Genomic DNA, 144,179 nt, shown 5'->3' on the forward strand with positions numbered 1-144,179 from the left:
CGTTGAAAAATTCCACGACAAAATTACACTCGAAGCGATCGGCGCCTATAAGGAGCGACGCGCTCTATAACTGGAACACAGAGCGACCCGCCCCATACCGAAGCGACCCACGCTAAGTTACTAGAACACGGAGCCGCGACGGCGGCGCTTAAGCGACCCGCCACTCTAAGCCAAATTTTCCGGATTTCTACGAGGTTTGTTTGAACCGATTTTTAAGTTTTTCAGTGTTCTAACTTGTTATTTACACCTAACTGAACACGCGTAAACAAGACGCTATTCATAAGCGAAACAAGGACGCTTATCAGGTATTCCTTTCTTCCATACCTCCTCGATCTCCGGTTAGAGGTTCATACTAATATATCAAGATTGTTTGGATTGTTGTCGTGTTTAGACTTAGACTTGCATGAGATTAAGGTCCGGTGGGAGAAAAACACCGAACGTAATTAACCGTCAACGCGTCAACAAACAAATCTATCGAGTATACCAATCACTACACCTCTAACTACTATCCCACCAACCACACCGACATAATGGGTGAAGGAAGAGAGACTCCTCTCTCCGACTTCTACAAAGCTTTGAGCGATAGCCCTAAATCTTGCATCGTTCTAGGACCCGATGGGGATTTTGAATTCCCCAAACATATTTAATTGTTACCCGTTTTCCATGGTTTAGCCATGAAAAACCTTACCAACACACGCGTAGGATTGAACAAGTCCTTACAACATTCCATCATCCTACGGTTGGTGCGAACAGATTAAACCGAGGGTATTTCCCTTCACCTTAGCCCGATAAGGTAGCGTCTTGGTTAAGCGCCAAGCCGCCTTAACTTTCGCGGGCTCGTGGGCTAAACTTGTTCAACTGTTTATGGAACATTTTACCCACCCTTAAAGACGGATGAGATGTTTTCCAAGATTCATTTTTTCGACAAAATCCTCATGAATCGTTTTCGAGGCTTGGAATCATTTCACCGATCCGCTTATTGAGTGTCCACACCATAACCTAGCAAAAGACACGTTAGTTCGTGCTTTTTCAAAGGACTTCAACATCACCATAAAGAAGTCCTTGACATAATGAATGGGGTAGTTTCCTAAGTAAAGGAGCCCCTGAGGCTTACAAATTTTAGAATATCAAACTAAATGTAATAACAATTGGGGGTAGTGATGATATCCCCGCTTTGTTAGTTCTTCTTCAACGATTAAGGCGCCCGGTATGTTTGAGATGAAACCCGATCTAGAACTAAAAATTTAATCGAATCTCTAACTAAAAGGTTGAGGCTATTTTTTGTGCAACAAAAGCCTATCCCCATCATGAATGTTAACTCCAACCCATGTAATGTCTGTTTGAGTCCGAAAGCACCGAATCCTATTGTCCTCTCGCCTATGAACAACAACAATTAGAGCAAGACAATGTTTTCTCCATTAATAACTATCTTATTCCTAATGCCCGATGGAGACAACATCCCAACTTTAGTTGGCGAAACAATCAACAAGTTTCACCTCCAAGGGCCAATAACCAAAATGTTAGGCAAGTTTAACAACTATAATCAAGCTCCACCTAGGCAGGGCCGGGGACAAAGTCAGGGAAATTATAATAATTATAACAACCAAACGCAACCACGACAAGGTCTAGCACAAGGTCAGGGTAATTATAATAGTTATAACACAAATAGAGGTATCGTTCCGGTTAACAATAGTAACTATCACAACCCACCCATAAATAATCAACGTGAGATGGTTCCAGTCGCACCACCTGTGACTACTACACAATCACATCCGGATCGTATAGACGCCTTTATACAGGTTACCCAACAACTTTTCCAATCAATGACTCAATCAAACCAAGAGATCTTACAATCCATAAATCAGGGCATATAACAGTTAGCCCAAGAGAAAGCCCAACCAAAAGGCGTGTTTCCAGGACAAGCGATACCCAACCCTAAAATAACAAACACAGCCTTTGAGATAAACGGTAATACTAGTACGGAAATGACAATAGTAGGTGACCTAAATGCCATCACCACTCTCCGTTCTGGAAGAGTGGTTGATAACAAAGTAACTATGCCTATAGTTACCCCATCAGTACTCCCTACACCGGATATCGAACTAGATACCGAAGTAGAAACTGAAGAGCCTACCACTATAGAGGTACCAGTTAAACAACAAACTAAGAAATAGAAAGCCAAGGTAACACATCAAGTCTAGCCATACGCTAAATATAGAGCGAAACCACCATTCCCTCAGAAGTTAGCCATGCTAACCAGGGATACAAACTTTGAGGAGATTAGGAACGTTTTCAAGAATCTAACGATAAACCTTCCTTTTCTCGAAGCTATTAAAAAGCTCCCTAACCACGCTAAGTTTCTTAAAGAGTTGTGCACTACTAGGCGTAAGACCAACATACCTAAAGACGCCTTTTTAACTGAACAATTCCCAACTTTATCCGAAAATAATAGAATTGTTAAGTACAAGGACCCTAGTCGTCCTACTGTAAAATGCACCTTAGGAGATTCCCACACGACGACCGCTTTATTAGACCTGGGGGCGAGTGTTAACTTACTCCCGTATTACTTGTATAAACAAATAGGTCTACAGGAAATGCAACCTACAAAAATAACGTTGCAATTAGCGGACAGGTCAATTAAGTATCCTAAGGGTGTAGTAGAAAACGTGCTTGTTAAGGTTCAGGATTTTTACTATCCTGCTGATTTTGTTATCCTCAATACAGAAGTCGCCAACGACTCTGTACCGATCATCTTAGGGTGCCCCTTCTTGGCAACTGCCAACGCACTTATAAATTGCCGCGATGGTAAGATGTCCTTATCTTTTGGCCATCTTATAATTGAGGTAAATGTTTTTAAAATGATGAAACAATTACCAGATTCGTCTATAGATGGAGAGGTTAGATGGGGAGGTAAATGCCTACTTGAACCCCTTGAGCCATGAAAGAGGTGGTTAGGGAAGAAGTCCGACTAAACATCGATTTTACCGATCGCGGGTATCATATACCCAATCTCTAATAGCGAATGGGTAAGCCCCATTCATGTAGTTCCTAAGAAATCGGAGTTACCATGGTGCGAACGAAAAGGGTGACTATGTTGTCACACTGAAGTCCTATGAAATGGAGGATCGTATTGATTATCTCTAATGACGTTTAAATGCTATGACACGAAAGGATCACTTTCCTTTACCTTTTATAGATCAAATGCTCAAACGCCTAGCTGGTCATGCTTTTTATTGTTTTCTGGATGGCTACTCAGGCTATTTTCAAATTATTATTGATATTGATGACCAAGAAAAGACTACCTTCACATGTCCCTTTGGAACGTATGCCTATAAACGAATGCCTTTTGGACTTTGTAATGCTCCTGGTACCTTCCAGCGGTGTATGCTTCATATATTTAGTGACATGGTAGAGCGCTTTATGGAAGTTTTCATGAATGATTTTTCTATCTATGGAGACTCCTTCACAGACTGTTTGTCTAACCTGTCTAAGGTTTTGACACGGTGTGAAGAAAAGAGCCTCGTTTTAAAATGGGAAAAGTGTCATTTCATGGTGAAAAAGGGCATAGTACTAGGTCACATTGTATCTAGTGATGGCATCGAAGTAGATAAGGCCAAACTAGATAAGATAGCGACTCTACCTAAACCACGGACTGTCCATGATATTAGAGCCTTTCTAGGCCATGCAGGTTTTTATAGGCGGTTTATTAAAGACTTCTCGAAAATAGCTAGGCCTTTAACTAATCTGCTTTTGAAAGATGCAATCTTTGATTTTAATTTTAACTGTACTCAGGCTTTTGAAACTTTAAAAGCCGCCCTAACCTCTGCACCAATTATACAGCCTCCCGATTGGTCTAAACATTTCGAACTCATGTGTGATGCTAGTGACTATGCAGTTGGTGCAGTCTTGGGACAAAAACTAGATAATAAGTCTACTGTTATTTATTATGCTAGTAAAACCTTAAACGATGCTCAACGGAATAATTCAACTACAGAAAAAAAATTCTTAGCTGTCATTTATGCTTTAGATAAGTTTCGTCCTTATTTGGTTGGTTCTAAAACTTTAGTTTACACAGACCATGCAGCCCTTAAGTACCTTCTTGCAAAGAAGGATGCTAAGCAGAGATTAATCCGATGGATCCTTCTCTTGCAAGAGTTCACATTAGAAATAAAGGACAAAAGAGGGGTCGAAAACGTAGTTGCCGACCACTTATCTAGACTCACAAACGACGGTCAGAGTGATTCTAAGTCCATACCGGACTCTTTTCCGATGAGCATCAGATGCGATTTTTTCAAGACCATGGTATTTCGACATTGTAAATTATTTAGCGGCTGATGTTATGCCTTATAATTGGTCAAGAAATGAACGTAAGAAGATCTTGGCCGAGTTAAGTTATACTCTTGGGATGAGCCATACTTTTTAAGTATTGTGCGGATCAGATTATTTCGTCGTTGTATTCCCGGTGGGAATACAATAAAGTTCTATCGTTCGCCATGACAAAGAGTGTGGTGGCCATTTTAGTGGGATGAAAACAGCCGCTAAAGTTCTTCAATGTGGATTTTATTGGCCTACCCTTTTTAAGGATGCCCAAGTGCATTGCAAGGCGTGTATTAGTTGCCAACAACTTGGGCTTAATCCATGGCGTAATGTGATGCCATTAAATCCAATCTTGATAGTAGAAATTTTGACGCGTTTGGGGTATTGATTTCATGGGTCCTTTCCCTATTTCCCACGGTTTCAATTATATTCTAGTTGCCGTGGACTATGTGTCTAAATGGATAGAGGCCCGGCTTGCCGTAGCAATGACCATAAGGCAGTTGTATTTTTATTAAAGAATATATTTTAAACGGGTTTGGCATTCCTAAAGCCATCATTAGCGATGGTGGAACACATTTTTGCAAATGAGTTGTTGCATCCCTAGTGAAAAAGTATGGAGTTACACACAAAGTAGCAACTTCTTATCATCCACAAACTAGCGGACAAGTAGAAGTTTCTAATAGGAAATCAAAAAGATTTTAGAAACAATCAGTAAACCCCGATAGGGAAAGATCGGGTCAAGCGTGCCTATCGGATGCCTTATAAGCATATAGAACTGCTTTCAAAACTCCTATAGGTATGTCTCCCCTTTAGACTTGTATTTGGGAAACCATGTCATTTGTCCGTTGAATTAGAGCATCGCGGCTCGTGGGCTATAAAAGCCCGAACTTCAATATTGATGAGGCAAAATGGCAATTGAATGAGCTTGAAGAAACCGTGAAGCGATTCTTACGATCTCGCGAAGGATTATAAAGCTAACATGAAACGGTTCATGATAAGCAAATCTTGGCGCAAAGAGTTTGTGGTCGGTCAAAAGGTCTTGCTTTACAACTCCCCGCCTACATATTTTCCCGGAAAACTAAAACCTGTTGGTCCGCCCTTTTCTCGTTCAAGAAGTCACCCCTACGGGGCAATCACCTTGGTAAATCCAAATGACAATGTACCTTTCAAGTTAATGGTCAACGGTTAAAACATTTTCACGAACCACCCCACGATGTAGAGGAAGTCCTTTCACGGGATCCTGTCTATGAGGATTGACCTTTGTCATTGGTGTACTTCCTTTCACTTCCATATAGTGGTAAGTGCACCATTCAGGTAACCTGGCCCTCCCTATGGAGTGTGTGGCTGTAAGTACCGGATCCTAAGTCCACGGTTAACATAATTCACGTTTTCCACTTTTGCATGTTTTCTCAGTTTTTGAGTCATGTTCTTCTAAGGGGTGAATTATGTATTTATTGATTTTCATTTTTCTTATAATAAACTAATAAATAAAATAAATAAATAAAATAAATAATAATAAAAAATTCTTAATCATAGAAATAGCAATCCAACAAGTCTTGGGAATCTGATTTTAAACGACCCGCGTTAGAACAAATTTTATGTTTAAAAATTTGTTTGGGGGTGGGCAATCGGTCTCTCCATCTGGATTGCTCGAACTTTCCATTTATGTTGCTTAGGCCCATTACTTGTAGTTCAATTGGGTTGACGTAATCTAAACTTAGATTTCCTTCGTTCGCATAACTTACGTCACACACGCACTTTGAGGCGTTTTCCCACCCTTTTATACGTCAACCATGGTTGGAATTGAGTGTTTTATGGATCATTGGATTGGAAATTCTCTACTGATCATTTCCATAACTCATTCGCCAAAATCGGGCCAGTAACGAAGCGGCAAATTGAGTTTGAAATTGCACAAAAAATCAGAAAATTTCGGAATTCAAACTGGGCTTGGGCCCAAACCAAGACGCATCGCCTGTCGAGGCGCTCTCCTTCCTTCCCAAAAAACGCACAGTTTCTTTCTTTTTAGTCAATCCCCCCAGTTATCAAGGTAAAACAAACCTTAAACACCAAAATAAAAAAAATAAAAAAAATAGAGAGAGAGAAGAAAACCTAACTACACCCACACCAAGATAATCAAATCCAACTAAAATCTTCTTTAAACCATTACCACCACCAACCTAACTCCGAAAAACCGCCACCAATTCAAGTAACCACCGCCACCACCATTGTTTTAGTTGTTTTTTCTTCAAACTTGCCCCCCACGGTCTACAAAACCATTAGTTGTCTCCGAAACTTCAATGGCACTACGACGAAGAATTTTGCGAGCACGCTTTTGCTTTCGACGACTTCGCCATTTTCTGACGAGGAGATGATTAGGAGGCATTGGAACGGATGTGGTACTTTCGACTGAGGAGTTCTATCACTATGATTTGGTAGAACAATTTTATAAGAAGCGAGAATTGGAGGGGATAGGATTTTCATAAAGGTAGCGAGGAACGAGGAGGGAAATAACGGGCGGTTGTTGGTCGAATCGTTAGGAATTACGGCTTTGAAAGCAACACGGTAAGCGACAATTCAGGAATCCCAAAGATCTTTGGAGTTCCCGCTTTGATGAAGGATGATACCGTCGTGGAGGGTGAATACAATCCGACATCTCATTCGTCCGCCATGATTGACCTCGAGAACCAATCGGGCCAGAGCTCGGTGGATTGGTAGGAACGCCCCGGGGAAAGACAAAGTCGATGATATCGGCCCGCAATATCGCGACGTTCTCACGGATTTTGCAAACAAATAAGTATAATTTCTGCATCCTCGATTTAATGTTTAATGTGATTCGAGGAGTGGGGAAGAGCTTGGCGCCTCTTCCGTATTGATCACTAAGATCATTCTCTCCTTTAGATTTTGTCGCAAGATCTGCTCCTATTAAGATCAAATTGCATTCTAATGCAAGTATCTATCTGGATTGCATCCAAGAGACTTGGCCGTTGTCGAAGAAAAAATGGTTGAGTCGGAGGATGAAAGGGAGGATATGACATGTCGGATGACGATGCATTAGATAAATGTAGTTCTAATTTAGAACGATGCAAGTATTGCAAAACGCCTTGCGTTATGTTTATGGTATTTGTGAAGATATCCGAGATAGACCATTGTAATTCGAAGAAGCAAACGAACCTTCAAACGAGACTTGAAATGCTCGAAGGGGTTCGGGGACGATATCCTATCTAACATGGAGACTATCCACCAAAGATCAACAAGCCCGGTATGCGATACTTCGGGATGAGATGGAAGCACATCGCTTGTTCCGAATAGAGATGCTACGACGCATGCCACCCGTGGAGGACTCTGTTTCAGCCGAGTCCGACAGGCATGAGCGTCGTCGCCGAAGCGACGATGGTTCAAACCATTCTCCATCCGGGGCCAATCTCCATCTCAGGGGTCCATCTTCATCACATAACTAGGTGTTCACCATCACCCGGTTGTGTTATTTGTTATTTCATGGTTTTGATTGTTTTATTAGTTGGATTTTAATTAAGTAGTTAAATTTAAATATTAATGTGTTTATTTTATATTGTTTGGATTTAAATTTTATTTTTAATATAATTGGTTAATTTTGAGTACTGCTTGTTTTTATCATTAATCCCACCTTCCCGACTTGTTTGGGGGTGGTAATATTTATACCGAGCATAATTCGTTATATGATCATCTGCGATAAAGTAGTCTTGAAGGAAAGGTTGATAATTTGGCCGATATCGGCATATCTATGATTTGTGTGGTGGTAGCATGAAATCTAGGGGAGTTTAGAAGTTACTATTCTAAATCCAGTATGAAAGATACCAGGATTTTTAGAAAATCACGAAAATGGTTTGTTTCTGTTTTCGGGTTTGAAATTTTTCTATTTCCGAAAATTGCCTTAAAACAATTTGGGAACTTGCCAATTCATTTTGGAAGCTCAAAACCTATTTAAACTCCTTTCATTCTACACTAACAAACCACAATACACCCCCCCACCATCATCAAGACCTTTTTCACTCCAAGCTTTTCCTTCTTTTCCTCTAAATTTCTGAAATTTTCAAGATGATAAGAGCCCAAAACTGTAGTTTTAACCCCTTAATACACTTTCGGAAATTTTGAATAATAAGTAAGAGTTAATACTGACCGTGTTTTTATTCATTTAGGGCTTCAAAGTCCGACTAGCTTGAGATAAACACTGTAATTGCAAAAATTTCTTTGGACTCGGACCGAATTGGACCTACCTTATGTCAAAACGACCGGCTCGAAAGAGCTTTGCAATGGTGAACGCTTGAAAATTCCAAGAGGAGCAGAAGGGTCAGTCTTTCTGCAGCTGAAGAGGATTTTTGGAATTGTTCAAAGAGTCGTTGAGATGACATCTCCTATAGTATAAAACAAAAACAGCTCTTTGTTTGGTAGCTAGAAGATAAATTAAGATGGGAACCGAGATCTATGGACATTGGTAAATTACAGTAGGATAAATTCTTGTTTTAGGATTAAATCTAGATTAAATCATCATTGTTCTCATAGATAAATAAAGTAGTATTTTGATCAAGTTTGAATTCATATTCACCACTAATTTCAATTCTTGCTTATTTCATTACCATTAAGTTAGATTCATTATTGTTCAAATTACGTAAATCTAAATTCTTATTATGTTAATCGGGATGGAGAACAAGAATTGATGATCAGCTAAACCTCCATTGAGGGGTTGACGAACACATCAATTCAATAAAAATGTTTTAGCATCTATTTTAGTTTAGCCATGGGATTACCAATACTGATCCTTAGCTCACACATGGGCATATATGACCGATAATGCATATCTTTATGATTATACATATTTCCATAGATTTGTATTATGGGGGCCGGGTATTTCGAAAGTAATTGACTAGGGACTTATAAAAGCATTGCCCTTGGTATTACTCCATTTTCCCTAAACGTAGAAGGATACCACCATGTTATTCATCCCGATGAAGTTCATTTTTGGGGAATGGCTATTTCATTTTCGCAATATAAAACAAGACTGCTGGTGACATTTTTCATCGGGATGAACATTTAATCGAGTTGGACGCGTCGCCGATATGACATTCTCCGAAGTTTTAGTTGCTAGTCTTAAGAGAGCTCAAACCATGAGGCGTAAGTATCTTCTTATGCTTGTGTTGGTAAGCCGCGATCATGCGTAGTTGTTTACGTCAGATTCTCGTGCATAATTCACAGATTGGAAAAGGGTTGAAGTCATGAGACCCACCAATTGGGTGGTTCGCCATCATTGCGAATAATGACTTGGCGGGATGGCAAAGTGCAACCTCAATTGGTCGCCCACATCCCATCGGACATAATAACACTTAAGGTTAGCATTAGTAGATGATAAATGGCGGCAAGCTTGGCAAGTTATAATGGATGGCGGGGATCGCGAAGGAACCTCTCATCTTTAGAGGAGGAGGAGGACGTTTAAACGGGAGATAAGGTAAGTTTTTAGTTTTGTTATTGTCCGCTTATGTCCCAAGCATATTTAATTGCATTAACCCCATAATGGGTGGAACTCTTATAGGGTTCGCGTCGGTTTTATTTTATTTAATGCGTTCTAACTTTGTTTTGCATATGTTCACGAATTTCACACGCGTTTCAATGGTATTTTTCCTACCCCCTCTTTATTTACAATACTTTGAGGACAAAGCATGCTTCTTGTTTGGGGGCATAGAAACACGTGTAATTAAGGCATCCATAGGATATAGATATGTATAATATGCATTTGTTTTCTAGTTAAAGTTTCAAAAATTTCAAAAATATAAATAAAAAGTTTATGCTATACACTTAGGAATATTGGTATTGTTTTCTTTTCTCATGCTCTTAACAATCTAGAAGTCTCAATGTAGCTTTTGCATCGAGAATAATTGTTAGGAACTTAGGTTAATATGTAGGTAATAATCTTTGCATCTATCTATAAATATATTACATGAGTATCTATGATTGTTAGCGAAGAAGTTTCTCAAATCTAGGCTAGAGTACTTATTCTACAAATCCTGTGAGAATATAGCCTAAAGCCTTATATGAGTTGAAACATTTGAGAAATGACATAAGGGAGAAGTAAAATCCGGATAGAGAAATCACACGCCCACTTGCTCGATCACTATGCCATATCCTAAGCGAGAATTTAGGCCCTTTGGATCGATATAGCCAGAAATTCAAACCTATGAATTATTTTCCGTTAATTAAGCCCCTCTCGAGCCTTTCTTTAGCCTTTCATAACCCACAAATCCTTTACCCTCGTTACAAAAACAAAACAAAAATAAAAAAAATCAACTTACCCAATTTAGAATAAGTCCGAGAATAGAATGAGTGAAGAAAGAAGAAGAAGAAAAACCCGTGGTAAAACAAAAATTAGTTAGTTGCTTGAAAAAAGAAAAGAAGTTTCCATCCAAGGAAAAAAAAAAAAAAAATAGAAATAAATAAAAACTCCAAAAAATAGAAAAAAAGGGAGTCAAAAGCCAAAGAAAAGAAAAAAAAAGAAAAATATGGCTAAAGATGGAAACAAAGTATAGAAGCAAAAAGAAAATAACAAGGTTTTCTCTAAGTTACATAATATAAATACTCTATCATCTCGGACTTGTCCTTTGAATATCCATTTCCTTCCTTCTTAAACCATCTCCTAATCCCCGCAACACCTAATAAAAGACCTCTAGCTCAATTAGGAATAGGTTAGTGTGATAGTAAGTGGCGGATGTGTTTGATCGACTCCGGCTTCCTTGTTGTCATTGAGATTGTAAGGTAAAGTGTGCCCATCGCACACCGGAGTAAATAAACTTGAGTGGAAAAAATCGAGTGGTTTTGTCTTGACATTTATGTGAGGACCTACTTAAGGACGTTATTCGAAGTTTTCAAACTTAACACGCTAGGCATTTCATAGTATTACTCATAGTATATATATTTGTATCATAGATGATTGATTATTATGCATATATTAGTTTTAGGTTTTGACTTGGTTATTCTTATTCATTTGCTAGTAGAGATGTATAGATAGTTGGGACATGAATGAGGAAACAATAGTTTTATTTCTTAGTCGTTTGTAGTATAGTTGAAGTTTGTGAGTACCTTCACTGGAAAACTCTCACGAGGCTATAACTCGGCCCACTAGGGAATTCCTAGTGGTTTAAGCGCCTTGTTGCATATGGTCAATGCAATCGCACTCAAATAAACGAGTAGATAGAACTCCATTTTTGGTCACTTATTCTAATTTCTCATATTCATTTGAGGACAAGCAAAATATCTGTTTGGGGTGGTTTGATAAGAGCCCAAAACTGTAGTTTTAACCCCTTAATAATCATACTTTTAGACCAATTATGTGAGTAATAATTAAGAGTTAACACCGACGTGTTTTTATGCATTTCGTGTTTCAAAGTCCATTATGCAGAAATGTGCCACTTTAGCGAGATAAAGGAGCAAAGGTCGGTTATTAAGGAGTTCCGTGATTAAAGGCCAAAATTCAAGAAGACAAAGCCTTTCTAAAGCTCGGTCAAAAGCTAAAAAAATAAACGGTAAGCAAAGACACAAGTCGCCAGAACTTAGAAGGCCGTATCTTTGGACTCAGACTCGAAGGGGCCTACCCTATGTCAAAACGACCGGCTCGGAAAGAGATTTCCAATGGTCCAAGCCTTGACCCAATCAGAGGAGCAAAAGTGGACGAAAAGTCTGTTGAAGCCAACTGCAGCTGAAGAGGCCTTTTGAATTTGAAAGAATTGGGTTTTGGGCCTGATTCTCTGGCCCAAAACATGGCTCCAAGCCCATGCACGATTTTTGGATCTGAAAGTATAAAAACCAAAGTTTAGCTCTTTGTTAATGGTAGCTAGTTAGACCTAAAACAATATAGATAATTCTATATCTAGTTTCCAGTATTTTAATTAAGTTTTAGTTCCATTTTCAATTCTTGTTTTAGATTAAGTCTTTGAATCATTTTTCTTGATTGATTAGATAAATAAAATAGTTATTTTGTTAATTTCGATTTTTGTCATCTTAATTTATAGATCTAGTTTTAATTCTTGTTGATTATCATTTCGTAGTTTAAGTAGATTGAAACATTGTTAGTTAATTTAGTTAAGTTAGAATTTTAATATGATGTGTAGTTATAATTCAATGGGAAATGATGGTTTGATGACTCAAGGCTAAAACCTCCATTAGAGGGGTTGATGAAGCCTTGACGAAAACTTAGTGGTATAGTGTAGAAGCATTGTAGAATCTATTCCAATCTAGAAGGTCGTGATTCGTCATGAGAATGGGTGGACGACCTCACATGCTAGTTAGTATTCGGTAGAAATGCCATGAACACTAGGGATTAGAACTCGAATTTCTTGCCATAAGAACGTAAGAATCAAGATACAAGAATCTATGCTAGGTTATTAAGTTGGATTCGAGGTGGATTCAATTCCCCTCTAATCCTTTATCTAGATTTAAAAACAATCATATTTCCGTAGCATTCGTAGTTAAATTCAACATAATAAATTTCATATAGGTATCGTAGTATAACACCCTTCGTAAAGCTCTCATTAGACTTAAGACTGATTAATTAGACTAGAAAACATTCCATGCTAGAGAACTAGGAGTGGAACGAATTTGTTACTCCACGCTATTTCGATAGAATTGAGAGTAGAAACTTTGATAAATATAGACACGTAAAATAGTTTTAGTTTACTTGCATTTTGAGTTCATCGTTCATTTCGTAGGTAAACTATCAATTTTACATTTTATCAGACAACATATCAGAAATTTATAAATACATCATTTTCAGACTTCTTAGGCAAGTTTATGGAACCTTATATTGATGATATGGTCATCAAGTTGCATGAGGAGTCTTCACACCTTCATCACTTGCAAAAATTCTTTGATCGACTTGTGAATATTCGAATGCGTCTAAATCCATCAAAATGCGCATTTGGGTTAGCATCGGGTAAATTTCTTAAATATCTTATGACCAAACAAGGCATTGAAGCTAATCCTAATCAAATCCATGCAATTATTGAAATGCCCTCGCCAAAAACCAAGAAACAGATCCAGCAACTTACGGGTAGGATAGCCGCTTTGGGTAGATTTATCTCAAAATATTCATATCGGCTCCACCCCTTTTTCCAAGCCATTAAAGGATCACCGAAATGGACAGATAGCTGTGAGTGACATCTTATTCATTGATGATGAAAATGAACAACCAATTTTCTTCATAAGTAAAACCCTTACAGCTCTAGAAGCAAGGTATTCAAAGATCGAGAAAATAGCTCTCTCACTTGTCCATTCTGCACGAAGATTGAAGCCTTATTTCCAAGGGTGTACCATAAATGTCTACACTAAATACCCCTTGAGGAAAGTTCTTCAAAATGCTTATTCAAGCCGAGTAGCAGAATGGGAAACATATTTGAGTGCCTACGAAATTATCTACAAATCCCGATCATCTAAGAAAGGGCACGCATTGGCATCACTTATGGCATATTTTCCCATCGATGACATACTGACCATGGACGAGCAGTTTGAGGAACCTCATCTTAATCCACAACAAGGATCGGCCGATCCTTCCACAAGTGCCGACCCTTCTTTATGGATTCTACACATGAACGGTTCCAAGAACAAATCAGGTTCAGGCCTTGGTTGTGTTTTGATCCGACCTGTTGGCGAGAAAATTGAAAAATATGTTCGCCTTGGATTTTGCGCATCAAACAATGAAGCTGAATATGAAGCGGTTCTTTATGCAATGCGAACAACACTTGACCGGGGGCGACAAAGATAGAGTTATTCACTGACTCAAAGCTTGTTGCGAATCAATTTGGCGGATCTTTTGTTGCTCGAAATGATAGGATGGCTGCATATGTCCAAAAAATGCATGAGCTATCCATTCATTTCAAATCCATTGTAGTTCACTAGCGCTCTCGCAATGATAATCGTCACGCCGATGCCTTAGCCTATCTCTCTGCCGCAGTTGATGTTAACAATGAAAGAAAAATTTATATTGATTTCCAACCTTTTCCAAGCATAACTGTTATAGAAGAACATGTTCAAAACTTATATATTGCTCATCTATGCTATTTCCATACGACATCTCCGAATTTCGAATTCGAGCAAGTAAATGCCATAACAACAAGGAAAATAAAGAGAGAAGAGCTAGCTCAATCGGCCGGCACAAGTTCAGAATTTCACTTAGAGGAAGTAGCTCAAGAAGATTTAGCCGACCATCAAGATTTGGTTGATCATCGTGTTGAGAGTGATTCTCCACTCACACATGATGCCGACCAAAGCAATGTTGATATGGAAGATGAGTCCCACGAAGCAGATAATTCTCCCAAAGTACCACATTTGGATCTCCAATCTATCGACGGTGATTCTTCACCAGATGATTGGAGACCTACTTATTTAGAATTTCTGCAACATGGAACTCTACTTGAGGATTCATCACTTTCCTACAAAATTAAGAGAGATGCCTGGAAATTTGTCATAATTCCAAATTCTGAAGGCAAACTCCTACTTTATAGGAAGGCAAACAATTTAAGTCCTCTTCTCAGTTGTCTTTCCAAAAATCAAGGTCATCTAGTTCTCGAAGAGATACACTTCGGACTTTGTGGAAACCATTCTGGGGGACGTAGTCTTGCACATAAAGCCATGACTCAAGGATATTGGTGGCCTATATAGCATGCAAAGACAATTAGCAGAATTTGCCTAAAAATGCATACCATATCAAAAACATGCAAATATGGGCAAACTTCAAGCAACAGAACTCCACCTAATTCTAAGCCCTTGGCCTTTTGCGAAATGGGGCTTGGATATTGTGGGACCTCTACCAAAGGCTCCTAGAAGTGTACGATTCTTGTTGGTTACAACTGATTATTTCACTAAATGGGTAGAAGCTCAACCGCTTGTCAACATCTCAACAACAGATGTACGACGTTTCTTATGGAAAGACATCGTTTGTCACTTTGGAATTCCATCAAACATCGTCTCTGACAACGGTAAACAATTTGATGCGGAAGAGATTCACAAATTTTGTGCCTCACTAAAAATTCACCATAATTTTTCCGCACTATATTATCCACAAGCAAATGGACAAGCAGAAGCAACCAATAAGACGATTCTCTCGACTTTGAAGAAGAAGCAAAATGAAGCAAAATGAAATTGGATTAAAGAGTTACCAGCAGTGCTTTGGGCTTATCGCACCACTCCAAAGCATTCTACCAATCTTTCCCCTTTCAACCTAGCTTATGGCATGGATGTTGTCTTCCCGATAGAATTAATTACACCAACTACAAGGACAGAAGCAGTACAAACTGGAAACAATGATGCTGCTCTAACTTTGGTGGCAGACTCAATTGATAAAACTCAAGAAAAAGCTTTACAATGTCTAATAAAATATCAGGCAAACATGAAACACAAATATGATAGAAAGCTTTGCCTCAAGAGTTTTGAACCATAAGATTGGGTACTTAGCCGAAAACAGAAGCTCATTGAATCTGGGAAGCTGTCAGAGAATTGGGAAAGACTGTTTATCATTGATAAGCCAGCATCTAAAGGGTCTTATTTCCTTCATCGAATCACTGGAGAAAAATTTGCCAAGCCATAAAATGCTTTTCATTTGAAAAAGTTTTATAGTTGAATGTTTGTTTTTCATTCATTGTAATCATTTCATAATTCAATAAAATTCGATCCATCTTTCGTTTTAACTAGGGATCAAATATCACAAATTTCTTTATCATTACACTATGGGGGCGGCGTCACCCCAACTTTCAATATATAATTGTTATAATCTGGGGGCGTCATCTCTGATAGGGTTATATACTAAAAGCATTACTTTTGTATTAACTCTAATTCTTTATATTTTGAATGAGAATCATATGGGCAAATGTTATGCATATTATATATGTTATTAGTTATATGCATGTGTCTAATACTTTATGTTGTAGATGATATGGTGTGGACACACAGAAGATCATATCATCGGTACCTTATAAAATATAAGTAATTGTTCACAACCTAGATGGATTTGGACAAACCATTGGTACGGTTGTAGTATAATATGGTATTAATCTATCTTGACTATAGGATTATACTAGTACACTTTGTGTGTATTGAACAGGACCAAGTGAGGTTGTTTCTCTTTATACTGACTATATAAGATAACAAACGCCTCTGTTATTATGGATGCTTGTCCTCTTAATCTGGATATAATAACGAGCACTTATGTGCATTGTACATTGCTTTAAATCATCAATGAGTGAGATTCATTTGTGAATCAACAAACTCGATGGATTAGGTAATGACATTGTATGTAAGGTGTGTTGTTGATTATAGAAGGAATCTGTGACCCGCAGGAAGTCGGGTTGATGATGTCCCCTTGAGGAGCTCAAAAAGATTGTCATGTAAACCCTACAGGTGGATTTATTCCGACATGACAATGAGGTTGAGTGGTACTACTCATGGACATAAGAAGTTGATTAATGTAGTTGTCAGTAACTTGACTTAATCAACGGACATTCGATATCTTAAATACGGGGAGATCAACGAGCATATAATATGGAACCCATAAATGCTGACACGTAATTTGGGATTAGGGCGGTAGTGCAACAATGGCCTTTAGTGGAATAAGCCATTTGTTGACGGACTTGGGTTGTGTGTTCTGGGCGAACATGGGAAGCCTAAGCTCGTTAGGAGGCCCAACCCTAATTTATCCTCATGGTCCCTGTTGTAGCCTATAAATAGAAACCCTTCTCTCTTGGCTTAAATTCACTATTCATCTGGATAAAAAAGAGAGGCAAGGAAAGATAGGTCCAAAATTGGTTCTAGCTTTGGGAGAAAGAAGGGGGTTGGTAGATCGTTGCCCACACAACATCCAATTTGTTGAAAGGAATACAACAGAAGATCAAGAGGTTAATTTTGGATTTCATAGCTATTGGATTCTCAAAGATATCATAACCGGATTTACAGGTATGTTTTCCAATCCAAAATCGTGAGAACCATACATTAATTCCGCTACACATGGTTTTCACAGTTTGTAGAAATATTCATTCTGAAATAACGGTTCCTACAACCTCAACTTTGATTATCATTACACTATGGGGGCAGCGACACCCCAAATTTCATTACGATATCATTACACTATGGGAGCGGCAACACCCCAAATTTTATTACGTTATCATTACACTTTGGGGGCGGCGATATCCCAAATTTTATTACGTTATCGTTACACTTTGGGGGCGGGGACACCTCAAATTTCATTACGTTATCATTACACTTTGGGGGCGGCGACACCCCAAATTTCATTATGTTATCATTATCCTATGGGGGTGGCTACACCCCAAGTTTCATTACATTATCTTTACACAAAGGGCATTGTCATCTCGAAAATCATTAACACTAACTACCTACCTACCGTATGCAAACTTATAATTCAATAAAATTTTCATTAAGTCTCTTTAAAAATTAGATATTCCTGTTGGCTCAGAAAGATCTCTTAGTTGGAAAAATTGATGTTTTCAAAAACTCATTTCTTTTAATCAATCCTTATTGGAATAACTACCCTTTTTTTAAATACTTTTTTAACCTGAATCAGCCAAAAAAATTAAACTTGCTTTTTTTACCGATCCTTATTGGATAAAGAGTCCGATTTTGTGGACCAGCACTTTTTTATTGGTCAAAACTATTTTCAGACAGTTTAACAGTTTTTTTGGGGCAGTAAAATAGTATTTTCGAGTAGCCACTACACCAATCACCAGTTGAAGTCTTGTGGACAGTAAACAGTTGCCTGTCCACAAATATATTCTTTTGGATAAACTACCATTTTTCAAAATACTTTTTTAACCTGGCCCCTTATTGGATCGGCCATAAAAAAATTTAGAATCTTAGCAAATGATGCCACATTCAAATCTCATTCTCTTAAACTAATCGCTAATGTTATCTTACATTCAAATCTCATTCTTTTGAACCAAATGTCTCTTTTTATATTAACATACCAACCTATATAGTAACCAATTCATTTTTCAATACAAGGACTTGCCAACGAAATACTTTTTACTCAAATTTGGCTTATCACTTTTATAGCTCGGTTTTTACCATTCTCCTCTTTTACTTTTGAAGTAGATTACCATTTTCAACTCTTTTGCATGTCACTCAATCCAAAACAAATTTCTGATAATTTAATCAAGTTCAATTTTTTGACCGCCAAATCGCTTTCAACCCGACAGAAGTTACTGATTTATAAATTGCCGATTCTATAGCCGATCAGTTTTGGTAGCCAAAAATCGAGGGCTACCTTCCTCTTTTAAGTCAAAGCCGATCTATTCTAAAATTATTTTTAGAGATATCCCAAACTAACCCTTTGACAACAAATCTGTTTGGATTTACTTATCAATCATTTTGCACAACCAAAATTTCTTGTTGTTCAATTTACCACTTCAAAGTAAAAAAGAAAATAAGCGGAACCGCATTTGATCTAGATGGACTGAACTCCCTTTTTGACACAAACTTCTTTGGTCACCCCTATTCTCCTATAATACTACTTTTGATTATAGTTGCCAAACTAAGACAACTTTCAATTTGCATATGCCGAACTTCATTATTCATCTTGTTTGATTGCCGATCTCTTTGAGCCAACTCAATTTTGAAAAGTCCTACTTAACTTATAGTTAGCACCCGACTACCTATTTTTCAACAGACCCTATTAAAAAAATCACTACACATAATTAACTTATCACTCAATTTGCCAATTCAAGAGTTTCCTATCCAATAACTTTAATAACTTTTCGAACTCTTAAAAAAGCTAAATAACCCCAAGTCCCAACTAATACAACACTGATCAATTAAATTTGGCTGATCCTCTTTGATATTAATTCTATTCCGATCGATTGGGGATCCCATAAATGTCCCATATTAATTTTCCATCCACTGGAGGTATCTCCGTGACTGGAGACTTGTTTTCTGCTAGGAGAATGATACATCAGAATGAAGAGAACTAGTAGCACCATATATCATATATGGTAATATCAGCTGGTCACGGCAAAGAAGAGGGTACATGGAGAACAAGGCAAAGCATATCAACCACTTAAACAGCAAAGACTCTTCTATAGCCAAAAGGCTTGCTGGTAGTAGAGGCAGCAGAATAGACTTTTCATGAACTTGAAATGAAAATGGGTAAAATGCAAACAAACTATTGAACATTGCATATAGCCATATAGGAATATATCCCCTGTCGCTGGGGGTCCTAATCTGCTGAATTATTGAAGGCAGAGCAGATAGCACTGTTGCTGTAAGACTGAAGAACTTCAAAGATTGTTGTATTGCCCTTCATAAATTTTCGATCCCTTAATTCAAAAAAATAATAATACCGTTGACACTTCAGAATTCCTTCTAAAAAAATAGCATTTGCCGACCCTATTCAACAATAAAAGAACAAGAAAATCTATTCTAGCCTTTGAATTACCGCTGGAAAGAATTGCCGCTGAATTTATTGCCAATCAAACCGATCAATCACTCAATCAAACTAAAATCGATACTTTGAATTGCCGCTCGATACTGTTGCCGATCCCTGAACTGCCGCATTTGAACTGCCGATCCATTTGCCGATCTCGGAATTGCAGCATTTGTAGTGCCGATCCTGAACTGCTGCATTTGAATTGCCGATCCTTCTCTATCGAACTAAACCAAATTCAAAAATAACCAATCAATATCCCACCCAATTTGAGTAACACCTACCTACAAACCCTTTGCCGCCGATCCATTAATATTAATTAGCTTATCTATAATAAAGCCCATGCTCAGAGCCTAAAAAGCCCACGCTCAGAGCTTATCTATAATAAAGCCCATGCTCATAGCCCAAAAAGCCCACGCTCATAGCCCATGTTTCGAGCTTATTTACAATAAAGCCCATGCTCAGAGCCTAAAAAGCCCACGCTTAGAGCCCATGCTCAAACTCAATTTATAGTCTACCTACCCACATAACGCAAAGTCTATTCAATTAAACACGTATCTTAAACATTTGCGAGGAAGTTGTTTGACTGAATCAATCAACTTCCACACTTCGTCCACATTCAAGATTCACTTCCATCAACTTCAAATCGTGTGACGGTTCTCCAGCAAGTTCTCCAACTTCATTCCACGATTAGAATATTGGAGAACGAGGAAATAACTATCACCAATCTGACATATAAAATCCAACATTGGTCATTCTCCAGAACTACGCATAGAGACTTGATCCCAAGACAACACAATATTTAGGTACGTAGGCAACTTCAAACCGAAGTCTAGTCTCAACTCTCACCAACAACCATCTCCTTCGCAATCTCTTTCGAAAAGATCACTTCCGACCCAACTGGTGTGTTTTGGCAAATCTTGTCGAAACATCCGCCACCTTGCAGATTTGTGGGCCTATTAGAAGGCACAATGTTTGGACGAGTAGTCGTGGCATATGAAACTCCTCCCCTGCGGTTAAACTACTTCTCTAAATACAAAGCCCTTTGATGGGCTTCCGAAACTGGCCAAGGATCAAACAAATTCAGTGTATCTTGGAAGTTCAGGCGCAAGCCTCCAATATAGCGATGCATGAGTTGCTCCTCAGACTCTACTAAATCTGCCCAAACCACCAGTTGATTGAAGTCTTTGGTGTAGTCAACTATGGATCGGGCTCCGTGCCTTAAACTTTGGAGACGGTTATACACATCCCGCTTGTAGTTATAAGGTAGCATGCATGTACTTCTTTAACTTCTCCCAAGTTTCAATCTTTTTCTTGCTCTGTCGGTTTCTAGTGCTAGTGGCCTTAGTTTGTTGATACTGTTTCGGCAATAAACTGCTTCAACACAACGAGAGCAATGGTAAAGAACACACTAAGAAACAGAGGAATTTGATGTTGGGAGAGATGGCCGAACCAAATAATGGCCGCCCACGTTACCCAAGATCTATTCTCTAGGGATCAAGTTTCCACGTAGTTCCTTATGAAAAATAATGTGGTATTTATATAGGTATAGTAGACAGTCCTTGTAGCTCAAGTAATCTTGTAGTTTGAGTAATTGTCATAGAATATAACTGTCAACTGATAATTATATCTTTGATAATAAATGAATCTGGACATAAATTAATGTACATTAGTGGCAAGCCATGTGGCTAAGGTTCAGCCTTAGACACATGAGTTAATGGGCTTGTACATCGATTCATGGTATTGTGAATTGGGCTTTAGCCCTGTCGATTAAACGAATAAAGTGGAGATTCTTACCAATGGACGTTCGCCACGTAGGTGGGGGTCGAAACACCGCCCCCTCTTTGTCATGCGAACAAAGTTCACATGGCAAAGAAGAGAAGACAAATGAGCAGAATGTATAACGAAGTGTCGTGCGAAAAGAAATAATTGGAAAATTGACTGTCGAAAAAAATTCGTGAATTATCGGGGACAAAATAATGTCAAACTAACGTATACAGGACGCAATGTAGTTAAATAAAAGATGGTTGAAAATGCACAGAAAAAAATAAAATATGCATAGAAATAAAATTGCAAAAAAACTTCGATTACAAAAAAACGTAGCGAGCGGCGTCGTAATATCTGAAATTTGAATTCGACGATGCGTGCCAACGGAATAGCGATACTTGGATTATACCGTTGAAAATTAAATGTAGGGACAGTTTAGTAATAATAGTAATAAAAAGAAATTAAATACTAATTGGACTCAAAGTGTTCGGATGAGATAAGAATGTGGAGGAGATAAGAATTGAGATTAGAGATGGAGTTGGATTAGAAAAGAATTCAGATTTAGATAAGCCAGTAATGTAAAACTAGAATAAACGAAATATTATATAAGCTGATATAGCTATAAGCTAGTAGTACGTATCCCACATTAACTTGGTCTTGGAATTAGAATCGCAGTGGGCCATGCCACTATTGAATACAAATTATAAGGTTTCTAAAGTCTAAACCAAGGAGATAAAGACCATTAAACTAATGGGGACAGGAATCTTGGCCTCTTAGGCCCACAAGAACTCCAAGAAAACCAGCAAAATTCACGTTCATCCTCGTCTGATTTCAATACAAGCAACGATTTCATGAATATAATGGTGTCTAACTATAACAAAACTCAACGTCTCGTAAACCCACCCATGGGCTTCACAGAAAATCAATCTCCCACTTCCTTGACTTCAGATAATCCATGTGTAGATCTCTTCTTTCACATCGTCCCCAACACCCGTTAAGTATAGTGCGGTCCAACGTTTAGAGGCAGCGTGGAAACACAACGATTGGACTACCCTCAAATTGATGCATCACGTGCGTGGTGTTTGGATATAGGCAAATCGGACAAGGAAGGGTTTTATCAGCGGCACTATGGCTTCACAAGCACCATCCTAGAACCCTTGCATGTAGCGTGAAGTCGATAGCAGAGTTTGGGTATTCCTAAGGATCTACCGAACTTCTATATCGGATTCTTGAAGGTCCTGAATTGCGGAGAGCTGCGAGAGAGGTCTCGAGAGGGAAAGAAGCTAAGAAGGATGCCTAAAGGTTATCTAGCTAATCTAAGAAGAGAAAGATTTTGTGGAAACAGACAACAAGGTCGTAATAGAAAAAACATGATGGGCATAAACAGGAGAATACCGTAGAAAGATCGGCACAATGCCTTAAAAAAAATAATGAAGCTGACGAAAATTTTTGCTCAGAAAATTTTTCGTAGAAAGAACGGCACAATGCCTTGGAAAAATTAATGAAGTTGATGAAAATTTTCGCTCGGAAAATTTCTCGTAGAAAGATCGACATAATGCCTTAAAAAAGAATGACTGCGGAAAATAGTTAACCGAAAGCATTAAGCGAAGCGAATGCAGATTTCGAATAAGAAAATGAAGATTTATTCGAACAACCATAAGACAATTGACAAAGACAATTGATTAGGTAATTGTGTGAATGTAATACCATAGAGCTAAAACTTTTTTTGATGAAAAATAAAAATAAAGATGGGTTTGCTATTGAATATTGTTGTTGTGTCAGATAACATACCTGCGGAAAACTGACAATATTATAGATTTATGTAATTGAAATGAAATAGAATGAGACGCCCCCATGTAGAGAAAAACGCCCCTAATGCGTACTTAACTTTGCAAAATTAGGCTAAGCGAGCATAAAAGCGTTCAAACTTAGGCTGACGAAGCTAAACGTGGTAACCTCGTCAGATTTTGTCGGAACGATAGTAATAGACTAAGCGAGCGTAAAAGCGTTCAAACTTAGACTGACGAAGTTAAATGCGGTAACTTCATCAGATTTTGTCGTAGCGATAGTAACGAACTAAGCGAGCGTAAAACGTTCAAACTTAGACTGGCGAAGTTAAACGTAGTAACTTCGTCAGATTTTGTCGTAGCGATAGTAACGAACTAAAGCCCGTAAAAACGTTCAAACTTAAACTGACGAAGCTAAATGTGCTAACTTCGTCAGATTTTTTCATAATGAGAATAATGAACTAAGCGAGCGTAAAAATGTTCAAACTTAGACTGACGAAGCTAAATGTGGTAACTTCGTCAGATTTTTTCGTAATGAGAATAATGAACTAATCGAGCGTAAAAACGTTCAAACTTAAACTGACGAAGGTAAATGTGATAACCTTCGTCAGAGTTTTTCGTAATGAGAATAATTAACTAATCGAGCTTAAAAACGTTCGAACTTAGACTGACGAAGCTAAATATGGTAACTTCGTCAGATTTTTTCGTAATGAGAATAATGAACTAAGCGAGCATAAAAACGTTCAAACTTAGACTGACGAAGCTAAATGTGGTGGCCGTCAGATTTTTTTTTCGTAATGAGAATAATGAACTAGCGAAAACGCGTTCAAACTTAGGCGACGGTTACCACATTTGGTAACTTCGTCTAAGTTTGAACGCTTTAATGAGAGTTCATTATTCTCATTACGAAAAAATCCGGACGGTTAAACGCTTCAAACTTAAGTTTGAACGCTTTTACGCCGTTAGTTCATTATTCTCATTATTTAAAAAAATCGACGGTTACCACATTTAGCCGTCGGCCTAAGTTTGAACGCTTTTATGCTCGCTTTAGTTCATTATTCTCATTATTTAAAAAATCGATGAAGTTACCACATTTAGCTTTCGTACCTAAGTTCGAACGTTTTTTCGATTAGTTAATTATTCTCATTACAAAAAAATCGGCGACGGTTACCACATTTTACCGTCGGTTTAAGTTTGAACGTTTTTACGCTTCGATTAGTTCATTATTCTCATTACGAAAAAATCCGACGGTTACCACATTTAGTTCTAAGTTTGAACGCTTTTACGCCGCTTAGTTCATTATTCTCATTACAAAAAAATCCGGACGGTTAGCACATTTAGCTTCGGTCTAAGTTTGAACGCTTTTACGCCGTTTAGTTTATTATCTCATACGATAAAATCCGACGGTTACTACGTTTAACTTCATCTAAGTTTGAACGCTTTTACGCGTTTAGTTCATTACTATATCCATACGACAAAATCGATGAAGTTACCGATTTAACTTCGGTCGCCTAAGTTTGAACGCTTTACGCTCGCTTAGTCTATTACTATCGTTCTGACAAAATCTGACGAGGTTACCACGTTTAGCTTCATCAGCCTAAGTTTGAACGCTTTTATGCTCGCTTAGCCTAATTTTGCAAAGTTAAGTACGCATTAGGGCGGTTTTTCTCTACATGGGGGCGTCTCGTTCTATTTCATTTCAATTACATAAATCTATAATATTGTCAGTTTTCCGCAGGTATGTTATCTGACACAACAACAATATTCAATAGCAAACCCATCTTTATTTTTATTTTTCATCAAAAAAAGTTTTAGCTCTATGGTATTACATTCACACAATTACCTAATCAATTGTCTCTATCAATTGTCTTACGGTTGTTCGAATAAATCTTCATTTTCTTCTTCGAAATCTGTCTTCGCTTAACGCCGGGTTAACTATTTTCCGCGATCATTCTTTTTTAAGGCATTATGTCGATCTTTTCTACAGAAATTTTCCGTTTAAAATTTTCGTCAACTTCATTAATTTTTCCAAGGCATTGTGTCGTTTTTTTCTAATTTAAAAATTTTCCGGTTAAAAATTTTCGCCGCCTTCATTATTTTTTTAAGGCATTGGCCGATCTTTCTACCGTATTCTCCTCGTTTATGCCCATCATGTTTCTTCTATTGCGACCTTTGTTGTCCGTTTCCACAAAATCTTTCTCTAGATTAGATTAGCCGGATAACCTTTTTAGGCATCCTTCTTAGCTTCTTTCCCCCGAGACTCTCTCTCTCGCAGCTCTCGCAATTCAGACCTCAAGAAATCGATATAGAAGTTCGGGTAGATCCTTAGAATACCCAAACTCGCTATCGACTTCATGTTACAAGGGTTCTAGGATGGTGCTTGTGAAAGCCATAGTGCGCTACATAAAACCCTTCCTTGTCTGATTTCCTATATTCAACACCACGACGACGACGATCAATTTGAGGGTAGTCCAATCGTTGTGTTTCCCACTGCCTTCTAAACGTTGGACCGCACTATACTTAACGGGTGTTGGGGGACGATGTGAAAGAAGAGATCTACACATGGATTACCCAAGTCAAGGAAGTGGGAGATTGATTTTACGTGAAGCCCATGGGTGGGTTTTATTTAGACGTTGAGTTTTGTTATAGTTAGACACCATTATATTCATGAAATCGTTGCTTGTATTGAAATCGACGAGGATGAACGTGAATTTTGCTGGTTTTCTTGAGTTCTTGTGGGCCTAAGAGGCCAAGATTCCCTGTCCCCATTAGTTTAATGGTCTTTATCTCCTTGGTTTAGACTTTAGAAACCTTACAATTTGTATTCAATAGTGGCAAGCCCCACTGCGATTCTAATTCCAAGACCAAGTTAATGTGGGATATGTACTACTAGCTTATAGCTATATCAGCTTATATAATATTTCGTTTATTCTAGTTTTACATTACTGGCTTATCTAAATCTGAATTCTTTTCTAATCCAACTCCATCTCTAATCTCAATTCTTATCTCCTCCACATTCTTATCTCATCCGAACACTTTGAGTCCAATTAGTATTTAACTTCCTTTTATTACTATTATTACTAAACTGTCCCTACGTTTAATTTTCAACGGTATAATCCAAGTATCGCTATTCCGTTGGCACGCATCGTCAATTCAAATTTCAGATATTACGCGGACGCTGCCCGCATTTTCGATTTTAATCGAAGTTTTTTTTTTGCAATTTTATTTCGTGCATATTTTATTTTTTTCGTGCATTTTCAGCCATCTTTTATTTAACTACATCAAGCGTCCGTGATAATCGTTAGTTTTACATTATTTTGTCCCCCGATAATTCACTTAATTTTTTCGACAAATCAATTTTCCATTATTTCTTTTTTCGCATGATGACACTTCGTTATACATTCCGCTCATTTGTCTTCTCTTCTTTGCCATGTGAACTTTGTTCGCATGACAAAGAGGGGGCGGTGTTTCGACCCCCACCTACGTGGCAAACGTCCATTGGTAGGAATCTCCACTTTATTCGTTTAATCGACAAGGCTAAAGCCCAATTCACAATACCATGAATCGATGTACAAGCCCATTAACTCATGTGTCTAAAGCTGAACCTTAGCCACATGGCTTGCCACTAATGTACATTAATTTATGTCCAGATTCATTTATTATCAAAGATATAATTATCAGTTGACAGTTATATTCTATGACAATTACTCAAACTACAAGATTACTTGAGCTACAAGGACTCTCTACTATACCTATATAAATACCACATTATTTTTCATAAGGAACTACGTGGAAACTTGATCCCTAGAGAATAGATCTTGGGTACGTAGGCAGCCATTATTTGGTTCAGTTTCATCTCTCCCAACATCAAATTCCTCTGTTTCTTAGTGTGTTCTTTACCATTGCTCTCGTTGTGTTGAAGCAGTTTATTGCCGAAACAGATACCATGCAGAAGCCCTCCCTCTAAATCTCATGACCACAAGAGGAACCCGCTTGTTCTCAGGGACCTCTTTGAACTCAAGAATCTCCTCTACATGCAGTACATATCCAGTCGATAAGCTCATCAAGCTGTAGACTACCTTGGAACTCAAGAATCTCTACCTTTATCCCAGATTCCCAGCGCCTTGATTCTTGTTGTCTGGCTGCTTGAAACTCTGGTCAGTCTAAATCAGCAAAAGAGTTTTCACCCTTATCATCATCACTACTTTCTTCAATCCCTGGAGAAAGCGAACGACGGCGCTCTGGTTGCCATTGCTGAACAGCTGCCAATTGGGCGGAGAGCGCATCAACCTGCCGTTGGAGATCGGCCACACGATCTCACTCATACACATCTGCAAGAGGATCCATTCTTTGAACTCCACGACCTGCTCCGCATCTACCACGAGGCATGATGTCAGGAAAGAGTGTTGGCTCCGATGCCAGATTATGCAGGGCGATAGACTCAAGTAGCACTCAACCCTCACAACAATGAATAGAATAGTCTCTATTCTTATTATAACTCAAAATTCATCAAAGTCCCCTTTCTCAAAACCCTACCTAGCCTTTATATAGGCAACGTAAACAAACATGTGAAATAACAACTACTGGGCTATTGCTCTGCGGTGTGTACAAGGCCCAAACACTTAACTTTGACAGAACTCAGTGTAGAACTCTGACAGAGCACAACATACATAACTCTGACAGAACTTAAACTGCATCAGTTGGGTTTTAGGAAAGCTAGAGAGATGAATACAGCCATGCTAAGGAAACACTGTTGGAGAACACTGACAGAGTCTGAGTCCCTTTGGGCCAGATATTTTAACAGCAAGTATACTTGGCACTAGGGAAGGGAAGAAACAGAGACTATAAAGGGTAAGGCTTCTTACTTCTGGAAGGGAGTTACCAAAGCTATAAAGGAGATTAAGGGGGTTAGTTTGGAAGGTTGGGGATGGGGCTGAGATTCCAATCCTTTCTGAACCTTGGATTTTAAATAACAACTCACCTATATACTTGGGAGATCAGGTGTTCCCAGGTTACAACCCTGACATTTTGAGAGTAGATAAACTTATTGATACCTATAATTCAGAATGGAATCATGACATGTTGGGAGAATTATTTCCTGAGTCTATTTGTCAGAGAATTGCTTCAGAAAAGTTTAATCTGGCATAAAAGGATAAGATGATTTGGTTTGGGGACCCTAGAGGGCAGTATGTACTCTGTCAAATCAACATACAAACACTTGACAAAGGAGTATGAGGTGGGGGAATGTTCTACTACAAATGTCAAGACCATCAGGAATATTTGGAAGCTGAGACTTGATGCAGGGACCTAACAATTTTTATAGAAAGCCTATGTGGGAGGTCTGCCAACTGGAGAAATAGCCTGGAAACATAAATTTAAAGGGGATCACTCTTGTAAGATGTGTTGCAAGGCTATAGAATCTGATAAACATATGTTGATCAACTGTGAATGGACCAAACAAGTGTGGTTTGGATTCCAGATCAAGCTGAGAACAAATTTGCAGAGAGATAGAACCCTGAAGGAGTGGATTGAGCAGTTTGTGGAATGGAGTTCAGAAAAGAAAGACCAGGATCTCAAGTTTGCATGGGTCTACAGCATTATGATGCTTAGGGAATTATGGGATTGTAAGAATGCCTTGTGGTTTGAAAAAAAAGGCACCTCAGTCTGGTATGATGTATGAGAAAGTGGGAAGAAGGACTGTTGAGGTCCTTATAGCGATATCTGATGACTCAAATAGCCCTACAAGTATTTCTGATAGTGGTCTAGTGTTTAATGTTTCTGATAATAGTATAGGGGCATTTTCTTACAATGATTGGCATAAGATTTTTTTCGATGGTGCTTATGACAGGATTACAAGGAGGGGAGTTGTTGCTTCTTTTTTTTTTGCTTAGTAAGTGTATCTATTGTATATTAAGAAAATGAGAGTTACAAAAGTGTATGAACTCCATGAGAGTTACTTATCAGCCATATGCTGGTCAGTAACACCTCATAACAAGTTCATGTTATAAATCTAAAATACAGCCCATTAGGATTCTCCCATTTATACAACCATGGGAGAATACCTACATACACACTTACTTCATCTTTATCTAAGCTAGATCCTCTTTTTTCAACAATGTCTGCTGCAAAATTAGCTTCTCTCCATGTATGAGAGAGCATACATCTTTGCAATTTGCTTTTACACCACCCCCATCTTTTACTGAGTTGCCATGGTATCTTGCCTGTACTAAAAGCTTCTATCGCATCCACTGAGTCAGATTCTAACCATAAGTTCAGCCAACCTTTCTCAATTGCTATTTCTGCATTCTCTAAAATTACGTAACACTCAGCAACATAGTTTGTCTCCACCCCTTACAACTCACGAGTAGAAACTCACCATATATTATGATCTCGATACGTTGCACCCCCCCCCTGCTGGTCCAAGATTTCCCATGGAAGATCCATCAATATTAACTTTGACTTGATCTATTTCAGGCAGTAACCACTTGCACTCCTTGATCTGTGGAGCTTTCCTTAGTTTTAGTTCAGCACCCCAAGCCAATCTCACAAAGTGATCATGTGCATTACCATACATAGTACCCTTTGACGTGTGTATATCACAGTTAACTTGTTGCTTCACATACTTTGTACAAAAGGTAAAGTTGTTACTTTCATCTTCAAAGTGTACCTTATTTCTGTGAAACCAAAGAGCCACCATGCCACCCACTACTGTTGCTTCCCACATATGCCTTACTAGCACGCTACTACCCTAAGCCATCCTTCGAGCTTGTGTAAGACTGGAGAAGCCGTTTCTGAATCGGAACTTACTTGATATCCATTCCCACAGTTGCCTCGCAAATGGGCAATACCACAACAAGTGATTTAGATTTTCAACATCCTTCTTACAAATTCCACATCTTGGTACCAGCTGCACCCCTCTTCTCTGAAGTTTTTCCTGAGTTGTTGCACAGTTTCTCATCAGTTTCCATGCATTCGTAGTTGTAGTTGGGTGTATGTGAGCACTCCATAACACCTTATGTCAGCTGACCTTACTCTCCTTGCTTCTAATATCTTCGTATGCTGATGCAGTTGTAAATTCACCCTTCAAGTTTGGACATCAAATCCTGTGATCCTCATCTTGTGTCAAGGGTTTATCTATGATACTAGTATTAATGCCATTTTGGATAAGAAACTCCTTGAAGTTCTCTGGTGGTGCCCAGCTTCCATCTTGGATCAAATCACTTACTGTAGCATTACAATTCACTAGAGCCTCATCGATCCGATAGTAGAGGTGCTCCTTAATGGACTTCCTTCCCAGCCAATTTGATCTCCACAAATCAATGTGTTGACCATTTCCAACCATCCATTGTGATCGAGGGATCACCTCTCCTAATGCCATTTTAATGCCTCCCCAGATAGATGAGGGTCTGTAATACTTAATCATATCTCTATTTTTCTTGTAGTACTTGATTCTAATGAATTTTGCAAATTCTTCATCTCCGTTTAGAATATGCCAACCCAGTTTCATCATCACAAGTTACACTTTAAGTCTTTCATACCCCCTCATTGATGGGCTTACAACATTTGTCCCAGCTAACAGTAATTGAAACTGCTGCTGCTGCGGTGCACTATGATAAGGAAGGAAGACTGATAAGGGTTGCATACAGGAAATTCAAGGCAGCTAATGCTTTAGAGGCTGAATGTATTGGAGCAGAGATAGCTGCTGGATGATGAAAGACTTGTTGAAAGGCATGTTAATAGAGAGGGTGCTAATTTTGGGAGATAACAAATATTTGATGCAGACGCTTAGAAGCAGGGGCGGATCCAGGATTGCCACTCAAGGGAGTTACTACAACTAATATACACTACAATTTTTATTTTTTTTGGGATGAATTATACACTATTATAACTAGTATTTTTTTTTTCGACGGAAAAGTTGGGTGTAGCCCTCCCCTAGATCCGCCCCTGCCCTTGCTTACCTACCAGATACAATTATTAAGAAATGTGTGGTTTAATATATTGCATACCCTACCAAAACCAACAATTTCACCTCTAGCATATCCAAGTCCTAAAGCAGCAACTCCAGCTTTTTGTGAAATACTACTAGCACCTGAAGTAGCTTGACTTTGAATCTTCCCACTAGCTTGAACAAAATGTGTTGGGCCAGCAAGGTACCTAAGTCTCCAACTAGTCATTGCAAATGCCTTCGAAAACCCATTAACAGCAATGTTCTCTCCCACATTCCAAGCAGAGAAGCAAAAAGCTAATATGAGTAGATGGTGCATAAACGATATGTTCATAAATCTCATTCGATAACACTAATAGCCTAGGATGTTTGTGACTATTTTAGCAATCTCCTCCATAAGCTTTCTAGGATAAACAGATCTAGTTGGATTCGAAGGTGAACATAGAATAAGTACCCTCGACTTCTCATTAAGTTTTGATTCTAAAACTTTAGGATCCAACAAAATTAAAAGTTATTATTCAAAGATGTTTCTACAATCACCGGATTTGCATCAGCCATTCTAGCCATTTCAGGATAACTAACATAAAACGGACCAGGAATTATAACCTCATCACCCGATGAACAAACATCAAGCAATCCTTGAAGTACACTTTGTTTAGCACCATTACTAACTAAAATCTGATCAGGTGTATAACTAATACCATTCTCTTCTTCAAGTTTATGACATATCGCTTTACGTAACTCAAAAGTACCAACATTAGGAGTATATATACCTTGTATGCCCTTCATGTATCGCATTAATCCCCGCTTCAGCAATCACTGATGGGGTATCGAAATTGGGTTCTTCAGCTGCTAAACGGATAACAGGTACACCAACTTGAACTAGTGCAGTAGCTTGATTAGTTATCGGTTCGATGGTTTCACAGAATTCACTCTAGGACTCAATGTAGTATTGACTGTAAATGGTGTTCATACTATTTTTTTTTTTGGAAAGTTGGTGGGGGTTGGGCTGTAGCCCCGGTCAACCAACCTGTAGATCTGCCCCTGCTTAGAAGCAATGGCAGTGGAGCGGGATGGCAATGCAGGGATTTTATAAGGAAAAGTGCTGCGTCTTTTAACTCTGATTTTGTGGATACAAATATAAAGTTTTGTTGGATTAAGAGGATAGAGAAGGTTAGGGCCATGAACTAGGTAAATGGGCTAAAAAATGTGCAGGAAGAGGGCATCCTCCTGTATGGGTTTATGACTCACTCAAACCATTAGTAAACATCCAATATAAGTAGGGTGATTATCGGAAAAAAAAAATTATTGTTGATGCAAGCGAAAATTGTCAAATATTGTTGAGGACAAGAATGGAAAAGTTAATATGACATTATAATGCAAAGGAAAATAGCAACCCCAAAAACTTGTTCCTAAAGAAAAGAAGAAGAAAGACGGAATTCAAGCAAGTCAAATAAGTGAATCACAACGATCCACTAAATATACATAACAGGTACTTGATAAATCCCACGAGTGAAAACCCTCATGTATAAGTTGGATATACATCAAATTTTGTAAAGCCCAAATGCCCAATTAATTAAGAATCGTATTGGGCTAATGGTTTTGGATGGGCAAAGTAAGTTGATTTCTCCAATTCTCAACCTGCATCACCAACTTAAGTGCACAGCTACAATGTGAAAGAAGCACATAAACATTGAATTTTCTTGAGTGGAAAATAGTTTGTAATAGAGGGAGCTAGACTCTTTCTTAGTCTTCTTGATTGTACAACGAAATGGCCCAATTTGCTTTGAACAAAACTACCATCTATCTCTCTGCAAGTTACTTGTAGCTAGTGAACCACCTTCATCTAATCCCACCAACTTATTTTTATTTTTATTATTTTAAAAATGCAATGCCATATTTTCAACGTACTACTTCAATGTATTACTAAGGATTTCTATCCTAATTGAGTGAGTTCCTGATCGTTGTTTTGTTACTAATAGAAAATTGTGATCTCATTCTGTTTTCATGTGTTTCTTCTCTTCATTGTAAATGGGAAAAGAAGAGAAGAAAGAAGATAAGGAAGGCCATGGACTTATCACTGCTTTGTACAAACTCAATCTACATTGCCCTCAGTGTGCAAGGGAGATTAAAAGGCCTTTACTCAGATCCCAAGGTAACTTTCTAAGTTTCTATACATTCTTCTAAATGCTCGTAGATAAAATGGCCTAATTTTGCCATGAACAACTTTAAGATAGTTCTTACTTTGAGCAGGTCATAGTTTTTATGAATCATGATCATGATGACAGAAATATGAAAAACGGCCAAAAGGTGACAAATGTTATTTCTATGCTTTCAATGAAAACAGGGGTTCAGAGCGTAGACGTTGACATTGAAAAGGGAGAAATCAAGGTCATCGGTAAGGTTGACGGGAAGAAGATTCATGAACGAATAGAGAAAATAAGCAAGAAGAAGGTTGTAATGACTCTAGCGCCCAAGACCAAGGACAACAAAGGAGAGGAGAAAAAAGGAAAGAAAGAAGTAAGCTTACTTTAGGTTACATGTAAAATAGGTAAGGTATTTTCCATGTCTATGCATATAATACAAAGGTTAATTACTCATAAACTACATGCGGTTTTCCTTGAATTTCTTTCAGTCTGTTTCTATCAGCACAACAGTATTGAAGGTTCACATGCATTGTGGAAAATGTGAATATGACCTGAAGAAGACAATCCTAAAACTCAAAGGTATATTGATTAGTTTTTAATAGAAGCCACTTAGCCACGACAAATTCGATAAGTATTTGATGAGACAATTTCATGCAGGTGTGCACAGTGTTAAGAGTGACTTCAAAGCTGGGACTTTAACAGTTGATGGAACCTTGGACCCCCCAAAATTGGTCAAGTATATTCACAAAAAAGTACGCAAACATGCAGAGATCGTGACAAAGAAAACTGAGAAGAAGGTCGAGGAGAAGAAAGAAACAGTGAAGGAGGTCGAAGTCAAAATTGTGGAAACAAAAGTGGAAGGGGAAGTAAAGAAAGTTGAAGCAAAAACTAAGGACACTGCTCCATACTTTGTTCATTATGTTTATGCCCCTCAACTATTTAGTGATGAAAATCCAAATGCCTGCTCAATAATGTAGGACGTACACCAGTATACGTTTATGTCAAAAATTGAGCTGCGGATATCTTTTATTTGTTTGCGACCCCCAATTTATTCCCCAGAGAGAGACAGTTTCTTCTTCCCCTTTTCTTTTTTTGCTCAGTGAGCTGAGTTCCCTTGTATTCTTCTTCCCTGCTACTTTATTTCTCAGATATCTATTTTTCCAAATAATTCTATGACTATCAAGAGTGGTGCTACTATTTATTCAGTTGTCGTAATTACAAGGTACACCCATAGATTAACAGCCACAACTACCACCCAGCGACGGAACAAAAATACAAGAAAAAACAATATTTTTATTACAAGTTTAATCTATAGTTTTGTGATTCTTGTTGAACACATGTTCAAGAAATATATGCAGACAACACATTTTATTGGTTCTTGTTTTTCCTAAACAACTCTATAATGAAAATATATTTTAAGGAAACATCTGACATGCTCAATTGTTTAAAGACTGGTTTGTTGGACAATTTAAGAGGTGGGAGATCGGTTTGTATGCTTGTTCACATCTCATAATTTATTATTGATTTATTCCTACCAACTACATCTATAACATGTTCTTCATTCTCGTTCACTACCTGTAGAGTCAAATCATCTTCTCATCATCCACTCTTAATCTCAAATTTTCCTCAATTGCAGAAACAACAATGACCAACATAAGAACAATGTCAAAAATCTACGTTCAATAAGAAACAAGCCCGGATGGCATATCGCCGGAATTATGGATCTGTACAGCCAATATTGGTATCACATATTACTGATCATTACGAGCTAATTTAAATATTGATATTGTGAACGGTGAAGAACCTCAGGTGGATTAAGGTTCTGAAAATTTTCAGCTTGTAATCCTAGAGATGGAACAATTTTTGAAAGAGAAATTATCTTAATTGCTGGATTCATCATGTGACAATTGTAAGCTCTAATCGATATATTTTTGCACTCTAAATCTAGACTGACATTCCAAAGTTCAAACCATGCAACGAGTACCTATCGGCATCATCTCCTACTGTACAAATGCATAAACTGGCACTTCTAACGTAACACGACTGATCTAGGGATATTATTGAGACTCTATCGAAAGCTTCTCGTCACTGTACATCACAGTGGAACTCTCACTTTTGATAGGAACATATGTTATCTTTCCGTACTTAAGAGTAGAATAGCCAACTTTTCCCGGTAATTAAGTAAGCACGCACTCTTCTCTTTGCTCTTTAGATGCAGGCATAATCATTTATGCCAGATTTAATACAGATATCATTGAGCAGTTAACAATATTGGTGCCATCGAAAAAGGAAGCCAGTAGATGTCAATTCCATAACCAAACACACAGAAAAGGGTCATTGTCATACAAATACAAACCAACTATATATACTTGTTGAATTTGAGAACCCCCTATATATATGTAACCGAATGATCTGAAGTATTTCTTGTCTTATTTCGACTGAATCCATATTTAGTGTGTTTTTACCATCTTATAATCAATTATGTATGACTATACGTTTGCAGAATAAGAACCAAAAAAATTTAATGAAAGAATGGCTTGACTGTAGTCAGCGCGCGCGCATAATGATTTTCATGCTAACTGAAATCCAAAGACACGCATTACATGGTTAATTCTCTATTGCGTTACCTCACAACGTTAATTTTCTTCCTAAAGGTTAACTTATTTGATTGACGATAACAAGATGGTAAGCTACGACGTTGTTCAAGCTACTCTCTATATAAACAAAATAATGATCAATCTGTTGTTCCTTTTCTCACCATATATAGACATTGCGACGGAATTGCAGAAAGAGTATAAAACACACATCCTAAATTCTCTGTCGTGTTCACAAAATCTAAAACTCATTTGACATATTGAAGCAACAAAGAGTAAATGATTAGGCTAAAGGTAGCTTAAAACACATATATGGTTCACCAACATTGTTTGCAGTGATATGATTAAGGGGAGAGTTCAAGTGCATCGCAAAAAATAGCCTAGGAATAACAATCAGAAGGCATAGAGAAGTAATCAATACTACATTCCCTTTAAATTGAGGATATTCAAAGTAGGGCACCCTCCAAAGTAATTGATCTCTGTCTTAAGGTTTTAAAACCCCGCTTCTGTTCAAATAAACAAGGGTGGAGAGAAAGAGGGGAAGAGGACATTTTATGTATAATGGACATTAGGTTTTTTTTTCGTGTTTTCTTTTTAGGTAATCTGTATAGATAATAAAAGGTTACAAAATGATTAACAAAGACAAATGGGAGATCAAAGCATCATTCCTTCATATTTATTTAAGGAGCTTCAGGATAATACATGTTAGTTTATTGAGTAAATAAAACTATATTTCTTCACGGAATCTTTTGAGTTATATATGAAATCTAATAGGCTTATTTACCGTTGATGTTAGTTATTTTCCTGGCACTCAAGTCATAATTTTTGCCCCTAACTATAGAAAACAAAACCTCTACCAATCACATGCCTCATGATTTTATAAGATTGTTCATAAAACCCAATGGAGGTTATAATGTCTTTTACACTAGTTTTTTTTCCAGCTTTTATTTTATATTACTAAGTTATATTTGTATAAAATGCAAGCTGGTTCACTACTAGGTATAGATTTTAGAAGCAGTATTAAAGCTACCAATTGCTAAATTTGATGACAAAGAGTATTGGTGCTGAAAGTCATGTACTCAAACCACCCGTGAGTTTTAAAGAAGAGATAGAGATATATGATGAACAACAACAGAAAATTTTTCAGACATCAAAAGAGATACAGAAACAAAAATAGAACAACAGAAGAAGAAGAAATTAAAAACGATCGAAAAAGCTAATTAATTGTACATGATGATGATACAACTGAAGATGATGATGCATAGATTTTTGCTGACCTTTGTGAGTCAAATGAGCCCAATCTCCCTCAATGCAAATCCAAGCAGCCTCACGCAGCTGGAATTCCGATCGCAATAGCGCACCACTGAGCGTGAAGAATCGATTAATATGGATGAGGCCGGCCAGCTGAATTATTGCCCGCCCAGCCGTCGATTGGTAACTGAGGCATATTATTTAGTGGCAAATTGAAGAATGGGAGAGCAGAAGACGGGTCAGGGAAAGGATTGTTGATACCACTAGTACCACCTCCAGTAACACCACCGCCAGATGAGCTAGGAACTGGTTGTTGCATCTGAAGTGGTTCCTCTTCATCCAATGGCAACCGCTCGTATGCAACATTAGTGAACGAAGCAGCGATAACAATCACTGGCCCTGACGCAATCAACGCGCCAACCACACTCCCTCCAACGACTTGACCTTGTCCTCCAGCTAAAAATATTGTCAAACTAGTAGCACCAGGTGGAGCTGGGGGAGGCAAAAAAGAACCCGATAAAGACAGTATCTCGAATCGCCCGTGCAAGGTCACAATTGCACCGGCCGCAGCTGGTTGTCGTAGGCTGACATTCGTAACCGTTCCACTTCCACTCAAAATACAGATCCCACGTTGACGTCTACGAGCATAAGTAGCTACAGAATCGAATACATCACAACCATTTCCGACTTCCAATATATGCGCTCGGAGTGTATTAGCACTTTCTCGTGTTATAATCACTGGTGGTTTAGGCTTGTTCTTTGAACCTGGAGGTCGGCCTCTTGGTCGTCGTCCAACGATGTCACCAGAGCTACCCCCAACAAGGTCAAGACCATGATGATTGTTGTCGTCTTGGTCACCTGAAAACTGACCACGGTGGTTGTTGTTGTTGTCTTCATCAGATTCAACTTGTTGCTGCCTTTGGAGATGTAAGTCAGAGCGGTGGTGAAGTTGATGAACATAATGAGATGCAGTGCCTAAATCAAGACCAGCCATCCCCACATCCAAAAGAAAACAGAAAACAAGGAAAATAAATTAAAGAAGTTGATTTTAATAAGGAGAACTGACTTTTTTATAAGTTTATATGTTAAAGAAGATATATATTAAAATTAAAGGGAAAAAAAAAAAAAGTTACAGAAAAAGAACTGCGGAACTCGAACCCTAGATTGGATACAAAAAAAAAGAGGATGAGAAGGAGGATAGAGTGCAGAACAAGGGAGAGAGAAACAGAGATAAAAGAAGCTAACGCAGCTATTCTTTCTTCACACACCTCAAATGCTTATAATATTTGTTTTTAAAGAAGAAGAAGACCAGAAAGAAGGAGAGAGACATTGGGCGAAAGTGTGTCTGCTTGTGTTTTGATTTAGAAGAATGATCAGCTACACCATCACTAATTGTGATTGTTTAACTTCACGCATAAAGATCCATCACTGACTAGAGAGAAAGTGTGAATGTATGTTTGCGTTTCGTTTCACAAAAGACTCATGAGCTACACCATCATTGCATTGGCGATATGATTGTGTAGCTTCATCCATATTTGGATGAGATCCTTGACCAAACAGCTCTAGCTGAGTTGGTCAACGTGCAACACACTTCCAAAAAAGAATATATAGAGTTAATCTAGTCAATAGAATTGCCTTTCTAAATCATCCTTGTGCATCAACTTAGAAAATCAGACTTGTTCAACAATCTTAAATGTTGTTCTTGGTTAGTAAGTGGCACAAAACATTAACAAAACAAAGGTAGCAATAGCTAGAACTAAAGCTGTCAAGGTCAGAACTATATATCTAAAAAACAATCTTTGAGCTTGGGAAGGGGTTTGGTCAAGGTACAACAGCCTAAACGTGCTACCTAGTAAAAATACCTTGCAATGGAAATGTTCTTAGTTCGAGTGTACCGTCCCTTGTGGGACTTCTAGTAATGGCTCACACAACATTAGGCCTACCCGATGCGTGCCTCTGGGCTATGTGTTACTTCCAACTCCCACTCCTATGTAGTTAGTAAGTTTGGAAATGGGATTTATTCGAGACGTGAATCAATCAGGTATAATTCGGTTTCAATTTTTAAAAATTTGGTCAAACATTCCCAGTACAAGAAACATTCGACGTTAGATAGTTCGTGAATAATTTGATATTCTGTGATAAAAATCCGGTAAAAAATCTATATATATAAACCACTTCTATTTCACAAAATATCAGTCAAAACAATATAAAATCACTTATATTAAATGTTTTTCCTAAAATAAAACATCTTAACAATCAAAAAAGTTGAAATTTCTTTTGAACCGCACATCTCCTCCTCACAAATAGAAAATTTTATTAAGAAAAAAATATTTATTTTTTTGAAAAAATTCGAATTTTTTTAGCCGAATTATTCCCGAACTATTGACGTTTTATTCAATTTCAATTATATTTAAAAAAAATTGTGTTTAAAACGCGAATTATTCGCGAATTAATAACAAGGCTCCTACCATTCACGCCCCGTCTCGTCGAATCCTGAAAAGAATAATACTGAGAAGGAATAAATAAAATTTCGCGGACAAATGGACTTGATTGTAGACCATTGTGATGTATTTTTGAAAAGGTTGGGGGTGGGGAGCAGTGGATCATTGTATTAGTATCAATATGAGACGACCACTTCATTAAAAGGTTATGAGAAGTTGACCTGCAGGTTTGATTAAGGGTTAAAAATGTAAACAATGGTGGTGTGGTGCGTGGAGGTATGGGCAAGTGGGGTGGAGATGCAGCGGCGGATGGGTCCCACTCTTGTCGTATGTCATCACTCTGGACGGCCCTTTTTCTTTCTCTTTGAGCCGCCGCCGCCGCTTTACTTTAACTTGAACATGGCTTGTTATAGCTTTTGCATACAGTATTTTGATTCGTCTTTTGCTGTTGGTGTGCTTGGGTGATAAACGAATTTTTCAACCTTTAGAACAAGAACAAGTATTATCTTTGGCATTTGTAAAGGAGCGTTTTAGTTTTCTCCTGATTACAGTAGAGGAAGACGAGATGGGTTTGGACTTTGGATGGGACCAGAGGTATTTGTGAATTGAACCGCTACGATCTTCTCTCGTTTTTCCTTTTCTTGGGGAGAAGAATCAGTCCGGCGTAGTTCCGTGAGGTGGTATTTATAGGATTCGGGAGTGGAGATCCAGCCGAGACACGTGTACCATTTGTGTACAAATGTAGGGTAGAGATCGTGAATGAGTCTTTGGAGTGGTTTTGGTGTAATTCGTGCTCGATTGGGAGTTGGTAGCGGTAGTCCCTATTTCCGGTGGTGGGAAATACAAATAAGATTTTGGCAATGATTACATCACGGTGGGCTGTTCGTCTCGGCAAAGTGTTAAATCTTGAGGTATCCTTGTTCGCATTACCACCTATTTGTAAAGGAGTCGCCGCAGTCGGTCTTGGAGGTCGATCGCGTTGAGGTAAGCAGTCAAAACGCAATGTTCCTTAGTGGGGATATTGCTCCCCTTCACACCTACTTCTAAAGAATTAGCCTCCGCAGATCGGTCTTGGAAGTCGATCGTTGAGGTAAAGCATGTGCTTCATGCGCAATGTTCCTTAGTGGGGATATTGCTCCCTACACTGACCCTCTCGATTAGAATGGTTTGGGTTCATGCAGCGATCTGGCGCCGAGAGAAAACTCAACACTTGGGTGAAGCATGAGCGAGCTATGGAGATCGTTCATTTGGGATGCCGTTGAGTTGGAAACTTGTAGCAAGGTGGTTTTGGCGGGAAAGAAAATGTTTTGCGTGTTGCCGCACCCTGCGTGAGAATCATAGCGATTGGAAAGGAGTAATGTCGCGGTATTCGGAAGTCGGGAAAAAAGCGGTTCCTTGGACACGCGTGTGTGGGCTATATCATAGGCGTAATCATAACTTCTTGGGAACCGAAGCAGTGCGGTTGTGCAAAATCAAAATTGAGGCAACCAAAAAGGCATTTCGGGCTTCTTCTTCCAAAAACGTAAGCGAGGGCTTTTGCGGTGAAAGTGCTTCATTTCTTTGTTTGCTTTTCATTTTCGCTTTGCTTTCTTCTCGTTCAGTAGGGTTTATTAAGTTGGTAGGTCGGTGTTAGGTTATAGGGTTTAGGGTTTGGTGATTCGAGAATAAGGTGATATTACAATGTCGGATTCGGATGACACTCGTTGGGAAGAATGCAGGGAGGTTTCACCGAAATGTGGAAGTATGAAGAAGAGGATGAGGATTCGTTGAGTGGCGGTGATGATCGGATTTGTAGTGGAAGAAGAAGTTAGGGTAGAGGAGGTTAATAGCCCGATCGGGTGAGGAGGATGAGGTGGCTAATACGATGCGGTCGAGGAGAGATGGCCGGCCAGGTGACCTACCCTAAGATTGTAGATCGGGCTGCCCATTTCGTTTCCGAAGCTGCGAAAGCGTATGGGATTAATGTGCCCGACACGGAAATATCTGAACCTAGGCTGAGTGAAAATGTTCGTAGTGAGGGGTACAAGCCTCCGAATGGTGGAGTAATCATATGTGAAGGTCAGCTGAGAGCGTTCATGCAGCTACCGTTCTCGAAATTGGTTTGTGACTTCTTGAGTTATTGTGGGAAGTCTCCATGTCAGTTCGTTGGCAACACCTGGCGACTATTCAAGGTGTTCAATCTGTTGAATGAGAGTGGGGAATTCCACATAGGTGTGTCTGACATAATAGAGCATTACGTAATGAGGCGGTCTGGTAATCTGAACTTTAGTTTGCAAACCATGCCGACGCGTTCTACTGTGCTTGATGGTGTAAGCAATGAGGCCTGGACGAGGAGGCCGTTGTTGCTAGTGGGCAACTACTGTGCTAGTGGCTGTAGGTTGCGAACTAGGATGTGTAGTCTAGCCGGTGGGTAGGCTTGTCTTCCTGTTGTTGTGTTAGGGGTGAGCCACGCTCTTCTAACCGGGTTCATCTCTTTGTTTTGTTTGCAGATATTCTGTGCGGACTGAAGCCCGGTCGTGGGGAGATAGAAAGGTTCGCGACGGTTGAGTCGGGAACAAAAGCGAGCTAAGCTTCGAGTTTGCTCATTTTTTTGAGGAAAAAGGAGGTCTGCGATCCGGGAGAAGAGAAAGGTGCAAAAGGAGCGAGCTCTAAGTCGAGCAAGCGAAGGGTGATGGAGAAGCGTACAAGTGATCTGATAACACGGGAGGACCGAGACCGGGCGCGTGGCGTCTCGGCTGGCGTCTGTTGTTGGAAAAGGCCGCGGGCGGTAGCTCGAGCTTTCATCCGGAGGGTGAACATTGATTCTCCGTGGAGTTGGAGGATCAGTAGCTTCGCTCCTCCCGGGGGTAGGTCGGAGAAGAGGAGAAGTGAAGTGGCCGAGCGGAGGGAGCTCGAATGGCTAAAGTGGTGCGACATGCCCTGGGGGAGGGCTCGAGTGGAGGAGGTGGTGCTAGTGGTGGGCGCCGGAATTGGGCGCGTCCTGAGCAAGTCATGGACTTGGCCACCTTCAGTGCGGGATCTAGTCCGCCTCGACGAGGACGGGAACCCAGTCCGCTAGTGAAAGCGAAGGCTCCTCGTAAGGCGAGTGGAAAAGCGGCTGTGGGTGGCGATGAGCTGGAGGCCCAATTTGTGTACCTGGACGAGCACGGAGGCGTGGCTATAAAGCGCACCGGCCACTGCGGCAGTCGAGTAAAGGTAGCGGCCTATTCTTTGGAACAGATCATACGGATGGGAACCGCAAGGAATTGGATGAGAAGGGACTGGCGGATACCATACGTCGGATGGAAATCGCGCAATGTCTGGTACGTAGAATTATCGTCCGTTAGTATAGCATGTTAACCTATGTTCGTTGCTTTGATCTGTTTGCATGTGTGCATTGTTGTAGCTTGTCAGCGGCTTCCAAAAGTTGAAAGAGATTGCTTGATTATTTGAAAGCGGATAGAGTCTGTCTTTGAAGTTACGGAAGATTTGAAAAAGCGTGCGGGGGCGCGGCTAAGATGGGCGTGAAAGGTCTGCGGAAGGCACATGAAGCTCTGACTCTGTCGAAGATGCTGAAAGACACCGAAGCTGAAGATCTGAAGCAGAAGCTAGAAGGAGCGGAAGGTAACGTTCGTGCCGCAACTGTGGAAATGGGAAATTTGACGATTATGCCCTCCTTTGTAAGAAAGTTGCTTTCGGGGACGCTACTAAGGCGTCACGGCGATCACGGATGCGACTACGGAGATCACGGAAATGGATTACAAAGCTTTGAAGGAGGAACACGCACGCTTTACCGTCCGTTACCACGATGGAGCAGTGCGAGGAGGCGTCGATTAGAGGCGATTAGGTCCTCCTTGATCATCCGAAAACCGTGGTGTCTGTTCAAGCTGGGAGGCTACATTTACACGATCTTTGATGAGTTTAGAAGCTGGACGGGATATCGATCGAAGTGGAAGGGAGGGCTGGCGAGGTTGATGAAGCGTTTGAGCACTGCGAAGCCGATTTGTGGTGCCCGTGGAGGCGGTGTGAATTTATTTTTGTTTCTTGCCGGCTTATATCTTTGTGATACAATCGGCTGGTTTCACAGGGTAACCCGGGCGTTCGCTTTTCTTGTGTTGTTATACTATGCTCTTGAAGCGGTTTGGTACCCCATGCTAATTCGGGGTAACCATGTGATGTTACTATTTGTGTAGCGAGGTTGGATTTTCGAGTAGTCAAAGAACTTCGGCTAAACAACGATCTGTATGAAAGCGGTGAAGACGTGTCGTCCCCTTGTTTTCATGCGGTGTTGGCTATTTGTTTTGATTCGTGTGCTTGACTTCGTTTGTTTGATCATAGCTGTTTGTGATTAAATTTGTGCATAGCGAGCGTGATAGATGCATTCGCGGTGACCCGGCATTGATGATGGTAAGCTTGGATGGCGTTATTTGTTAGGTTATACCGTCGAGGCGTTGTTAGTGCGATGTATTGATCTTTACAAACCGAAGTGTTTCTTCACGTGCGTGACACGTGTAGGGAGGCGAGGGGTTCAGGGGACATAATGATGGCAGGCAGATGGCGTTTGGCGTCTCAAGGCAATTATGAGGCGCCTAGGAAAAGACGTTTCCTAAGGAATATAAACGGTTCCTCTCATACCATCAAGATATTTGGCCATCGTTGAGTCTGCGCTGCTCTCTGTCTTCTTCGCTCTACCCTGTCGCCGTGCTCTGCTCTTCTTGCTTCTTCACCAGGTACGTGGTTTCTTCTTTGTACATGTTATTCCGTTTGAGAAATACCTAGAGTAAGCTTTAACTGAAGCCGCCGTAACTTTGCTGCTAGGTTAGGATGGCTAGATGTCGTGCGTTTGTGAGAGAAACGTCTCCACTATCAATGGAGGAAATGGAGTTTGAGCCTCATGTTCATGGCGTCGGGGAAAGAAAGGTTGCGGATGGAAAGCGAAGGGTCATAAAGCGACCGAGGAGAGAGATTAAGCCGCCTGGCGGCATTGTATTCAAGTCGCCCTGGCCGAAGTGGGTGAAACTACCGGTCGTTAAATTTGGCGTAGCGAGTTGGGGCAAAGAGTCGCCCGATTCACGGTGTGAGTTCGGCCCGCCATGTAAGGATGTGGGGGGCGAATTCTACTACAGGGGAAGGCGGGGAAGAAGCGGATGGTGAAACGCTTTCGGTTGTAGCTTCCATTTCGGCTCCCATAGCGACTAAGCGTTCGAAGGGATTGTGCTAGATGGTGATAAAGCGCGAGAGGTTGAGGGGCGAGGACATGGGGACACTCTGCGGGGACGATGGATATGGCGCTTGTTTGGTGAGTTCACGATAGCTTAAGGCATTTTGTACCGACTTTCGATTGGAGTCCGGTGGTCTAAGCGTGTTCATGCGGTTTTCTTGCGGGGTATGATAAAGCCGAAAGATCGTGCGGCGTTCGAGACTAGTGGTAACCCATGCGTGGCTGGGGTTGATCGAGGCTGCGTGGGGGTGGACAAGAAGAAACTAGAAGTGATGTCCACCAAGTACGGAGCGTAGCTTCTTGAAATTATTTATCTTGGTGACGGATATGACCGATTTTGGAAGGGAATTGGCGGTTGTATTTGCTTATCGCGAAGAAATGTCAGAAGGTGGCGCGAAAAGCGAAGAAGGCGTATACTGAAGCATGTATCGCCTATGCCGCTATTTGGGCGAAAAAGTATGACACGTTGAGGAAAACGATTCTTTGGCGAGGAAGAAAAGCTGAAATGCGTGTGATCTTTGAGAAAGATCGGCATCTTTTGCCGACTAAGCGAGCCGGGAAAGACAAGCATGTCATTCTTGAGAATTGATAAGGTGATCGTCATCGACTCTGTTAGTCTTAAGTTGTGAGTATAGTCTACATTTTCTCTCTCTTATCGAGAGCAAACAATAGAAATTTGTGTTTTCGGGCTTGCGAAAGCGATTCGCCTTTTATTTGGAGGACTGGTTTCCATGGCGAAAGCGGCAGTTCTATACTTTGTTTATTTTGTATGAGACGCCGATCTGTATTTTCTGGGTAATCCCAGCAGATCGGTGGGCATATCTATTGCAATGCTTGATCGAATATTGTTATTGGTTGTGTTTCGCATGCATGTTATGTGTTCTGTGTATGATGCATGTAGCTTGCGATAGCTGAGTGTTTGCTCGTGGAGAGCGTTCTCATTTTAGTCGATCCTAGAAATATAGGTCCTCGACGTTACAAGAATTGGAGAGGCTAAGTAGCCTGTGAGCTCTTGAGAGTCATGCGCTTTCGGTGAGAGGCGTTTTAAGCTTTAGTCGATCCTAGAAATATAGGTCCTCGGCGTTACAAGAATTGGAGAGGCTAAATAGCACGTGAGCTCGATAGGCATGTCGCGCTCGAGAGCGTTTCGCTTTTAGTCGATCCTAGAAATATAGGTCCTCGACGTTACAAGAATTGGAGAGGCTAAGTAGCCTGTGAGCTCCTGAGAGCTGTCTGCTCGCTCGAGAGCGTTCTCGCTTTAGTCGATCCTAGAAATATAGGTCCTCGACGTTACAAGAATTGGAGAGGCTAAGTAACTGTGGAGCTCCGAGAGTCGTCTACTCGGCGAGGCGTTTCGCTTTAGTCAATCCTAGAAATATAGGTCCTCGGCGTTACAAGAATTGGAGAGGCTAAGTAGCACAATGAGCTCACGGTATGCGCTTTCGGGAGGCGTTCGCTTTAGTCGATCCTAGAAATATAGGTCCTCGGCGTTACAAGAATTGGAGAGGCTAAGTAGCTTAATGAGCTCGAGGTATGCGCTTTCGAGAGGCGTTTTGTCACACCAATTCGGTGAGTCGGAAAAACATTATTTGTCCCCGACTCTTGATTTCGAGGTGTGGACTCTCAACTTCAAAACCCATAAACAGTTTTAAAATATGCGGATAATTAAAACCAATAAAATTTTTAACTATACATAAGTCCTCTTCATTACAAAAAAAATCCCAATTAAGATTAGGTTACAAATCTCTTTTCAATAACTCTTTAATTAAAATATACAAATGAGAATACAAAAACATTGTCTAGACTAAAAGCTATATCACCTCAAGGGGAAAACAAAAGCGTATCGGAGATGTAATTAATGCAAACCACAAGCAAAGAACCGATCTTCTTCAACACTAAACCTGTCAAAACTTATCAACTATGTTCATTGAATGAACACACCGATAAACAAACATGCAAATCGGATTGACATTATAAAAATCTTGGTGTGAGTAGCCCTAAAAACAACATATACTTATACAAATATATACATAATCCATACGGTGATTAGTTCCTCCACCGGCCTTTAAGTTTCAGCGACTAATACAACATCCTTAAATTCAATAACTAAAGGCGGTAGTTCCTCGAGGGCCTTTAACTTCCCACTAACCACACAACAACCTATACTCATAATAAATAAGGCATGTAGTTCCTCCATCGAGGCGCCTTAGGTTCTAACTAAACTATAACCAGCCAAGCATATACAATCATCTATCTAAAGATACATCATTAACTAACATATTACCATAATTAGATTATTTCAGGCTTTCTTTGTGTGTCCCTAAAATCACGTCGTATCTATGTCTTACCTAGTTTCCCCTGGCTACCACAATCGCTAATCGCGCCGAACATGTACATCCACATGCCTCCCCTTACATAATGAGCCACTCGTGCGTAACCACCTGGCCGGGATGCCGACACCGTAAATCCTCACACGGCGGCCAAATCTATGTAAGCCGCCACTATTCGGCATAAAATATTGCGCATCATCGTTCTATTTTGCGAGCGGAATAATCAAGCCACTATTAATTTTTCGCGGGAGGGCCGCCGAAGGCCATTTTAACTGAGCGCCCGGAAGGGCGCCGAAGGCCATTCAGCATTAGCTGAAGCGCCGGGAGGGCCAATCACATGAGTTGTGGTAGTGGGGTTCTAGGATTTTTCGTTATGTAATTTATTCGGTGTCATACATTAATGACTCATAAACATTTCTACTATATCACGTCTTGGTCAATTACCTTATTGCACTAAGCCATAATATCTAGAAACATCTCAATTATATCTCATAGTCACTTTCGTTCTTTCGCGTGCTAATATATTATTGACTACACCACACTCCCGTGGGCAAATATTCACCGATACTATATTAGCATCTCACATATAAAATAATGGAGTGTATATACATTTCTCCAAGATATTGCATTAATATAAATATCCCAGCATATTATATCATGTCACAATGCTTCAACGTATCGCATACATTTTTATTATAACGTATTAGGAATATAATATCTCCTAACATCTCAATATCGTCACGTGTCAAAAATACACAACATCAAGGTCAAATCTTTCTTAGATAATGACCACCAAATTATACAAGCTTCCACAGCATTTTAGCATTTGATTGTCCATACAATATACACATAAAACGTAGCACAAATAAACAGTCCACAGTCCACAATCAAAGCCCAATATATGTATGCTTTACACACTACTCACGTCAAATCTAAATTAGATAATGACAAACCAAGTTATACAATCTCAACAATATTTTATTACTATATTTATATCCATATAAACAAACATATGAAAAACTGGAAAAGTCAACATTCACAGTCAACGGTCAACAGTCAAAGTCAACGGTCAACGGTCAAAGGTCAACATGTCATGGTCAAAGTCAAACTGTCATCGTCAAAGTCAAAGGTGAAAGTCAACCGTCCATGGTCAAAAGTCAAAGTCAACCGTCCATAGTCAAAGGTCAAAGTCAACCGTCTAAGTCAACGGTCGATGGTCAAAGTCAAAGTCAATTGGTTTCGTTTTAAGGTGTTAAACGGGGTAATTCATAGCCATGGTTCATGGCTAAGGACAAAGGTGTATGGCTCGTGGGCTCGTGGCGAGGTCATGGTTCGGAATTTGGCCAAGCCCAAACCTTAAAACGGGAAGTCTAAGCGGTGAAAGACCCATGTAGATCTATTTTAAGTCCAATTTGGTCCATACAATATTATAAAGCGGGCCCAAAAGCGGTTAAGTGGTTAGGTCCAAAATTTCAAAACAAAAGAAAAGGGCCCCAACCACTTAAATTAGATTCGGCCCACATAAACTAAAAGCTGAAATTTACCAACCACCGTGAAATTTTCGGCCAAACAACTTAAACTCAATCGGCCCAACCAAACAATCTAAACCGCCCAAACAAAAATTAAAACACGGCCCAAGGCCCAAAATCGAAATCCATCGCTTCATCATCTCCTCCCTTTGGCTGACCACCAAAAACCGACCACCACTAACCTCCACACACCACCCCTTTCAACCCATCGGTTTTACTCATTTCAACAACCCTACAACTTTAGTAAATCACGAAAACCGAAAATCATACAATCAGAAAATCATCCTAATTCTAGATCGAAAATCGGCGACCGCCATTGATGGAGCTTCGAGCTTCAATCGGCCCCAACCATCCCCACTACCACCAAACATCAAACACCAACCCCTGATACCACAAAAGCGGTTCAAACACAAATAATTAATACCACAAAAATCAAAGTCCTCGGTTTTCCGGAATGGGCGTTAGCCATTGAATTTCAAGGCTCCCCGGCCCCAACCTCCGTACTCCCTCAAACCCCCACTCATCCATTCTCACACCACATCACCACAAAACACAACAACCAATTTAAACCAAAAACCACAGCGGTAATCCATCGCCATTTTTTCATCGGTCCACCACCAAACTCCGACAACAAATATAGAAAGTTCAACCCGTCAAAAACGATTTTCGATACTATTTTGGCGCCATTGATGCTCTGTCGAAGCCGACCGGTTTACCCAATTTTAACCACGTTTTTGATGGTTTAATATAAATCGAATTTAATAAAATTTAATAACACAAATAGCGCGAATTCAATACAACGGGATAATGAAGCGATTGTAAAAACGAAACAATATCGCCCGATGTGTGTAAACTACAAATCGGTGAAATAGCAAAATAGCTACTCACTGTATGAGCATTTCGGACGAATCCTCCTAGCCGATTCACATCACTCCAACGCTCTAGCAAACCAACTTCTCTGCTCCCTTTTTAATATATTCTTATTTTTATGAACCCTATTTTCTAGAAAAAGTGTTTATATACTTGGGTCGAAACCCAAACACCGACTTCGGCCCAAAACCAGGCCCGCGTATCCCGAGTCCAATCCGACAAATTTTGAAAATAAATAATTTAATTAATTAATTAAATAGAAAAATACGTATTTAAAAATACGGGCGTTACAGCGTTCTCACTTTAGTCGATCCTAGAAATATAGGTTCTCGACGTTACAAGAATTGGAGAGGCTAAGTAGCCTGTGAGCTGTACCAATACAATTAAATGGAGTAGATAGTATCGGTCAGCACAAAAACTTTTCTTACATTAATGTGAACAAAAGATTTACAACATGAATGGTGCTACTGATAAAATTTCTTTAGTAAATAGGTATTCCAAGGTCGAGGTAACATCTTTCCCTCTTGGGTTTTGATCCAGTATGCTCCATTGCCTACACGCGCCCCACAATGTAGGGACCTTCCCATGTGGGTGCTAACTTGAGGCGTCTTGCGTCTTTTCAGCACTAGGTCGCCAGGTGAAAAGACCTAGGATGAACTTCGCTTATTGTAGGAGTTCTTGAGTTTCTGGCGATAAGATCGACTCGGCAGCTAAGTCTCGCTTTTCTTCCAATGGTCGGCGGCGTCGTGACGAAGTCGTTATGCCCGACTTCGACAAGTCTTGTCGAGTTGTAGTGGCGGTCACCATTTCGATTAGAATGCGGCCACGTGCCATAACATAAGGAGAATGGCGACTTCGCCCGATCTTGGAAGCGGTACGTAGTGCGGTGAGCCCATAGAATGTTTTCAATTTGGTTTGGCCATTGGCTCTTATTCTTTTCAATCTTTTTCTTCAAATTTTCCAAGATTGCTTTGTTATTCGGACGCTTGGCCATTACTCTGGCGTCTTTCTTGAGTAGAAACGCATGAACGATCTTCCACTTGGCTAGAAACTCCTCATTACGCCTTTAAAGGCCCATTGTCCATTACTAGTGTATGTGGCAAACCAAATCTAGTGATGATGTGAGTCGGATGAAGTTTCTAACATGTGACTCTTTGGCGTGTGCTAGAGGAATGGCCTCGACCCACTTAGTGAAATAATTCGGTCGCACTAGGACAAATCGGAGCCCCTACTCTTACGTGGGATGAATGGTCCCATGATGTCCATGCCCCACATGTGAAATGGCCACGGGCTCGCTATCTTGTCCGGTTAGCGGCGAGGTTGGATGATATTGTGGCGAGCGTTTGGCATTTGAGACATTTGAGGGCGTATGCTTTAGCATCGATCTGCATCCGGGGCGAAATATCCTTGAGAGATGGCCTTGTGAGCTAATGAAGGCGCGGCGTGATTTCCACATTCTCGCCGTGGATCTGCGAAAATCAATTGACCCGATTGCGGGGTAATGCATCGTAAGTGTGGGCCACCCGGTAGTTTCTGAATAGCTTGTTTTGGACTAAACAATAACGCCGAGCTTGATAAAGAGACTGCACGGCCTTTGCGCTCCTCGGGGGCGTGCCGTCTTGAATATAATCGATGATGGGCTGCATCCATGTTTGGCTCAATGATTTGACCGGGAGAGGAAATAGGTCGCTTATCATCAAGGTGTGGTCGACTTGGTATGCAGGTCGGTCGGCGACTTCTATGAGAACTTGTCGGGGAGCATTTCGAGTGCAGGTAGCCAAATAAGCTAAAGCTGTCGGCGTGGCGGTTCTCCTCCATAAAGAAATGATGTATGTGTACCGCTTAAAAGAAGGCAATAAGCGATGAGCGACACGAAGATACTTGGAAAGGTTACCGTGGGTAGTGTACTCTTTTGCAACTGGCGAGCGACCGGTTGTGAGTCACTAAAGACTTGGAGCTCTTCGACACCGAAGCTGCGGCGCCATCCTTAGTCCCCTAATTGGCGCCATTACTCCGGCTTCATTGTTGGAAGTTGCAAAATCAATGCGGTGACTTTTCAATCATATTTCCGTCGGGGAAACTAAGGCGACTCGATGCCGCTTCCACCGAGATTACTCGAACCATCCACAAAGAGAGACCGAGGCGATTTGACTCCGTTTTTAATGCAGGGAGCTCGGTTTCTTGTTCCCGGTTAGGGTCCTCGGTTGGGAAATCTGCTAGGAAGTCGGCTGACGACGACCTTTCGAAGTCGCGGGGGCGAACTCATGTGGTGTTCTCCAAGTTCTTCGCCCAAACCGCCATTCGAGGGTAGTCTTGTTTTCTTTGTGAAGGACTTTCTTCAATGGAAGGTCGGTAAGAACTTTGATTTGATGTGCTTGAAAGTACGGCTGAACTTCCGTCGCGGAATACAACAAAGCAAGTACGGCTCGTTCAGGAAGGAATAATTCTTTTAAATTTGGCGTGAGTGTCTTACTCGTGAAGTAGATCGGCTTCTCACGAATTGTTCTCCTCTTTAAAGAGAACCGAGTGATGGCTAAATCGGAGATGGCGGATAAAGCCCGGTGTCTCTCCATATATTGGTTTGGCTAAGGCGGAGGCGTGGTGAGATACTCTTTGAGAGTAGCGAATGCATGATGACATTGATCGCTCCATGAAAGCGGCTCGCCTTTTTGAGGAGCTGCAGAACGATCTACACTTATCGAGGCCCTTGATATGAACGGTTGGAGCCGCGACCATTCGAACAATTTCTGTATCATTTTATTTGTCGTGGATCGGGCATATCTAAGAACGCTTCGGATCAGTCGATTTGCCTCGATCCAGCTGCGACACGATACCCTAAAAACTTGCGGAGGAGGGCGCCCAAAAGAGGCATTTTTCCGGGTTCAACTTCATGCCCGACGGCGTAGTCCGGAGAAGCGGCTTGTTCGAGGTGGGTGAGGTGATCACCACTTTTTGCTTTTGACCACCATGTCGTCAATGTAGACCTCCATGGTGTCGCCTAACATGTCTTGGAACATATCGGTGACCGGGCGTTGGTATGTCGCTCCGGCGTTCTTGAACCCGAGCGGGGAGGGCGTTGTAGCAATAGATCCCCTTGCTCCATAATGAGCGAAGTCTTCTCTTGATCTTCCTCGAGTGGGATTTGGTTGTACCTTTTATGACGCATCCATAAAGGAGAGGAGCTCATGACCACGGAGTTTGGTCGACAAGTTGGTCAATCGCGAGGCAAGGAAAAGCTGTCTTTTGGCGTGGCCCGATTGACATTTGTGAAGTCGACACATAGGCGAACTGTGCCATTCTTTTTGGGGACGGCGACAATATTTGCAATCCACTCGGGGTAATCTACCTTTCTGATGAAACCGACTTGCTTGAGTTTTTCGACCTCATCGTTGATGGCTTTTTGAAAAGCCGAGGGGCAGTCTACGCAGGTCGTTGTCGATTTGGTTTAGCATTGGGGTTCACATTTAATTTATGGCATGCGATTTGAGGATCGACTCCGGGCACATCAATATACGACCAAGCAAAAACATCTTTATTCATAGATAAAAAATTTACAAGCTGGGTCTTTAACATGGGGTCGAGGTTGGCCCCTACATAGACGAACTTGGGGTCGTCAGCGGTGCCTAAGTTCACTCTTTCTTTTTCTGTCACTGGAGGTTTTACAACTGGTGGCGAAGCACTACTTGGCGACTCACTTCCAGAGAAGGGCGGAACTGCTGGTGGGACGATCTGACTGGTCGCTAATGGTGGAAGCGATTGTTTGTTTAACGCTGCCGGGGGGTAATAACGGCTGGGGAGTGGGACCTGGCTGCAAACACATTGATGGTGCGGCTGCTACTGGCAACTGTGGCGGCCCGACATGGGCTGAGACGATCTCTGAAACTTTAACTGACGGAGCCACTGTCGTTGGGTCAACGCTAGAGGTCTTCGCCGGTGCATTGAGGACTCGGGGAGCGAGTGCGGGTATCGGCATTGGAGAGAACTTCTGCTTGTAAGAGCCCCCAGCGTTCTGCTTGGCAGTTCGGGGTTGGACTTCTGCGACTAAGTCACGTGCCATTGTGTAAATTTGGAGGATCTGTATGGTGGGAAGCAATTCACGGCGGTCGATCTGTTGATTGGATCCGGGTTACAATGGGTACTTCAAGTTGATTGCTTCTAAGCTCCATCATGCCTCGAGGTCCGGGAAGCGGAGAACTTGATGTAAAGTGGAATGATGCGACTGCATCGATGAATCAGCGTCGTCCGAGGATGGCATTGTAGGGCGACTTGCTGTCGAGAACGCAGAACCGAGTATTACAGGTAATCTTATCCTCTCGAGAGCCCACCGATACTGGTAAGATAATGTCACCAATGGGGTCGGCTTTGGAGCCATTGAACCCGTAAAGGGGGGCGATTGGGTCGACGAGAACGGACTTGGGGAGGTTCATCTCTTGCATGGTGTGGTAAAATAAAATGTCACAGAGGCGCGCCGTGGTCGATCGGGGACGCCTTGATGGTCCGGTCGCTGATTTTTGACATGAACGACCAATCGTCATTATGAGGAAGGCGGACTTTGCTTAAAGTCGGCCTCTGTGAAAAGTGATATCGCTGCTTATTGCGACTGAACCAGCGGGCGTGAGCTGCCTATGAAGTAAAATGATAGACTTCTGAAGAGCGCCAACCCGGCGTCTTTTTCTCCGGGGAAGAGGTCACGGAATCGTCCAGGAAAGGTAATCACATGAATAGTGCGAGCATTGTCGCGATCGGACGAGTGTTGCCTTCTCGTGGCGGCGAACGATCCGCGGGGCCGCCCTCTAATGTGAGGACGAGCCTGTCCCTTTGGCGGTGACGGTGAGGTGGAGACCGACTACATTACCACGACGAGCCATCAACTTGTGACGCAGTCGCCATCGGGGAATGCTAGTGTAATGTTTGATATAACCGGCTTCCACCGGTCTTGGAGATAATGCTTGAGCCCCCAAAGATGCATCGGTTTCATGGCACTTTGCTTTATGAAATGCACAAAAAGGCTTGCAGTCGATCTGCGGGCTGCCGATGTTTGGGGGAAAAATTGCTTTTTAATCTTATCAAGATGTGGACCGGGGAACGATGTCGGGGACGATGAATTCTCTGTTGTTATCCGATCGCAGACGAGCTCTTTGGGGCATCCGACGGCGCCTTCTTGGGGAACGATTTGAGACTTCAAGCGACCTCGTGGTTCTCTTTGTAAACCATGGAGTTTTAAAGTTTCCTGCGGCTTGATGTACTTGTCCACGCGCGGCGTTTCGGACGTGTGTCTCTGGCGTTCCTTCATCAACGACCTAGCGAGGTCGGTGTTTCGCGACTCGGCAAGCATTGGAAAAGGCCGATTAATGGCGAAAGATTCTTTCAAGCCACTTTCCATGCACTGCCGGTTCGGCCTTGAACCGTCCTAGGAATTCCGCGAATAGTCTCGTCCTCCTTGAATGATAATTGAAACAGAGAATCAAGATCGCCTTCTTCCGCTGTTGTGGACGTCTTGGGCGAACAAATCGATGAAGGCTGTCGAAGGTGTTTATAGAATCGGACTCGATTAAATGAAAAGAACCAATCGAGGCGCCATCTTTTTGGAAATAATCTGCGATGGAGATAATCAAACTCGGGTGGTAGTAAAGTGCCAAACTCGAATATAGCGAGCCACATCTACCGACGGGGCATGTCTTTGCCGTCGTACATGGGAAAGCGTGGCTGGATAAAGTCGTGTGGAGAAGATTTACTGAGGACCTCTGCGGTGAACGGAGATGCACGATACGTCTTAAGCATCTTGTGTACAATCTGTGTCGAATCCTTCTTCGCAGCGGTCTCGCCAATCCTTTGGGATAACTCATTAATCTGCTGATTAACGTCATTGATCTTTGTGCTTTCGGCTCCGTTGCCGACTTGTTGTTCCTGATAACTATCCACCTGAGCACGTAAAGTAGCATTTTCCTCCCTGAGCAAGGAAATGCTCTCATTCGTTATTCCTATCGGTGGGCAAGGTTCAACTTGATCTTCTATGCTAACCATGCCGTGGGGTCGGAGAGTTAGAGATGGATGAACCGATCTAAAGTGGCTCTCCGATGTCGAAACCACGACTGGCGCCAATGTAAAGGGCGTTTTAGTTTTCTCCCGATTACTGATGGGAAGGCGAGATGGGTTTGGACTTTGGATGGGACCGAGGTCATCGTGGAGCTTAACCGCACATTATCTTCTCTCGTTTTTCCTTTTCTTGGGAGAGAAGAATCAGTCCGGCGTAGTTCATGGTGAGGGTGGTATTTATAGGATTCTGGGAGTGGAGATCCTTCAGACACGTGTACCATTTGTGTACAAATGTAGGGTAGAGATCGTGAATGAGTGCTGGAGTGGTTTTGGTGTAATTCGTGCTCTGATTGGGAGTTGGCGCGGTAGTCCCTATTTCCCGGTGGTGGGAAATACAAATAAGATTTTGGCAATGATTACATCTGGTGGGGCGCGTTCTGTCTCTGGCAAAGTGTTCGTACTGAGGTATCCTTGTTCGTACCACCTATTTGTAAGGAGTCGCTCGCAGATCGGTCTTGGAGGTCGATGCGTTGAGGTCGCTTGTGCTTCGTCTGCAATGTTCCTTAGTGGGGATATTGCTCCCCTTCACACCTACTTCTAAGGAGTCGCTCGCAGATCGGTCTTGGAGGTCGATGCGTTGAGGTCGCTTGTGCTTCGTCTGCAATGTTCCTTAGTGGGGATATTGCTCCCCTACAGCATTGAAGAAAATTAGCTTTCAATCAACAACCTGTAGGCTGGTAGGCTACAATTGTAATCTTGCAACATATAGCCGGCCGTGTCCAAATACGTATGTGTAAAAGGGAATGGGTTTACTCAAAATGCCATTTGAAAGCACTTATATAATTATGTTGCATTGTTGGTCAATGGTCTTAATTATGTTCTTCTGCCAATTTAAAGTGATCAAATAATATTTCTTACTTCTGTTTTTAACTGGGCAAGTGAAAAATTATATTAGAAAGTCAAGGTAAGACTACAATATGAGTGGCACTGCCGCCGTTATGCATTCCAGTCTGAAGATAGCCCATATAGCTGGTATGGTACCTCCCATTTGTGATATACTTTCTTGCATAATCAATTTGAAGTTTTGAACCAGATGATCCACTAACGCCAATGCCAATGGAACGACTTACTTGAGAAACTAATACATGTTGGGGTCCCCACAACTCAAAATATATTAAAAAAAAAAAACCAACCCCCTGATCAAGGAATGGCCTAAAGCCTTGAAATATCAAAATTCAGAATTATTGGGTATTGGATTTGTTAAGTGCATGTCTTAGTTTTTCCACACCTATTTATAAAGATTTTGGCATGGCCGATTTGATCATTGCACTAACTAATAATTACATTTTAAATTTTTTGCAAATCAATCAAATGATACAAAAAATCTTTTTAATTTTTTGAATTGTAACTCTATCCTTAAATACACACTAGCAGTTCAGCTCCAGCAATGTCAAAATGTTCAAAATTGTTCTACAACCTAGTTTTAGTAATCTGGTAGTAATAAGTACGTAGGACGGAATTGACATAAATCTGATCTAGTTGGCCGGGCTATAATGTAAGGAGGGTGGGGGGAGGGAGGGAATGCACACGACTTCCACGTTTTTATTAGTTATTGACATGCATCAATTTTTTGTTGTGCTTGCTTGAGAGCAAACACAAAAGTATGAAATGAAGTCAAATCGGGTAAAATATAATGAGTTTGAATATATACTTGATATATAATCATAAAAATAGGAAATTCTCTTAAATCATTTTATATTGAACATTTTTTTAGGTTTTTTTATATTGAACATTTGAACCTTGATACTTGATACTGACCAATGACCATAAAAGGTAAATCCTAGGTTTGGGGCCATTAGGTCTAGAATGAGTTAACTAATGGCTACTAGTAAACCTACTCATTATGCCATACAGTTGAGCGTTTTATTAAAGCTACTGGAAAACTACAATTGTGTAATTGTGATTACAAACAGTCAAACAGTGATGAATTGTTAACAAGTTAACAACAATTATGTAGCACGCAAATAATGTTAGTTGATAAATATTTCAATTACTATACCCCCAAAAAAAATCAATTAAATTCTCAAAAATCAGAATCACAGAGAAGTGGTGTGCTGATGCACTTGCTTGCAGCATTTGCAACTTGACTAACAAGTAGCAAGCAAAGAAATGGGATTGGGCTTTTTTTATTGATGTTCATCATGAAGCAATGGAGATCTCCATTGGTGGAGGTGGCTTATCCCCATATGCTTAGCCCCATGTGTTGAGATGGGGGAGAATCCTCCCGTTTTTTTAGCTGGTGTTTTATATAATGTTCCAATTAGAAATATCTGTACCCGTGTAGTACTATCGTAATGATTATCATTGTTAAACAAAGTAAGTAAAACTCAAATAAAATTATCTAGCAACGTAAATAATATGTCATTATTATGTGCTTTCGACATGGTGGTCACAAAAATTAGAACAAATTTTCTATTTATTAATAATTTAGAAAAGTCTCTCTAATATTACTTAAATTATATAATTATTTCTAATTTTTCTTACTAATATTAGTATAAGTTCTCTATATCAGCCTAATTCATGACCATCAAGATGACATGTCTTCGGGACCGAAGTAGCATAAGGTAAGAGAAAGAGGGAGTACGTGATCCAGTCAGCGAGTCATGTAAGAGGTGCGAAATTTGGAGGGGCATAGGGACCAGTGAGAGTTTAGTGACCCAAAGGGAGGCGGAATAGTGAAGAGCATACAAGAGTATGATAGCAAAGCCGTGATATATCAAGAGACAGTTGGACAGTTAGTGGGGAGAAGATGAAAAAAAAGATTAGGGGATAAAGGTGGTGGTGGGGGGGTTAGAAGATAGATAAAAGAGAAGAGAGGAGAGAGAAAAGAGGAAAAACTACGGTTCGGTTTGATCCCCCAAAGAGAAGGTACGTGGCAACCCATTCGGGTTCAACCGGTCAGTGAGAATGAGCACTGTTCTTGGAGAAAGACTGGTAAGATCGGGGGTAGAGAAATCGGTTAGTACATTCTCTTTTATTAATAATTTAGAAAAATCTTTCTAATATCATTTAAATAACATAATTATTTTTTATTAAAAAAATAAATTAGTTTTTTCTACATAATTATAATTACCAATTATATTTAGAATTCAAAAAAATGTTAACTATAGAACTCGATGGATTTCAATACTTCAAGACTTTAGAAAAAAGAAAACCAATGCACAGAATGGTTTGCATTCTTGTTTTTATATAAACGTCAATGTAAAAATTGTAATAAAAAATTTTAGTATGCAAAAAACGAATCTGTCCTCAGTAGGTGCAGGAGGAGGACCGTGAGACTGTCCCTTTGTCAAAAGGCAGTTTACGACAAACCACTTGCTCTGCTTCCTTGGATGTCTCATTTGTCATTTATAATTTATTATGGTTTTCACGTGGGGCCAAGAATTCATCACCAATCCTAAACATCAAATCAATAGTCCTGTACAGAACACACGTAATCTACAATTATTAATTTATTTTTATTTTTATTTTTATTTTTATTTTTGGTTTTTAAGTCCTAAAGCTCTACTATCCCTTGTAGGCTTGTAGTCTTGTACTGTACTAAAAAACTTTAAATGTAGTCCAGAAAGTGACAACGATGTCATATCGGCCAGTATCCATCACACTTCACAACCCATTTGTCATCCGGTCATCTGCCAAATCTTCTCTTACTCCGATTACTTTGGATTCCTGGGCTGCTGGACACCAATGAATTTGCAGGGAAAGGCTGACCGTACTTTTACATGAGGGTGTTTTTGTTCTTTTCAAAATTGATCAATGAGGACGTCAATGCAGTATTCCAGAGTCCAGACTTCCAGCGAGTCCAGACTATCTGATAATTCCAATCATCTAAAGATTTTCTTAAAAAAATGGAAATCTGAAAGGCAATGCAACAAAATTCATTTTTTTTTCTTTTCAAACCAACTTAATTTATTAAACAAGATTTGATTTATTCACGAAAAATCAGCCTTTACTTCATTGATCTTGTAAGTTCACCTTTAATGGTATGGTTCTTTCATAATTTCTCAAGTGGAGTTTATATATAAACATTGAGTTCTTGCTGAATAAGTAGAGTTTATACAACACTCACTTGTGAATTCATCACACTGAGCTTATTAAGGAAGGACAATATATAAGCATCCAGCCCATGTCCTAGGGAAGTCTGCCATTGCTAACTCCCACAAGAAACACCGAGAAAGACGGATCTCGACAGGCCACCTAACAAAACGCCACTCACTAATAAAGCCGGCTAAATCAGTCACTAGTTAGCTGTTAGCTTAACTTTATATCTAATCACTAATCCAAATTAGAGCTATTAAGGCGAGAAAGAGTCCTCGTGCAAATGCTGATTGTTGAGTTATGAGGGGAGAGAAAGGGATGATCACGTGCGGGTGTCTAAGTCAAAGTATAAGCACAAGCCACCTTATAGCTGTCGGCCACGAGGCAGCAGTCACTTTCATTGGGAATTGGTCAAACCCTGCTGCTTGCCCGTAAATACCGGGTTAAAACTTAAAAGTAGGACCGGCCTAAATTACACCCTTCCCTCCCTTCTTCTGAACATATCCTATATATATATGGTAGTTTGGTAGTCTCTTCTCTCAAAGTCACTCCCTCACTCACTCATTTGGTGGCATCATGTTTTTAGTCAGTCACTCAGGCGTCCTTTACTTGGGGCTCAGATAAAGCTTCGCCTTGTCTCAACCCGTTCTGGGTATGACCCCCAGAATTCTAGGACACTCTCTTTCTGTCTGTTCACTAAGCGCTGACCCTTAAATTGAAACATAGACAAAGAAAGTGTTGTGTTCGCAAAATGATCTGTCCTTGGAAGATTCACCTATCCTTATCTCCCAGATCAACATCAACTTCACCCTACCAACTCCCATTGACTCAAGTCCTCAACTCTATCTATCTCCCACTCACTTATGCAAAGTTACACCAAAATCACCACATTAACCAATCAATGAGAATACTGATTTGTGCAGTGGTACGTTATGCAGTGGCCAGTGGGTACTAGATTGACTTAACTAGTTGTTTTGGTAACAGCGTTGCACAGACTTATTATTATATAGAACGAGAGTGGTCTGTTTTAGGCAGTAATTCTTTTTTATTTAAGAAAGCTTTTTACTGCTACAACTATATATGTTAAGGAAGAAAACTGCACTTCATCTCATTAAACTTTATTATCATGTACTACATTCTTTGCTTTTCCATTTAAATGTCATATATATGGTCATATATAATGATTATATATGTGTCCTTAAACAGTTAAACTTATATTTTATAATTAACTCAAATAAATTCGTTTATATATTGGGGCTTCAAATTCCTTGGTTCCATTTTTGCATATTTTAAGGATCGAGGAAGAATGGAAGATTATTAATAACAAAAGTGCACCATCTTTGGAATGTTGTGAAATCTAAAGAAAAATTAATAAAAACTAAATGTGAAGCTCTAATATATAAATCAATGATTATAGTATAATTACTAGTGCATATAAACGCTATGGCATAGTATATTCTTCAACTGATGATGCTAAACCCTTAAGGCTATGCATATTTTACTTATAATCTTTAGGAGTTAAACTTAACACGAATGGTGATGATTAAAGTCATAGTTATCTTTATCTAATTTTACCCAATTTGAATAATGCAGCGCACTCCCCTTCTTCGTTGCAAGTGCTCGAATGGATCCTATGGCCTTGCGCCGATTCGTCGTTTTGTGCTTTATAATAAGATTTAAAAAATCTTATAGATAATCACTTTGATAACATCACCTTCGACCAATAAATCCGCGTCTTTGGACACAAGAAAAGTAATAAGTTTGCCTTAATCTTCGCTTAAATCCATGGTCCCCACTGACTTTGTCTTCTAAAACCACTATTAATTAATTTAAACAAGAGGTTTTATTTTATTCTTTTTTTTTTTTCAACTTTGGCCACTAGATATGAAATGGCTCCCATGAAACTCTCACGGCCATCTCCACCAAAGCATAGATTCTCTACATAAGATAACACTCAGCTGTCAGGTCATCAGGCCCAAAGCTTCATCCAATAAGACAAAGCCTCTTTGTTAGCACAACAAGAGTTGAATTTTAATTTTATTCACAGAAGTGGAAACATAAATAACTTTATTCACTGAAATTGAAACGTAAATAACTACCACGTAATATTTTCATGTGTATCTGTAAGTAGCGCACAGGCTCATCAGCCTGTGCAACAAATAGTGAAACAAATAGATGCAAGTATATTTTCATAGACATTAATTGCATCCAAGTGCATTTTCAAATCATTATAAAAAGAAATCAGGTAACCAAGACATGGTACTGGTGGCGAATGGTGATCGTGAATTTAATATGTTTATTACGAGCATACAAGAAGGATATTAAAATTGTATCAACTTCCATGTAAAATCTAATCAATCTTTCAATGATGAGCACTATTATTAGGTCTTTTTAGACAACAATAATTTAGAAATGGATACTAACTAACTTATTGGATCTTTCAGACCCAAGTAACTTTTCTATTTGATTTACTTTGTTCATGAATTTATTTAAGACTAAAACAATTAGAAACTTGATACGCGCCTTATTAAAGGATAAAAGAACTCAATCTAACAGCAAGTAAGTGTAACACTATTTCTATATTATTACATACAAGAGGCCTATATGGATTACAAATAATAAATTTAAAGGTCAAATATTAGAATATGGCTTCTGTTTTAAAAGTAGTTTTTGAAAACATTGTTAGCACTAAGAATGATGTTGAATATAGTCAGTTTTATTAACGAAACAAGAGTTCCACATATTTTAAAATGATTTCTAAAAAAGTTTCAATAACAGAATAAGCCTACATTTTGTCCAATAACTAAGATATTATGATGTGGTAGAAAATTTTATTTTATGTGCAAGTTAAAGAGATTATAAAAGAAGTTTTGCAAGACCCAATCTATATCCTACCTATATTAATATCCGGTATTTTCTCCCTATTAAAAGATGCTCATAGAATTTTCTCTACATTTGAAAAGCGGGAATTTTTAAAAAGTCCTTCTATTAAAAAAAATAACTTTTAATTAAAGCGGGAATCCTTTATTAAAACTAACCCCTCTATTGAAAATTTGGCCTAAAATCTAATTTAATATCAAATTAAAAATAATGTCCTTTCATTGTGTTATTTTAAAACAAAACAATTTGTTATAAAATTAAATTTCAGTTATTTAAAGCGGTAGTCCCAATGGGATAAAAAAATAAATTTTCAAAAAACAATGGATTTTTAGTTAAAATTGATATGTATTAGTTATTTGGATCTTTTTTATGGATATGGATATGTATTAAAGTTAATAAGATATGGATATGGATTAGTAAAATGGATCATTGAAATGAAAATTACATATCTAATTGGATATGGATTTTTTTATTAAACTTCCCAATTGAAAAACGGTTTTTAAAACTTAATTAAAACAATATTGGAAACATTAAAATGGGTTTAACTAAAATAAAAGTCCCAATTTTCTAAAAAAATTTAAATATTTTCATGTATGCACTAGTCTATATCTTAATATTAAAACTCCCACGAGGGTATTTTTCGAACTCTATTAAAATTCCACGTCATCTCCTATTAAAAACATAAATTTCTCTCCTATTTGAAAAGCGAAAATCCTTTTTTACAATGAGAATTCCTCTCCTATTATAATGGGAATTATTCTCCTATTAAAACAAATTTTAACACTTTTAATTAAAGCGGGAATCCTTCTCCTATTAAAACAGAATCTCTCTCTCAATTGAAAAAATGGGGTTTTAAAACTTAATTAAAAATAATTTGTTATAAAATTAAAACAGATTAGCGATTAAAACAATGGTGCCATTTTTCTAAAAAAAATCTAAATGTTTTCAAAAGTGCCGGTGCGTATGCACGGGCCTACAAACTAGTATTAAATTAAACATATTCTAAAATCTTTTTATTCGAAATAGGAAAAAGGATGTTTAGTATAAAATATATTTATGGTTTCGTAGTATGTTTTAGAAGGGTATTATTAAATCTGTATAATAATGTTGATTTGAGATACATAGTTGTCAAAGGAAAAATTGGTACGGACAACAATCAAAGGAGTGGTCAGAGCATTCCTAATGCAAGCACTAACTTTTTACGTCAACATAGGATTATTTCCCCTCATTCTTATCTTCTTGGTGAAAAGTTACTAGGAGTTGTACAGTGCAAATGTGACTTTAAACTTCAAACGGAATGTTTCATTCCATCTTAATGTGAAAAATGCTTAACCCATCCGAAAAAAAAAAAAAAAAACAAAAACTCAAGACATAATAAAAGATTTTGTTCGAAGATCACATGTCGACAATTATCTTAGTAGCAAGTGTTATCCTTATTGTAATTTAGTGAAAAACTATCCTCATTGTCGTGTTGGGGAAAACTATATCAATCGATTTCCACTAAAATAGCTTGCACTTGGATAATCTACTACTCTAATTAAAAATCTAATCTTTAACTACAACAACCTAAATTATAGATATAACTATCACAAACAAATAATAGAAATATAAAGCAAGTAAACATACAACAACACAAAGATGTACTGTGGTTCGCCCAATGACGTTTACTTCCACAAGAGCTAATCCTTTTATAAGTATGAGAAAGAAGATTACAATCACTCTTTTCAAGTCTCTCTACCTTACTAGATCACTCCTCTCTCCTTACAAACTTTTCTATTTGCAAGAGTTTTCTCTCAATTTTGATTGTTTTTAAAATTGGGTTTTTATTCAAGACTTGGTTTTCCAAAACCTAACTTTTGTTTTTATAGTAATCTGAAATTTCGGCGCGTTTGTGAAATTTCGTATTTATTGTAGAAAAATCATAACCTTAGATGTTAAGGCATGAGCGCGGGCGCACCCTTGGGAAGACAATCTGAGCGCGGGCGCCCTTGGCAAGGCCAATTTGAGCGCGCGTGCCCTCTTTTTTTCCATCCCGAAACTCCAGTAGACATGTTTCGTGAGAGGTTGAAAAAAAACTAAATTCTTTTTCACGGCAAGAGCTCGGGTGCGCCTTGGTCACGACCAATTTGAGCGCGCACACGAACAGTACTAGTTTTTCTCCTTCTTTCCTCATGTGAGGGATAACTCCAACATGTCGTCATTGCATTGCACCATTCTTTTTGGCTCAATAAAAATGACAAGTTGTTATTTCCCCTCAAAGTGATTTGCACGTAGAATATCTGTTGTTAGGCTCTAGGGCGTATAGTGCTCACAACTCAAGGAAGCCTTGTCTAATGAGTTTCACCAACCATGTTTGGACTCCGCCTCTTGAGTCTTGTCTGAGTTTCTTGCGCTAAAATTGGGCCAGACACCATCCAGGCCAGACCCTATACAAACGTTGGCCTGGTTCTAATTAAATGGCCGAAGTTAGAGTTTGGACTTTGGAGTGTTCCGGATCAAACTTTGTCTGACCTGCGGCTAAATTGGTTTTCTGGCTTTGGTAGTGCGCTTGTTGGCTGCTGTAAGTTACCATGGCTGTTGCAGATCATATGCAATATAGCAAATTGCCTTTGGGAGGAGGGCGTCAAGACAGCTCAAATAATTTTGTTTAACAAGCTATATGTAGCTGGAAATCTAATTACGAATTGGCATTGCGAGAGTCCACAAGGAACTGTTATAAGCTTTGCCAACATGCTCCACACAAAGCCAGTTGGTATAAGCAGCAATGCTCAATCCTACGAGCTTTTCTTTCGTTCTTTCAGACCTTCAAACTAATTAGCAATTTAGCATCAAGTTGACAAACGCCAAATAAGTTTGCCAACTTGAAACTGCATTTAATATTGAATGAAGGATATGTCATATGTGGCTGCGTCATTTGGTGTTTTTTTAATGAACATATTCCTTAAGAAGGGGCCTACGCATATAATTCAAATTCACACACATTGCAGCATAGATTCGATGGGTTAGAGATCTTAATTAACCAAAAGAAAAGTTAAAGAAAACTGTTAGATACTCCACATCGACCATTAGCGACCCACTTGGTGAGAATGATATTTATAATTTGTCCTTTTATCGTCACACATGGGACCACTTATCAACTTGTTTTACATAAACATTGTTCATCTTTTCGTACTACAAAGACTTGCAAATTAAACATTGCATTCTTTGGGATTATCTCAGATTAGGATTATGTAAGGTCCACTACCCATATCATATCATACGTATAGCATTATAAAGTTAACGTTGTTGATAAGTACAAACACTGAACAATGTCTCCCTTTGAACTTTTCTCATTTATACTCTCTGGAAAACTTATCAGATCAGGTCATCAGTGCAATTAAAAGAGTTGGTCCTGAGGCCCATTAACTTACTAATTAAAAGGAAGAAATAAGCCGAGCTACAGTTACAGAAAGATCAAAACCTGAGATGCATGCAACGAAGGGGAGAACGAGGGATCATGTTACTATGTTAGTTCAGTCCAAATTGATTTCAGTGATTGAAACAGTACCTCTGACGCTCCAGCCCAATCACACACAGCTTTAGTAGTAGGTCAATGGCGATGATCTAATCATAATCTCACCGTTCAGGCCCAAATAGTTAGAGAGTATGCACTATGCAGCTATGTAAACAACAACTAAACAAATCATACATATCATATCATATGTCGTATCCATGGGCAGGGCTACTCATTGTTCAGGCTACGCCCAGGACTCTTATATATTTGGGTAGTGGCTGGCACTAAGTCTTAGAAGTTAGAAATCCCCTCCCCAATCGTAGCCCTAAACCATGTTTCAGGCTTCGGGTCAGACTTTAGATCAGGCTTTGGACTATGTTTGCTGGAATTGTATTGCTCCAAAAACAAAACCCCACATTTGAATCCAAGAACACATTTCATTTCATTTGCAATTTTGTTTTCATTTTATTTATAGAGAAGAGAACAGGCGAAAGTGACATATCACCGCTTCAAATCACTCCCATAACCAATTACCGAGAAGGACCGGGATAGTGAAAGATACCATAATTTGTTCTAAATTCTAATTATATCATATATCATATAATAATGCCGACTCCATTGCACAGTTTAAGCATGCACAAATTGCTGGGCTAAGACGGGATTATAATGGTTAAAACATGAGTAAAGGTTAAAAAGCCAACTTCCAATTTCATCATGGCCGAACGTAACACCAACTAGCAAGAAAGTAACATTTACTAGTTCGCACATATAGGCTGTGCTTGTTTACCTGGAAATCATTCCGTGTAAATCTATACTAGAACAATTGAACAAACGATGGGAGGTTGCAATTTTTGTGAATTTTTTCCTGACATTTCAAATCTGTGAAAGCTTCACATCGTGTTTTTCACCTTCTGGGAGGGATTTTGGAGGTAGAAACGACCATATAAACACCCCTAATATAGTTAAACATCACCACCCTGTTCTCGCTAAACTTACCTGGAAATGTCTACCACTAAAAAAGCACATCCATGGATAAAAATATCCATCATATTTTATATGCAAAAGTTTTCTAGATGTTACCTATCTTCTCACGTAATCCCTCCAACATTTTCCTTCTGAACTTCAACTTTCTTGCTAGAAAAATCTGCGCCTCAAAATAATCCTTCACCAATATTTGAAATGCACAATCCAGATATTCAGGACTAAAACCTTCTTCCTTCATCAACTCTGTATATAATGTGTTTGTAAAATGAAGTGGGTCTATTGACTTTGATATCTGATCAATCATTGTGTTCATCCTTTCAATCTTATCCTTCACAGCATTCAAGCTACGACTCTTCTTACAGTGTGGTTCTTCTGCAATATCTAGTAATACATAAGCTACAGCTGTAATAGCAGTAGTCGCAGCAGAGACTGCAGCTATCGTGGCAAGCTTTCTCTTATGCAATCCAGTATCATACAAATCCGCCATCTGCAATTTAATAACCAACTCTAGATCCGTTATGCACAGGGATAACAAAAAGCAATACCAATACACTGATTGAGGTCTACAATCAAAAGTTCATTGTCTAGAGGTCTTAGTTAACTACCAAGCCGAGCTATAAATCTCAGGAAGTCGAAGATTACTCGATTTGATGGCACAACTAAGCTAACACTCCAGAACAATCACCCAAGTGTACATGAAGGTTTTAAGAATTTGGTTGAACAAATTCAGTAACTCTACAAAACCTCAAACAGCAAGGAGCTACAATAATCACTGTCAGGATTCCACCCCAAGCCAAAAGGTGGCACATGGACATGCCATACATATATCGGAAGTGTTTTTAACCAATTTATGAAAAAGGCATAATCGGAAAAGGGAAAATAGAGACCACATAAATCCTTAAAAATTATTCATAAAACTTGCAAAACAGTCGTGACGTAACCTCCAAAAGTCAGAAATTGTTTCTTAGATAAGGAAGCATCAACAAGCACTAAACAAATACTCTGCAAATTCACTGGAAGCGCTTTCAACCAAATTTTTGTTATTTTGATCGTACCAACTTCTTCCTCTAAGCACATGTTGCTAAGAGCTTGAGAAGCAACAATTAAGAGAAATCAAGAAGCAGGTCCCCCCCTGATTATTTGAAGATAGGTTGAACTTGAAAATATGTGTTAGAAAACTGTAAATTAAAATAGTACCGTCAGCATACACTCTCTTATCATTACAATCCAGATAAAATGGGGAATCAAGAACTTACTTACAGGGGTTTAATATCCTCACATGTTAGCATATATAATCAATCTGAGAGAGCTCAAGTGTGAATGAGGAAATAGATACCCAACACAATTAGGAAACTAATTGAAGACCGACCAACATTTGTTAAGAAACTACACAAACTAAACTTTCTATGAAGCGCACCGAAAATGATACTCTTAAACACTTCACACAAGAAATAGCACGGAGACTCCGGAATATCATAAACGAAAAAACACAAAAGCACACCAAAAAGGAAACACACACACACACACAAATATACGTCTAATACTCCATGTCTCCACCTCACCACAAATCTCACAAAACACTTTGTAATCAAGTCATTAATTTGCAATATTTGGATCCTTAAGGTTTTTAATGTTCAGACTTGATCAAGTTAAGCATCGGATGGGAACTATCAGTCATGGCATGTCTCTCCTCCACATCTGCATCGTCGCCACTAAAACAATAAGGGACCACTAGAATATATATCTGATTCTTCAGCAAAACAGAGAAACCATGTTGCGGTATTGAAAATCAAACACCAAGAAGTATCTATCCCAGTACCCATCTTTTCCTTTTGATCGAAGAATTTCAATATAAAACAAAACAAAGGTCTTTTATGGAGAAGACTATTGGTTGCCTTCTACCCTGAATCTCTAATGGTAAGTCTTCAATACTTTCAAAAATAGAAAAGAAATCCTAGTTCCACTTTCTGTCATTATCAAGTTGGAAGACGCAAGAGTTTAATGGTGAAATCAGTAGCGAGCTCTACTCCATATTCAACTGACCACTGATCAACTTGCAACTTAAATATCCAGCAACACAAAAGAGAGCTAATTGTTACATGATTTACTGAAGATACACCTAACAAGACGATAGGACCATCACAGATCAATTGGGAACAGACCCAACTTACAGGAGCATCTTAAGAAGAAGAATGTTTAATGCTGCTAAGAACTACGTCAAAGGTGAAGTTTGCGGCTCAGCAAAAAAAAAACAGGCTTTGACCAATGTCTAATAGTAAAAGCAAGGTTCAGGTCCATCTCTAGCGAACAGTTGACCACAATGGCATTCCAACATTGGCGTTTGTGGAGGAAACACTTGAAATTTTAATCCACCAATGAAACTGAGGCAAGTGTTACAGGTTCTAAATCCCTGGAACAAATTGTGAGCAAGATATACTAATAGGAAACGAAATGTGATTCTAGAACAGTGACTACCTTACTAGCAGAAGCAATTCTTCATGAGACCTATACCTATTCGTGGTAAAACTGACAACTGCTTTGCTTGTAAACTAGGATATATGAAGTTAATTGTTTATGGCCAACAATATAACTTTTCGACAGTGAAATCATTGTGTCAGATACGAACACAAGAACCTTTCTCTATGTTGCACGGATGCAGACATGGACACTGTCGCGGCGACGGCCATATCTCAAAAAAGTATGACGCGGATGCAGAAATTAAATATGATTTGTGGTTTCATATTATATAAATAAATAATTTTTTTTTTTTTTGGATCTGTAAAAGTTAATTTCATTCCCAATAACAATAAAAGTGTTACAAACAAGATAGTTAGCACTTAGCGAGAAATTAATAATAGCTAACTACATTCCCACAAGATTCCCAAATCAAGAAATCTCAACTTCCTAAAAGATGGATACATTACTCGACCAATTATACAATAGCTCCTTAATATCCACCAAAATCTTGTGCATATCCTTTTCCTTGTTCTCAAACACTCTCTGATTGCATTCCGACAAAATCCCCCACACTTTTGCCTTGGGAAGATGTTCCGCTAGCCACTTTGCTCTCAAAGAAAGAGCCTCCATGAATATGTCGCCACCAAGAGCCTCTCTAATATCAACCCAGACACCTCCATGGAAAGGATGAGAAGAACACCTCCCAAAGGCGCTTAGCCACCGACAAAGAATAAGTAAGTGGTCCACATCCTCTTCAACCACCTTACAAAGAGAACATACATTACCAATACTCATACCTCTTTTATTTAGTTCGTCAATGGTTTATATGCGTGTAATATCCTGTTAAATTATTTCAATTTATTTACTAATTACATAATTTATTAGCCTAGTATAGTAGTATTAATCTAGAATTGGGATTGAGAAATTATTAGTGGTAGTCACACTAGTTTACTTGTTGGGCTTATTGTATCGTTCTCCTCCCATTTCCATCCCCCAATCGTTAAGGCCTCTTCGAAGTGACACATTCCATACCACCTCTTGATTACTTCTCTCCAAATAATCTGATATCAAGGCTTTCTTATTGTATTGCAAGCCAAGCAATAAATGTCACCGAATTGCTCCCTAAGGTTTCCCCCACCAAACATCATCCCAAAAATGAAATGGTCTCCCCGGTTCCGGGTAGAAAAATCACGCCCTTCTAAAACTTGTCCCATACACTTGCAATGCTCCTCCAAAGAGTACTCCCAAAAGAATTTCTCGGTACCTTCAACGACCATTTGTTTACCCCCTCTCCATACTTATCCGCCACCACTCTTCACCATAGATGTTCATCCTCCTCACCATATCTCCAACTCCATTTCTCTAGTAAAGCTTTGTTCATGAGCAATATATGTTTGCATCCCAACTCTCCTTCCATTGGTAGACAAAGCCTATCCCATTTAACCATGTGCATCTTAGTCTTCCCATCATCCCCTCCCCATATGAATCTTCTAGATAGCTTCGCCAAGTGCTTAGCAACACCTTTAGGAATCGGAAACAAGGAAATATAGTAATTAGGGATAGTACCAAAGTAGAGTTCACCAAAGTAAATCTTTTCCCCCAATAGAAAGGCACTTCGTTTTCCATCCCGCCAATCTACTTTTAACCCTATCAATTACCTTAGCCCAAATAGCCTTGGACTTGCTTCTAGCTCCCAACGGAAAGCCCAAGTATAATGTAGGAAAGACTTCCACCTCACAACCTAACACACTAGCAATATCACCCAACCTTTCCACCATCCCCACTCCATAGACCTTTGCTTTGACAAGTTGATTCTAAGCACAGAAGCCAACTCAAACCAACCAAGTAAGTGTTTGAGCATTAGCATTATCCATTGTCGCACTTGTGAAGAACATGGTATCATCCGCAAATTGGAGGTGTGAAATGGATATAGACCCCATTCTACTTGAAGCGCTAAAACCATCAATGATGCCCTCTTCTACTAACATACTTGTCATCTTACTAAGTACCTCGGTAATCATGATAAATAGGAAAGGTGATAAAGGATCACCTTGTCTCAACCCCCTAGAACTCGGGAAAAAACCATGTGGTACTCCATTGATAAGAGTGGACAATTGTGCCATAGAAATATATACACGAACCCATCTTCTCCACCTAGCTCCAAATCCCATCTTCTCCATAACAAAATCCAAGAAATTCCACGACACATGATTGTAGGCGTTCATGATATCCACTTTGAAAACCATACCTCCACCACCCAATTTTTCTTTCGAATCAATTAGCTCATTTGCAACCAAGGAACAATCAAGTATTTGTCTTTTTCTAACAAAAGCATTTTGGAAATTCGAAATAATACCTCCTATTACCGCTTTCAACCTTTTAGCAAAAACTTTAGTGATGATTTTGTACAAAGATCCAAAAAGACTAATAAGTCTAGTCTTTTAACTCCTATGCTCCTTCCTTCTTCGGGATTAGGGTAATAAAGGTGGCATTAAGGCGCCAATCTAAATAGTTATCTCCATGAAACTCCTTTATCACCTTCATCACATCATCTTTTAAAAAGTGCCAACACGTCTTGAAAAATGCAAGAGAAAACCCATCTGGGCCCGGTGCTTTATCCCCACCAAGCCTATCCACCACATTTTTCACCTCTTGTTTGAAAATTTGAGACTCTAATCTTTCTTTACCTTCTAACAAAATGATTTCAAGGTGAATCCCTTCCACTCTAGGCCGCCATCGATGAGGTTCTTTATAAAGTTTCTCATAGAACTCTACCACATGATTTGCAATGACTTCCTTGTTTTCCTCGAACACACCCCCAATCTTAAGTTTTGAAAGATTGTTGATTCTTCCTCTAAAGTGTTTCTCTCCCCTCCTTCACCCTCGATATTTGCTTCCATGACAATTCCTCCATCAAAGTAATTGTATTGAGTTTATTTTTTATTTCTTTTCTTCTCACCACCTCCTCTCTAGGAAGGGCACCCCCCCTTCCTCCTTACGGTCCAACTTGGTCACTTCCTCCAATTTCAAACCAATACTTTATGTTGTTTAGTTCACTATGAGTGTTGTTGTAATTGTGTACTTTCTTTTACCATGTCAAACACTTTTGGTATATATATATATATTCTTAGATCATGGTACCCATGCCCTTGTGTGTATATGTTAGGCTATACTTAATAATGATTACTTGTTGTTTCGGCAATAACCTGCTTCAACACAACGAGAGGAAATGATAAAGAACGTACTAAGAAACAAAGAAAATTTGATGTTGGGAGAGATGAAACTGAACCAATACAATGGCTGCTTACGTATCCAAGATCTATTATCTAGGGATCAAGTTTCAACGTAGTTCACATTATGAGGAAAAATGGTTTTTATATGAATGAAGAGGTTGAGTCCTAAGAGGACTGTGTTTGTTTGTGTCCCAAAAATTGTTATCTCTTTAAACTTTTATCGTTATCTTTCTACAATAATGAACCTGGACATATTCATAAATAGACCAGTTATTGGGTGTAGCTAGGATTAAGCCCTTGGGCTTAATTGATTTGGATTGGATTCGTGGACTTAATGAGCCACAAAGTGGAGACCCTCTCTTTGGTGGATGGGCAAAGCCCATGTAGCAAAGAAGTTAATATAGAAAAAAGAATGGAAGAACATTGATTTAAAAGGAAAAAAAAATAAAATAAAAATGTCACCAAGTATTGGCATGCGTAATTTCATTGTCAAAGGCGACAGTAGACGGTGACAGAAGGCGAAAATTATTGGCGACAAAAAACGGATATAATTGGCAGAAGTTTATTGGCGGAAATTATTAGCGCAAATAGTTGGCAGAAGTAATTAGTGAAAATTATTAGCAGAAGTTTATTGGCGGAAATTATTAGCTGAAAATAATTAGCGAAAATAATTGGCGAAAATTATTAGCTCAAATAATTAGCGAAAATTATTGGCGGAAGTTATTGGTGAAAATTATTAGCACAAATAATTAGCGAAAATTATTAGCATAACTTATTGGGACGAAATAACAATACAAGAGTGTATAAAGTTTTGGCAAATAAATAGTTGAAAGGAAAAGGAAATATAAGTAGTGTGTACTTGTTATATTGTAAAAGTAGAGAGAGAATGAGTGGTAGGAAGAGTTGGAAAAAAGACAACTGAAAAGAAATATTAAAAGAATAGGGGAATTAGTGATACCCCCCACATTTGAAGATCATTTGCGATACCTCTCACATTTTCAACTTCCATTGGTCAATAATTAGTTGACCGAGTCAAACCGTAAGAAAAAAACCCAAAAAACTCAAAAAAAAAAAAAAAAAAAAGTCAACCTAATTAAATAGTGGAGGTTACTAAAATACCCCTCCACTTTGATACAACAGTATGCTACATAGTATGTATCATTCTTACTTTGGCAGACTAAAACTTCCAGTAAGAATGGTGAGAACTAAGTGCTAATGGGGCTCAACAGGATGTTATATAGTATGTATCATCCTAACTTTGCAAGATTCATCAATTTTTCAAGTAGATCTAGTAATTGAAGCAAACAACTCGACTATTTTTTGTGTATGGATTTTTGTGTTTTTTTTGTCTTTAGAGAATATGGATTATAGATTGAGTTTATGTAGAAAATATGGATTATGTAGAGTTTTTGGATTTAGCTTTTGGATTTAGTTTTGGATTCATTTTAATAGTTTTTGGATTTAGTTTTTGAAAAGTTGATGAATCTTGCAAAGTAAGGATGATACATATTATGTAGCAAACCATTTTCTGGATACATACTATATAACATCCTGTTGAGCCCAATTATCACTTGGTTCTCACCATTCTTACTGGAAGTTTTGGTCTGCTAAAGTAAGGATGATACATACTATATATCATACCGTTGTCTGGATGATACATACTATGTAGTATACCGTTGTGTCAAAGTGGAGGGGTATTTTGGTAACCTCCACTATTTAATTAGGTCGATTTTTTATTTATTTATTTATTTATTTATTTTTTTTTTGAGTTTTTTTCTTACGGTTTGACTCAATCAACTAACTGTTGACAGACAGAAGTTTCAAATGTGGGGGGTATCGCAAATGATCTTCAAATGTGGGGGTATCACAAAAGAGATTTTTAAATGTGGGGGGTATCGCTAATTCCCCCTAAAAGAATAGATCTTAAAAAGTGTTGTCATGTGTTGGCTATTTGGTTTGATTAAAAAAGTAAAAGACCAAATATGTAGAAGGCATGGTAGGGCCGACCTTTGTTATTGATTTTCTAAAATTTTGTAAGGACTTTGGAAGAAGAGTTAGGTGTAAGACCGGCCATATATTATTGGAAATAGAAGTGGTTTATTATAAAGGTAGTGAGACAGTAATGTGGACCACAGTATCCAATTTGGAAAATATTTGTGCAAGTAAAACAAGCAGTGGGACCAGCTTATAAAATATTGGTTGTCAAAGTACAAAAGAAATTGGTATGAGGTGGAAAGTAGAAAGGAAATGTAGGGCCAGTCTAACAAATCTTTATCAAACCGTAGAATTCATTGGGTTGGAACTTGTTAAGTACGAAATTGGTAGGGCCGACTTTGACTTCTCAATATGAGTAGGACTAGCTAAAAGTCTTTTGGGTAATGAAAAGTGTCATGGTACTTGATTGCTTATATATTAACTAAGGTCCATGGTTAAAAGAAAGTAAAATAGAACGGTAGGGCCGGCCTACTAACTTAGTATATATTTTATCCAATTTGAAAGAGAAGTAAAAAGCGTTTAAGTAATAGTACCGTCTGAGTAAAGTTGATTCAAGTTGTGCTGTTGTGGGATTGGCTTTTAATGTTTATTATGAAGGGACAAACTATGTAGGGGTTAGTAACTAAAATAAAGGGGAGGAGGTTTATTGGGAGGTGGTTACAAGGTGCTAAGAATCCTATTGCACGAGGGAGTTGGACTTAGAGTCCTTGTTAAATAGAAACACCAGAAGCCATGATGATAAATACAACGTTCCACAAGGAGATTATTATATACAAACAGATTAAATAAAAAGAAATTGAATAGAAGCTAAGAACAAAAACTGTGAGAATGATTATTATATTGTTTGTTTGTAGATATTGCTAATTGGAAGCAAAAATTTGAAACGGTAATGGTGAGAATTTAACTTCAACGAAGATGGACCAAGACAAAGGGTAATCTATACAAACGAGGTCAACCAAGAAAGACTCTAATAAAAGAGATGAAGAAACGTTTTGCATTACAAGAATTCAATGTGGATGTTGTTAAAAGTGTTTTACAAAAAACCAAAGATGATGAAGTAGTAGCAATATGGCACCAATTATCATATGGGTTGAAATTTCTCTTGGATAATACCGTTGCAAGGATCTTAGAATGGTGACATGTTACCCCTGCACAGATGTCAATTCCGTTTTGGTTAATAGTCTCAAGGATGTGAAGATTACAATTAAGGTACAAACGAAGATTTGGGTGTCAAGAGCTTTACTCAATTGCAAGGCCTCGTGTCACTCCGAAAGACAATTTCATAATGTTCGGCATGCACTTTAAAAATAGAAAGGAGAGGTTTAGTGGTCTTCCTGATAGCTACAAACATTGGAAAGATTATCCGTATCGCATACGAGGGAAATGGAACACGACAGGAAGGGACGTTCCAAACAACTTTACTGGTAAGGAATTGTATTGTGTTTACACATAGGTCTATATTATGTTTGTATTAGGAAATGAAGATTTTGTAATAACTTAATTACTAATTGTGTTTTTGTTGTTGGTTGTATTTGTAGATGAAATTCCGCCAATTGATATGGTAGACATGGATAGCAAAACACAAGATAACTTAAAATTTTACTTCCATGGGAAAATACCATCTGAAGTTTTTGACCTAAGTTTCCCATATGACATTGTTAACTTCCTATGTGAGGTGGAGGAAGAGGCGGAGAAAGAGGGTTAGAGTGAGGGGCAAGAGAGTGAAGAAGAAAGTGATGATAGAGAAGAAGAGGGAAGTGTTGAAGGAGAGGATGAAGATGAGAGTTGTGAAGTTGTAGGAAGGAAAACTAGCAACAGAGGTGTAGATAAAGAGCGAACTAAAGAATTTGAAGTTATGAGTGGACAATTAATTAGACGAAATAGGATAAAAAGACAAAGGGATAGAATTATGAATAAGCGAATAAGTGTGGAAGATGAAGTTAGTAATAGTGATATAAAGGACGATGAGAATATTTCAAAAAAAAAAGCGAACGTTAAGGAGAAAAGATTATGAGTTACCGCTAAAAGACGACGGTGAAACATATAAGGTTTTAGAAGATGACTATGGAAGAGAAGGGAGCGTAAAAGAAAAAGAGAAAACTATGGCTAAAGATTTAGAGAAGAAAGGTGATAATGTACATATTGGATTCGGCATTTTAGCACTGAAGGAAAATCACAAATCTCAAATTGAATCCAACAATTTAATCCATGTGAAAAATAGCATGCAACCAGGAGAAAAGGAATGAGGTAAATTATTTTCTATTTGTTTATTTATTTATCTGTAACATGCGTTTTAAAGTTACGTTAATGTTTCAGGTAGTGAAGATAATGGAAGAATTAAATGAGTTGGAAGAACAGGAGCGGAATGCCATTGTAAGGACCAAAGAATTAGAAGATTGGAAACCTCGGGTGAAAACTCAGGAAATAAAAAACGAAAATATGACTGCAAAAGTCACTGTTCTAAAAATCGGTCTAGGGCGGTCTCTAGGCGCTAGGCGGTACCAACCGACTCGCCCAGGCCCAAGTCGTTTAAAAAATCGGTGGACCGATTAGGCGGTCTAGTCAAGTTTTTATTTATTTATTTATTTATTTATTTGAATAATTAAATGTTGAAAAGTAAAGGCCTGTGTAGGCTTAAGATTTGAATGAGTTTAAAAGACTTAAGTCTAATGTAAATTATGTCACTATAACAAAGAGTATGTTTTTATATGAAGTCGATATTCTTCAACTATTACGTATTTTTGTAATAAGTATCTTTGTTTCTGTTTATTTTTTGAGTTATGGTAAATGATTTTCTTCATTTCTTGTAGTATAGGTGTGTATTACTATATATATTTGGGAAAAAAACTGCCTAGCGCCTAGCCCGTCTAGGCACTGCCTAGAAGGCCTAGGCGCAAAACACTCTCCTACCGCCCGACTACCGCCTAGCGTTTTTTAGAACACTGGCAAAAGTGTTGGTGTTAGAAAAAGAATTAAGTGCTACTAAGAAAGAGAATGTGGAAAATAAGAAATTGTTAACACAAGCTTCTGTAGAGATAGGAAATAAGGAGATGGAAAGGATGCAAGCAGTTATGCAAAAGGCAGATGTTCTGGAAGAGAATGAAGAGAGAAAGATCTATAATAAATTATATCTGATGTATATGGAGATTGTTAAAGTTGCTCCGAAAGGTGTCTTTTCCAGAAGGAACTTAATAGAATGTTGATTGTGAAATAAATGTAGGAAAAATACTACCAACCTTGAATGAACATGCATCGTCGGCAATAATTTGATAATAATATATGTTGTGCTTTTGTTCGTTGCTGCAGGTTGATACGTAGTATGGATAGAAAAATATGATAGCGATAAAATGAAGGGGAATGCAAACGCCCCCAATATAAAATCCATAGGAGAAAGTGTGAGTGCTCGACCCTGTTATTGTGATTGAAAGGCAAAAGGGCCATGGTCTCTTTAATGACCTTAGCTATTCAGGTGTCAAAATACATGTATCAAATGTGAGGCAAGGCCTGGCAATGTTTGGAGTATTCCGCAGGTGCAAGGTCTTAACTCTTGCACTTGGACCAAACTAAAACATAACGCCGTTGCCTTAATAGTGGAATTTCCACGGATATTTTAAGTTGGGAGTATTCCAATAACCGTACCGAGTAAGAATAACCATCTTATTGACTCATATTTCCTTCAAATAGGCATCAATGCGACTTACTTGGACCGAAGAAGGCATTATATGGATGACCTCTCTGGAATTAATGTTAATGAATGACATTGTTGAACGGGAAGAGTACAGAAAAATAGAGTAATGTAAAATGACAACCAAACACATGAGAATGGAAATTGAATGCCTTTATTGATGGATAAAATAGAACGAACTACATAGATGGATAGATTTGTTATTGATGGATAAAAAATGCAAAAGATTTCCTAACGGTAAAACTTGCAAAGGTGGTAGGCATTCCATGGCCTCTCTATCATTCTTCCAGAAACAGTACGGAGGAAATATGACCCTTTAGATACTGGACGATCTATGATGTAGGGACCTTGCCAATTTTCTCCAAACTTTCCCGATTCTATAAGCTTTGGGTTTCTACATAGAACCCAGTCCTCAGGAGTAAAAGACTTAGGACAGATCTTCTTGTCGTAGTTCCGTTTCATGTTAGCTTGAAACTTAATAAGCTATTGTAGTCCCTCAGAGCGAACCTCATCAATAAGAGCTTTTAATTGAGCCAAAGTATTGTCATTGGAGCATGTTTCAACAACAACTGACCGAGATGTATTAGAAATCAGCTCTGTGGGTAAGACTGCTTCAGCACCATATGCAAGGTTAAAGGGTGATAATGCCGTTGAACATTTTGGCATTGTCCTATAAGCCTACAAGACAGCTGGTAACTCCTTGACCCAATTCCTTTAGGTGCCAGTCAAACGTCTCTTTAGGTTGGCCAAAATCACCTTATTGGTGGCTTCGGCCTGCTCATTGGCCTGCGGATGATAAGGTGCGGAGAAGTTATGACGTATCTTCAAACTAGTGCAGAACTAACGAATTTCTTCAGCATCAAACTGTTTACCATTATCTGATACAAGTGCAGCAGTAGGGATGCCAAAACGACAGACAATATCTCTCCATAAAAATATCTTGATGTTGGAAGCATGGATTTTAACCAAAGGTTTCGCTTATACCCATTTGGTAAAGTAATCAGTTGCTACAAGTAGGAATACTACCTGGAGCTTTAGGTAAAGGGCCAATAATGTCTAAGCCCCATTTGGCAAATGGCCATGGGCTAAGCATGAGATGTAACTCAGTAAAAGGGAGTTTACTCATATAATGTCGTGCTTTTGGCATGGCTCACACCTCTCAGATAGGTGTTTTGCATCCCTGGCCACCAATAGCCCTGTGTCATAGCCTTATGAGCTAAACTTCGTCCTTTGGAGTGGCTTCTGCATAAGCCAGAGTGAATCTCTTCCAAAATTTGAAGTCCTTCCTGTTTTGATAGGCATCGCAACATAAGGTTTAAGTCAGAGCCTTTGCGATGTAATTGCAAACTTCCGTCAGTAACAGATGTCACCAAAAACTTCCATGAATCACATTTGATTCTTTTAGCAAGTTTTGGTTTAGTGGAAGTAAAGAAATTTGCAAGTATTGGATATAAGGGAGACGCCAATCTTGCTCATCGAAGATTATCACTGGCTCCGATAGTATCATATCAGGAACTTCATGACTAACATCTGCTTCATGTACCAACTCACTATCTGTTTCTGGAGCGAACTCAGGAGGAACAAATGGATCTATGGATTCTGATGGAAGATCCAAAATACGGTCATGTTGTGAATTTTCCATCTCCCTTTTCCGCTTTCAAGTTATGATTGGTGCGATTATACGTGGGTCGTATTTCGCTGTTGTGTACAAGCAAAAAGAGGTAATTGCTTTCATCTACATACAAGTCATGCAACTCTTTTTCGGTAAAGTCAATACTTGGCTCTTTCTGGAACTCCACAGTGATTTGTCTTGACTCTTCGCTTCTAATTGCGACGGAGAGATAAGCCAACAAATCTGCATGACGTATGTCATTTCGGGGTTTTTGAGTGATAGAGATACCATCAAATTGTCGGGCAAAGCTATGTATCAAATTAAGATAAGTTGCCATACGCTTATCTCTTGCTTCAAAAAACCCGCCAAACTGATTGGCAACGAGGCAAGAATCCGTGTATAACTGGAGCTTTTGCGCCCCCAGTTTCAAAGTTATTCTCATGGCACAAATGGCAGCCTCATATTCGGCTTCGTTATTAGAAGCGGAGAAGCCAAGTTGCATTGATTTCTCAATCTTCTCTATGTCGGGTTTAACAAAAACGCATTCAATTCCAGATCTAGATTTATTATGGGAGCCATCTGAGTAAACAATCCATAGGTCAATGGTATTAGGAATTGCGTTTTCAAGTTGGTCTTCGTTGCCCCCAGTTATTGGTGGCAGAATGCCTTCCATAGATTCTTCCAGGCGCAAGAAATCGTCAATTGGAAAATCATCAATTGGAAAATCAACTATCAAAGAAGCTAGAGCATGTCTTTTTTCAACAAGTACGACTTTCAAAGACAATGCTATATGCACTAAGATAACTTTCCCATTCGGTTAATTTGCTTGATTCCTATGCGTTACGAAAGATCTTACGTAAGGGATACTCAGTATAAACTCTAACCAACCTCCCCTGGAAGTAGGGTTTCAATCGGCGAGCGGCATGAACCAATGCAAGTGCAATTTTTTCCATCTTTGAATAACGAGACTTAGCTCTGGTTAAAGTCTTACTGATAAAGAAGATGGGTCTACCATCATCAACGAAAAGAACAACACTAACAACTTGAGTTGTAGCTGCTAGGTATATGCTAATAGGTTGACCCGTTGAAGGACTTGTCAATATAGGAGGACTGACCAAGTATTCCTTCAGCTGTTGCAATGCCATCTCACAATCAATGTTCCAAGTTGCCGCCCCCTTTAAAGTCTGGAAGAAGGGATAACAACGATCGGAATATTTTGAAATAAATTTATGAAGAGCGGCAAGACGACCAGTAAACTGTTGAATTTCCTTCTTATTTTTTGGTGATGGTATATCAATAATGGCGCATATCTGATCAGGATTAGCCTCAATACCTCTATAAGTCATGAGGCATCCCAGAAATTTTCCGGAAAAGAGGCCAAAAGAACATTTGGAGGGATTGAGTCTCATGTTATACTTGTTAAGCCTATCAAAAACAAGTTGAAGATTGGAAAGATGATCACTAGTAAGCTTCGATTCACGACTATATCATCGATATAAGCCTCTATTATTTTTCCCAGCAGATCGAAAAAATTGTATTGACAAGCTTTTGGTAGGTTGCACCGGCATTCTTCAGACCAAAATGCATAATAGTGTAGCAGAAAATGTCTTGGTTAGTTATGAAAGCAATGAACTCTTGGTCATCCACATTCAAAGATATCTGGTAGTACCTTGAAGAAGCATCCATGAAAGATAGGCGTTGGAAGCCAGAAGTGGTATCCACCAGTTCGGAAATTTGTGACAATGGATATGGATGAATTGGACAAGCTTTGTTAAGGCTTGTAAAATCAATACAAATTCTGATTTGTCCGTTCTTTTTCAGCACTGCGACGACATTAGCAAGTCATTTTGGATAAGTAACTCGTCGGATAAAGTTAACTGCAAGTAGCTTATCAATCTCCTCCTTAACTTTGAGCTTCCGATCAGGTGCCATTCTTCTTGGTTTTTGGCGAACCGGCCTGAAACTTGGATCAATGCCAAGTTTATGATAGGCAACAGAAAGGTTTATTCCTGGCATATTCTCAATTTTCCAAGCGAAGATACGCTTATTTCACTGTAAAAAGGAAACCAACTCTTTTTGCTCTATGCTCGAAAGTTCAGCGGAAATAAAAGTGGTTTCATTTGATGAATCTCCTACTTGTACTTCCAAAAGTTGATCCACTGTAGGCGGCCCTTTCACATGAGCCTCAATATTATAGATGGAGGGCACGCTGCTTGGAAACTCCAACTTGGGTTGGGCACTTGCAAGGATTGTATTACCACAAACTTCAAATTTTTTGTAGTCATCCATTGCTTTGTCATTGCAGGCGTGGGCAGACACCTGGTCACTATGAACCTTGCAAATATGCCCAGAGAATGGGAACTTGACACACTGATGAAATGTGGAGACTACAACACCCATGGAATGTATCCAATCTCTGCCCAAAATTGCGTTATAGTGGGAACGATAGTCCATCAATAAGAAATCAAGCTCAACTTCTTTGTTCATTAATTTGATCGGTAAGGTGGTTCTTCTAACCGCTGAAGATGTTGTCCCGTTAAAACCGATGATAGGATTGTCTTCGGCGATGATCATACCCTCTCAAAGTTGCATCTGAGAATAACATCCACTAAAAATGAAGCTGGAAGTGGCACCTGTGTCGATCATTACCTGTTGAACATGAGAAGCACCTATACATACAGTAATTATGACTGCATCATAGTGAGGGTGATATACACCAAGGAGATTGTCATCAGTGAATCGGAGGGGATCTTCTTCAGAAGTCTCGGCTTGGATTCCTTTGACAAAATCGATTCTGTTGACACAGTTAAACTCACCAATATAATTAACTTTCAAACGCTCTTGCTTCTTACTCTGACTTTTGGAAAGAGACTTAACATGAGAATGGGAAACATTAATGACATGCTCATAAGTTGCAGCGACTGCCTGTTGAGAGTTTTTAGTAAGATATTCATTTAAAAGTCCTTTCTCTACTAATTTCTGAATCCGACCCCGTAGAGAGCGATAAAATTCTGTCTCATGGCCATAGTCATTATGGAATTTACACCGCAAGGATTTGTCCCTTGTCCCTTTGGTATCTTCTAAAAGCGGATAAGGCGGGAAAAGAAGATTCCCACTTTTCAACTTCCCATATATAACAGAGTACTTGACATTGAGCGGGGTCAGATTTAGCTCTGGTAGTCTTTCTATGACGATTGAAATTGACTTGCTTCTGACTGTCATTCTTTCCATTGTTATGTTGTTGATTTGACTGTCCTTGCTTTAGCTTAGAATTCTTACTGTCATAAAAATCTTTACTCCGAATATCTCTGTCTCTTGCTGCTTTCGCTGATAGGTTCTCTCGATATGTATGTGTTGTTCAGCCCTAACATACAGATCGTACCGAGTTTTAAGGACATCTTTAATTAGAGAGTGGTAAAGATCCTTTACAATGAAATTCGAACTTCTATCTCTTTCATAATATAATACTTCTTTAAAGGCGAAAAGAAGCATCCCATCAGAAACTTCTGGAACATCCATTGTTGCCTTTCGGAACCTAGTAACAAAAATACGTAACTTTTCGTCACGTTGTTGCTTAATGTTCAGAAGTGAGTCGACATCCTTTGGCGTCTTGCAATTATGGCGGAAGATTAACGAACTGATTTTCTAGTTCATTATATTGGTGAATTGATCTTGAAGGCAACTCATTAAACCAGCGTAATGCTTCTCCCTTTAGAGTTGATGGAAAGAGCTTACACATGAGCGGATCATCTCCACCCCATAACACCAACTTATTTTTGAATGATAGAACATGCAAGCCAGGATCTCCTTCCAACTCATCATAAAGGTCAAAATCGGGTTGTTTGAAGTCGGGATGGTAAGCTTCCTGAATAGCGAGCGAAAACTTATCAAGTACGCCATCATTGACTGATAAGTTTTTCATTCTGACATCCCTTGACTCTCTATCGTTAAGTTCTTTTGCAATCAACTCTTTCAACTGTTGTTCTATTAGAGTTAAAGTATTGGCTCGAACAGCTGGACGCCCCAAGTCGTGCCCATGTGGAGAAGGATATCTTCCATTGTCTCTTATTGGAGTTCAAAATCTTTGGCGGTACGCATGATTAGCTCCGACCAGTGATTATCTTTCTCTATCCTTGTAACCAACCTGTGTAGGCCGGTAGTCACCCTTGGTAGAGTGATCGGTATAATTATACCGCTCCTCCATGTTTTGTTGCTCTTGTTTGCGATGCCCACCTTCACAGTCATGTCGGACATATCTCGAATGACAGTCTTCCCTAAAATTGCTTCTCAGAGGTAAATCTTCTCTTTGAGATCAGACATGTCTAGAGTAGTAGTTATCCCTGCTAATCCGATTCTCCCCATAAGTTTGGGTAATAGGCAATGTTATTAGACCCGGACCGGACCTCAACCCGAAAAAGGGATTGGGTCACCGGGTTGGCGATCCAACCAGTGCGTTGGACTGGGTTATTGGGTTGAACCACATGAAGTATTATGTGTATATTTTAATAAATTATTCTATATTTACATCAGTGGTAAGTTTATTAAGTGCCCAAAAGTGAGAACAGGGTTTGACTCGTGAGTTGCTGAAATTGGTTTATGAATTTCTAACATTAGCTCAACTAGGTTAGTGGGCTAGGCACTAGTTGGACCGTCCGGTTCAACTGGGTTTGACAAAAACCGCCTGGTTCAACTGGTTTAGTACAGGTTCAAAAGCATAAACGATCTGATAATAGACCCAACCCGGTTAAGCCGTTTCAACGGTTTACCAGGTCAAACCACCGGGTCGGGCTAGGTCTGATAACACTAGTAATATGGTCATTACTCTTAGAGCGTGCACTGTTTGATTGTGCTTGAGAAGTAGCACGTTGCTGAGGACGATGAAGTGGATCTTCAAAACGGTCCCATATACTGGAATGGTTTGCGTCCCTGCGTGGTCGCCTTGATGTAGTTGAATTGGCAATATTGTCCACCGGCTTGCATGGAGGATTACCGACTTGTAGATTTTCTTGTTGCAAGGCTGTTATGGGTGGTGGCGGCGGCGTTTGTATTGTCGTTTGCGGTGGCGGTGGCACTACAGTTGGATGTTGAGAATTGATCCTACGACTAGGAGCAACTCGATTGTTCAACGGTTCTTGTATTGGCCAAGTTGAATTTCGAGGGTTGCGATTCCTATTGGCAGGAGGAATATGTTGACTGTTCGGTTTGCTTCTAGTGCTTACTATCTTGATTGCTTCACGTGATAATGGATTCTAAAAAACTCACAGACGGCCCAATTATGTTTCGGCAATAACCTGCTTCAACACAATGAGAGCAAATGAGAAAAAACGCACTAAGAAATAAGGAAATTTGATGTTGGGAGAGATGAATCTGAACCAAGACAATGGCTGCCTACGTACCCAAGATCTATTATCTAGGGATCAAGTTTCAACATAGTTCACATTATGAGGAAAAATGGTTTTTATATGAATGAAGAGGTTAAGTCCTAAGAGGATTGTGTTTGTTTGTGTCACAAGAATTGTTATCTCTTTGAACTTTTATCTTTATATTTCTACAATAATGAACCTGGACATATTCATAAATAGACCAGTTATTGGGTATAGCTAGGATTAAGCCCTTGGGCTTAATTGATTTGGACTGGATTCGTGGGCTTAATGAGCCACAAAGTGGGGGTCTATACACTTGCCTATGCTCTCTTTTATGTCTTGTTGATGTTAACATTGTACTGTATGCCCATGCTAAATTGTTAATCATCTTTTTATACTTTATGTTTTACATGAAAATCAATGATGCATACTAGTTATGTATATAGGTGTGGATCCTAAATAGATCTCTAGTTTCTGTTCATCTACTTGTATGCCTACGCTTATGCCATTGTTACTATGGACGTACTAAGAATGATAGAATATAATCTACCTACTTTGTTGACTTTAAAAGAGTTCGAGTGTTGTTTTGTCTCATAGTGAAAAAGACGAGTACTATCACATGTGTATACTATATAGGTTATTGTTTATTCTAAATTTCACTCATAATAATATACTATTATGTAGAGACAAAATGCTAGTTTTGCTACTTTAAGTAGTGGATATATATTATGTATATATGTATATGATATTCATATCTTTGTACACCTTTTAGTGTACAAGAACTAGAAACCTTTGTTTCTTGGGATTTGCATAATGAAATTTAAATGTTCGTTGTTGTTTATTGGATTTATTTTGATTACATGTAACGCTAGGCATTGCTTCCAGCAAGTTTGTAATAATGAACATAAATAAGAAAATTGGAAACGGGAAACAGTTTGCCATATTACTCAACCAGTTGAAAGGATTTGGCTTGCTCTGGAGTCTGGACACGACCTTTTATGGGTACAGTTAGGGGGTATTGTGTAATTTTCCCAAAACAATGTAAAGTAAAAGAGAAAACCTTGTGATTAATAATTGAAATAGGGTGTTCTAGTTATGAGTAGATTTAGATTTGTTCATCTAGTTTTGTTTACTGTCTTCCTGTTATCACATGCTATTTTAAAACATATATAAGTGTTATTTTATAATTCTTTTGTTAGAGCATCATCAACACATTGTTAAAAGTGATTTCTAATGTGACAGATAGAAATAAATTTGGTAAAATCAGTCTCCAACACGATTGAATATCGGTTCCTATATATCGCAACAATTGCTAGAAACGAAACCAAATTTGTGAAAATTTTAGATATGAGCAGACAGGACAAGTTTAGTCATCTCCTTTTTGGAAATAAGACAAAAAAGGAAATTATTTAATATATGTAAAAAATCATTTTAATAATCACTTTAACAAAGGAAAAGAAATTGGCATGGCACTACTTATCCCATCTAGAAAGATAATGAGAAATTTAGAAAAATTGCATTGAAGCTTAACATGGAAATTAAACTTTTTGGTTTCTAAAAAAGCTGGTGTGTCGAAATCAATTTAGAAATTGCGCTGATGATGCTCTTAGGATTGGAATGAAGTATTGTAGTGGACTTTTGCTGGGCGCATTGGTTTACGCCCTTATTTAGCATTTTACAAGTGAAAACGATTTACTACTAGGAGCGTGATTTTAGAGTTAGCATTATCTGGCATCCAGACAAATCATAGTTTAGTTGTTTTTGTTTTAAACATTATTTTCTCTTTTAAAAGGCAAGTTCAATGTTAAGTTACTTATTTTCAAATAAGTTGTAATAAACTATTTATTTAGCAAGATTTTGATGTTATATTTTGATAGTTAATAGAAGTATTTTGGATCTATTTGTAGTTTTAAACAATTTCAACATTAGGTTTATACCTAGTATGTCTTAGGGTTTGTATACTTTTTCATGAGGCCTCAAAATATATTTCCAATTGTTAGCCATCTCGTCTAACTTTTAAGAATATATCTCGAGGCTACATGAAAAACCTGCCTCTTATAGAGAAAATAATGTTTTAAAAAAAACAACTAAATTAAGATTTATTTGGGACATCTAGATCATGCCAAACCTCTAAAATCACGCTCCTCGTACTAAATCTAAGATTGTAAATAGGTGCGTAACCCAACACGCTTAGCAAGTACACTACAATTAATCACAAGGTTTTCTATTTTACTTTACATGGTTTTGGAAAAATTCCACAATGCCCCAACTGTCCTCATGAAAGGTCGTGTCCAGAGCACGCCAAATCATGCTTTCAACTGGTCGAGTAATATGACGAATTGTTTCCTGTTTCTAATTTTCTTATTTATGTTCATTATTACAAACTCAATATAAGCAATGCCTAGTATTACGCGTAATTAGAATAGACCAACAGAGAACAACAAGCACTTAAATTTCATAATGCAAATCCCAAGAACAAAGGTTTCCAAATTTGTATACTAGGAATATCATATATGTATATACGTAATATACATCCACTACTTAAAGAAATCAAAGCTAGTATTTTGTATATACATAATATATTATTATAAGTAAAACTTATAATAAACAATAATATATATATTACACACATGTGATAGTATTTGTCTTTTTACTACGTGACAAAACAATATTCACACTCTTTTAAAGTCAACAAAATAGGTAGATGATATTATATCATGCATGGTACATACATAGTAACAATGACATAAGTATAGACATATAAGTAGGTGAACAAGAACTAGAGATTTATTTAGGGTCCACGCAAAGTACATGAACTAGCATGCCTCATTGATTTTCATGTAAAACATAAAGTACGAAAAGACGATTAGTATAAGCATACAAAACAATGTCAACATCAACATGGCATATAAAAGAAAGCATAGGCAAGTAAGCATCAGTAAGTATAGCCTAATATGTACACAAAAGGACATGGGTACCACGATCTATGTATATATTATATATACAAAAGTCAAAAAGTGTTTCACATAGTAATCTGACACAAAAGAATCGAAGAAACAGTACATAATTACAACATCACACGCTAAAATAAGACTCATAATGAACTAAACAACATACAACACCTCAACAATTAAAAATATACCAAAAATTGATAATCTTGAATTAGGGAATAAAGACAGCAAGTAGGCACTTGCCTTTGATGCCAGAAACCAAAGAAAATACTCCAAAACACGTGCACAGATCAACACTAGCCTCCTTCCCAGTTGTCAAAGCTCTCTCCTTTTCTATTGACTTTTTTCTTTGTTATGGTGTTCAGATGTAGAACCCAATTATGTCTTTATATAATCTCCTAGTTCTCTCACCAATATGACACCTAAACCCAATTAGAATACAATAGCCCACAATAGTTGGGCCTACAATAAGCCCAACAAGCAAACTAGTGTCACTACCAATAATAATTTCTCTAAGACCAATTCTAGATTAATACTAGGCTAATAAATTATGTAATTAGTAAATAAATAACCAAACTAAAAAAATTACCGGGATGTTACAATGCGCCTAAGATATGCCAACCAAGTAAAAAAGCCTACTCGAAACGAGATAGAGTTCACCCATATCTTCTTATGAGGAAAGTTGGTAATGATTTCATTCTCCTCTAGCTCCTCTTGCGCGCTTTACTTAGCAAGCACACCATAAATCAATTTCACCAAAAACACTTTACTCTTGTACCATTTCCAATTTCTCCCATCCACCTCCCCAAACACCTCTCCATCTTGATAGATTGTTGGCAACGATTTTTAGTTCCCAATCATTAAGGTTTTTTCTCCAAACCACCTGATACATTCCTCTAAACAAGTATTCCGCACTTTAGCTTCCTTTTTGACTGCTAAACCTAGTTCGAGATTTAGGAATTATCGAAATTTTGAAAACCTGAAAAACCGAAATTCACAATATTTCGACCCATGTCATATTTTGATTTCGACTAATTTCGGAATCATCAATATTTCAACCCTATGTTGTTTTTTTCCATTTTTTTGAAAAACCGAAATATCCGGCGGAATTCCAACATTTTGTTCGGAATCGTGAACACTGCTGCTAAATCATAGATAATTTGGGTAAAGTTCACAAAGCTTCCCTACTTCTACCCAAATATCATTCCAAAAAGATATAGTCTTAGCGGGGGCCTCCGGTTGAAAGATTATGCCTTTATTGAATTGATCTTCATCCACTAGTTATCCCTTTCCACAAAGTGATACCATATGGCCCTCTTGGAATTTTAGGTTTCCATACACTATTCTCTTCACCATAGTTTCCAACAATCACCTTTCTCCATAATTGTTCCTTATCCTCCTCATACCTCCATAGCCATTTAGACGAAAGGGCTTCATTCATGCATTTGACATACTTGCAACCTAGCCCTCGTTCCTCTTTATCAAGACAAAGCCTATCCCACTTAACCCAATATATTTTCTTCATCTCACTACTACTCTCCCAAATGAACCTACTAAACTCTATCTCAATTTCAATGACGACACCTTTGGGTATTGGGTAAAGAGAAAGAAAGTAATTAGGAATTTAACTAAATGTTGATTTGAGCAAGGTTATTCTCCCCCTTTTCGATAATAGTTTTGCCTTACATCCCGCTAACTTGTTAGACACCTTGAGCACCTTGACCCATATATCTTTAGACTTGCTTTTTGCCACCAATGGTAGTCCCAAATTCATATGTATCATAATTCACAAATTCAAACTATTTAAGATAGACAACCACAAGATTGAGTTACAAAGTTCTTACTCAAACTTTAAAAGCATGTAATAAGTCTTAACAAAACAAGATCCGGAGAAAATTGATTTTTTTAACATTATTTTATATCATTTTTTTTCCTTCTTGAGTCAAATATACGCGTCCTAACCCTGTTGACCGTGTCGGATGTGCGTCTATCCCGCATCCAATGCGGACACAGCCCTCCAACAGCCATGTTGACCGCATCGGACGTTCATCTATACCGTGACTGTCCTGCGTCCGTGTCAACACAGCCCTCCAATAGTCTTTCTCATTGTCTCTTAGGTAGTACATAAGATATCAACAATGTAGGATGAGATATCTGACTGAAATACAACAACAGAAATACAAGGAGAAGGTTGCTACTGAAAAGAAAAACAAAAAACTGAAAACTTTGATCATGCTTGTCCGAGCAAGGAATCCCATTTGAATATAAAGTCTTGGAAAGGTGTCTGTCTCCACATCTCCCAAACTTTCGACCAAAGGAAAACACACCCTTTGATCAATATAATAAACTCTGCCCTAGACACCACACAACCATCAAAATGTCTCCTATTAGGTGGTACATAAGATATCATGATCTTCATGTGCAACTTCCTCTCCCTGTTCTCCATCAATTCCTTTTATCTCAGTTCTTAGCTGACAAAAATGGGTTGATACAGCCTAAATATAAGAATTTAAACAAAACCAAAGAAAAAAATGGAAAAGGAAAAACACTAAAAGCAACATACAAAGACCATAATCAAAACCAGCTCAAAATATACTCCCTAAGAACAACATATTTTCAAAAAGAATAAATGCAGCTCATCATCCACGACCAATATGAGGTCCTCAGAATATACAATAGTTTCACAAAATCCATCACTCTTCCATCAAAAGCGTGCCTGCTCCTCTACGACAATGTTTCAAAAACGGGCCAAGTTTCACAAGTGCCTAGCTTTAAGAGAGAAATTTGTTTATTCTAACAGGGAATGAGGTTTTTCACAAACCTGAGTACCTGATACTCCTTAAAACAGATTAGCCAAGGACAAAATCCCTAAACGAGGCTCTCCCTATTCCTTATCTCTCACTTACTGAGAAAACTGTTGTAAATTGAACTTCAATCCCATACATGTGTTTCTATTTGTGGTCATTGGGCACAAAGACACTAGGATAAATTTCTTTAGTGTATTTACCTTTTGTAACTTCACTAACTTGTAGTGCCAAGCAACTCACAACTGAGTTTATTAGCATCCATAAAGGTCCCCAACGTCTAGGGTTTTCAAGGCACTGATCTCTAGATAGAAGACTATTCTCTCTACAACTAGCCACCATTCTCATCTCCAAGGTAGAAGAGGACTTCAACTACAGAACCTAATTTTGAAAGTACTTGCAGGTGCTGACTAGCAAAGTCGGTAAAACCTTTGGGTGAAAGGTCTGGGGCTCGAACCCCGCCAGCATCAAAGAGTTACTGATCTCATTTAAAACAGGCTTACCAATAAAAAAAAAAAAAAAAAATTTGAAAGTACTCATTTACTCAAATAGATAATGAGACCTCTCTCTCAGCTGATCATGGAGCTTCTCACACCCACCATTGCACTTTCTCACCACCACGGTAGAGATCTTGTATTCTCAACTGAATGAAAAATCTCTAAACCACCACAAAAATCGTTTGCCACCATCAATTGAACGATGCATCTGAGAAGCTTGGGATTAACCACCTCGGCCATAGCATCAACATGTCACCATCATCACTGCAACCCTCTCGCATGAACATGGAGTTTCTCGTAGGCCATAGCCATCACTATGATAAGGGGCCTGATTCATTCATGCGTAAGGAGGTTCTGAAAATTACCACATCCTATCACGTCCACTGGAGGGGGATCTCCAGACTGGGTGTTATCTAATAGCTAAGAATTCTCTGGTATGAGGGGTCTAATTCATCACAACCAATCCTTCACCTCCCTCTGTGGTATTCTAAAGAACTTTCACCTACCATTGCCAGCATTATACCTCAACCTACCATACCATTTTTGTTTTTCTTTTGTTGATAAATGAGCATCATATTCAGTATCATAGGAAAGACAAAGGGCGAGAGACAAATTCACCCTATATATAAAAGACATAAGGGATAAAAGGTAAAGAAGAGTACAACATGGAAAGAAATGGAACAACCCCCCAATCCAATATTTGACAGCCTTATTGTTTGGACTCAAGATATCAAAATTTCCATCCCAGTTTCATTTCTCCTTCACGAACTGCAACACTCTGTCTCACCATCACCTTTCTACCCTCTTTAAACTTAAGGGTGTCTCACTGATTCTGAGAAAAGCTACTAGAGTGAACCATGTTTTCCACCACAAAACCGTTGACTTAGGCTGCACTATGGATATTGCTTGACATACGATTTTCATTAACAAGTAATGGAAAAAACAATTGTTTCAGCAAGGTTTTAATCTTCCTACATAGCTTCAACAGCCATTGTAGCAGAAAATCTAAACGAAAGAGAGCAAGCATCTACCAAGTCACCTGTGTGTACATATTTTAACAAATAGATATGGGACACATGACGACATCTTCTTAAAGCTCGGATATGGTCTTGGTGTGGGTAGAAAGTACCAGAACACACTTTAAGTCCAAATCCTGATTAACTCACTTTCTAGGTTCGGAAGTAAAATAAGAAGAGGAGGTTCGGAATTGGTTGGAGTAATAGACTCAGAGAACTGGAGGTTCGGAACTAGTTAGAGTAGTAGGCTCGGCTGGAGGTTCGGAACTGGGTAGGCTCGGAGAACCAATTCCTAACTATGAACTCCAAATCCGAAACTCAACTACTAGGTTCGAAGCAGGTTCGTAGGCTTTGGAACTAGTTGGAGTAGTAGGTTCATATAACCAACTCCTAACTGTGAACTCCAAATCCGGAGCTCAACTACTAGGCTCGGAGCTTTAACTACTATTCCGAACCTAAACATGTTTTTCTGTTGTTTAAGTCAATAAAAGAGACCTATTTGACTTGGGAAAGATGGGGCTTCTAGAAGAGTCAAGATGAGGCTTAACAAGAGACGGTCTCCTAGCTAAACACTAATTGGGAACCCTCATCTATTCTTATAAATAGAATAGTTGAACTACACTTTGAGTTTGATTCCTATTCACAGGATACGTAGGCAGCCATTAAAGAACGTGGTTCAACTCATCATCTTTTACATCTCTTCTTTATCGTGATCTAATACTTCTCATTGTTCTTTGATCATCAACAAAATATTTGTGTTTCTAGATTAGGAAAAATTATCACACAATTGGCGTCGTCTGTGGGGAAAAAAAACTACACATAATTGATTTGATTTCTTGGTTGAATTTTTTTCGATTCTAGGTTCTCCTACCCACCAATTTTTCTTGGGTTTGTTGTTCTTTTAAAAAAAAAAAATCTTCATTTTGATTCAAAATCATGGTTACTACAAGAGCCAATGCGAATCAAGATAATAAGGGGAATAACGAGATCAATAACCCACATGTTACTTCTCAAAGACAATCTGAACGTAGAGGAGATCGTTGTTCGGGACAGGGTCGTGAAGAAGATGAGCCTAACAACGATACTCCCCAATCTTCCATAACCAACCAAGCCGTTATGGATACTGCAGGAGGCTCGTTTGCGTTTTTTCCAAGACTACTACCGCACGAAGGAGGGTCGTTCACCTCCAAAGGTGTTGCCTACTGATGGAAACTCGAGGGGGCAGTTCCGGCCACTAAGTCTCGACCATGGTGAGGGTTACGTCCCTACACCTTATATCCCTTACTTTGTTGGGTATCATAGTGACCAACCAGATTCGGATTATAATCCGGAATTGGATCCAACCCAACACTCGAGTTCACACGGAACTGATTTCTCTTGGTATTCAAGTTCTCGAGGAACGAGAGATGGACACCCGAATGTGTTTTCTCGGAATCCACAACTATCAAGGTCACCCTCGACACAAAGAAGACTTTTAGTTCCAAGGGAACCTTCATTATCTCGGAATCCCTCAGTTCCCCGATCCAGTTTTGCAAAATCCTCCACTCGATCTTGGGAACCAGAACCACGTTATCATCGAGATGAGAACTACGAGAGTCCAGGTCCGATGTACAACAACGAGAGAACTCCAATTCATGAACCAACTACTCTTACACAGCTCAAGGCACAAATACTGGAAGAACTGCGAGGTTCAAAACCAACCAAGATGGATGAGTCAATTGTTCAGTCAGCAATCGAGGGAGACATTGGAACTCCTTTTTCACGACATGTTATGAGTGGATACATCCCCCATGATTATAAACCACCGAAGTTCTCTAAATTTAATGGCAAATGAGATCCGGTCTCTCATGTGCTCGTTTATCGTCAAGCAATGGTGGGTCTTTCTAAGAAAGATCATTATTTGTGCCGGTATTTTGCTTCAAGTTTGACGGACTTCGGACTCATCGGTACACTAAAGCGCCGAGGAGGCGGCATTCACGAAGTTGAAGATGCTATCCATCAATTTCATTGCAAAATTCAGTTGCAACCGACCTTACATTAAAACCGTTGATGCACTATTTGACATGAAAATCCAAAAGGACGAGCGTATTAGGGATTTCACCAAAAGATTTAACGAGGTTCAATTGCATGTTGACAACGTCGATGAGACCCTCGCCATTGTAGCCTTTAGAAAGGGGTTAGATCCCACTTCTGGTCTATACATGTCCTTGAAGAAAGAGAAGCCTATGAACATGACAGAGTTGCAGGCTCGGATCGATAAGTATACGGAACTAGAAGAAGACTAATTGGATAGGGAATCTTCTCATAAAAGAATGATAACCAGTGTCACCTCCGCTCTTGTTGGTAGGAGCTCTGCTAGTCATTATAATGATAGGAAGTCCGAGGAACCACAGTCGGAGCACAAGTTAGTCGATAAGAATTCCTATCAAGATAAGTCCAAGAGACGGAAGACTGGTGACACGTTCGGAAGTAATAGATTACCCCCACAGGATAGGGACTTTACCACTTTAATTTATCCTTATAAGGACATCTTTGAAGTTAACCAGGAACAAGATGTTCATGAAAGATCCTCCAGCGGTGAATCTCGATGCTAACATGTACTATTTCCAAGTAATGTTACACTACTCTTTGCTTCTAAGCGACAAAATTTCCACAAATTTGGATCTGCTTCCACTATACTGGGGGAATGATATATGCCAATCAATTCTCAATAAAAGTTATATTTCTCTTTTCAGAGCATTGTTTCTTTTATAATTTTCTGCTGGGATACTTTTTGGATGTTGGGTGAGAAATCCCATATGTTGGCCAAAGTTGTATCATAACTTTTAGAAAGCTTTTCTCGGGATGATGAGTGAAAGATCTCATGTGTTGTTCCCCGTGTGATGGAGAAAGTTTAACTTAGCTTGGATTTTATCCTCCTAAGAGTAGTTCTAATGCCTTATGCTTATAAGTGTCGGTTTATACATTAGATACCAGATCATTTAAGGACTTTATAGGAAATAATCCGGGGAACACCCTAGCTACGTTCCTACAAAGTCTTATTTCTTAACAAAAATAAAGGTATTTACAGGAATTGACACAGGGGCAAACCTTATTTTCCTATAAAACCTTGTTTTTCTAAGATTCGGAATACGACTTTGTATAAAATATAATTCGATACTTTTGTCATTTTCCCTCAACGGTCGAATATGCAACCGTCGTCTGAGAGAAAAGTGGGGAATCTTTGTATACATATTTATGCAAATAAAGAGAAAAGAACACCACTTCCTAGCTAGTATGGAACTTCACGTTCGGAACTTGTCCAAGTTCGAAACTCCACTTCCTAGCTAGTTAGGAACTCCACGTTCGAAACTCTACTTCCTAGCTAGTCTGGAACTCCACGTTCGGAGCTTGTCCAAGTTCGGAACTCCACTTCCTAGCTAGTCAGGAACTCGTCCAAGTTCGGAACTCCACTTTCTAGCTAGTCAGGAACTCCGCGTTCGGAACTTGTCCAAGTTCGGAACTCCACTTCCTAGCTAGTTAGGAACTCCGTTCAGAACTCCACTCCTAGCAAGTCAAGAACTGCACGTTCGAAACTTGTCCAAGTTCCGAATTTCACTTCCTAGCTAGTCAGGAACTCCACGTTCGGAATTTGTCCAAGTTTGGAACTCCACTTTCTAGCTAGTCTGGAACTCCACATTCGGAATTTCAACTTCCTAGCTAATAAGGAACACAGGAAGTCCAAGTTCGATACTGCTCTCTCAAGTAACAAACCCAAAACTATTTTGTGGATGGAAGAATCTGAAACTACATTGTCAATTACAATACCCAGTCTATCCGAATTGCATTGTAACTTGACATATCCGAAACTGGCTCGATAATTGAAAAAGTCAAAACGATCAAGAAATTGGTAGTGTGCAGTCAATTGTCAAAACCGGAATTGACCATTCAAGTTCTTAAAGAGGATGATGTGGCTATTGTCACTCAATGCTTCAATTTCCTCTAGTACAAACTTGAAGAAGGACGATCTAATGCAAAGAGAAAGGTGTTGTGTGGTGACGAAGCAGCTTCAACAACCCATTAATGGTGGTTTCATAGAAAAGAAACCATCGAATCTTTAGACAAAGGTAAACTGTTGGAGCCAAAATTAGAGCTTCTTTGTTTTTCTTTTTCGGTGAGATCGATAGGCGTCGGATGTAAGCACAATGCTACAAACTTAAAGAGATGTATGGGATGCTTGAAAAGGGCAACCACAACCAAATTGGTTCCGGCGCAGTAAGGATTTTGTGGATGAGATAGCTTAGTAAGTTTACTTTCTATTTCTACTATTTAAAGAGAACAAGCAAAGACCGTATGCTAAAAGAGGAATTCAAGCGGGTGAAGGAGTTATACAATAGAAACAAAAAGGAATTCGGCCAAGTACGTGAGGAATTGACAAGGAGTTATACTTGATTATTTTCTCTTCCGAATTAATAAGGAGTTATAAGGAATTTCTCTTCCGGTTCGGATAGTCGCGCTTACAACTCCGGATGGGAACAGTTATAAGAAATCAGACTTGTCCCCACGCCTAGTGAACAGTTATGGGCTTATGGGATGTGAGCCCATATCCGGACGTACAAAAATGAAAATAAAGAGAATTAGTTCTAACTCACAATCACATATGCTGATTTAGTGATTTCTTTTTCATCTCAAGTCCGGGTCTTGTGCGACATGTGCTCAGGTCCGAGTTATCATGAGGCTTGGTCCGGATCTACCCAAGTCTGGGTCGTAAAATAACAAAGAGTTACAGTTCCTACGCTTGACACAAATGATCTATATATGTGTGCTATATAGATGGAGTTTATCTATCCAAAGTCCGGGTCATGATGATGTGAAAAAGTCCTAATATGTTCAAGTCCGGGTTATTATAAGACCAGTCCGAGTGGTGGTCATCGTATATCCAGACTTGTTCCTTGAGCTGCGATAATGGCCAATTTTGTATATAAATTACAAGGAGCAGATAGAGGTATATTGCTCGTTGCTTTTTATATGATTGCGCGACGTGATGAGTGTCTACCTTTTTATCTTTTTTCCTTGAGGGTTTGAATTATCACCCACGAAGAACAAGGAGGGGCATCTGTGTGTACATATTTTAACAAATAGATATGGGACACGTGACGACATCTTCTTAAAGCTCGGATATGGTCTTGGTGTGGGTAGAAAGTACCAGAACACACTTTAAGTCCAAATCCTGACTAACTCACTTTCTAGGTTCAGAAGTAAAATAAGAAGGAGGTTCGGAATTGGTTGGAGTAATAGACTCAGAGAACTGGAGGTTCGGAACTAGTTAGAGTAGTAGGCTCGGCTGGAGGTTCGGAACTAGGTAGGCTCGGAGAACCAATTCCTAATTATGAACTCCAAATCCGAAACTCAACTACTAGGTTCGGAGCAGGTTTGTAGGCTTTGGAACTAGTTGGAGTAGTAGGTTCATATAACCAACTCCTAACTGTGAACTCCAAATCTGGAACTCAACTACTAGGCTCGGAGCTTTAACTACTATTCCGAACCTAAACATGTTTTTCTGTTGTTTAAGTCAATAAAGGAGACCTATTTGACTTGGGAAAGATGGGGCTTCTAGAAGAGTCAAAATAAGACTTAACAAGAGACGGTCTCCTAGCTAAACACTAATTGGGAACCCTCATCTATTCTTATAAATAGAATAGTTGAACTACGCTTTGAGTTTGATTCCTATTCACAGGATACGTAGGCAGCCATTAAAGAACGTGGTTCAACTCATCATTTTTACATCTCTTCTTCTTCGTGATCCAATACTTCTCATTGTTCTTTGATCATCAACAAAATATTTGTGTTTCTAGATTAGGAAAAATCATCACACATAACCCTTGCAGTTTTTCAGAATACTCAGAGCGTAGTAGGTCTTCGTTACCAACCATACCCCCAGAACTACTTCTAAATATACCAATCTCAGACTTTTTCCAACACATACTAATGTAGGCAGTCTCAAAGCGCAAGGTATGGTAGGAATATGCAGATAATGGAGTGAATCTAATCTGAAAAATATGTCGGCCTGATATAGTTTGAGAAAGGATATAGGCCCTTTTTTTTTTTTAATAAATTTTTGGGGTTAGGCAGATCCCTACCTGTATTAAAATCTTTGATAAACTTTTCCTAGCCTATCCTCCTCAACAATACAATACAACCTACTGTCAAGTGGAGGAACAAAATAAGAAACACCGCTTACATTTGATAGAGGTGCTAAGTAATCAGCTGCTCTATTACATTCCCTAAACACATGCTCAAATCTAATAAATGAAAAGCTATAGGTCCTTTGACCAGGGTTTCACCTTGAAAATGATCTAGCCATTAAAAAAGTATCCTCTTCATAGGAATGTGATTCATAAATAAAGTTACCAATGTCCTATAGGAGAGTGACATTTGCCTACTCTATTTTTTTTATTTATCGCCAACCACATAACTTTTTGACTTTTTGTAAGAACATAGTATCATACATCAATAAAAGAATCATTCTCATTGTTTCTTAGGGTAGTACATAAAATATCCTGATGTGCAACTTCCTCACCCTGTTCTTATTCAATTCCTTTAATAGTAACAGACTTAAATGGGTTGATACAACCTAAATATGAGAGTAACAAAAGGAAAAAACAAAAAGAAAAAAAAAAAAGGCAAAAGAAACATACAACAGTCAAATCCAGCTCAAAAGCTACTCCCAACAATATATTATTATGAAAAAACAAATGCAGCTCATCAACGTCCCTAACATTAAACATTGGAGCATCTAACCCAAAACAAATTGGCAACGAGTGGAGGATCCCAGGAATTTATATATTTTTTTGCAAGGCTTTAAACATCCCAATTGGGACTATACTAAACATCTCAACATGCCGCCTCACTTGTGGTGTTACTTGACCTAACACGTGGACAACATACTTGGGTGACGTGGAAGAGACATGCTTATTAGCCCAAATAAAATAGCATATATGCTATAATACTATGTTAAACATTGGAGCATCCAACTCAAAACCAATTGGTGATGAGTGGTTATGAAGCTACTACTGCAAAGGCAAAGAATCTGTATCCAACAGGTATCGGACACCAACACGCCCGGATACGCCTTAGACACGTGTCTGATACTCCACTTGGAGTATCCGAATAAATAAATATCTTTCGTAACACCTTGGGGATACGGAGTCAATATGCCCATGACATGCACAATGCACTATTTGTGTTCTTGTTTATGCGGTCAAAAGACTAAAACATAGCATGCCCCATATAGGGATTAACTCACTCGTTAAAACAAAATAGATTCTATTTTGCTGCTTATTGCTTAATCTGTTAAAGTTGGACATGCTTTATACTTAGATGATTACAATGCTGGTATTTTGATTAAAGCGTGTTTGCTCCTCTCGAACAATTTCACTACTGATGCCAAAAAGGGATTGAATGCCACTATTGATTACACTCAATAGCAACCATAGAGCTATTGAGCAGATTGAATGCCACGTCATACCACATTTCACTCAAAAAGTTGACAAAATATCTATAAATACGTAACACGAAATGAATAAAAGATGGTTTGAAACGAATAAAAAAAAAAACCTGAAACGTGAGCTTACCAGAATTCCTTGGCGGCAAAATCCGTTTCGGTTAAAGTGAGTCGTCAGTTGTCTCTTTGCAATTTGCAAATGGGAAAGAAAGTGAATGAATAGTTTCGTTTATTGTTTAAAAAGAAAATTTTAATTTGGGTCGCGGTATTAAAACCCCCAATTTATGGGATTGGCACCCGTTTGACCAATTCCAAGGTATTGCACCAGAGCCGGCTCAACCCGATAGCAAAATATGTATATATTTAGGGCCCTACAGCTAAGGGCCCAGCCCACCAGTGCTTGTGAGCACACCACTGCTTTTCAGCCCCTATTTTAACGATTAAATAACGTTTTTATATTGGAAAGTAGAAAATTACGTTAGTTCTAAACAGACCCTACATGGCAACCAAAAAGTTGTAGTGATCTTTTGGATTATTTTGTTTAGGCCCCACATCCCCTTGTATTGCACCCCTCCATTTTGTTGTCGCGGATATCGCGATTAGAGTTTGTTTTTTACTTAAAATTTATTTTAATAGCCACCCTAAAAAATTAGTTGCCGCGAGATGGTTATGTTACTAAAATGGAGTATTTGCTTGTGTTAATTATCGTCAAAACTCTTCTTCATTAATTTAATTACAATTTTTTCTTATAGCATATGAAAATATTTGCCGCGAGATAGCAAAATTATGTTTTGATTGTATATTTTTTTTTCATGATTTTGGTGTTGTTCTTGGAGTATATAAAGAAGCTTTAAAGAAGAAAATGAGGGATATTCACATGTCGTGTGTGTTCAATATGCAAAATTTGAAATGAAAAAAAAAACAAAAAAATCCTCCCGCGGCAACTGCCTACCATGGGATATGGGATCTTGCGGCAACCCGATGCCATAGAACTATCGGGCATGTAGGGTGTAAAAAGACATAAGGAATAACCATTATTATTCTATTTTTTTCCAAAGGGGTGCCAATCCTATAAAGTGGGGTGTCAATACCGCACCCCATTTTTAAAGAGTCATGTATCCGGGGTGCTTTGGACCCATTTGTTTTTAAAGAGTCTTGTATTGAATACATGACTCTTTAAAAATGAATTGGACTTTATAGGATGTAAAAAGCATAAGGAATAACCATTATTATTCATTTTTTTTGCCCAAGGGGTGCCAATCCTATAAAGGGTGTCAATACCCCACCCCATTTTTAAAAATCATGTATGGCGGGAACAACCTGGATTTCAGCCCGGTATCATCAATCTCTCGAAACAAGATCGGGAACAACCTTTTCAAAAAAAGACACTCACCAAAAAAAAACCCCAAAAACCAAAACCAAAAATAAAACTTGATTTTGTGCATTCTAACCGCCATTGTTAACACTCATTGTAGACATTGAGTTTGGGCGACATTGTGGAGTTGAGTTTGAGAGTTGGAGTTAAAGTTGGAGTTGGAGTTTAAAGATTTTGACTTTGTTGATTCAATTAGGTTGTTGTAGAGTGCAGACAAGGATAGTTTCATTGGTGCAAGCAATGATTTCTTCAGTTTCGAATATCAATTTTTGTGAGTGCATTTTGTTTAATTTTTTTTTTAATTCAACTCTAGTTTTTCAATTTGTGATTTCTATTGTTGAATAATAAGTATGGTTGTTATATTGTTGAATAATTTGTGGTTTCTATTGTTGATTATTATACAATACAAGTTGTTTGGACTCCAAAATAAAGTATTGTTTGAAAAAATAAAGACCGAGTGAGGTCATTTTGTTTGAAAACGTTTTGAAAAACTAGTGAGGAATGTTTTTAAAAAAAAAAAAAATATATTTGAATAATTAAAAAAAAAAAATATTATATATATATATATATTCTTGAATATTCTTTGTATGAGTTGTATGAGTTAATACAAGATTTAAAAGAAATAGAAAGTGTTTGTAGCATCCGGCGGGTTTTGGGTTAGTAGTCTAACCCGGTGGGTCATTGGTCCAACCGATTGTGGGTCATTAGTTATAATACATATTTTTTTGTAACTTGAAAGTCATTCGGACCTTACAAAGAAATTCACTTAAATGTTTCATTATTAAATACTATCAAATATAGAATTAGTTAAATAAAAACATTCTAGTGCCATGCTGGTAAGGTCCTACTTAAATTTGTTAGTTGGTTTCAGGTTCGACTCTTCACCCTAACAAAATTAAATTTTCCAAATTTAAAATGTGTTCTGAATTGGGTCGGATAAAACTGTCCGAGTCAAGCGGTTTGGTAAGAAATCGGCCGGTTTAGCATGGTTTGTACCGGGTGTAATGCATAAACGATCTAAACTATGACCCAACCTGGTTTGGAGATTGGGTTGTCGGTTTACCTAGTCAAATTGCTAGGCCGGGCCGGGTCTGATAACACTGGTTTGTAGTGTTTGTGTATTTCAATTATCCGTTTTAGAGTATTTGTATTTTGTGGAAAAGAATTGTAATTTAGCTCGAAATATAAAAACATTGTAATTTAGTTGGAAATGTAGAAAGAATTGAATCCTATATACTTTTGCCGATTTACGGGCAATGTACCTTGTCGAATACGCTAAAATGGTGAATATATGGAAACTTAATTTGAGTAGTAATGCAATGTCTAGTTTAATACCAGAGTTTGTGGGTTAGTTTTAGAATCTTCGGTTACTTGATTTGTCGAGAAATGAGTTTTATGGAATTATACCTGGTGCATTGTTGAAGCATTGTTTTAAGACTAGGTTCATTTGTATTGAACATGACAATTTATCTAGTTCGATTGCATTATCTATTGGAAATTGTTTGAATTTAATGGTATTTGATTTTTCTTTTAATAATCTTAGTGGTATACCAATTATGGCATTTGTTTCATTGCATGTAATTCTTGTTGGAATTTTTGGAAGTTTGGAAGTTTTGGACCTGTAATAGTAGTGTTAAAAATCATAATATGATTTAGATTTGATTAAACTTATTATAGTTACTAATACTTATTTTATTTTTCTTTGTAGTAGTGGGTCATCGATCAAAGAATGTGAAGAATGTAGTGAAAACTACATTCAAGGGTGTGCAGAAGTTGTTTGGCGGTGGTTCCTCTAGTGGTAACACGCCTGAAAGAAAGAGAAGAAGGGGAGAGGGCACCACATCATCAGTGCGTAGAGGGGACCACAAAGAAAAAGAGGTTCCTGAAATTCCTGAAGTTCCGAGTGAAGATAGTGTAGATAATGATAATAATATAGGTTTAGATGTAAATATGGATCGTGGGAAGAGTATAGTAGAAGAGGAGGGTGAGGAAGGGGAAGAGGAGAGTGATGAGGAAGGTGATGAAGAGGATGGAAATGGGGATGAGGAGGATAAGGAGGAGCAAGATGATGATCTGGAAGAAAATGTGGTAGAAGTCATACCACCAGTGGAATAAATACCTATAGTATTGGATTTTGTGAGAAAATCCAATGATGATTTGGAGTTCAAAAGAGATGAGTATGGGGGTGGCTCGTATGAGTCACAGTTGTTGTATGACTATGCGGTGCATGTCGCTCGCGATGTTTGGGAGAAGAAGGTAATATTTTGATTTTCTTTAGTACTTTGATTTTCTTTTACAAAATCTTTTGTTTCTGCTCATTAAGTCTAATGCGTGCTTGGTTGTTTCAGGAGGATCACGGAGCGTTGAAGTGTGTTTCGCACTTAGCGAAGTTGTGCCAATGGGACTTCATGAGCGAATTTAGAAAGTCTCCAAGATTTGAGCACGAGCTGAGAACGATTGGGTTGTATGATCTCCTATTAAGTTATCACGAGCATATGGATCCACCATTGGTCTTTGCATTTGTGGAGAGGTGACATCCTGAGACCAACACCTTCCATATGCCATTTGGGGAGATAACTCTAATTTTGGATGATGTTGTGCAAATCTGTGGAGTCACAGTTAGAGGAAGAGCGGTGCAAGGGGACAATGAGTTGAACTTACAACAATCGGTAAATCTCCTACACCGTGCTCTGGGTCTCCCCATTTCTTTGATTAAGGCGGAGATGGAAGTTAGCAAGTTCATTTAAAAAATAAGGCTTGAATTCCTCCAGAAGCATTTTGCTAACAAGGTTCATGATTAGCCCATATATAACGCTGCTGGGAAGGTGGTGGAGAAGGCCTCGAGTTTGTAGGAAATCCAACGAGCTGTCAGAGCTTTTATCCTATTTTTCTTTGGATGTGCCATTTTTACTGACAAGTCTGGGACTGGAGTGCTTCTATGTTATCTGAGGCCATTATTGAAATTCAGTAAGATAGGAGAGTATGTATGCGGTGTAACAATTTTGGCGTTTTCGTATAGAGGTCTTGGGGTTGCCATGTGTGCGAAGGTGAAAGGGGTTACAGGCTATATGACTTTTTTACAGGTAAAACTTTAGTATTTTAGAGATTATTTTTAATCTTAATTTTATTACTCTATCAATATGTTAACTATTTGTGTATATATATATCTAGGTGTGGATCTATGAGTACTTCTTGGTATTCAGACCAATCCCAAACATGGACTATAACTTGTCTGAGGCACGTGCTCATAGACACATAATAGTCGCTCTGCACTATGACGATACAAAGTATGCATTACAGTATTATCGAGCGATACTTGATGATATGAATTGTTTCAATGTAAGTATTTAAGTTTGTTTATATTATTATTTTTTAGTAATTGATCATTGGAGTTGTTAATGATACATTTGATTTTGTTTCAGGTTGATTGACATCCCTACAATAATGTCAGAGCTACAAGCCCGATCGATGACATTGCATTTTTTGAGGGATTGATATGTTTTTTCAACATTGTCGAGCTTTACGCTGTCGCAAGGGTTGTGCGTCAGTTGGGTCATGTGCAACTTATACCCGCAGCTCCTCCAACACCAAATTGGATGACAAGAACTATAGCAGGACGCGGGTATGAGGTGAGATGGACCAATATTAGGCCAACTTACTGGGAGTCATGGCAGAATCACGTGATCCAACCCTGCAATCGAGGACCTATCTCGTCTTATTTATGGGAGTGTCATCCAAACTACATGATTTGGTATGCGAGGAATTCTCACATTTGACTGGTAAACCCTGAGCGTCCTCCTATTCATTTCTCCCTAACGACACTTCCCAATTGTACACCGATTGTGAGTATTGTGATTTTTAATTGAGTTTATCTAATTGTGAGGTTTTGCATTCGATTGGTAACTTATCTTGATTTCCCTTTTTTCGACAGAACGACGTCATCAATGAAACTAGTCGCATGTTAGAGAGAGGTAGATCTGTAATTGACTGGGAATAATATTCTAGAGGAAGTAAGGTCCTCCTTCGAGAAGGCGTACAACTTGACTAGGTGCAAGTATAGTGGTGGGCGTTATAGTTTATGATTTGTTTCAATTTAGGGTTTGTAACTTTGTTAACTTTGTAATTTGTAACTTTGGAAGGAATGGATGGATTAAATGAATGAATTTTAATTCGAATGAATGAATTTTGATTTTGGAATGAATGGATGTTAAGTGGAATTTGTTGTTATTTGAGTTTACAATGAATGAATGGATGTTTGTGTGGTTGTATGGATATGAAAGTGTTGTAAAAACAAAATGAAATTCTAATTTTTTTTTGTCGAAATGACCGAGCCATGTCGTCCCCTTGAATGCTCAAACGACCTAGCCAAATCGTTCCTTTGAATTCCCAAATGACCAGCTCAGATTGTTTCATGAAAAAACAGAGAACTTTTCTCAAACGACCAACTCAGACCATTTGGTTTAAAGGTCAAACGATCAGTTCAGATTGTTTGGTTCAAAGGTCGAACGACCAGCTCAGATCGTTTCATGAAAAAATAGAGAACTCTTCTCAAACGACCAGCTCAGACCGTTTAGTTCAAAGGTCAAACGACTAGTTCAGATCATTTGGTTCAAAGGTCAAACGACTTCACCATGTCGTTTGGGGTAAAAAAATCAAATCAAATCAAATCAAATTACACTTATTCCAAATTACATCAAAATATCATATTGACAACATTGTACAACTTAGTCGATTACTCGATTGCCGTCCGAATAAACTTAGTTGATCACTCGATTTCCAAATCAAATCTAATAAAAGCCCAAACATTATTTCCAAATAACATAAAAATAAAATCAAATTACACTTGTTCCAAATTACATCAAAATAACATGTCAAAATGAATTTACAAATTACATCAAAATAACATGTCAAAATGAATTTACAAATTACATCAAAATATCATATCGACAACATACAAACAACTTAGTCGATAACATGTATTGTTGGGTCTTCAACGGGCTCGTCTTCCCATATTAGATTGGGAATGTTCAATGCCATAAATTGCAATTGCCTTGCTGTGAATGCCAAATTATTCCAACTTTCAGCAATATCATATTGAGCTCTAAGCCATTGGCGCATTACTGGAGGAACCGGACAATCTTCAACAAGTTTAACATTAACAAAATGATTTCCACCAACATGTGCACTATCCAACACTTTTTTCACTCTCTCAGGATTTGCTTGGGTTCTCAGCGGCATGATAAGGAAGCACTGATGACTTCCTAAATGTAGGAGGACAACATTAAATCTTGAAGCAAATAGGTATCCAACAAAGAGCATGCTCATCCACTTATTTAAGGGTGTGTAACCTTCTTCATGTGGGATTGTTTTCTTCACATAAATAACCTCATTTTGAGTGTACAAAGTACAATAAAGGGGGAGGTGGTTAATAAGCTCTTGGTACAAGTCCTTTCTTATTTGTGGCCAATCTTCTTGACTTCTTCCTAATGTAATGCACAAAGCTCTATAACCGCAGTTGCCATTGCCAACATGGTCATTGACTCTAACAATGTATTTGTGTATTTTTTCAGGAATATCCAACCCGTAATCCTTAGGACCCCTCGTCTTTCCAAAGTCTACCCCATTTTTCACATTTCGTGGTGTGGTTGTTTTTGGAGAAATCTTATTTATTGATGTGGTTATTTTTGGTGTTTTGAAGAAGGCTTCTTTCTTGGTGTGGTGTGGTGTGGGTGTTTTGGGAGGTTGTTTTTGGAGAAGGTTTCTTTCTTGGTGTGGTGTGGGTGTTTTGGGTTGGTGTTTTTGGAGAATACTTCTTTCTTGGTGTGGTGTGGGTGTTTTGGGTTGGTGTTTTTGGAGAAGGCTTATTTCTTGGTATGGTGTGGGTGTTTTGGGTAGGTGTAGTGTTTTGTTATGACGAGACCCACTCCTCATGGTCACGTTGAGAATGTTCAAAATGAGATGGATCTTGCTTTGAAGAGTTCTCATCTCCAGTTGGATGTTTTCTCTTATAGCTACCTTTCGGTCGACCTTTGGTTTTTGCTTCCTCACAAGGCAGTATTAGCCATGTACTTTCTAGTATGGCAATTTCCATAAGCTTCCTAATCATAAGCCCTCTCCTTCTCTTCAGAAACCATTGCAAACCTTTTCATGAACAAGTCGATCAAAGGTCTAACATCGGGACTAACACCCACTGACACATTGGGAGAAGCAGGCAATGTTTTCCAAAAGGGGTCGATAGTAGTAAAAAGGATGGACCGCTCTTGCTTTTCAAACTCAATTAATTCATGAGCACATGGCAGTCCATGTCTCGTGTGCAAATAGCATCAACACCTGATCTCTCCATCTTTAACACATTTTACGTGGGTATCTATTTCTTCAAATGGTAAGTCTAAACATTTGCGTGAGACAAGGCCTCTGAGTTCACGAAACAAAGGAATCTGGTGATGGTGCTGAGTTACAATCATACTCCTCTCGAAGGTAGCTTTAATCTCGGACATCTAGATCTCTAGAATCGGGTGGATTAAGCTAAACATACTCAAAAAATCATAACAATTTGTATTTCCTAGTACACGCTTCACTTGGGCATGAGATCCTTCAACTCTATTGGTCGTTGTACTCCTAAAGTGAATGTGTTGGTCAGTTAATAAGCACATAAATGCTACACATGTATGCCCATATTTATATTGTCTAGTTAGTTACTATAAGTTTCTTTGATTAGTCTATTTCCTTGGTTTTACAGAAATCAACGCAAATACGAAAAAATGGGTTGAGACTGAGGACTTTACAGAGTTGTGAGATTCTCACGTCTTGATTACAGAGAGAATACACAAAACAAGATATACAGTAACATGTGTATGATATTATAAAGCTACTGTAAAAAGTTGAGGTACTGTTGTCAAGAGGTCAGAGTGCACCCGCGCCTTAAGAAACCTATGTCAGAGGGTGACCTGCACTCCCTTCTAATTTTGCAGAATAACAGTGTTTTCCAAAACCTTCGCAGCTTCGCGCTAACTGCTTTGATTTCAATTTAGGAAGTTCTAAAAGGATTCAAACACGAAAGGAAAGGTTTCCAAAAAGGGATACCAAGGCTTGAATGCCCTAATCCATCTCTATAAAAACAAAGGAAGTGGAGAGCTCTTTCGCTCTCTCGCCCCATCACAAAAACTCAAGAACAATCCAAGAGCTTGCTGGAGAAGAAGCCAACGCCTACCACATGGTTTTGTCGATGATTTCTCTTCCTTATTCTTTTGTTTCTTCCACCATGTTTATGAGTAGCTAAACTCAAAGCTAGGGCTTTGGGTTAGACTTCCTATGATATCTTTATGTTATCAATTCATTTCTCTCAAACCCGATTTTAAATGATTTATATATTGTTTTCACACTGATGTTAGTGGTTTACTTGCATTTATTATATCTTGAATGATTAAATTTCATATCTTGACTAGTTAATCGTAGGATTACTATTCCATTAGCATTATAGCATGGTTTTTTATTGTATATTGGATCTGTGAGGTGTTGTGCTGTAATATGATAACTCTTGCTAGGGATTCATATGTTTGCATGCTAAAATTCAATTCAACTTCATGTATAGATGCATATTAGGGCTTAAATGAACACATATTCGAGAAAGCTAGGGTTTCCTTTCCCTAATGTTACTCGTAATTACACAAGAACTTTAAAACAGTGAATTAAGAGAACCCACAAGAGTCTAAGGTGGAATCAAACGCCTTAGTGTTTCTACCATTCATAGTTAATACAAGTTTCATAATTTTCATAGTATAATTAAAATAGTTAGTAATTAAACACTCTTCAAATTAACAACCATAATATTCGGATTAGGTTAAATAGTATTTTAGAATTCAGTTATTCCTAGATCACAATTCTGTGGGTTCGACCTTATTCTCGCACACCTACTACAATAGACCTTGTGCGCTTGCAAGTAATAATAGTAATAGGAGTTAATTAACCTGTTTATTTCAGTTGGTTAAATCTCTATCAAGTTTTTGGCTCCGCTGCCGGGGAATCGAAGGTAGTTCTAATCTCGGACATCTAGATCTCTAGAATCGGGTGGATTAAGCTAAACATACTAAAAAAATCATAACAGTTTGCATTTCCTAGTACACGCTTCACCTGAGCATGAGACCCTTCAACTCTATTGGTTGTTGTACTCACAAAGTGAATGTGTTGGTCAATCCAACAACATATGAATCGATCCCTTTGAGGAAACCAAGTCTCTCGCAAATAACTAACAAAATTGGAGTACTCAACCCTGTAATATTTTTCCAAAGCATCCCATCTACGTTGGAAAATAACTTCTATCTTCAATTTGACTATAGTGTTCCACGAGAATTGGGCCTTCTTTACAAGTTTTGTGTTTGGAAAAATATCATAACATTTTGAAAAGATGCACATAGCGATATGCCATCTACATAAATGCTTGTGTGTGTTAGGAAAAACTTTATTAGCGATACTTATCAGGGCCAAGTCCTGTTAGACACGATCACGGATGGGTTTATGTCACCAAGCAAGCCACTAAACTGACAAAGGACCCACTCATAGTTGATTGTTGTTTCAGACTATAGCAGCACCTGACACACAGTGAAAGACTTCTACATTGAACTCACCCCAACAAACTGTACAAAAGGCCATTAATACCTGTTAGTTTTGTAGGTAGCGTCTAACATGAAAACTGTTGGAAAAGCTTGAGCCAACTTAATACCCCTTCTAGATGGGCCCATAACAACTTGGTTATCTCCTCGGTATTCTCATCCTCTCTCAACTCCTCAAAATAATGTTCTTTTGCAAACAACTTACACAATCTCTGCAATTGTGTGAGACCATTTATATCCAATCTCCTCACCTTCTGTCTTGCAGTGTAGACTTAGGATATACTAGATATGTTTTCATGATACCTATTCTTGATGGAATCCAAAATTTGTTTAGGCTTTATTCCACACTTACTCATCTCTGACAAGTACTCGAACTCTAGAATGGTCAGACGAGTAACAAATGCATGTCCTTCAAGGGTCTTTGCCAATACATGGTTGTGAATACCATTTCTAACTTTTATTTTCCAACTATCAATAGTGCCACGTTAGAAAACACCTTTTAACTCAAATAGACATCTTAATTTCTTGGTTCTCGACTTTCTCTTATTAGCACTCCCTTCGCCTTCCTTCTTGTGTGACCGATACACACCCGAGCACTCGCAAGCCAAATTCAATCTTGTTACTCAGTTTCCCTTAGCATACTCTGACTTTTCAATTACTACAACCACATTAACTTGTTTTTCTCTAGCGGTTGCCAACCAATTGCCTCACTATGTGTATGAAAGACCTAAACACATAAAAAACAACAACTATTATTAATACACTAATAAAATTATATTTAGAAAATAAAATAAAAATAAAATCAATGCCTACTCCATCATACCTCTTTCATAGTAAATATTATGTTGTATCATTTAAAATCGGTTGACAATCTACGTCATTCGAGTTTGCAGAGGATCGATTCTCGAATCGCGGCAAAGGATCCTACATATAGAATAAAACAAGAGTCTAAAACAATTTATATAATGAGGGATTTCAAAGTCATCAAAAAAAAATGAACTTCTCACTAAATTTAGTCCAAACGACCCAGCCACATCGGCCAATAGGGTTCCTAAATGACCAAGTCATGTAGTTCCATAGAGGGTCCAAATGACCAAGCCATGTTGGTTGCTAGAGTCCCCAAATGACCCAGAGGTGTCGTTTGGGCTCGGGTTCTAAATGTTGTTGATTGATTCATTCAAGTGTCGTTTTGCATTCATTCATTCATTCAATCAATCAAGTGTTTTACATTCATTCTAATCAATGCTCTCTTATATCATTCATTCATTCATTCAATCAAGTATTTTGTATTCATTCTAATCAAGTGTTACCTCATTATTTAGGTTTGGTTATCTTTGTCGTCGACAATTTCTCGACATCTCATTTGCTCGACTAGTCGTATCTTCTATTTCTTCAACTTCTTCACCTTCACCTTCAACATTTTTTGCAACTTCTTCACTTTCTATTGGTTGTTCTTCACTTTCAACATTTCTTCTATTTTCTCCATTCTCTAATTTGTTATTGCACCTTAAGCATTACTTCAAATGCTTCTTCTTCATCTTCGTGTTCCATTTAGAATTTTGATTGGGTTTTGATTGAGTATGAAAATAGTAAGGAGTAAATGAGAAACTTGAGTATTTGATTGAGTATGAAAAAAGGAGTAAGGAGTAAATGAGACATGTGAGTATTCTATGTAAAGATATTTGAAATTTTGATATATTTCGAATAATTGAGTGAAATATGTTTGTAAACCCTAAACCCTAAACCCCAAACTAGTTTATTATTCACAATTGAAAAAAAAAATAGAAAATAACAAGTTTAGATATAAAACAAATTATTATTTTAGATTTGGATAATTGAGTGAAATATGTTTGAAATTAAATTTTTTTTGATGTCAGTACGAAATTTGTACACCCTAAACCCCAAACTAGTTTATGATTCACAATTTGGAAAAGAAAATGGAAAATAACAAATTTAGATATAAAACAAATTATTTTTTTGAGTAATTAAGTGAAATATGTTGGTACGAAATTTGTAAACCATGAACTCTAAACCCTAAACCCCAAACTAGTTTATGATCCACAATTTGAAAAAGAAAATAAAAAATTACAAGTTTAGATATAAAAAAATTATTATTTCGAATAATTAAGTGAAATATGTTGGTACGAAATTTGTAAACCCTGAACCCTGAACCCTAAACCCCAAACCCCAAACCCAGCCCCAAACCCCAAACTAGTTTATGATTCACAATTGAAAAAAAAAAGAAAAATAACAAGTTTAGATATAAAACAAATTATTATTTTAGATTTTGGCATGTTTGATTACATTATTTTAGATTTTGGCATATTTGATTACATGTTTTAACTTGGTTATATAGATATTATGTCATAACAGATAAATAGTGCAGAGTGTATGTAATTATGTTGGTGCAACTAATTGTGTTGTTCCTAACCCAATTTTTTAAATCAGATTTCAATTTTGCTAATTCAATTGGGATGTGTTGATAATTGATCACTACTAATTCAATTTTGCAGATCATTGTTTAAATAAATTATTATATAATTATGATCGATTAATGATTTGTATTATAAAAAAATTGTTTGGTGTTTATGTATAAGAAAAGTGTAATTGGTGTTTATATAATCAATTTTTATTGGTTAATCAGGCTAATAATTGGTTAATCAGGAATTTCCTTGGTTTAGAACTTCTCAATTATTTTAGTCCAAACGACTCCCCCATGTCGCCCCATAGAAGCCCCAAACGACCCAGCCATACCGCTTGTATGTGATACCAAATGACATGTTCAGACTGTTCCATGGAAAAAATAGAGAGCTCTGTCGCAAACAATATGGCCAAGACATTTGAGTGTACACTCAAACGATATAGGCAAGCCATTTGAGTGTACACTCAAACGATATGGTGGTACCATTTGAGTGTACACTCAAACGGCACGCTCAGACCGTTCCATGGAGATTCCAGAGAGCCAATTCTCAAATGACAAGCTCAGATCGCATGCATGTACACTAGAACGACATGGTGGTATCATTTGATTGTATACTCAAACGACATGGCGAGACCGTTTGGGTGTACACTTAAACGACCCGAGGGTTTCGTAATGGTGAGACTGGTTGAATTGGTTGTTGGGCCTGGGCTTTGAAGGCAAACTTGTAATATGGCAAACTTGTAAAATTTCATTTTTTTTTGGGGTTTTGCCTAATCTAATTTGATGAGTGCCCAATTAAACTACCTTTTTAAACTCGAAAATGGGCTTTGGCTCAATTTATTTTTATGCTCAAAGGCAGGGGCAGAGCCAAGGGTGTGCGAGGCTGAACTTAGGTGGTCTAAGTTTTAGGACTAGTCAAATCGTAATCTATAATTTTTGTTACCAAAAACCAGACTAACTAGGGGAGCTGGGTAAGATTAACTCAAGGAGCGTACATTATTTATTTATTTTCCTGAAATACCCTTCTCCAAATCTTTTTTTCAATCTTCTTTTATTTATTTTTCGGTAACAACTAACAACCTTACGCTTTTTATTTCAAATCTAAGAATCTAGAAAGAATTGATCTCAAATATTCTCACCTCTATGTCCATTCTCTTCTTTCTCTCTTAGTCAATCCTCTTCTTCACTTCACCATTATGTTTTTCTCTTCTTCATCTTATCAAACAAATAAACATTCTAATTAAAGGTATTTCCTTAAATTAAAATGTTACTTTAAAATTTCAACACAAACCCCAAATTTTCTTTTTTGATTTTGAAGTTGTTGAACAAGTTGTTTACTTATATCAATTATTGATGTCAAAATGAAGAGGAAGTGAATGGGGTATTCTAACTTATTGAAAAATGAAGAGACTTAATGGCGGCAAAGATAGAGAAGAGAATGGAGAGAATCATGCACCGTTTTAAATTTTGAAAAAAGAGTATTTTGAGAAAAAATGGGTAATACATTGCATTGCGTTAATATAATTGGACCCCTTAATTGGTTAGTATGGTTTTGGTAACAAAAATTGTTGATTACCATTTGACTAGTCCTAAAAGTTAGACCACCTTGTTTTTTTTCATAGAAATTCGAAAGTTCGGCTCATAGGTAACTTTCCATTTTCCTTTTCCAAAGATGTAAAACTTTGCTATGGTGCTACCCAAATGTATTACACCAAGAGTGTGTTGTTTTTCTATCACTTGATTTAATTAAGATTTACTAATTGGGTTGGACTTTCACTAACTTGAGAGCACCTTATCAAAACTCCCAATTAGAAAGAAAGAAAAATCTCTCTTCTTCTTCTTCTTCGTTAGTTTTTTTTTCTGCAAAAGCCCCTACTCAAAAACTTGCGTCTGTGAAGTGTGGCTTGTGTCATTGATTCATTGAAAAGCTCTAATCTCTCATAAGTTCTCTATACAACTCTTGAGAGAGTATTTTCATCTTTGCGCATTGTAAAGAATCGACTTTGGAATCGTATAGAAGATGAGTGGGTGAATGATTGTCTAGTAACACATATTGAGAAAGACATATTTAAAAACATGGATTCTATGGTGATTATGCAATGGTTTCAGAAAATGGATACTCATTGTGCACACTTGTAATTTGTTTTTGTTTGATTTCGAGCTTTTTGAAAACTTTCTTTTTTGGATAATTAATGTACACATGTTTGGAATTTTTGATTTTTGGTGTTAAGAATTTTGAGTCGCCTTTTTAATGAATTGCAAGTTAATTTGCCCACCCAGAACTAAAATCCTGGCTTCGCCACTGCCCAAAGGTAAGAGCTTATATATCCTCACAAAAGCTTCAAAAACTTGTAAAAGCAAATCGTTTCATGCATAATTAGCTCATGAATTTATAAAGTGAGGCTCAAATACGATTGATTTGATATTAAGAAGGGGGATTAGTCTTGGAAACTTTTGTCTTGGGGAATCTGACTTAAAATGACCCCACATATAGTCTTGAATACCTGACTATAAAAGATTCATATTATGTTTTCTCGATGAATTCCATGGGAGTGCATCTTTAAGGTAACCGGGCCCTCCTCTTAGAGTGTGTGGTTGTAAGTGCCGAAACCTTAATCCACGTATATCTCGCATATTCTTTTGTAAAACATTTTTTACTCGTCGTTTGAGTAAGTGTAATCCTACGGAGCGAGTATACAAATATATTTTTCTTGATTTTACATTTCTTTTTCAAAATAGTTGTTTTTCCCCGTTCTCATAATAGATGAAGATTCTCTATACAACAACAGTGATGTGATTTTCTACAAAACAAAAATAGGGGCAATGGATTCCACATAGACCAACCCTTAGAAGTACGCAATTTCCATTCTTCTAAGGGCGGTTTGAGGATCAGTTATGTGTTATTAAGGGTCGACCATATCACAATGGTTTTCATACGAGACATCTTATGTCTTGCCCAATAAATCCCCCAACACACATAACTGAAGCCACAGTCTGACTGGATTGAGTTCCATAAAGAGCCGACACGAAAGTTGCCTAAGATAAACTGTTATGGTTTGTTTTCAAACTTAGCTTTAGGAATCACTGCTTTTGGGTATGAGTATCTTATAACATCTCTAAAGAGTTTTTCAAAAACTTGAGGATATAAAAAATGAAAATCTTACGTCCCAGAGTAGCCAAAATGATACTGGATAAACGTAATATTTTATTCTCTTGTAGAAACCCTCTATATGGATAGAGATATATATAGATTGAGAAAAACAATTACTCTAAAACACACACACACACACATTTCATATATGTCTATATAGATAGTTGTTTACGTACTTTACATTACGTAATTTTTATTGTTAGTATAATAATAATCATGTATGCATGTTTATTGTTTGGTATATGAGTAGTAGATAATACATAGACATTATGCCAACATTTATGCACTACATATGTTTTCAAAAATACAAAAACCTATAAATTTCATAGTAGAATAATTACGTAACTTACTATTACAATAACCCATGTATTTCTCGTTCTGCATCCAACAACCCACGCTCCAAACTTGTTTGGGGGTGGTATATTTTCAACACGAAGAACATAATACATGTGTACTGCAGTTTTTGCTCATGTTTCTATGGTAATCTCTTTCCTTATCTATTCATACTTTGAAAACAAAACATATTTCTATTTGGGGGGTGGTATAGTAATATTTTACAAAAACTAGGCATTTCTTATATTAGATATATTTCTTTCTTTCTTAATTTTTTTTTGAAAAAAGAGCAAAAATATTTTTCTTTATAGTACTAAAAGTCTTGTTTCCTTTTTCTATAATGAATAAATAGTCTAGAAGTTTCATTATAGCAATAGAGTAAGGATTCGTTCTTCGAACTTAGACTAATATACGTACAATAGTTTTTACATCTTTTCATGCATGACATGCATAAGCATTTGATTGTATGTAGCAGTGAGTTTATGAGACCAAGGTTAGAATAGTTAAGTTCCATATCTTGTGAGAATATATCCAAAAGCCTTATCTGAATGATTATTGAGTGATGACACATAGGATGTCTGGATAGAAAGATTAGACGTCCACTTACATGATCACCACGCCATATCCTAGGAGAGAATTTAGGCCATTTTTGGATCGATATAGCCAAATAAACATTAAAAATCCAAAAAGATAATATTCCTCTAGTTACCCTTTTTGAGCCTTCAAAAATTTCTAAAAGCCTTTTTATTTTTCGCAATCAATCCCTCACTTGTTACAACACACAATAAAAAGCTTACCCAGCTGACACTGATGAGTTGAGAATTGAATGAGTATCAGAAAAAGAGAAGGGAAGATCTTGTACAAAAACAGAATAGTTAGTTTCTTCGAAAAGAAAGACCTATAAAAAACAAAAAAATCAATCAAACGAGTCAAAAATCGAATCTCCCAAAAGTTCAAAATCAAAAGGAGTAGATATCAAAAACAAAAGCAAAAAAGAAACAATAGCAAAGTTAGAACTCCCAAAAATCACAATTATATGGAGTCAAAAAGCCAAAGGGCTAAAGAATGAATCACATTCGGAAGCAAAGAACGAAATGAGGTTCTTCTCTAGTTATAAGTATCACGAAGACCCAATTTCTCAACTTATCAGATTTTGTTTTTCCCTTCCATTTCCTTTCGAAACCATTATCCTAGCCTTGTAACTCTTAATAAAAGACCTCTAGCTTGATTAGGAATAGGATGGTGTGATAGTAAGTGGCAATCATGATCAATTGACCCGATTTTCTTTGGAAGTCATTCGTGTATGTGAGGAATATAAATGCCCGCTACATTTGAGAGAACTAAACTTTAGTGAATCTATTAGGGAGTTTGTGTTTTAACACATCCCTATGAGAACCCACCTTAAAGACGCTCTCCAAAAGTTTCAGAAACGACTTTGCTTTTGCATTTCATTGCTCATGTTTGCGCATTTATCTTTAGATGATTTAATTATTATACATATGTTATCCTAAGTTCAAAGGAGCTTGTCCTTATTTCCCACTAATGAGATGTATATACTTCTGAGAATAAATAAGGAGACAAGACCTTTTGTACTAGATAGAATAAGTTTGTGAGTACCTTTTCTGAAAAACTCTCACGAGGCTTAGGCTCGTCCACTAGGGAATTCCTAGTGGTTTAAGGCATTGTTGCATATGGTTAATGCAATTGCACTCCGCGAAATGAGATTAGTATAATAAATCACACATCTGTGATCTTACTCTTTTTCTCTCTCATCTTTGCTTGAGGACAAACAAAATGCTGTTTGAGGGTTGTTGATCAAACCCCAAATTTGCATTTTATTACCCTTATACTACTTCAAATATGTCCTTCTTATATTTTATAAATAGATAACTCATAACTTTTATAACCATTTGCAGGTTATAGGCCTTTTCAGACCACTTATTGTAAAAGATGTATTTTAGCGCTAAAATGAGCTCTATTAACGCTTGTTATAAAGACTATAGCTTACAGGAGAAAATGCTGAAAAGTCAAAGTCAAGGTCAAAGTCACTAGTCAAGGACCCAAACCCAGAAGACTGAAGCTTATGGCTTTAACTCAAAAGTAGCCTTGTATAACCAAAAGCAAAAGTAAAAAGTAAAAAGCATAAAGGAAAAAGCAACTCATGAGGTGGCTTGAATCTAGAGAAAGTATAAAGCAACCTCATGAGGTGGCTTAAATCCAATGGTGAGGGAAAAATCTGTAACTTGGAAAAATGTGAAATATATAAGCCAAAAAGTGAGAGGAGAGAGGGCACCTAGACTTAATCTATGGTCATGTAGGAGTGGTGTAGATTTTAATTTCAAGTCCTTTACATTCAAGTTTTTATTACTTTATTTACTTTTGTTCTTCAATACAAGTTTTCAATTCAATTTTGTTATTCAAGTTTCAATCCAAGTTTGTTATTCAAGTCCTTGTGTTTTTTGCAATCTCTACTCAATGTTTTTCTCCCCGAACCAAGTTTCTTTTCACTAGTTTCATTCAATCATCATTTCAATACAAGTCATTTCTTTCTTCACAAACAAAACAAGTCATTAACTTTAAAGAACCACTACCTTCCCACCTTCATTAAACTCCTATTCATCCATCTTCAAAAGTTTATGGTGAACCTCACAACCCACTACCACTACAACAAAGATTACTCAGCCACCAACAAGAGCCCTTTTGAACTCATCACAGGACAACAACTACTAGCACCTCACATAGTCGTTAGTGGGTACAAACGCGCCAGCCCTAGAGCCTTCCAGCTTGCCAAGGAGTGGCAAACCAATGCAGATCTTGCCAAAGCCTATCTGGAGAAAACCGCACACAGAATGAAGAAGTTTGTAGATCAGAACCGCTGTCCAAATCTCTTTCAAGTAGGTGACCAAGTCCTCTTCAAGACAGATCAAATCCGCCACTTCAACAGAGTAGACAGAGCTCACAAAGGACTTCTACAATGCTATGTCGGACCAGTCACCATTCTGGACCGTATTGGCCAAGTCCCCTACAAGCTCCAACTACCACATTGGCTTAGAAAAATGCACCTTGTATTCCATGCCAGTTGTTTGAAGGAGTACCATGCTGACAAGGACGATCCATGCAGAAGCATCACCACCAGAAGATTCAAGCATGCCACCATCAAGCCAGACAGTAAGGTCAAGGAGATTATAGCTGACAAAATAATCACCCAAGCATCAGGAGATCAACTGCAGTTGGAGTATTAATCAGCTCCCAAATGTGCGTTTTATTACCCTTACATTACTGTATTATAGCCCTTCTTACGCATAATGAAAAGACAACTCATAACTTTTATTGCCTTTTTTAGGTTACATAACAATTCAGACCACTTATCATAAAAGCTGCATCTTAGCACCAAAAGGAACTTTATTTACGCTTATTATGAAGACTCAAAGCTGCTATGAAAAAGTGCTGAAAAAGTCAAAGTCAAAGGTCAAGGACTCAAAACTAGAGAATTGAAAGTCACGTCCTTAACTCAGAACACTAGAGATGGATGACTTTGATACAAAAGAAGACTTGCTAAAAACCTAGCTTGATCAAGAAGATATGCAAAAGCAAAAAGGAAAAGCATAAAGCAACCATGGTGAGGTGTCTTGATTGTAGAGGGAGAGGGCAAATCAAACTTTTGTAATAGTAGGGGTATAAGAACCAAAAACTAGGAGGAGAGAATGCACCTAGACTTATTCTAGTGTCATGTAGGAGTAGTGTAGGATTTATTTTTCAAGTCATTTACATTCAAGTTTGTTTTACTTTTTGTTCTTCAATTCAATCCTTTTTATTTTAAGTTTACGTTTCAATTATTCGATCAAAGTTATTTCTTTCAAATTTATGTTTCAATCATTCAATCAAACAAGTTTCTTTCAAGTTTTCTTTAATCAATCAAGTTGTTTCTTTTCAAGTTTTTCATTCAATACAAGTATAGTCCATAAAAACAAGTCCTAAAAGCTAAGAATACTACATTTTCTCCTTCACAACTCCCATTCAATCCAAGTTCTAAACAATTTATGGTGAACCTCAATCAAATAATCTTTGAAATACTTACCAATACTACTACTTCAAATGGTCGCTGTTGTCATGGATTGTAAAAACATGGATTCTTGGTTGAGCTCTAAGGAGGGAAGTATCATTCTATCGCTTTCATTTGTGTGTGTGTGTGTGTGTGTGTGTGTGTTTTGTCAATGTGTGTGTGTGTGTGTATTTTATTTCAAATGTGTGTTCAAGGGTCAATCTTGATCTATTTTATTTCAAATCCAGGTTCAAGGTTCATTTGGAGAGAATTTGCTTCTTGCTGGAAGCCGAAACTTGACTTGGCGAAATCGAGTGGGAAGGCCCCCGTGACACCTCAGGACACTCCACTACCATTTTTCACAGTTCAATCATTTTTGATGTGTGGTTGTAACTAGAGATCCGGATTTTGTAATAGAGTAGTATAAATTAGTGGACTTTGTTGTGATATATAGAGATAAGAAAAAAAAGAAGAAGAAGAAAAATGAAAAAAAGAGAAAAAAAATGAGTTTTTGTTAGTTATGTAGATTAACAGGAGTTGAGTACTTGGTTAAAGTTGTGCAACTTACCAAGGGTTAAAGTTTTCATTGCCTTGGAAAGTTCAAGTGTGCGAGGTGAGTCGTGAATCATACGCTCGCGCACTTTGAATCAACTTGATAATCAACATTCTAATTACGATTAGCTCTAGTTAATTTATTAGTCTTAGTCTTAGTGTTGGTTTAGTTTTATGTTTTGGGCCTTTGAAGGCAAAGTTGTTTAATTATTAAAAACCTGGATTGGGTCTTTTTAAGTAGACCTTTTTTATAACCTAAAACAGGGAACACTTGAATGGTTGGGCCTGATTATCAGATCACGCATGAACACCAACCAACGTCGCCTTCTCCTCAAGCAACGTGTAAGCATGACTTGAGAGGTAAATTCTAAACCTTCTCGAAGCCCATGTAAGAGGATACCTTGTGTGTTTAAGCATGCTTACATGATTGTTTGAATTTTAATTTCCGCACTGCAATTTCAATTCACGCATAAGGCTGAACCCGAGCCACATAACAACCATTGGGAAGTCATTCTCCAATGTAGATAAAATGAACATTGCTTGATTATTGAAGCCTAGACCAAACAATCAAATTAAAATCAATCAACTAGAGCATAAAATAGTCACGCTCCTCCAGAAAAGGACAAAAATATAGCCATGAGGATTTAGAGTAATTAGTTACCAGATTCCAGTGGACTAACTACCTTCCTCACTCCCTTCCCCTAGATTCACTGTGAGTGAGATTCTTGGTAGCACACCACTTGGTGAAGTGATTTCTTACTCTTTTGAGCCATGTAGTAGATCCATCCTAGTTTCGTGCCCAATTGTTTGTTTGAACAGGGCATAGTAATCTATAGACCAAACAAATATTTTCAAAAATACAAAAAAATGAATTTCTACTGTTTGTGCATCATCATTGATTGAACATTCATGTCTTATCAATATGCATAGCAACCATCATGGAATTACAATGCAAACCCAGAACCTTGTTCTTTTTGTGGTAGTCCTTATCATTGCTTATCTCATTGTCCATTATATACTGAATTCAAGTCTACTATGGGAATTCCTTACGATTAAGAACCTTAATTTTCAAACTTCCTGAGTATTCAAATTCATGGAGTTCCACCATAAATAGTCAACCACTATTCATGTATCTATATGGTCGGTCAAAGTATGGTTTCACCCAAAATCAATTACCATTCACATCACCATCCATATCAATTCATATTCCACTCCACCATTTATCACATACCAACTCTACCAGGAAATGGCCAAGCAAACAATACTAACCCAGCAAATAGCAACTACCTTATGTTTTCTCTAATCCGATTCAAAAGATGCCACATCTGAGACTAATATTCTTCCTACCAGTCTAGAACCCAGCCGAAAAGAGAAACAATGTGTTACTATAACAAAGCCAATTGCTAAAGCCCATCTTGATACTTATGACCAATCAAATCCCCATCAACCTCTACCTGACTATAGTGAGAATTCCAGCTATTATGATGATGACTATATGCCCAAAGTCATAATTTCTCTCATATGCCTTAATGCATCACCACCTATAAATGAAAAAAATCCAGTAGAAGAAACCCAAGAGTATGTATTGGACTCAACACATTTGGAAAATGGCATTGAGAAAATTTATGAAGATCCAAACAGAGAGGACAAAGAAAATGAATTGCTTGGAAAAGAGGGAATAAAATCTATGGTGGAAAATAGATTTCAATTTAGTTTGGCTGTTAAAAACTTATCGATGGGATAAATTTATGACATCCTTACTATTGCAGATATGAACCACAGTCTTGTAGAAATGCCAAAACTAGATGAGGAATCCTCTGAGTCCTCGAGATCATGTGAAGAAGCACCACCCAACCATCACCATCCCAATTTAACACCTCTTGAAATCCAACCTCCATTCATAAAAAATCCACCAATTTCTGAGGATTACACCACGAAACTATTTCAAAGAAACCTCAAATTTGCACTTAAGCCAATTGCCTTTGAGATCATTCATAATTTTCTAAACGTTCCGAATAAAGAGACTTTGCCCAATATATAAACGCAAGAGTTTATCATTTCAGTAGTTGAGAAACATGGTATGTCATATTCCCCATCATTTGAGCCTCATGAAGGACATTTACTACCAATCTCTCACTCTTTTGGACAATTCAAATATGATGGGTTATTGTATAAGTTCCATGATAGGTTACATAAGCTTTATCTTATCATTCTGCATCTTACACTCCACATGCATCATCTCATTCTGTTTGGAGGTGTATGCTTTTATATGTTTTTATGGATTGATCCCCAACTATTTAGATTATTAGTTTATAGCGAGAATAAAACTTATTCACATAGGAAAGCACATCGTCCTAGACAATCTCCAATTTCTCGTCCCCAACCTTCTAAGATGACCAACGAAGTCATGCAAGCTGAAGAGCCTATTTCCAACTTCTACACACCGTTGCAAGATAAACCTCCATATTGTATACGACTCACACCACTCACGAGTGATTTTCGCATTCCACTAAACTTGTTTAATCTTCTAACCATATTCCATGGGTTTGAACATGAGTTACCGTATGAACATCTATGCCGGATACATGAAGTATGCAATATCTTCCACCATCTGGGCATCACCGACGGTAAAGTGAAGCTAAAAGTGTTTCCTTTCACTCTAGCTGGTAAGAGTCATGTTTGGCTTTTTTCTCAGAAGCTCGATTCCTTCGATACATGGGAAAAAGTTGTGTTCTCCTTCATGAAGAAGTATTTTCCACCGAAGAAAATAAAAGAGATAAGGAGTAAGATACAGTTCTTCAGACAGAGTCCGAGTGAGACATTTTTTGAAGCATGACATAGATTTTCTGACCTACTCCATTCATGTCCTCACTATAAATTAGAAAAATCCACTCTTGTTCAATGTTTCTTCAAAGGTTTTCTCCAAGAAAACAAAGTAACCCTCGACATCATGAGTAATGATAATTTTTTGGATAGAGGTGCAACCGAAGCTTTAACCTCTCTTGAAAACCATGCTAAAAAGAGTACCCATTGGGGCGATATAAACAATTCCAGAATAGCCCAACCCATTACATCTAAAGCTAGTAGTATTTTTGAGGTAAAATCCGATCATGAAATCAAAAATTTAATTGAAACCCTCACAAGAAAGATAGATGCCTTCACAAACAAACAAAAAGACCAAACTTATTACATCCTGTATTTTTATTTTTTCTATAAAAACTAATAAGTATTATTAATAGGGTTATAATAGTAATATTTAAAAAAGATGGGATAAAGATTAAATAGAAATAGGAGAAAATTATGGAGAATAAAAAATGCACATATCTCTCTCTCCTTTCTCTCCCATGTTTCTGAAAAGGGAGAGAGAAAAACCCTACTGCCCAAAGAAGAAGAATGGATTAACAAGAGAAGAAGAATAGGAAGAGGAGAAAAGAAGAACACATTGGCTCATTGTAACTACTTTTATTTTTGGTTGTCTTCGTTCTTGCTTTAAAAAGGTGAGTTAGAATTTATGTTCTTAGTAGAAACATGATATGTTGTGCTTTTGTGCTGTTCATATGATGATAAGTAGAGATTAGATGGTAAAGAGATTTGAATTACGACGATTCATGCATAGGTTTATGTAATAAGTTATTAGATTAAGTTAACATGCTTTCTTTTGATAATTTGGTGATGGTAGATGTTTTAAATCATATGGACTTGTTTTGATATGAAAAACTATGACTAAGAAGCCATTATTAGTTATGGAGAATCATTAGAGAAGAAGGTGAACAGGAAAAGGGTGAACAGTAAAAGGGTAAATAGAAAACTGCACTGCACAGTCCAAAGTTTCGTATTAGATGGAGGTCGATCCATTATTGGATGGATCTAAAATTTATTCTGAAGTTGTATAAGACTATGTAGTTTGACATATTCATACGTTTAGGTGTAGATGAAAGATGACTTAGTCATGGATTTTCCTTAAATTAAATCTATTGATAAATAACTCATAGTATAATAACATATTAGAATTTAAAATAGATCCACCGGTCGGATATCTGTCGAGGCTTTCATTAGCCAGACTGGTTGTAGTTGAAACTACAGTAGAACATTGCAATGTAAAGTCTTACTATTTTGCTTAGATAGAGTTTTATCCATTACCGGATTGACTTGAAATTTAATTTGTAAGGTTATCATATATAGTGGTGTGACATATTTAAATGGTAGACAGATCCAACGGTTGTTTATCTATCGATGCAGTATATAAATATAAGCCTATTGATATTTGTTAAGTTGTAATGGAAACTGTTAGGTGTTTAACTTAAGGGTTTTATATAGTATTTGTAGCCTACTTTTAGACTATGGTTTTATTTGGAACAGACATGGTTCATAAAATCGTTTTTGGAGAATCAAAAGTAGAGAAATATCTATTTTTGAGTTTTTGGATTTAAAGGTTTATAGTGTCTCTCTGGGTATGAAACTTTACGTATATGATTGTGGAAGTATTTGAAACTGATTTTATGTGATTCTATATAGTATAAATTGTTGTTTTCTTTAAAGGTACATACAAGGATATTGATATTTATTGGTTAAGAGATACGCAAGGCTTGATTCTAATCTTGAAAGATTGGATACGTAGGCAGCCTTATGTAAAGGTGCAACCACCATATTATATATTATATATTAGTTTTAGTGATAACTATATGTGTACAATGTTAGTATTAAATTGTGTACGTGATAGTGGTTGTTTTAAAAAAAGGGAATCATTAAATGTGCAATGAATGGCCTATTGGTGTTATGATGGGTATTCCTTGAATGTGGCGGGAATGACCCTAGGTATTCATTGAATGTGCCATGAATGACCTGTTGGTGTTATGATGGGTATTCATTGAATGTGGCAGGAATGACCCAAGATATTCATGAAATGTGCCATGAATGACCTATTAGTGTAAGGATAAGTGGTGTTCCCTAGTATGCGGGACGAACTATGTGGTATCAATTAGGATTCAATATATTAAATGATGTTTTGATTATGAATGAAAATTTGACTAGTTGAGATAAATCTTTTTATTGTGATGTCTAACTCTGTTTTTACAGGAGGGTAGGATCTGTTAATCTTGTATGCAGGGTCGTAAATATCCTACCCTAAGACGACGTACTTGCATGTAAAGGTAAAGTGTATCAAACTTATATTTAAATAAGTTATCATATGTGCATTTAATAAGTGGAAGGTAAGTGGTATTTATATTGTGAGTTAATTTGGAAAATTGGAATGATGAGCACTGTTATATGAATTTCTTAGAAATGTATATTGGGATTGAAATTTTACTTGGGAAGAAACTACATGCCGTTTTGAGAAAACGGAACTAATTTGTCTTCAAAGTTGAAATGATTGTAATATTTTTATTTGGGAATGAAGAGCTGTTCCTTTTGGTTTCATTTGATTTCGGGGGTTTTTTTTTTATCGTGTTTGATAACCTATAAGGTATTAGGTTTTCCTTTCATCTTGGGTTTCCAGATTATTGAATATCATTGTTTTTTTTTTCGGAAATTTGGGGTGTGACAGTTTGGTATCAGAGCCTAGGTTAACATAGATTTGGAAGGTCTAGGTGATCCTCGGAATGTGGTGATTGGGTGTGTTTGAGTTTAAGATGTTTGGAGTTCTAATAGATATCTGTCTTGTTTAAAGGTGATGGTTGGAGCTGACAATGACATTACTGGTACGCGAAGTAATACCATATCCGTTGATTTGGGAGCAATATTAACTCAGTTAGTGCAAACTATTCATAGTGGTCTACATGCTAATCTAGGGGTTCCTTTTGCTAGGAGAAACAAGGATTTTACAACTTTAGGAGGGCAGAAGTTCAATGGAGAGAAAGGGGCCACTGATGCTGAGAAATGGGTCACTATGTGTGAGTCTGTGTTTGCTAAGATGCAACTCACTGAGGTGCAGAAATAGGAGTTGGGTTCTCACTAGTTGGAGGGGTCAGCTTTATTTTGGTGGGGGTCTATCAAGGATAGTGTGGATGTAGGAACTATGACTTGGGAGGATTTTTAGGTAAGATTTGAGGGAAGGTTTGTTCCTAATTAATGCTATTAAGGAGCAATTAATTGAGCAATTCTTTAATCTGACCCAAGAAGGGAAAACTGTTATAGAGTATGTGACTAAGTTTAATGAACTATTAAGGTATGCTCCCTATCTAGTGGATACCCAAGTAAAGAAGAACGACAAATTCATCTGTGGACTAGAACCATATCTATCGAGTTATTTGATACCCTTTGATTCATAAACTTTTGATTGCGTGTTAGATTTGGCATTAAAATATGAACATCTGGATAATGAATCCCATAAAAAGATCTTTAAAGAGAATGAGAATGCCCCAAAACAAGCTAGCTTCCATCTTATTTCTAGTCAACCACGTCAAGGGCAGAGACAAAATTGACATCACCCTTATAATAGGCAAACATTTAAGCATGTGAAAAAGGACGCTAGTACTTCGCTAAAGAAATTTGATGGTAATTGTCTGAATTGCGGGGAAGTTGGGCATACTGTTCGAAGGTGTCCTAAACCAAATGAACTAGTAGGCAAGTGTTATAAATGTGGACAGTTGGGACACCATGTTAAGAACTGCACTGGTTAATGTTAGGGGCGTCTGAGCTTATTATTTATTACTTTCTTTATTGGTACTTGATAAGAGCCCAAAACTGTAGTTTTAACCCCTTAATAATCATACTGTTAGACCAATTATGTGAATAATAAGTAAGAGTTAATACTGATTACGTGTTTTATGCATTTCGGGCTTCAAAGTCCATTATAATGCGAGAAATGTGCCACTTTAGCGAGATAAAGGAGCAAAAGTCGTGAGAACTTCGAATGCCATATCTTTGGACTCAGACCTCGAATTGGGCCTACCTTACGTCAAAACGACCGTCTCGGAAAGAGCTTTGCAATGGTCCAAGCCTTGACCCAATCAGAGGAGCAGAAGTGGACGAAACATCTGTCGAAGCCAACTGCAGCTGAAGAGCCCATTTTGGACTAAAGAAATTGGGTTTTGGGCCGATTTTTCCCCAAAACATGGCTCCAAGCCCATGCACGATTTTTGGATTTGGAAGTATAAAAACAAAAGCTTGAATCTTTGTTAATGGCAGTTAGGTTAGGAAGCTAATGTTAATGGAGTTTAGGGTTAGAGATAGTTAGATCTAGATTAGTTAATTACTTAGCTTTCATTCCATTAATTAGTTTCATTCTTTGTTTTAGATTAGTTATTTAAATCATTGAATATCATTCATTAGATAAATAAAATAGTTGTTATTCATTCAATCATTTCTTGTTCTTATTGTTCTATTAGATAAATAAAGTTAATTAGTTCTCCATAATCTAGTTTCATTTTCATTTATTTATTAGCTTAAATCCTTAGATTTATTTTATTTGTCATTATTAGTTTAATTCAATTATTGCATGAGTAGTTTCAAATTGAGTTTAAACAAATAAAGTTCAAATCTTTATATTATGTCTTGTTTAGATTCAATTGTTGGGAACAAAATAGAAAATTCACATCAAATCATTACTCTCACTGTTCCTTGTGTTTGAGTAGTTGAATTCTATTTAGTCTTGATAGATTGAGAGTGGAACGAATCCTTACTCATTATATTGCATGATTATGTTTTGAGAGTAAGAAGTATTGATTTAAACGTAAGAACGGTAGGATTACGTATTAGTGTTGTTAACATTAATATTATCATTTTACTGTTTTCACGGTTATCAGTACTTAGCATGTATGAATTTATCGTTTGATTTTATGATTTTAGAAAAAAAAAAACAAATAAATAAAATGCTTGTTGTTTTACCGGTTGTCTTCTTATGAAATTTATACTCGAAATTGTTCAACATGTTATAGTGTTGTTTTCCTAACATAGTTTTCTATTTAAAGTAAGTATTGCCTAAAGAAGAAAATGTTATTATAAAATTTCATATTTGAGTGATTTGGAATTATTCAAGGAATAAAGAAACCCTTTTGGTAAAGGCTGGATTTGTAATTGTTGATATTGTCCAAATTATGTATATCGTTGGTGTGTGATCCAATATACATAACACATCTTTGTATGCATCGTTGGTATTTGATCCAGTGTATACATGTACATCGTTGGAGTGTGATCCAGTGTGCATACCATATATCGTTGGTGTTTGAACCTATGTGATGGTAGAGGACTTGTATGCATCGTTGGTGTAAGAACCAGTGTATACTTGCACATCGTTGGTGTGTGAGCCAATGTGCATGCATCACATTGTAGGTGTTTGATCTTATGTGATAGTGGACATAGTATAGGTCGTTGATGATATAAATCAGCCTATATGATTATATTTTTATTTTCGAACATGTGGTGTTCGTGAGACACTGAGAGAAATGTTGATATATTTGTAAACACCAAGATGGACTTGTGAGTTTTGAAACGAACTTTTTGACCAAGAAGATTAATGAGAAATGATATTATTAGAAGTATATTAAATGTGGAACGTCTTAGATTAGTGGGGAAATACTAAAAAAGGAACTAACTGGCTCGGTGTGAGAGGAACTACCTTGCCTTCTTAGTATGATTTATGTTGAAAAATATGAGTTTTGTTATATTGACCGAGAAATAATTATTCTAATTAAGTGTTGGGAATTAAAGAAAACTAATCACATTTATTCTTTTGAGTTGTGTATACTAGCGTATACACGTGCTTCTTGGGTTTTATACGTTTATGGACACACTTTCAAGGTTAGTATATACACGCATCTGATGTTAGATACACTAATAGAGCAGGTATGTCACTTATAATTTTTTTTGTCATTTCTATTATATAACTAAGTTGCTATGATATTACTAATTGTTTGTTTGCTTCTATCTACTTCGAATCTTGGGACGAGATTCCTTTTGAGTTGTGTATATTATAACATCCTGTATTTTTATTTTTGCTATAAAAAATAATAAGTATTATTAATAAGGTTATAATAGTAATATTTTAAAAAGAGGGGATAAAGATTAAATAGAAATATAAAGAAAATCGTGGAGAATAAAAAATGTACATATCTCTCTCTCCTTTCTCTCCCACATTTCTGAAAAGGGAGAAAGAAAAACCCTACTGCCCAAAGAAGAATAAATGATTAAAAAGAGAAGAAGAATAGGAAGAGGTGAAAAGATGAACATGTTGGGTCGCCGTAACTACCTCTATTTTCGGTTGTCTTCGTTCTTGCTTTAAAAAGGTGAGTTAGAATTTATGTTCTTAGTAGAAACATGATATGTTATGCTTTTGGGCTATTCATATGATGATAAGTAGAGACGAGATGTTAAAGAGATTTGAATTACGACGATTCACGTGTAGGTTTATGTACTAAGTTATTAGATTAAGTCAACATGCTTTCTTTTGATGATTTGGTGATAGTAGATGTTTTAAACCACGTGTAACTGTTTTGATATAAAAAACTATGACTAGAAAGCCATTATCAGTTGTGGAGAATCATTAGAGAAGGAGGTGAACAGTAAAAGGGTAAGTAGAAAACTGCATTGCGCAGTCAAACGTTTCATATTAGATGGAGGTTGATCCATTATTGAATGGATTTAAATTTTACTCTGAAGTTGTATAAGACTATGTAGTTTGACATATTTGTATTATAGACAAATCCAACGGTTAGATGTCTGTTGAGGCATGTATAAGCGTGATTGGTTGAAGTATAAACTACTCCAGAAAACCGCACTGCGTAGTCATACGTTTATGCGTAGATGAAGGATGAAACTGTCATGGATTTTCCTCAAACTAAATCTATAGATATATAAGTCGTATTATAGTAACATCTTATAATTTAAGACAAATCCAACGGTCGGATATTTGTCAAGGCTTTCATTAGCTAGACTGGTTGTAGTTGAAACTACAGTAGAATACTGCAGTGTATAGTCAGACTATTTTGCTTAGATGGAGTTTTATCCATTACCAGATTGACTTGAAATCTAATCTACAAGGTTATCATACATAGTGGTGTCACATATTTGAATGGTAGACATATCCAACGGTTGGTTATCTGTCGATGCAGTATAGAAAGACAAGCCTATTGATATTTGTTAGGTTGTAATGGAAACTGTTAGGTGTTTAACTTAAGGGGTTTATATAGTATATGTAGCCTACTTTTAGACTGTGGTTTTATTTGGAACCGACATGGTTCATAAGATCATTTTTGGAGAATTAAAAGTAGAAAAATATCCATTTTTGAGTTTTTGGATTTAAAGGTTCATAATGTATCTCTTTGTATGAAACTTTACGTATATAATTGTGGGAGTATTTGAAACTAATTGTATGTGATTCTATATAGTATAAATTGTTGTTTTCTTTAAAGGTACATACAAGGATATTGATATTTATTGGTTAAGAGCTACGTAAGGCTTGATTCTAATCTTGAAAGATTGGATCGTCAGGCAGCCTTATGTAAAGGTGCAGCCACCATATTATATATTATATATTAGTTTTAGTGATAACTATATGTGTACAATGTTAGTATTAAATTGTGTACGTGATAGTGGTTGTTTAAAAAAAAAGGTATTCATTGAATGTGCCATGAATGACATATTGGTGTTATGATGGGTATTCCTTGAATGTGGCGGGAATGACCTAAGGTATTCATTGAATTTGCCATAAATGACCTGTTGGTGTTATGATGGGTATTCCTTGAATTTGGCGGGAATGACCCAAGGTATTCATGAAATGTGCCATGAATGACCTATTAGTGTAAGGATAAGTGGTATTCCCTAATGTGCGGGACGAACCATGTGGTATCAATTAGGATTCAATGTATTAAATGATGTTTTGATTATGAATGGAAATTTGACTGGTTGAGATAAATCTTTTTATTGTGATGTCTAACTCTGTTTTTGCAGGATGGTAGGATTCGTTAATTTTGTATGCAGGGACGTAAATATCCTACCTTAAGACGACGTGTTGGCATGTAAAGGTAAAGTGTATCAAACTCATATCTAAATAAGTTATCATATGTGCATTTAATAAGTGGAAGGTAAGTGGTATTTATATTGTGAGTTAATTTGGAAAATGGGAATGATGAGTACTGTTATATGAATTTCTTGGAAATGTATATTGGGATTGAAACTTGGGAAGAAACTACATGCCATTTTGAGAAAACGGAACTAATTTGTCTTCCAAGTTGAAATGATTGTAATATTTTTCTTTGTGAATGAAGAGTTCTTCCTTTCGGTTTCATTTGATTTTGGGGGTTTTATCATGTTTGATAACTTACAGGGTATTAGGTTTTCATTTCATCATGGGTTTCCAGATTATTGAATATCATTGTTTTATTATTGTCTGGAAATTTGGGGTGTGGCAAAACTCCTTATCCTGTCATGAATATAAATACCTCACAATGCAATTTCTGTTTAAGCTTAAATCATATAGATGCCACCTGTCCCTTGATCACAAGCCTATCATCACTTCAACAAGAAGAAGTATGTGCTTTCAATGTACCAAATGTACCATGGAGACAACATCTAAACTTCGCATAGACTAATAATCCACAAACCCAACCACCTCCAGGTTTCAATAAACCACCAAACACATTCAGACAAGGACAATGTACCTATAACATTCTGAACAGAGCATTGGTTCCATCCCATTTTAACCAGAACTACCAAAACCCACCTTCCAACAACTAAAAAGACCTAATTCCAATTACACAATCAACTAGTAGTGTCCAAACAGATAAGCCCACCGAGATAATTCTATCTGTCATGCAACAACAAACTCAAATCCTAGCATCCATGCAACAATCTCTGAACTTGTTAGCGAGTATACAATTTTACTTTTCTTTATTTTACATTTCTTTTTCAAAATAGTTGTTTTCTCTGTTCTATTAATGCAAGATTCTCGATACATCAATAGTCATGTGATTTTCCAAAAACAAAATGAGCAATGGATTCTACTTAGGCCAACCCCTAGAAAAATACATTCTAGGGGCGGGTTAAGTTTAGTTTTGCTTATTAAGGGTCACCTATATCACCATGCTATTAGCACAGGTCAGGACATTCCATATCTTGCGCAGTAAATCCCCAACTCGTGTAGCTGAAGCTCTGTCTGTCTAGATTGGGTTCGTCCCAGAGCCGACACGAAAGTTGCCTGAGATTACCGTTATGGGTTGTTTTAAAAAATTAGCATTTAGAATCATGGCTTTTGAGTACGAGTATCTTATAATATCTCTCCATAGTTTTCAAAACTAGAGGATATAAAAATGAAAATTATATGCCCCGGAGTAACCAAAATGATACCGGATTCACTTATAATTTTATCTTCTTGTCAAAAACCTCTATATGGTTAAAGATATATTTTGCTTGGGAAAACCAACTAAATAATAATAATAATAATAATAATAATAAAAAGATGAAGGCATCTCCAAATGAGAATTAAACAAATAGAGTAACCCAAAGTGATACTATTCTCTATTTAATTCTATATTTTGCCTCCACCTTTCTATTTTGCTCGAGAATCTGACGTTAAAAGACTCAAACTTGTACAAAAATTTTCAAAAAAATTCTTCCTTTCTTCTCAAAATCTTTCTTTCAAAATCTTTCTTTCTAAAACTTCCAAATTTTTTCCAAAATGTCTTTTGTTACTAACAAAAACCCTCCACCTAGCAAGACTAGATGGATCAGTTTCAATGATCGTGTGCAAGCACTTTTGAGAGAACTGCAGTTGAAGATACAGATACACATACCAAAAACCATTCCTAGTTTGGATAAGAGTTCATACGCACGTAAGAGACGAGCTATGAGAGAAGGCTGGTGCTCGAACTGTCAAACACCAACTTGTCTCGGTCTTCAACCTCATAGTGAAAATTCAGTTTTCAAGGTTTTCATGTGCCAGCCACCTGCTCACCGAGCATAGCTGAAGAGAGTAATCCAACCATCTGGTTGGGATTGGCTCAAGTTTTAAAAACTTCAAAGTCATGGGAATCTAACTTAAAAAGACCCACCTTTCAAATTTAAGTTCAAATTTATTCAAAACCTTAAAAAATTAATCAAAATTTTCCCTTTTTTGTTTGTATATATTTCCCTTCAGTTCTTTTTCGTTCTTTCCTTTATCTATTTTTCATCCACCGTTTGATGCGAGTGTACCCTATACCTTTATGTAGCATTTTTGATATTAATCGTTTTTGTACCTCACGGGTCAAGATCGGACGAGTAATGAAGCACAGATTGGCTGTTAAAGTCGTCAAAGCACTAAGGATATGATCGAAATTACCTGATTTCATTTGGGCTTGGGCCAAAATTTCAAAACAACTTAAAAGGCACATGCAAGGCACATTCCATCAACCCTTTTTTAAGCCACGCGACCGCCTGGCCGACCTCATCTTCCCCAAAATTTCCCAGCCCTAGCCGCCGAACGCGGCGTCGTCTGCCCTCTTCCACCGTGCGACCGCCCACCCACCTATAAACACTACTCGTCCAAATTTTTACAGTAAGCTCCATTTTCAACCCTTATTCCAACTAAAAACCCACCAATTTCATCAACTCCTACTCTAAATGGGTAAAGTCATAAAAATCGTGCCGGAGAAAAATTTCAAACCCTCTTCAATTCCAATCTATTTGAAATGCACTTCAAGGCTGAGATTAGAAGAAGAGGGTAGGAGTCTTTGGTTTTGTTAGAAGGTGCGAGTTATTCTCCCTCTCTCCCTCTTTCATTTTACAACCACATGCAATGAGGGGAGGATGACCACGTCATGGTTGTTAGGGATGGCCACACGTTGGAGCTCACTAAGGAGGTGGTGAGTGAGGCTCTGAGGATTCCTCTGTAGGTCTATACTCAGATGGAACAGTCCCCAGACAACAAGACCATCAATATTATGATGGTAGAAACACTTCTCGAGGGTAGGAAAAACCCAACGACACACTGTGCGTTTTAGAGTTCGCTGTGAAGGAATCAGTTGGCAGTATCTCAATGGACAACCTTCAACTTGATAGGCTCAGTCAAGCCTTCTGATATTGGTAAGGTGATACTCTATATCATGTGAATTCTTCAAGAGCAGAAGAACAGTTTCTACATTGCCACCTTCGTCTAGGAGCAACTTTGCAAACCCAGGAGGTCCACCGCCTCTCTACCAGTGCTGGTCACTAGGATCATGCCGTACTGGGACTTCGATGCTACATGCACTCTAGTAGAGGTCAGAGATGTTACTATATGTCTTATCTATGCCCACAACGTCTAGAAACTTTAGCATCCACCTGCCACCAGAGCCGCCAAGCAAGCACGCGCCACCGAGCCAGTGGACTACTTTGTTGAAGGTGCCACTCGATAGTTCATTCAGCCCATGGACAGAATTCATTTTCTCCATGAGTGCCAATGGATTCTGCATTAGCATGTTCACCACCTCAGGCAAGGTCAGCAAGTTATTAGAGCGGCTCAGCAAACACTCAGAGAGGAGCAGTAGTCTTTCTAGTAGGAGTAGCGACGTTGTTAACACAGTGTCACAATGACACTGTAGAGCATTAGAGATGCACTCCCACGTAGTGATAGATACCCTAAGACCTGACGTCATCAAAGAGAAGGATCTTCTCGACGTCGTGACGAGTCATGCACGGATTCTAACTAGGCTGCTCCCTAGTGTCCGTATAGATAGTTTATGTTTTATTTTCAGTTTGTTTTCTTTTCGAACATATATATAATTATAACTAGTAGTGTAATTTTAATATTGTCTGCTTGTTTTATTTGTTTCTTATGTGGAATTTGGTATATGAGTAGAAGGTAGTACAAATACATCATGCCAAAATTTTCCATTTTTCTTTTGGTATTACATATGGTTTCAAAAATACAAAAACCCAAAAATTTCATAGTAGAATAATTATCCCTAGTACAATAAACCATATATTTCTCGTTCTATATCAAACAACCCACTCCCCAAACTTATTTGGGGGTGGCATATTTTCATCATGGAGAACAAAATATAGGTGTATCGCCGTTTTTGCTCATGTTTCTATAGTAATCTTTTTCCTTATCTCTTCATACTTTGAGGACAAAATATATTTTTATTTGGGGGTGGTATAGTAACATTTTGCAAAATCTAGGCATTTCTTATATTATATTAGATATAGTAGTATATTTATTCCTTTCTTAAAAGAATTATTTTCGAATAAGACCAACAATATTTTTCTGTTTAGTATTAAAAGTCTTGTTTCCATTTTCTATGATGAATAAAAAGTCTAGAAGTCTCATTATAGTAATAGAGTAAGGATTCGTTCTTCGAATTTAGACTAATATACATATAATAGTTTCTATATCTTTTCATGAATGACATGCATAAGCATTTGATTGTATATAGCAGTGAGTTTCCGAGACCAAGATTAGAACAATTAAGTTCCATATCCTGTGAGAATCTAGCCAAAAGCTTTATCTGAATGATTATTGAGTGATGACACAAATGATGTCCGGATAGAAAGACCACACGTTCACTTGTTTGATTACCAGGCCATCTACGAGAGAATTTAGGCCCTTTTTGGATCGATATAGCCAAATAAACATTAAAAGCCCAAAAAGATAGTTTTTCCTTTAGCCCCTCTTGAACCGTCACCAATTTCTAAAAGCCTTTTTTATTCTTCACCATAAATCTTTGACCTATTACAACATACAATGAAAAGCTTATCCAGCTGACGAGTTGAGAATTGGATGGATATCAGAAAAAGAGAAGAGAAGACCTTGTATAAAAACAGATTAGTTAGTTGCTTCGAAAAGAAAAAAAAGAGAAGAAAATAAAGACCTATCAAAAACCAAAACTCCAAAAAAATCAAACGAATAAAAAATCGAATCTCCCAAAAGTTCAAAATTAAAAGGTGATGATATCATAAACAAAAGAAAAGTTAGAACTCCCAAAATTTCGAAATCATATGGAGTCACAAAGCCAAATGATAAAGAATGAATCACAATTTGGAAGCAAAGAACAAAACAAGGTTCATATCTAGTTACAAGTAGCTTGAAGACAAAATTTATCAACTTATCAGATTTTTGTTTTTTCCTTCCTTTTTCTTTCTAAACTATCTCCCTAGCCCCGTAACTCCTGATAAAAGACTTCTAGCTCAATTATGAATAGGATGGTGTGATAGTAAGCGACAAGTGTGATCAATCGACCCTAGGTTTCTGTTCCGGCCCCCACAAATGTGGCCCAATAAAAGCCAAATTCAATACAAGCCCATGCTCAGAGCTCATTTATAAAAAAGCCCACGCTCAGAGCCCATGCTCAAAGCTTATCTACAAAAAAGTCCATGCTCAGAGCTCATCTATAAAAAAGCCCACGCTTAGAGCCCATGCTCGAAGGTTATCTACAAAAAAGTCCACGCTCAGAGCCCATGCTCAGAGCTTATCTATGAAAAAGCCCACGCTCAAAGCCTTCATCCCACACAGTTGTCCGCCAGTTCTCCAACTTCATCCCACGAGTTGACAGTTCTCCCGCCAGTTCTCCAACTTCATTCCACGAGCTAACAGTTCTCCCGCCAGTTCTCCAACTTCATCCCACGAGCTGACAGTTGTCCGCCAATTCTCCAACTTCACCCCACGAGCTGACATATGTCCCGCCAGTTCTCCAATTTCATCCCACGAGCTGACAGTTCTCCCGCCAGTTCTCCAACTTCATCCCATGAGCTGACAGTTTACCCGCCAGTTCTCCAACTTCATCTCACGATTGGTATATTGGAGAACGAGGAAGTAACTATCACCAATCCTACCTATAAAATTGAACCTCCGTCATTTTTTCAGAACTACGCAATCGAGACTTGATCCCAAGCAATATCTTTGGGTACGTAGGCAACTTCAAAACTGAAGTCCAGTCTCATCTTTCCCCAATCACCATCTCCTTCACCATCTCCAAAAAACATTACTTCCAACCCTTAACTGGTGTCTTTTGGCAAATCTTGCTGAAACATATTTGGCGCCGTCTGTGCTCCTACCCTCAACCACAAAACAAAAGTTACGTCAATGGCTTCTCGAAAAACAAACAACGGTGAAAGTATACCTTTTACCGCACAAGTTCAGCATTCACCTTCGATTGGGAATTTACTTTCCAAGTCCGATGGTCCTCGGCCATCTGCGACTGAGAGAGTGGGTATTCATGTATCCGATCTATCAACTCAGGTAGACTGTCGTCTCCGACAATTGGAGAGCAAGAATAACAATCTGAAGAAATAGCTGCGTCAACTTCTTGAAGATGATTCAGGGTCCACGGCAAAAAGTGTTTGGGATCGTTTGAACACTGAAACATCTCTGTCAAAGACTCCGAGTACAAACTCCCGCACCAAGAGAAACCGCGGCGAAGTAAACTACGAAAGGTTTCGCAAACAAAATGCGCAATGCCGAAAGCCTACACTTTCCAGTGTAATCGTAAGCGAATCCACAAACTCCTCTACCAACCTTGATGCCGACCACCTTGTCAGGGATCACCAACTCACAAAAGATCTCATGATGAAAACCGGTTTTACCTATTCGAACTGAATTAAGGGAGATCGGCAAAATATTCATATAGGTCGGCAAGATAGACTACCCAACCAACGAAAAACCAATGAAGTTCCTACCCCAAGCTCTAGAAGGGGTAGGCAAGTCACTGCAAGTCCTCGTTGCAATAGCAGTATGCGCCGATCTCGACAGCAGCACTATTCACCAAGCAGTTCCAATTCACAACCTAGTCGCTCAAGTTGTAGTCCCAATCCAAGAGCTCATTGTCGGCCAAAGTATGTTGACAATGGTAGCCATGGAGATGGAGACTCACTTGCATCAGGTCAAGAAAATGGTTGTGATAGTCCAACACTCCGTCCGTATTCTCCCAATGTTCACCATAGGAGACGAAGGAACCGAACTCCTCTACTGGCTCGGTCACCTTCACCTACATGGATAGGTCGATGAGAACTCACTCCACCTCCTCCGAAGAAATCTTGGCCAAAACGTCCACAGTTCGGTCGTGACCATCGTCAAGGGAATGTTCCATTTTCTGAACGACGTCTACACGAAATGATACTGAAGGCTGTTAATTAATGATAAGGAGTCATGAGAAAATAAAATACAAAATCTCGCTATCGAGAGTGGTATCGATTCTCCCTTCTCTCTCCGAATCCAAACAACTGTTCATCACAAGGACTTCAAGCAGCCAGAATTCGAAAAGTATGATAAGATTGATGGAGATCCTTTGATGCATCTTGTTAATTACAGAAACAAGATGATCTTATGGACTTTCGACGATGCTCTTCTTTGCAAGTTATTCCCATCCACACTTATTGGAATTGAGTCGATGAGATGGTTTAACATGCTTCCAAAAAGATCCATCCACAATTTTACTGATCTGGCTTACAAGTTTGCCTAGCATTTTCGTCACAACTGGAAAGAACCGAAACATATTGATTCTCTATTCAGTATTAAACAACAAAAAGAAAAGCTTAGTAAGTTTGTTGCTAGATTTCGAAAAGCGGCTGTTGAAATCCCAGATGCATCTGATATTCTTGTCATTTATGCCTTCAAGGAAGGCATTAATTATGATAGGGACGGCATTTACAACTCTATTGTAAAAGACGTCCCAACAACTCGCTATGAACTTTTTTCTCAAACTCAATAGTTTATTCGAGTTGAAGATGATGCATCGGCACGAGTTCACAGAGATAGGGATCGAATAAGCAAGCCACAGGAACAGAGTCAAAAACCGAAGTTTCAACAAACAACCGATCAAAAGTCTAAGAGTGATGGTAGGCCACAATAATGGAACGTCAAAGAACAAAAGAAACTTCCAGAGTTAAAGCTTACCGCCCTCAACGAAGTACTTGTTGAATTGTTATCTATGAGAAGATTAAGGGAAAGAATATCTTATCTCCACCTTTTCCTCTCTCCGAAGATACCAAGGCTACACGTGACAAATCCCTGTGGTGCAAATTTCACGATGATTTTGGTCATGAAACTGAACAATGCCGATCTCTAAGGGGTAAAATCCAAGGTTTGATCGAGAAGGGTATGCTCCATGATTACGTGCTGGGTAAAACGAAACAAGCTTTAGTCGTTACCGCACTCAATGTAATCAAAGTCGGTCATGCCAGAGTTGATTCAATCTCTAACACCCAGCACAAGAATTTCAATCACTCCAAGATCACTGATCTCAGCCACCACTATGTTTATAGTGGATATGATTTTCTCCACGGAATGGGTACTGAAACTTATAAGGAAGGACCTCTTTGTTGGACTGACAATGACCTGATAGGAGTGCACCATCCTCATTAAGATGCCGTTGTAATACAAGCTTTTGTTGGAATTCATCGTGTGTAGAAAATCATGATCGATATAGGTAGTTCGGCAAGTGTGATCTACAAGCGTTGTTACAAAGGACTCAACCTCCCCGAGAAAATGATAATTCCCGATCCAAATCCTATCATTGGCTTCGATGGGACAACAACAACATCAGTTGGTAGATGCTCTCTTCCGGTGACATTAATGAACAAGGAAGTTACAATTGATTTTCTTCTCTTGGATTGTAACTCCTCATACAATGTCATTATGGGAAGAGATTGGATTCACTCAATGGGAGCTGTCGTTTCTACTTTCCATCAGGCTATCAAGTTCTGGTGTGATGGTATGGTATGCAAAGTTTGAAGTGATCAGATAGCAGCTTTGAAGTGCCATGAGTCTGTACTCGAAGATTATAAAGATTCGGAAGTCAAGGGTAACACCATCCTAAATGTCGATGGGAAAAAGTAGTAATTACAGAAATCCATTGGCTGGGTAAACGCTATGGAGTAGCGTTTAGGTGGCCCCCCGACCATCAACAGACTCCTCGAAGTACAGATCGGCAACAAGGAAGAAGAAACCACCTTTATTTCTGCGGAAATTTCCAAGAAGGAACAGGATGATCTCATTGAGCTTTTGAAGAAAAATTGCACAGTGTTTGCGTGGATGGTCGAACAAATGCCTGGGATTGATCCTTCACTTGCATGTCACAGGCTGGATATCGACAAAACACAATAACCAGTGCGTCAGAAGCCTTGCCGAATGGCTCCCGATTGAAAGCTCAAAGTGAAAGAAGAGATCGACTATTGAGCAGCTTGTTCAGTCTCTATGTGATACTAAACAAGGTTACACCCAATTTGGAGGGCTTCGTCCATTTGGGGTGTCAACTCTGTTTGCTGGTTGGGACAAAAACTATAGATTCCAGCTTTACATGAGTGACCCCAAATGGAAACTATAGTGGGTGGAAAGTCGCAAAGAATAGGAGGAAACAACCAAACCGCCCCAATAAATCTTGAAAACAGGATTACAAAGATGATATCACAAGGGAGGAGGCTGTTTAACTTGCACTTAAGGTGCTCAATAAGACCATGGACAACACTAGTCTCACTCCAGCCTGTTGCAGAGGAGCCTTGAGTAACGTCCCATCTTTAAGAACTATTTTCGCTGCAATCTTACTTCAGGCATATTTGGATTACTTTAATGCGTCTAATTTGGGTACTCAACTGGATGCTTATTGCTGATGCTTTTTACTTATGGTTTCTTTGTACTTATCTGAACCATGCCATAGTATTTCCAGGTGATGTTCTAATGGTATATTTTTTCGCAAAAAAAAAAAACTCCTTTGCTACACAGGCTTTGCCCATGTAACAAAGAGAGGGCGATGTTCCGGCCCCCACAAATGTGGCCCAATAAAAGCCCAATTCAATACAAGCCCATGCTTAGAGCCCATCTATAAAAAAGCCCATGCTCAGAGCTCATCTATAAAAGTCCATGCTCGAGCTCATCTATAAAAAAGCCCATGCCATGCTTTCGGTTATCTACAAAAAAGTCCACGCTCAGAGCTTATCTATGAAAAAGCCCACGCTCAAAGCCTTCATCCCACACAGTTGTCCGCCAGTTCTCCAACTTCATCACATGAGCTAACAGTTCTCTCGCCATTTCTCCAACTTCTTTCCACGAGCTGACAGTTCTCCCGCCAGTTCTCCAACTTCATCCCACGAGCTGACAGTTGTCCTCCAGTTCTCCAACTTCACCCCACGAGCTGACAGATGCCCCGCTAGTTCTCCAATTTCATCCCACGAGCTGACAGTTCTCCCACCAGTTCTCCAACTTCATCCCACGAGCTGACAGTTCACCCGCCAGTTTTCCAACTTCATCTCACGATTGGAATATTGGAGAACGAGGAAGTAACTATCACCAATCCTACCTATAAAATCGAACCTTCGTCATTTTTTCAGAACTACGCAATCGAGACTTGATCCCAAGCAATATCTTTGGGTACGTAGGCAACTTCAAAACCGAAGTCCAGTCTCATCTTTCCCTAATCACCATCTCCTTCACCATCTCCAAAAACCATTACTTCCAACCCTCAACTGGTGTGTTTTGGCAAATCTTGCTGAAACAGTTTCCTTTGGACATCATTAATGTATGTGAGGAATATAAATATCTGCTGCATTTGAGAGAATGAAACTTGAGTGAATCTATCAGAGAGTCTGTGTTTTAACATATTCCTGTGAGAACCCACCTTAAGGACGCTCTCCAAAAGTTTCAGAAACAACTCTGCTTTTGGATTTCATTGCTCATGTTCATTCATTTATCTTTAGATGATTAAATTACTGTACATATGTTATTCTAAGTTCAAAGGAGCTTGTCCTTATTCCCCGCTAATGAGATATATAGACTTCTGAGAATAAATAAGGAACAAGACCCTTTGTACTAGATAGAAGAAGTTTGTGAGTACCACCTTTGGAAAACTCTCACGAGACTTAAAGCTCATCCACTAGGGAATTCCTAGTGGTTTAAGGCCTTGTTGCATATGGTCAATGCAATCGCACTTTGCGAAACGAGATTAGTATAACTCTTCGAAACGAGATTAGTATAACTTATAGCTGACAAAACAATCACCCAAGCATAAGGAGATCAACCGCAGTTGGAGTATTAATCAGCTCCCAAATGTGCGTTTTATTACCCTTACATTACTGCATTACAACCCTTTTTACGTATTATGAAAAGACAACTCATAGCTTTTATTGCCTTTTTCAGGTTACAGAGCAATTCAGACACTTATCATAAAAGCTGCATCTTAGCACCAAAAGGAGCCTTATTTACACTTATTATGAAGACTCAAAGCTGCTATGAAAAAGTGCTAAAAAAGTCAAAGTCAAAAGTCAAGGACTGAAAACCAGAGAACTGAAAGTCACGTCCTTAATTCGGAAGACTAGAGATGGATGTCCTTTATACAAAAGAAGACTTGCTCAAAACCTAACTTGATCAAGAAAATATGCAAAAACAAAAGAAAAAACAAAAAGGAAAACCATAAAGCAACCATGGTAAGGTGTTTTGATTATAGAGGGAGATGACAAATCAGACTTTTGTAAAAGTAGGGGTATAAGAACCAAAAAGTAGGAGGAGAGAATGCACCTAGACTTATTCAAGTGTCATGTAGGAATAGTGTAGGATTTATTTTTCAAGTCATTTACATTCAAGTTTGTTTTACTTTTTATTCTTCAATTCCATCCTTTTTATTTTAAGTTTATGTTTCAATCATATCATTCAATCATAGTTATTTTTTTCAAGTTTATGTTTTAATCATTCAATCAAACAAGTTTCTTTCAAGTTTTCTTTCATCAATCAAGTTGTTTCTTTCCAAGTTTTTCATTCAATACAAGTAGATTCCATAAAAACAAGTCCTAAAAGCTAAGAATACTACATTTTCTCCATGATAACTCTCATTTAATCCAAGTTCTAAACAATTTATGGTGAACCTCAATCAAATAATATTTGAAATACTTACCAATACTACTACTTCAAGTATCTTGTCAAGTGGAAAGATTTGCCACTTTCATAAGCCAGTTGGGAACCAGTTTTCACTCTCACCTCATTCAAGCAGAAGATTGAAGAGTTCAAGGACAAGAGCGCAATAAGGACGTTTACGCATTAAGTGGGGGAGAGTGTAACAGATGTACAATTGTAATAGTTATGTAATGAGTATATATATGTCAACTATATGTCGAAACTAGAGTCTAAACCATTCCAAATGATATTAGGCAGATATATGCCATTTTGGAGGTTAACACCTTCTCGTATGCTCCCTAATTCATTTCCATCTTTTAGTACGTTTCGAGACACCCCAAATAGAGGGGTTGAACATATAAATCGGAGCATCGAGTTGGGACTTATGCCTAGTTGAAGTTTCAACCTGGTTCAATGTTCCCTTTTGATTGTACGAGAAAAATAGTTTTGACATATATGTAGGGGAATAACAAGCATCCTATACAACCAAGATTGTTGCCTTCGCTTGCCACAATTGTATTGTTGATTACTTGAATGAAAGCTATTTGATGCCTTCTTATGAACTGCTTACTTGCTGCTTCCGCTCACTACGTACAATTGTGATATGATTATTGTTCACTCAAACACCACTAGCTTGCACTCCTCACTCAAATAACAGGCTTGCTTGGGACAAGTTACGCCCAAGCGCAGCACGACATGCACTACATCCAAATGTGTCCA

The 144,179-nt window shown here is 38.1% G+C and overlaps 3 protein-coding genes, 1 long non-coding RNA gene and 1 pseudogene across 4 annotated transcripts; 1 reads left to right on the forward strand and 4 right to left on the reverse strand.

Moving 5' to 3' along the window:
- Positions 1-27,471: 27,471 nt before the first annotated feature.
- Positions 27,472-30,037, reverse strand: LOC147524657 (uncharacterized). The gene is made up of 3 exons (XM_086575765.1): positions 29,711-30,037; positions 29,392-29,619; positions 27,472-27,603 (listed from the first exon to the last, which is right to left on the reverse strand). Exons 1-3 carry the CDS (start codon positions 30,035-30,037, stop codon positions 27,472-27,474), a joined length of 687 nt encoding a protein of 228 aa, XP_086431891.1.
- A 1,234-nt stretch (positions 30,038-31,271) lies between these two features.
- Positions 31,272-32,442, reverse strand: LOC147524658 (bifunctional aspartate aminotransferase and glutamate/aspartate-prephenate aminotransferase pseudogene; annotated as a pseudogene).
- Positions 32,443-33,047: 605 nt separating this feature from the next.
- Positions 33,048-38,516, forward strand: LOC147524659 (Heavy metal transport/detoxification superfamily protein). Its single transcript, XM_086603986.1, has 4 exons — positions 33,048-33,413; positions 33,606-33,778; positions 33,894-33,984; positions 34,063-38,516. Exons 1-4 carry the CDS (start codon positions 33,290-33,292, stop codon positions 34,380-34,382), a joined length of 708 nt encoding a protein of 235 aa, XP_086460112.1. The 5' UTR covers positions 33,048-33,289; the 3' UTR covers positions 34,383-38,516.
- On the reverse strand, positions 37,091-38,244 carry LOC147524660 (AT-hook motif nuclear-localized protein 23-like). Its single transcript, XM_086603984.1, has one exon. It carries the CDS (start codon positions 38,242-38,244, stop codon positions 37,381-37,383), a length of 864 nt encoding a protein of 287 aa, XP_086460110.1. The 3' UTR covers positions 37,091-37,380.
- Positions 38,517-66,809: 28,293 nt separating the features above from the next.
- LOC147524661 (uncharacterized) lies at positions 66,810-100,535 on the reverse strand. The gene is made up of 2 exons (XR_015220249.1): positions 100,338-100,535; positions 66,810-67,598 (listed from the first exon to the last, which is right to left on the reverse strand). It is a non-coding gene; the product is annotated as an uncharacterized LOC147524661 (long non-coding RNA).
- Between the last annotated feature and the right edge of the window lie 43,644 nt (positions 100,536-144,179).

The sequence above is a fragment of the Coptis chinensis genome, chromosome 1 (assembly GCF_015680905.1).
Source record: "Coptis chinensis isolate HL-2020 chromosome 1, ASM1568090v1, whole genome shotgun sequence".
NCBI lineage: Eukaryota > Viridiplantae > Streptophyta > Magnoliopsida > Ranunculales > Ranunculaceae > Coptis > Coptis chinensis.

Excerpts from the sequence above, each read along its gene's own strand:
- LOC147524657 (XM_086575765.1), bottom strand. The coding sequence starts at position 30,037 with ATGTGGGAAGCAACAGTAGTGGGTGGCATGGTGGCTCTTTGGTTTCAC. Across the intron at positions 29,620-29,710 it reads CAGCAGGGGGGGGGTGCAAC|AATGCAGAAATAGCAATTGA; the intron begins GTATCGAGATCA and ends GTAATTTTAGAG. Across the intron at positions 27,604-29,391 it reads CTAGCTTAGATAAAGATGAA|GTTGATGCGCTCTCCGCCCA; the intron begins GTAAGTGTGTAT and ends CTCCAACGGCAG.
- LOC147524659 (XM_086603986.1), top strand. The coding sequence starts at position 33,290 with ATGGGAAAAGAAGAGAAGAAAGAAGATAAGGAAGGCCATGGACTTATC. Across the intron at positions 33,414-33,605 it reads GCCTTTACTCAGATCCCAAG|GGGTTCAGAGCGTAGACGTT; the intron begins GTAACTTTCTAA and ends CAATGAAAACAG. Across the intron at positions 33,779-33,893 it reads AGAAAAAAGGAAAGAAAGAA|TCTGTTTCTATCAGCACAAC; the intron begins GTAAGCTTACTT and ends AATTTCTTTCAG.
- LOC147524660 (XM_086603984.1), bottom strand. The coding sequence starts at position 38,244 with ATGGCTGGTCTTGATTTAGGCACTGCATCTCATTATGTTCATCAACTT.